General features: G+C 53.9%; 6 protein-coding genes across 12 annotated transcripts; 5 read left to right on the forward strand and 1 right to left on the reverse strand.

Annotated features, from left to right (window-relative positions):
- The first annotated feature begins 1483 nt into the window (after window positions 1-1483).
- Window positions 1484-18613, forward strand: SDC4 (syndecan 4). Of its 2 annotated transcripts, XM_021527861.4 has the most exons (5): window positions 1484-1628; window positions 14968-15109; window positions 15984-16036; window positions 16277-16460; window positions 17660-18613. In XM_021527861.4, exons 1-5 carry the CDS (start codon window positions 1554-1556, stop codon window positions 17809-17811), a joined length of 606 nt encoding a protein of 201 aa, XP_021383536.3. In that variant the 5' UTR covers window positions 1484-1553; the 3' UTR covers window positions 17812-18613. The 2 variants fall into 2 exon arrangements, with proteins under 2 accessions (XP_021383536.3, XP_077643150.2); XM_077787024.2 differs by lacking the exon at window positions 1484-1628 and having other exon boundaries at window positions 14759-15109.
- A 10824-nt stretch (window positions 18614-29437) lies between these two features.
- Window positions 29438-49952, reverse strand: RBPJL (recombination signal binding protein for immunoglobulin kappa J region like). 2 transcript variants are annotated; one of them, XM_031506578.3, is made up of 12 exons: window positions 49774-49952; window positions 42916-42991; window positions 36899-37024; window positions 34939-35009; window positions 34581-34696; window positions 33574-33748; window positions 33095-33232; window positions 32502-32611; window positions 31122-31262; window positions 30660-30815; window positions 30341-30444; window positions 29438-29919 (listed from the first exon to the last, which is right to left on the reverse strand). In XM_031506578.3, exons 1-12 carry the CDS (start codon window positions 49799-49801, stop codon window positions 29646-29648), a joined length of 1515 nt encoding a protein of 504 aa, XP_031362438.2. In that variant the 5' UTR covers window positions 49802-49952; the 3' UTR covers window positions 29438-29645. The 2 variants fall into 2 exon arrangements, with proteins under 2 accessions (XP_031362438.2, XP_085414140.1); XM_085558014.1 differs by lacking the exon at window positions 49774-49952 and adding an exon at window positions 43270-43527.
- MATN4 (matrilin 4) lies at window positions 42882-58672 on the forward strand. Of its 2 annotated transcripts, none has more exons than XM_031506530.3 (11): window positions 42882-43024; window positions 52368-52476; window positions 53408-53977; window positions 54310-54432; window positions 54898-55020; window positions 55121-55243; window positions 55379-55501; window positions 55960-56373; window positions 56718-56870; window positions 57718-57822; window positions 57991-58672. In XM_031506530.3, the coding sequence occupies exons 2-11, from the start codon at window positions 52404-52406 to the stop codon at window positions 58047-58049; spliced, it is 1866 nt and encodes a 621-aa protein (XP_031362390.1). In that variant the 5' UTR covers window positions 42882-43024; window positions 52368-52403; the 3' UTR covers window positions 58050-58672. The 2 variants fall into 2 exon arrangements, with proteins under 2 accessions (XP_031362390.1, XP_085414139.1); XM_085558013.1 differs by having other exon boundaries at window positions 42884-43019; window positions 57991-58247.
- A 1173-nt stretch (window positions 58673-59845) lies between these two features.
- On the forward strand, window positions 59846-72880 carry LOC146765716 (uncharacterized). Its single transcript, XM_085558011.1, has 17 exons — window positions 59846-60032; window positions 60145-60343; window positions 61448-61656; window positions 61769-61979; window positions 63170-63378; window positions 63491-63701; window positions 64800-65008; window positions 65121-65331; window positions 66522-66730; window positions 66843-67053; window positions 68336-68544; window positions 68657-68867; window positions 70058-70266; window positions 70379-70589; window positions 71686-71894; window positions 72007-72217; window positions 72638-72880. The coding sequence occupies exons 1-17, from the start codon at window positions 60009-60011 to the stop codon at window positions 72676-72678; spliced, it is 3204 nt and encodes a 1067-aa protein (XP_085414137.1). The 5' UTR covers window positions 59846-60008; the 3' UTR covers window positions 72679-72880.
- A 2648-nt stretch (window positions 72881-75528) lies between these two features.
- Window positions 75529-76308, forward strand: LOC110469310 (veswaprin-c). The gene is made up of 3 exons (XM_021527908.3): window positions 75529-75686; window positions 75838-75999; window positions 76156-76308. Exons 1-3 carry the CDS (start codon window positions 75572-75574, stop codon window positions 76158-76160), a joined length of 282 nt encoding a protein of 93 aa, XP_021383583.3. The 5' UTR covers window positions 75529-75571; the 3' UTR covers window positions 76161-76308.
- A 10763-nt stretch (window positions 76309-87071) lies between these two features.
- Window positions 87072-100045, forward strand: KCNS1 (potassium voltage-gated channel modifier subfamily S member 1). 4 transcript variants are annotated; one of them, XM_031506539.3, is made up of 3 exons: window positions 87072-87342; window positions 92213-93205; window positions 97781-100045. In XM_031506539.3, exons 2-3 carry the CDS (start codon window positions 92240-92242, stop codon window positions 98234-98236), a joined length of 1422 nt encoding a protein of 473 aa, XP_031362399.2. In that variant the 5' UTR covers window positions 87072-87342; window positions 92213-92239; the 3' UTR covers window positions 98237-100045. The 4 variants fall into 4 exon arrangements, with proteins under 4 accessions (XP_031362399.2, XP_021383584.1, XP_085414151.1 ...); XM_021527909.3 differs by lacking the exon at window positions 87072-87342 and adding an exon at window positions 87673-87773; XM_085558025.1 differs by lacking the exon at window positions 87072-87342 and adding an exon at window positions 88148-89034.
- The last annotated feature ends 3194 nt before the right edge of the window (window positions 100046-103239 follow it).

Here is a 103239-nt window from a genome sequence, read left to right on the forward strand (position 1 = left end):
AATTGATGTGGCTGCAGCATGAGCACGGGGCTGTAGTATTATGGTGTTGCAGGTGCCCCTCGGGTCAAGGGGCCGAAATAGATATTGTCAAGCAAATTCTTATAGCCAAGCAAAGTTATTAATGTGAGAAGAGAAACGGAAATAGTTAAACTGTGCTGTTGGGTTCCCCCCTCGCGCTTCTTTATCAGTGTGGGTTTTTGCGCTTGCCGCTTCCACAGAAGACTGAGGGAGCGGTTTCGTGTTCCATCCCCGACGAGAGCCGTGATGCAACACCCCGCCGGATAACCGCGGCGGCGACACGCTGCCAGGGACAGGATTTTCTGTAAATGCGAGATTGTCACTTGTGGAATGCTGCAAAAGCGCATGCTGTGTGCCCGCTCCCCCCACTTTCTCTTTTCCTCTTTCTTACCCCCGCTTTCCCTTCCCTTTTTTCCTTTTCCCCCCTTTTCACTTCTTCCCCCCCACTTTCGCTTTCCTTCCCCTTTGTCACTTCTCCCTCCCCTTTCTCATCCTTTTCCTCCTTTCGTTTTCTCCTGACCCCTTTCTCACTTCCTTTTCCCCCTTCCCTCGCTTTTCTCCCCCCTCCCCATTTCTCACCGCCGCTCTCTTTCCCTCTCTCCCCTTTCCCTTTCTCCTTTCCGCCCGCTCCCCGTAACGCAGTGACCGTGGCCGCCGGCAGTGCGGGGGTCCCGGCGTGCACAGGGGGTCGCGGGCCGTGTCCCGCGGTGTCCCGGCGCGGTGTCTCGGCTGTCAGCCGCACGGCGTGCCCCGGGGCCGGTGCCGGTGCGGGGCGGCTCGCACCCTCGGTGCCGGTGCGGTGCGGCTCTCACCCCGGTGCCGGGGCGGTGCGGCTCTCACCCCGGTGCCGGTGCGGTGCGGCTCTCACCCCGGTGCCGGGGCGGTGCCGGTGCGGGGCGTGGCGGCTCTCACCCCGGTGCCGGGGCGGTGCGGGGCGGCTCGCACCCTCGGTGCCGGTGAGGGGCGGTGCGGGGCGGGGCGGGGCGGCTCGCAGCCCGGTGCCGGGGCGGTGCGGCTCTCACCCCGGTGCCGGGGCGGTGCCGGTGCGGGGCTTGGCGGCTCGCACCCCGGTGCCGGGGCGGTGCGGCTCTCACCCCGGTGCCGGTGCCGTGCGGCTCTCACCCCGGTGCCGGTGCCGGTGCCGTGCGGCTCTCACCCCGGTGCCGGGGCGGTGCCGGTGCGGGGCGTGGCGGCTCGCACCCCGGTGCCGGGGCGGTGCGGCTCTCACCCCGGTGCCGGTGCGGGGCGTGGCGGCTCGAAGCGCCGGTGCCGGGGCGGTGCGGCTCTCACCCCGGTGCCGGGGCGGTGCGGCTCTCACCCCGGTGCCGGTGCGGGGCGTGGCGGCTCGCAGCCCGGTGCCGGCGGGTGCGCGGCCGGGGCATTCCCGGCGGGGCGGGAGCAGCGCCGCTCCGCCCCCGTGCGCTCCGCCGGCCCTATAAGGGCGGTGAAGCGGCGGGGCACGGCCAGAGCTCGCTCCGGTGGGACCCGCCGCTCGTCGCTCCGCGTGTCCCGGCACAGCCCAGCCCAGCCCGGCCATGCCGCTGCCCCGCGTCCCGCTGCGCGCCGCGCTGCTGCTCGGCCTCCTCCTGCGAGCCGCCGCCGCCGAGTCGGTGAGTCCCGCCGGGGGACAGCGGGAAAGGGGAGCTCTGCCCCGGCAGCCAAGGGCTCCCGGTGCCCGGGGGATGGGTGACCCGCGGCTCTGGGGCCCCGCTCGCCAGCAGCCTGAGAGCCGCTGCCCCCCGGGCGGTCTGCCCCCGCTGCTTGCCCTTCTCCAGGGGAAGGGAAGGGTGGGATACTGCCGTAGGACGTTCCCGTTCTTCCTCCGGTTCCCTTGGCTCGGACGCTGCTTCCTCCGGCGGATGCCAAGGCAGCGCCGCGCCGGCCCGGCCGTGCCCGGTGCCCGCTGTCCCCGCGGCTGTGCCGCTCCTCACGTATCCCGTTCTGCTCGGGGTGCTGGGCTTGCAGCACTGCAGGGGCCCCGGCTACCTGCTGGATATCAGCTGCTCTCCATTGCGATTTGAATCTTCAACTTCGGGTCGTGAAAGTCCTTTAATTCTTTTTTTTTTTCTTCTTGGATGCGTTACAGTACCTGGGTAGGCTTTCCAGCCGTACCTGGGTAGGCTTTCCAGCCTTACCTGGTTGTGCTGGTACCTGGTGTCTGTGTCTATCAAACCTTCCTCGCTCCCACATCGGAGTGAAAAGTGATGCATTACCCTGGAGAGTTTAAAAATCTCTTAAACATATAATGAGGGGAAACATTTTGGATGCTTCAAGCCGGCACATGTGGGGTCTTCGTGGTGGAGCAGAGATCTGGGGATTCTGGCTTCCCTGCTGTTTGTTTGTTTTTGTGTGTGACCATCTTGCTGATAGTGCAATCAGGGCAGATTCCTCTCTTAGTGTGAAAGAGCTGCTGAGATTAAGGTAACTGCAGGAGATCAGGGATTCCCAAAGTAGGTTTAATCATCCACATTGGTTTCTTTTGGACTGAAGGCTGGGTGGGCAGATCAGAACTGATAAGGCTCTGCTGCTTTCTAGTAGGGGCACGGGGCTGGGGGCTGCTGACTGTAGAGCAGGAATCTCCCACAGAGAGCATCTGTAGTAGTTGTCAGCTACTCTCTAAAACCAAGCAGCCCAAATCCACTTAACTCTAATCTGGTGTGTTTATCCCTGCCATTAAGCACGTGAATCGGTCGTTTGGGAACTGGCCCAAACTGGTAGGGCAAACCTTTGGGGCAGACAGCATCTGGAAGTTGCACTGACCATGTTTGGTATGAAATGCAACTTGGTGTCCCTGGGGATTGGACTGGTCTGCAAGCATCGGGTTTCTGCAAAGACAACAAATTTTGCGCAGATGTGGTGTGTAAATACTTTTATAGAATTTACGTGGAATATTTATTCGTGTCTTTTAAACTACCTAAGCTTGAGTGGATGCTTGAGCAGTAACACTGGCCTACTATAAAGCCTAATCCAAACAAATTGTTTGGGTTACACGCTGCCGGGGAGGAGAGAAGGATGACACACGGCTTGGGAGAGGTCTGCTGGCACTCCTCCCGTATTTTTTTTTTTTTTTTTAATAGCACTGCCAAAACGTGCAGGGCTGCACAGCATGTGGCTCTTGGTTTTTCTATGCGGGCAGGGTGAAGACAGGTAGCTGTTTCTTAACAAGATGGGGATTGTATTTCTTGTGCTTATGTAAGAGCATGGATGTTGAGAGTGATTCGGTGCTTGAATATTTCCCCAAGCCTGTACAAACAAAAGTGCCTTGGCTCTTTTCCCCTTGAGCAGCTTTCTGGTGTAAATGGGATTTCTCCGTGTGAAGCAATCCTGGATGTGTAAGAGGGTGGGGAATATTACTGAAGTGCCTCAGTGTGACGTTGGAGCTCAGGCTGTGGGTGGGTGGGTTGTGTTAGGACAGCCCCGCAGCTTTGTGTGAGATCATTGCCTTCTTCCCGTGGGGCCGGGGGGCTGGAGCTGGTGCCCGATGTCACCAGGTGGTCCCCAGCCCTCTCCGCTCGAGTGCCTTGGAAAGCAAAGGATGTGTGGGCAGGATGCTCCCCTCTGTGCTCTGCGAGGATGGGCTTCCTGCAGAAGATGCTTGAGGGGGGGATGGACAGAAAGTCACCAATGCATCCAAGATGTGGCATCAGTGGAGTTAACAAAGGCTGTGAGGTCTGCCTTGCTTGGACAGAGTGGTGTTGCTGAGCTTTCCCTGTGCATTTAGCATCCAGCAGTGTCCCTGGCAGCATGGGAGGGGAGCAGGGGGTATTCCCCCATGGTAAAGGTATTCCCTCTGCTGCAGGCTTGGGCTCTGCTCAGTTTGGGCTGCAAAAGGGCCGAGTGCCCGGAGCCCAGCAGGGCTATAGCAGTGCTAGTGGGCTGCAGGCTTGTTGCACTTGTCCTACTTTTGTGCCTTGAACTATGCAGAAAAAGTCTTCATGCAGCACCACATCGTGTTTGTGTGTCCTCAGCAGGACAGAGGAACACAAATCCAACCCAGAAGCTGCTGGCAGAGGATTGCTTAGGGAGAGGTGGGGGAGGCTTCGTGCTGTTTGTGGGCTCTGTTTGCTGGTCTAAAGCAATCATGCTCAGAGGCCTCCTGATTGGCAAAGCTGGTGTCTTGTTGATGATAGCTGTGTTTGGAAAGTAGTGCAGCATTATTAATGTTAAAACCGGTTTGGCTTGTCCTGCTGCCATTGATCCCCGAGGCCTGTTCTTTCTGCTCTTTGCCCGGTTTCTCATCTGTCCCTCCCAATCAAATCAAGACATTGCTATCTGCGTGTTTTACTTTATTTTACCTTTATTTGCCATGCTCGTATCTAGAGCAATTCTTTGCTTTGCTTCAGTCTCTCTAAAACACAGAGCAGCAAAATGACAGTGTCTGAAGGAATGTCCCTTAGCCCTTAAGGAGAAGGAGCTCATGACTTCTGAAGTCAAACCTATAGTTGTTGGGATGAAATGACTGTAATGTGTAGGAAAAAACAACTTCTTTAGCACCTTGTACTTTCTTGAACTGCATGTGCAGCTCCTGGGTTGGGGTTCAGGGCTGCTTGGTCCCTCCACAGCTGAGCACCTTGGATGTGTAGGTTCCCATGGGTAGGAACAGTCACCCTGCAGCACTTGGGAAAGGCACTGCTGCCCAGCTCTCATCTGTCCCAAATGCTGCCAGCTCCCATGCTGGAGTGCTTTCCTGTGCTTCAGCTCTTTCCCGAACATCTTGCGCAAGAGGCAAATTGGGGCTGAACTTGGTACTTTTCAGAGTTGTGATACCGGAGGCTCATTCACCCTGGGAAGTAAAGGCTGTTAGCCAACCTCATTGCCCTCTTTCCTGCCCCTCTGATTGCTCTCTCCCAAGGTCTCAGCACTTTGACATCCTGCGAAGGCCTGCATCCAGTTTAGTAACAGGGAAAATGTTTTTCCTATGTGTCTTCCCCTCTTCCTTCCCTTCCAAGCCTCTGTTAATGGCTGTGCTATTGCCTTGAGCTGTTTGAATGGCTTGGGGGGGGCATTTGCTAGCAAATGCCTGAACTAGAGCCTAATGTGTCCTTGCCATGATTTTCCTGTAGTGTCGTACTGCCTTTTCAAAACGCTTGTGTCCATTTCCACCACAAGCTGGAAGCTGCTAACCTGACTTTCCAATTGATGATTGGGGGGGGGGGGGGCACACTGACTTGCTGCTCAGTTTGCAGGCTTCAGCACAACTCCTACAGCTACTTTTCCTTCCCTTTGGACTCCTGGAGTTGGTCAATGCCCTGTTAGAAATATCCTGGTTGCTTGAATCCTCTTGACTATAAGGTACCACTAGATTGTGTTGTATTTTGTGTGTAAGTTGTTTTTCCTCAAGTGAATGGATTGTTGGACTCAGGTTTAAAGACTTTTTCATTAATGATAGTATCTGTACTTGTAAGGGTGGCATCGTAGCCTGTGGTTCCACGGTCTGCCATGTAAATTACTTGGGTTGACTTGTAAGATTTCTTGATGAAGTTATCGTGGCTCTGTGATGCCGCAGAGCTCCCCGGTGATCACTTTGGCCAGACTAAACGCAGCATCCATCCTTCAAAACACTTCCTAACTCTTGAGTTCACATTTATCCTCTTGAGCCTGCTCTTAGGTCTCACAGCTGCATTCTCCCCTTCTGCTCAGTACATCCTGTTCCTTTATACCCTGTAACAACAGCTGAGCTGTGCTGCTTTTGCAACCTCAAACGAGAAGCTGATGCAGTTGAAGCACTACAAAACCGAGGGGACAAACCCTGCACACGCCTGACCTCCGGGCTGCTGTTGAGGAGCATGTGTGGCTGTTTGTTTGAGACTCGCTGGAATGCAAATGCTTGAGATTAAGAATTCAAATGATTTGCACTAGAATGAGACTCTTGTGATGGGACTGGGCTTGGTGGCTCTGAATAGACAGGGCAGCCTAGTTAAAGAATTTCACTTGTAATAAGCCTCTGCTCTGAGGGGCTGTAAAAGATCCTACACTAACAAACAGGGCTGTGCTGCTAGATTAGTTCAGACTTAACTTTTTTGTATTTAAGTGTGTGCCTGAATGTTTGTCCAGTAAATGCTGCTGGTCAGAGGACCAGCTCTGCTGTGTGTCACCCTGACTTGCAGCAGTCAGGCTCTGACTCAGGTTTCTGGCATTTGGCTTGGCATCCCAGCTCCCGGGGACACTGCTGTCACCCTCTGAGTAACGGCCCTGGCCCCTTACCCAAAGCAGTGACTCAGGCTTCTGGGGCGGAGGTGGATCTCTTCTTCTGGGGCTAGAAAAGGGGTGACAGGCAAAACTGGTGCTGCTGCCTGGCACCCAGTCTGTGCTGCCCTTGGCACCGAGCGCCTTTGCTGCTGCCTCCTGTTTAATCTGGTTGTGCCTTTGGTGGGCAGAAAAGCTGTCAGGCTCTGACATGTCACTGCTGCCAGCATCCCAGTTGGTGTTGGCAAAGACAGATCAGAAAATGGCCCTGTCTTGAGCAGCTGTAACTTGCTCTGGCAGCCCTGTGGTTCCTTCGTTTTCAGGCAGATACTGCTGGAAACAAGAGTTGCATGGGAGACAGGAAAGCAGCAGTACTCTCTGAAATGACTGAAAGCATTCAAAGCAAGCTAAAGGAGTGTAAAGTCTCAAAAGAGGGGGTTAAATACTTAATCCTGTATCTGGAGAAAATGTCAGCATAGGAGGGGAAAGCATGCAATACATAGCTGTGTGTCTCTCAGTTTTTGAAGGCTGGCTGACTCGAAAAGTATGCTTCTTGTAAAAGTCTTTATTTTTGCTGGAAGTATGCACTCTTGTCAGTTTTAGCCTTAAATCCGTTTAGGCTCAGACTCTGCTTATGAAATGCCAAGAGGCTGTTGTTAGACAAATTATTGGGATAACTTAAAAATCAAAGCAGTTAATTAAAATCTCAGGGAGACGCTCCTTGGGGCAGGAAGGAGACTGGGAGACCCATAGCACTGTTACCCAAGCAGCTGATCTTATGTCAACCAAAACCACGGCTGCTTCTTGCTTAAACAAATCCTCTTCTGTCAGGAAAAGCAAAGCTTTTCATGGGAAGGATTCCACTTTTGATGTTGCTCTGCCTTAGCTGCTGAAGGGAAAAAAGTATCTTCAGCACGGTTCTTCTAAAACTGTGCTGCTGTCAAACTTGAATACAAAGAGATGTGGCTTTGCCCACTTACCTGGCTGTGAGGCTGCCCTGCCTCCTGTCCTTTAGCTGCTGCTACAGTCAAACTAGAGCAATGAAGAGCAATGGTAATGTCTGTAAATGCCTGTGAAAGTGCTTGGGCTTGCTCTGAAGTGGCCTGCACAGCGCAGTAGCCAGAAATCTCTGTGCAGAAGGCAGAGTGACTGAGAGGAGCATGGCTGGAAGGAAGGCACCAGGTGTGCTCCTGTGCTGGCCTGGAGAGGAGCGAGACCCATAGGTGGAGGGACAGATCCTGACTGGTGTGGTGCTAGGAGGGTGGCAGAAGCTGCTTTAGTGGGCTAATGTCCCACTTTAAAAACAGAGAAGCTTCTACTCTCCTCCAAATGGAAATAGAGCCCTTACTGATGTCAGGAGCTTTTGCTTGGAAGATTCTGTTCCCCAGCGAGGTAAATATTTATTGCAAATCCACAGTGTGCAGCGGAGCAGAGTCTGGAGCCAGGATCTCGCAGGAGACTGTTTATGTGCGGGCTGTTCTTGGCGCTAATTCCAAATTTCCTGAGGCTGAGTACGAGGAGCTGGTCCTGCGTGTTGGTTGCTCACAGACTCGCTCGTCCAGCCGCGCGCGGGCTCTGCAGCGCCGGGCAGGAGTGACCAGAGCCATGGCTGGGTCCCCGTGCTCTGCCTGTGGCACTGTGGGCACACAGATGTGCTCAGGAAGGGCTGGAAAACTGCTGCTGTGTGCTCAGCCTCTGCTCAGAGAGGGGAAGGAGCCTGCTGGGAGTTCAGAGCCCTCAGAGGGAGGAAAATGCTTCTGGAAGTGACAGGTTTCCTGAAGTACAGCTCTATTATCCCAAATAGCACGTGCTGTGTCTGCTGCTTTCTGGGCCCAAGCCAAGCCTTAAGTAGGCAATATCTTTGTGAAGAAACAAATGAAAAAATCCCCACCAAGCCTCACGCACTGAAAACCCAGCCTCTGGTGCTGCAGCTAGCCAGGAAAATCCCTGCTGTTGAAATGTTTGTTTGTATAAATGCTCACACGGGTACGGCTGATAGCACAGCGGCAGCACTCACCGTCTCGAGTGCTTTTGTGCCGATAACTTCCTCTGCTGCTGTTCTTTGCTGGCACCTTTGCCAGCAGAGCAAGGCTTGAAATAGCAGAACTGTGCTGGCAGAGCTCAATGGCCTGGGCTAAGCCGAAATCTTTGGGCTACTACTTCTGATTAGATTAAAACGGATCGTGGGAGGGGGAAGCATTTGTAGGGCACAGCGTTGGGAATCTCGACTGTACAAACAAGCTGAGATTAGCTGCATGGTGAGCCCGATAGGAAGGGCACTCTTTGAAGTTGGGTGTCTGCCTGGCTTAATTTTGCTGACGCTCTGGCATGAGGGAGCAGAAAGATCCCAAAAAGGCACGTCACAGATTTCTTGCCAAGTAGAAATTCTGCTTGTGTGCGTGTTCGGGAAAGCATTGGGGTGTAGCTGTATTCTAGGAAAGGGCAGTGAGGGCAGGCTTCTTCCTGGCATGTGGGGGAAGTGTGACATGTGAAATATCCCAAGTTTGAAGAGTCAGCATGAAAAATCATCCTTGATGGAAAAGCTGTTTTGCTGGGGCACTTATATCCTTTTTTTCTTCCACAGATAAGGGTGTAATAGAAACATTTATTATACACTAGGGCAACTCAGTGAGTTGTGAGCTGGAAAAACTGTGAATTCCTTTTTAAAGCTTGAACAGAATTTTCCAGCTTTTGAGCTGAGCTCTGGACAGTGAAGCATATGAACTACTTATGATTAGGTTTGTAAATACCATTTAAAAAATTGCTTTATGAACTAGGTGTGTATCATGGCCTGTGACCAGGAGAGCCCTTCAGGGGCGTGAAATGTTTGTCACAGTTGTTCTCTTCTTGAGTCACATGAGAGCTCCTGCTTTTTCCTCCTGTAGTTTTCCTCCAAACTTTTTTCATTTGCTTCAGGGCAAGTGATGGACACACAGCCATCTGCAACTATCTGCTGAGTGTTATCTCGCTGAGCTGGAGTGGGGAGTGGTCATTCCTTCCTGGTCAGGCTCTGGAGCTGGGAATTGAGTGTGGAGCTGGGAATTGAGTGTTCAGAGCAGCTATTTTGCCACCATTGCAGTAAACATATCTGAGCATGTGCCTGTCTGGCAAAGGACTCGATCTTTATGGCTTTGCTCTTGGCTGATAATCGGGCAAAAGCAGTTAAACAAGAGTTCATTCCTTTTTAATCTCTCTGTCCTGCTTCTGCTGCGTGGCCGTGCATGGTGTGGGCTGGAGGGAGCAGGCTGTGTGTAAGCAGGAGCACAGCAGCTCAAAGCTAGCTGAGGTTTGACTTTGTAAGTGCAAGGAAACCTATTTGGAGCAGGCAGGCCTGGGAGGATTCATGCCTGCTGCAGGGGAGGCACCTGTGGGATTACAGCGTCCTTGCCATGGGGGATTATGGCTCTGCTGCTGCTTGTGGCCACACGGCTTAAAGAATCACCCAGGGACTGGCCGAGGGGGGAGTGGGCTGGGATAGGGCTGGATGTGCCTTCTGCACGTGGGTGTGGAGGGTGAGCACGCTGGGAGATGGAGACCTGCTAGGGCAGGCTGCCCTGAGCTCCCCTGGGACAAGTGATGCTCTAACCACCTGAGCAGTTCCCCAGCCTGTGTGCTGCTTCTGCTGTCTTATGAAGCAAAACGCTTTTTTTGCTACTGAAAGCAATTTTAAAAAAATTATTTTTCCCCTCTTTGGTAAGAGGCACGGTCTGTGCAGTAACTGCTGTGGGTACTGGAGCTGCCTGCCAGCCCTGGGCTGTACTCCAGTCTGATTTCACCCTTTCCTCAGAGCCATGGATTTACCTTCATGGGTCACTGTGGTGGGAGTGCAGGACAGTGGCTGTCAGAGGAGATGGGCAAGGCTGCCTGTGGCCCTGCTCTAGGACTGCTTGGGAAGTGTTGAGCAAAGGTAGTATTTAACTATGTCTGGAAGCCTCAGGTGATCGTGTCATGCAACTAAAGGCAAACATGCCTGGATAGGAGCTGTTTAACTTTTGTCCCTTGGCACAAAGGCCAGTGCAGGCCTTGTGTGCTGCAAGTTATGTGGGACAGACTGACCAGGAATGGGTGGTAAAATGATACCTCCAGGCATGGTCACAAGGAGGTGGCACAAGTGGGTTTTTTGTATTATTTTACTGTGGCTGGTGTGTTAAGGGAGTTAGGTGTGACTTGATTTGAAATGCTGATATTTGCTTTGCTCTCAGGACTAAAATGACTTTTGTGTATTTATTTTCTTCTCCCTTGCATGGAGTGAGAGAAGGGAGTGAAGGAAGGGTATTTTGGCAGGGAATATAGACCTTTCCCTTACTTGTCTGGAAGGAGCTGCCTCTGCTGAAGCTCATCTCTCTTCTAATAAAGGTTTTCTAATGCTTATTCAGATGGGAAGATAGAGCAGTCTGCTTGTTGTCACTGCACACTTCTCTCCTGTGGAGATCAGCTTTGTTTGGCCGTTTCACACTGATTTGAGCTGCCCTGTTTCCAGTGCTCTGTGGCTCCTCTGCTTTTGGGGGCTTGGGGACATCAAGGGGGTGAGCTTTCTCCTAAGCCCTGCTCTTTCACATGCTTGGCCTGAGCTTTAAAACCTTCCTGGTTTGTGGGCTCCTGCAAGAGCTGGGTGGAAGTGAACTGTATGGAAATCCCCTCTCTTGGGCTCTGTGGTTTACAGAGCTCTGCAGCCTTGCAGCTGCTCATGTTGTTCAGGAGCCCCTCCTGGTTGTGCTGATAGCTGTGCACTGTGGTGGTGTGGGGTGACATCTGTCTGGGGAGGATATTTTGTGTGTTGCTGCTTGCTGCAGTGGCATGAGGTGATCTGTACCACTGACTCTGAGTGCAGAGCACCTGAGAAGCCCTGGGAACAGCTTACACCCACCTGTCCCTGCAGGCTGCTCAGGGTTAACAGGTCTGTGCCTCTGCCCTCTGCCAGGCTGGCCCAGCTCCATGTGCCTTTGTCTAGGAAAGGTTGACTTTCACCTTGTTCCTGTTTACTCCCAGGTTTATGTACACAGTGCTGGGGAGGGAGACCAGGAGGAAAAACGCTGGATCTCCATGCCAAAATTATAAACTTGATAAAGGGCTCTGTACACTGTGAATGCTCCAGTCCCTGCAGGTCTGACTCCCTTTACAGCTTGCTGGCTGTGACCCTTCAAAGGAGCTTGTAATGAACTCTGTGTTTGATCAGAGACGAGGGACAGCTGTAAAAGCCAGTTCCATGTTTGGAAAACTTTGTCTCTGCCCCAAAACACCATTTGGGTTTTTTTGAAAGGGTTTGCAAAGGTGTTGGTGAGGATTTGTAGGCTAGGGCAGGTGAGCTGCCTGGGTTGATTATTTCCCAGGAACTTGCCAGTGGCATGGGGAAATTCACACATTGCACAGAAACTTTGCTTGCTGCCTCAATAAATAGCTGATCTTGCTTTGAGAAGAGGTGAGTGGTATTGTGGGATTGTAAGGGAAAACCCCAGGAGCACGAAATAGTGGGATGGTTTAGGGATGGAGCACAGCAGGGCTGCCTGGAGTCCCAGGGGTGCTATTCCTGTGTCTCCAATGAGCAGTGTCTGGCTTCATCCAGTAGTCTCAAAACATGAGGCCTCTGTGCCCAGCTTTTTCAGGAATGACACAGTTCACGTGCCTGATGTGCTGGTTGTCTGGGCAGGGAATAAACTCTTTTTTTTTTTTTTTTTTTTGGGCCACTGGCAGGCACGAAAAGCTTCTGCTCCCCAGCATGCTGTTTAATCTCCCTTCATGCTTACTGGGGATAAAGCTGCTTAACATGAGGAAGAAATCCTAGAACTAGACTCCTGCAGGAAAGGTTGATTCCTGTACAGACTCCTCCTAGAGAGGAGCATATTAATTGTAAGACTCCAGCTGCCAGGGTGAGGTGGGGCTGTGCAGCCGCCCAGGCTCTCCCAGCAAGTCCCTGGCCTGGCTCCAGTGCAGGGAAAGCAGGCTCAGCTCAGCACTGGTGCCCTTCTCCAGCTGGCAATTGCAGATGGTGTTAAGCTGGATGTGGCCAGGGATGACTTGGCAAGGGCTGACCATCCTCTTGTGGTCATCTCGGGGCTTTTCCCTCTTGGCCACAGCCTGCAAGCCAGGAGGAAGTACAGGCACCCTCCGAGGTGCCTCCTCACTGGGCAGCAGAGCCACAGGGAGGGTTGCATGCTCTTGGAAAGGGATGTACTTTTTAAAAACAATACACCAGGGAGCTCTTTATGTGGCACTTGGGAAGCCCCAGAGCTGCTGCTCTTGAGTCCTCTGAAGGTGCCTGTGTGCCCTCTCACAGGTGTGTATGTGAGGAATGTGCCTGCTGCAGACCTGCCCTGTGAGCACAGCGCTCCAGTGTTAACTCTTCCCAGCCTGCCCGTGCCCCAGCTCCCAGGCAGGGCTGCTTCCTAGAAGTACATGCCTTTAAACCTGGAGAGTAATTGAGGTGCCCAGCAGCCCTGACTTCCCTGTGGGATGAACCTGTGATGCGAGGCCACTGCCCACAAGAAAAGTTTCCTGTATGGTTTGCGAAGTTCTTGCGGCCTCCAGGAGCTTCCCCATCCTTGCTCAAGAGGATGATGAAGAATGAGTTCAGGGAACGCTCCCATATAATCTTATTTATGCTTGTGAGTCAGTAATTTCCTTGTTACGTGCCCTGCTGGTAAACACTGTCTGTCCTGATTTAAATAGGGATTTTTGATAGCCAGGCCTGGTGTGTTGCACAGCGTGCACTAATCACTGTGGCTGTGTGCCACCACTCAGCTCGTGGCCAGGCTGATCTGATATGGCCAGTGGGCTGTCCAGCCACTCCAGGGCTTAAACCTGGGTTTTCTTGAGCTGCCCTTGTGTGGACATTTCTGGCTGTGACTCATGGTGAAGTACAGGGTGAGCTGGCACTGGGGCGTGGCTCGGCACAGCACTGGCCAACACCAATCTCTGCCTGGTACAGAGCTTTTTTGGATCTGCAGCAAATGTGCTCCCCAGCCCCAGGAATTGGGTTGTTCCTGACCCTCAATGAAATGGCAGAAGGTGCCCTGGGAACAGCTACTGCATGCTGGCAAGCAGTTTACATTGCAGGGCTGGCTGTGGCTGTATTTCACATATCTTGAAATGAATTTGCCTTGGAGCAAGTGATCCATAACGTTAGGAATGCCTGATTCCAGGCTGCAAGAGGATTCCTTCCAAGCTGACTTTCCTCCCAGCCCCCTTCCCAGCATCTAGTGCCAGGCTTGGCACAGCAGAGAGAGGGTCTGGGAGGAGAACTGGCTTCAGCAGTTCATGCCCTCTGGGCTGTTCATCTGGTTGTCCTGTAGTGGAGTTGCTGGGGAAACCAAAAATGCCTCAATAAGCAAGGAAAAGCACATCCAGTGCCACTGCTCCTGGTGCAAAAAATGAGAAACATCTTGTGCTTGTTTGTGGCCAACCCTCTGTGTGCCTGTGGGCAGGGGAATGGGGCTGGAAGCAGGGCTGGGGCTGTGGGCAGAGGAAGCTGACACATGGCTTGTGGCTGATTGTTTGCCTTGGTTAGAATCAATAGCGGATGCAATTCATCACCTCTGGGCTGTGGGATGGGCCACACCTGGCCAGGTGAGCAGGGGGGCTTGGTGGTGCTGCCATCCAGCTCAGTGTCCCCACGAGTCTCTGATCCTCCTTACCCCAGTGAGGCTGTAGTTCGGTAAGCTTGTACATTGGGAAAAACCCTGAGATGTGCAGGACTGTGGAATGCTCTTGTGGGTAGACAAATCTTTGTCAAGACTTCCCAGTTGTCCTGTGAGGACACCATGAAATAATGTTGTCAGCTTAGCCCCCAGCTAAGGGACCTGTCCATCTGCATTTGTGCCCCTTGCCTGGGGGAAGGGGTTGAGTCCCCCTCCATGGGGATGATTTTGGGTTCTGGAAGCATCTGGAGTCTGTGGGGTGGTGTTGAGCAACCCCCAAAGCTCATACCTGTGGTACCCTCACTGGCCTGGCCCCAGGGCGAGGAGAAATAGTGCTGGGAAATTGCATAACTTTGGTGAGGGCAGGAGATTTGGGCTCGTGGCTCCTTGAAGGTCCAAGTGCAAATGAGCTCTGGTATGCTCATGTTGTGTGTGTGCACAAATTGCCATTGTGGCCAAACAGCTGATAGCTGGGAGGCTCTCCAGCTTTCCTGCTGGAACTGCACTCCTTGGGCCTTTGGATCCTGCAGATATTTTATGGGTTTGTTTGTTTACATGCTTTTAAAGCAGGTGATGCAGGGGAAGCTCTTCCTTCAGGCAAGTAATTATTGATAGCAGTGCTCTTGAACTCAGCCTGTATTGCACTGCAATTCAGCTAAACTGACAGACCAGCTTTTAACCCTTGGGTGATAAAATAGGCTTGTTCTCAGTATAAAGAATGAGGAATTGCTTTGGTGCTATGCAAAAAACTGGCCTACACCCATCAGGCTTTTCCTGGGAATTCCAAGTCCTTCCAAGCTCTCCCTTATCACAAGCTCAAGGCACTGCTTTAACAAATGCTTTGCCACAAACTCCTGACCAAGATCCTTTTGTGATATTTTCACCCTGTGTGTTTGGGTGAACCTCTTCAATCTGTAGCCCTCAGGAAATTCCCCTCCCAGCCTGGCTCTCACTTCTGTTCTGAGAAATTCTAGGGAAATCCAGCTGATAAAGGTAAGGCTTTTGGTGGAGAGGAAGTTCAGCATTTAATATTTTTCTGGTAGAAGTGATGTACTCAGGCTCTGAACCTTCTGTGAAATGCTTCTGGAGAGTTGTTTCATATTTAACATGTCTCCACTCCCATTTACAGGTGAGAGAAACTGAAACCATGGATGCTGGATGGCTTGACTACCCTGCCTCTGGGGACTTGCCAGATGATGAAGACATTGGTGATTTCAGGCCTCACTTAACCTCTGATGGCTTAGATATAGATGAGACATCTGGGTCAGGAGGTGAGTGGGGAAGTGGATCTCCCTCAGCAGCTGCTGTGAAATTTCTTTCAGCACCAGCCCTCGAGTGATAGGCTAAATCACAGCCAGAGCTCCTGAGAAACCAGTGTCAGGTGGAGATGAAAACTGTGACTCGTAGTCACTCAGATGAGAACAGCGAAAGTAGTGGTGCTGTGATGTTGAATCACTCAGGGAGGACACATGGAGTCCAGCCAAGCTTGCTTTGCTGCAAATGAAAAGGCCTTGTGCTGGCTGGATCTTTTTCCTGTTGAACTCCAAAGAACTGCTGAGAAACATTTAAAAAAATAAGCTATTGTTGAGACAGTGTTAAAAGGCCTAAAGTTAATATCTCAGTTGAGGCCAAACAAGGTAAAGGACTAACTGGTGTTCAAGTGAACTCTCTGTGACATGCAAGCTCCCTGCCCAAACCAGTTTCTGTAGCTCTGTGTCTCTTTATGTGAACATTTGTTCTCCAAAAGTAAAAGAACAAATGGTGAAATCAGTGCCTGACATGTTTGGGCAGATCTGGAGGGTTGGTGAAGGATCCTTTAGGGGTGGGCGGTGGGAGCAGTGCCCTCCATTGGCATTACCTTATATAAGCTGTGGCAGACCTGCTCTGCAGGGTCAATGGGTCCAGCTGAAGATCCCTCCCAGTGGAGAGGTGCTGGTTTCAAGATTACATCTGGTGGTCTTGTGCAATCCAAGTCATTCAATGATAAATAGTACCAGTAGATAAGAGGGAATTGTAGAGGACAAGAGTCCTAGTATGTGCAGTTGCTGGTATTGCAGGAAGGGTTTGAATCCTGTAAAAACAGCATGTAATGAGATAAAAACTTAAGAACCCTTTCTATTTTTTTTTTTTTTGCTCCTTCTGCAGACTACCCAGACTCTGAAGATGGCTTGTATCTGACCACCATGGATACCCCTGCGGTAGGTATTGCCCCAGTGTGTCTTTAAGCAGCATGTAGCTCCTCTGCTCTGTCTGTGAAACTTTCTGAGCACCCTCCCCCCTGCAGGACGTGGCATCAAGACAGATCCACCTGCATGAGCAGGCACAGTGTACTCATAATGCACTGAGCAAACTTTCATTCCCTGCACACCCTCCTGCTTTCAGCTGTGGGTAGGCTGGGTGCTGCTTGCTGATGGGTGTGGTTTGTCTGTGTTCTGTAGATATCTGACAACTATATCCCTGGAGATACTGGGAGAAAGATAGAAGGTGAGAAGAAAAACACAATGGTGGACAATGAAATCATTCCAGACAAAGCTGTACCTATCGAAGAGAACCTGTCCAACAAGATCTCCATGGCAAGCACAGCCAACAGCAGCATCTTTGAAAGAACAGAAGTCCTTACAGGTAATAATCCACCATGTCCTGGTAAATCATTAATACTGAAAAGCTAAATGGCTTCTGTTGTTCCCTGTTTCTCTGGGGAGCAGCTTCCTGCAGACAGGGGAATGAGTTGCTTTACCTCTGTGGCTACGTGTAGCAGGGTGGCTTCTGCCTCCCAGCCCTTAACAGCAGAGCCTGTTGCTGTCTTTGCTGGGATAAACAGCTTATTTTTGAGCCTGCCAGCTGACTGTTGGCTTGACTCATGTGGCAGCTGCTCTGCACCCAGATACTGCCTCAACAAGAGGTGTTTCTGGCCATAAAGCAGTGACAACATAGACTTTAATATCAAATACAGGTATTTTCCTTCCAACCTCTGCCCAAGTTCTGCCTTTTTTGAGCTTTGCCAGGAGCCAAGCCACCCTTCTAAGGGATTCCAACGTGTGGTCAGCTGTAGGAATCGGAGTACCAATGTCTAGAGCAAAACCAAGTGGCTGCCTTCCCCTCAACATGTGGGACAGGTCGATCCCCAGCAGCATATTGCTGCTTCAGGCACTTGGCCTGATGGTCTGAGTAGAAACCCCAGTCCTTTTTGCTGAGCTGCAGTCAGAGAAGAGACTGGAAGAGTGAATTGCAAAACCATTTAGCCAAGAAGCTGATTTAGTGCAAGCAATAGGTGTCACAACAAGGAATAAGCTTCAGTGAAGCCTTGTGGTCATACTTGGTGTGAGGAGAGAGGAAATCTTAGTAGTTTTTTGCAGGTTTGTGGGTTTTGGTTCTTGGGGTTTTCTGATTTATTTTTTTTTTTTTGAGGGAAGTGGTGTTGGTAATTGGACGTTGATGAATTGAGATACAGAGTCCCCAGGGTGTGCTCACACGGGTTAACAAAGCATTCAGATTGGAGCTATACCACTTTCCTATGGGTTGTGGTGGGGCATTTTAGGGTGGTTTTTTGTCTCTATACAGGGAGACAACATCATCTTGTCAACATTTCTTTTTTGGACTAAACTGGAAGATTAGCTCAAACTGGTTAATGTGGAACATGTGATTATTCTGTGGTTGGACTGGAAGCAGTCCTGGCCTTTGCCAGTAACATCTGCTGTTGCTGAAAGTGCCAGCACATGCAGTGACAGGCACATGGACGCTGACTCTGGGGGCTGCTCCTCTTGAAGCAGCAGTGGTTTGGAGTTGTCCAAGACTTATTCCAGTCTCTCTTTTCTCCCCAGCTCTCATTGCAGGAGGAGCAGTGGGTCTCCTGTTTGCCATCTTCCTGATCCTGCTCTTGGTCTATCGCATGAAGAAGAAGGACGAGGGCAGTTACGACCTGGGGAAGAAACCCATCTACAAGAAAGCCCCCACAAACGAGTTCTATGCCTAAAGCTCAGCAGCACCTTGTGCCCATCAAAGGACAAGCAGACTGTATGGAAACACTGTGCCCTCAGATGAGATGTGCTGAACAAATGCTTTTTTTATTTTTTGGATTGAATTTCAAAGTGACTTTGAGAAAAAACAAACTTCCTTCGTGACCCTTCCCATCCCGCTCAGCTAACAAGGGCCCAATGAAATACAAAGAGTCTGAAAAAAAAAACCTCAGTGTATTTTTTTTCTAAGTTAGTGTAAAAGGAATAAAGATGCCAAATTTTCTGCTTGGTTTTATAGAGGGTATATAAACACAAACCAGACTGTATGGAAGCAAACACCATGTGTTTGCATCCAGCGTGCTGTGCTGGGATTGGCTGCTTCTATAGAAGATGGCTTTTTTTATAAATCTTGCTACTAGATGTCTTGCAGCAGGCTGTTGATGTGAAACATTTTTGTGGAGAACTATTTATGAATCTCTTACACTACCGATAATGTTGCCTTATCGGGGAGTAAAAGGCCCACAAGGGCTCAATATCCCTGAATGCCATAAAGGGCCTATGGGAATATCTTCCCCAGGAGACTTCTGTCTCTTCCTGTTGGCCCCAGGCAAGGGTCATTAGTCCATGAAATCAGGACAGCCAGTTGTGTTTGGCTATGGCAACACCCTTTCCTTGCCTGCAGTCTCTTACCTTTTTTTAAGGATTGCTTGTAGGATTTTTTGTAACAAAATTTAAAAGAAAATAGCCTAATGTTTATATAAAGTTTGTAGAAATTGTTTTGAAATAATAAAAAAAATCTACTTTTTTAATTTCCTCAGATTTATTTTTTCAATCCCTTTGTGTTTCCTTTGGCCGGGCATTTCTCTAGAGATGCTGTTTTATATGATTTATATTCTGAACTGAAGCAGCGTTAGCTACAGTGTTACAGGTTTCTTCTAGTTCTACAGCAGCTACTATAGAGGGTAAATATATTTATGGTTTTCTCATAACTTTTCTAGGATTTTTTAAAATAGAATTATTTATAGTTTCTGAAATGGCTGCTTTCTCATTTGGTAACTTTTATCCTTTTTATGTAAAACACTAATATAATGAGTCTCTGTGAAAACTATTTAAGCTTTATTCTGTGAATTTCAATTACAAATTCAAGGCAATAACTTCTGTATGCAAAGTTGGATGCATAAATATGATTGAAGTAGGGAAAAGACAGGAGTAATTCTAGGCTGTAATATATTACAATCAATCCTATAGAACTATATATTATATATTTTACTGAGATATATAGAGATGAGAATGAAAAGGCTGGAGTTAATTCTTCAGCAGCCTTATGGTGTGATGTGTAAGAGGCTTTTGATCTTGTTTGTGCTGCTGTTTGTCCAATGTCTCGTGTGGAGCACCAGGGGCTTGTGCTTGGGAAGGAGCCTGGGGGCTCCATGGCCGTGTCCAGCTCCTGGAAGCAGCTGCAGCCAGGATGTGCTGGTTGGATGCACAGAATCATAGCAGAGATCCCCACCTTGGGCTGCCCTTTGGAGCAAGCTTTGGATGCTTTCAGGGTGGAGGTGACAACTCTCTGTCCCCTGCAGTGCTGTGCCAAGCCCTGCCTCGGGGAAGACTGGATCTGAGCTCTGCCAGGGTGGCATCTCCCACCGGGAAGCACCGAGCTTTCATAGGGGCAGGCTCTGAACTCCACTGTGGCTCTTTTAACATCCCCTGTTCTTGGCCCCTACCTCCACTGAGGGTGGGACCAGCCTCCCAGAGCAAAGGGTGCTGTGTGTCTGGTGCCACCGTGTCAGGAAGGTGCTACAGAACCACGAGCAAGTTGGCTCCTGCATCTGTGAGTCTGTGACGTGGTGTGAGACAAAAATCTGTGTGTGGGTCCCCAAACTGAGCACCTGAGCAGGCAGCACTAAACCAGGCAGTTGCAAAGGCTGGTTGGAAATCTTCATGGCTCCTGAAACCTCCTTCCTGAGGATTTGCTGTAGGCTTGAGGCCAAATCCAGAGAGATGATAGAAGAAAATGTGTGGGCAGGAACATGTGTTGAGACATTGGGACAGAGGAGAGGTCCTCCTCCGGGTGACTCAGTCCCAGTACAAGTGTGTTCAGGGAAACTGGGCTCTGGGAGGCTCTCAAAGCTGCACAGAGTTCACAGGCTGGAGAGGAGAGGGAGGACTGTACTGCCTGTGGACAGCACTGCCAGGCAGGCAGGAGCTGTGGCTGCTTCTCGGGATATTCAGATTCTCTTGTGTAATGGCTCTTGGGAATTTTCCACTGTTACTGGTTTTGTTTTGTTTGGGTTTTTTTTTTTTTTTTTTTGGTTCCTCAAATAAATGGTACTTTCTAAAACTGGCTTTTTAGACTGTTTCTGATCTGAAATTACTTTTGGGAGCTGGATAACCAGGAGCTAATGTTTGTGTAACTACTTGGTTTACTGAAGGGGTGGCACGCTGGGACTGGCGCGGTGGCTGCAGCTCAAAGGGGCTTTGTCAGCAGCTCCTGAGCTGCCTGCAGTGCCCCACCCGTGCACGATTCCCATAGCACCAGCTGCCCCGTGTCTCTGGAGCTGCAGAGACAGCACAGTGCCATGGGCTGAGTGTCCTGCCTTGTGGTGACACTTGGACAGCGCTGTCCCCTTGTAATCAGGAGGAGCAGAGGGAGGTAGGAAGGCCTGTGCCTTTCCCCTCACATGAAAGCAGTGCACTGGGTGTTTTGCTTGAACAAGTTTCAAGCCAACCCTCTTTAAACCAATGTAGCCCTTCCAATAGGTGCAGAGTGGATCAGCTGCTCTGGGAGCAAGTCCACAGGTGCCTTCATGCTGTTTGGGATTGAACAGCTACACTTTCAGGCAAATTCTGGAGGAAGCTGCTGTTTGTCCAAACTCCTCTGCTCTGTCAGTTTGCTGCTCTCAATGGACAGGACCCACTTCTCTCCTGGCAGGTGGGAGAGCAGAGGCTGTACAGGGAGCAGTGCTGAGGCTCCTCAGAAGTGCTGTCTTTAAATGGATTATCATCCTTGAGAAAATCTAATTCCCTTCTCCCTGGTGGGAATTCCTGCTCCAGGTGGTTTGGATTAGCATGGACAGAGGAAACAAACTGGGACTAGTACACAGGCTCCCTCAGGGTGAGGGAGTAGCACGTGCTCTTGTGCTCCTTGTTGCCTGCTCTGTGCCAGGTGTGCTCACAGATGTGCTCTGAGAGTCTCATCAGTGCTAAGAAAAGCAGAGCCCTGTGCTCCCAGGGCCCTCCTGTGCTCCTGGGAGCTGCTGTTTGTCAGCACTTTGCTGACGTCCTCCTGCGATCTCCATGTTCTCGTGGCTGAGACAGGTTCTTGGAAGTGCTGCTTGGAACAGCCCATGTTTGTCACTTTTTTTTTTTTTTCTTTTCCCTTTCTTTTCTCTCTTGGGCTTCGTCTCTTGGTTGCAAGAATGCTGTGTACTTTCCAAAACTGCCCTCAGTGTAAAAGTGCCTTGTTTTTGCAAAGCAATCTGGACGGGTAGTCTGCAAATCCCCAGAGCACAAGCCTGGCTGCCTGCCTGTCCTTGCAGAGCTCCGGTTCCTGAGATGGATTTGTCACCATTCCCTCCGTCTGCCCTTCTAGCCTGCCTGTACCTGGTTGTGTGGTGAGAGGTACCATACCATGAGAATTACTGGTCTTCACCTCTGACCTCACAGATGGCACTTTTTGGTTTTCTTCTTAGTGCTGAAGATCTTCTTTATCTGGCTTGAAAATAGCTGGAACCCTCCCAGGTACTGATGTGATTGAGCAGCCAGGGAAGGTCTGTCATTCCCAAATGCTCCCTGAAGGAGGGACATGGAGGAGCTGGAAAATTAGGTGTAACCTTGCTGACCCCCTTTGCTTTATGGCTTCCAGGGGGTTTTGAGGTGATGTTTGTGGGTGTTTGGGTCCCTTGTTTTGCAGTGTGAGCTGAGGCACTGGGCTGTGTGCCAAAGGTGCCAAAGTGGCTCACAGCAGTGATGTGCTGGTGATTGTGGTGCCTGTCCCCAGCACCTCGAACCTGCAGAGTCTGGGAGGGCACAATTCCTGCACCCTGGAGGTGTGGTGTTTGCCATGAGCCTCCCCCAGCCCCCTGGGTACTGAGTCAGGTGCACAGCTGGGCTCCCTGTGGCTGCAGGCAGGGTCAGGGTGAGCCCAGGGGATGGGAGTGCTGGGTACAGCCCTCCCTGCCCTCTGGGGCTGGAGTAGGGCATCACTGGCTCCAGTTAGCTGAATAAACTGGAGCTGTGCGGGAGGTAACAGAGCAGGTTGTCTTCGGGACTGGGGTCTGCCAGGTGAAAACTTTCCTTCCTCTGGTATCACTGGGTGACCCTTTGCTGTAGGGATGCTCTGATACTTGGGGCTAAAACCGGTCAGTTCTTCCTTCCCTGTCCTCTGTCCCAACTTGCTTGGTGCCAGTCACGGTGTAGGTGGTGATGCTCAAAGTTCTGGTCCCTTTGGGGGCTCCAAGCCTGTCCCCTGTGCCAAAGGGGCTCTTGAAGGGTTGTGTTTCATAGAATCAGAGTATGACTTGCTTTGAAAGGAACCTCAAAGTCTGATCCTCCAACCCCCTGCCAGGGGCAGGGACAACGTCCACAAGACCAGGTTGCTCGGGGCCCCATCCAAACGCTTCCAGGATTGGGACAACCGTAATTTCCTGGCAGAACGCTGCGGCATCCCCCCGGCCCCACCCATTATCCCAACCCCCTCCGTTATCCCGGTTCTCCCCCTGTTATCCCAACTTCCCCCGTTATCCCAGTTCCCCTTCCCCATTATCCTGGCTCCTTCCCCATTATCCCAGCCCCCCCGTTATCCCGACTCCCCCCATTATGCCGGCCTCTCCCGTTATCCCGGCTCCCCCCGTTATCCTGACTCTCCCCCTGTTATCCCGACTCTCCCCCCATTATTCCAACTCCCCCCATTATCCCGGTTCCCGGCCACCCCCCGGTAATTCCGGCCCCTCCCGTTATCCCAACTCCCCTCGTTATCCCAACTCCCGCCGTTATCCCGGTTCCCCCCGCGTTATCCTGACTCTCCCCACGTTATCCCGCTCCCTCCCCGCGTGTCTGCTGCCCCCTGCTGGGCACGCCCGGCACGGCAGGCCCCGCTCCCCCCGGCCGTGCCCCGCTGCCCGCTGCTTCCACCGCCCCGGGGCACTGAGGGGGCTTCTCGCTGCTCCCACCGCCCCGGGATCATTGAGGGGCTCAGGGGCTGCTCCCACCGCCCCGGGATCCCTGAGGGGCTCAGGGGCTGCTCCCACCGCCCCGGGATCCCTGAGGGGCTCAGGGGCTGCTCCCACCGCCCCGGGATCATTGAGGGGCTCAGGGGCTGCTCCCACCGCCCCAGGGCACTGAGGGGCTCAGGGGCTGCTCCCACCGCCCCGGGATCCCTGAGGGGCTCAGGGGCTGCTCCCGCCGCCCCGGGGCACTGAGGGGGCTTCTCGCTGCTCCCACCGCCCCGGGGTCTCTTAGGGGCCGTCCCTGCTGGTCACAGGCTGCCCGACCGGCCCCGCTGCGGGTGGGAATTCCTCGGCGGCCACGCTTCTGCCGTAGGACTGCGCTCTGCGGTCTCAGTAATGCTGGTGAATCCTGCTGGATGAGTTTCTTTTTTTCCTTTTCTTTTCCCCCCTTTCCCCCCTTCTTCTCCCCCTCTTTTTTTTTTTTTCTCCCCCATCTTTCTCCCCCTGCCCCTTTCTGCCCGCGGGGTTTGCCATGGGCAGGGATGGATACGAGTCCCCATGGATGTCCCCATGGATGTCCCCATGGATGTCCCCATGGGTGTCCCCATGGGTGTCCCCATGGATGTCCCCATGGATGTCCCCATGGATGTCCCCGTGGATGTCCCCATGGATGTCCCCATGGATGTCCCTGTGGATGTCCCCATGGATGTCCCCATGGGTGTTCCCATGGATGTCCCCATGGGTGTTCCCATGGATGTTCCCATGGATGTCCCCGTGGATGTCCCCATGGATGTCCCCATGGATGTCCCCATGGCTCTATGAAGGTCCGGGGTGTCCCCAGTGCCAAAGGCACCGGCTGACCTGCGGGCCCTGCCCTTGCTGCCACAGCGTCGCCCTGCCAGCCCTGGGTAGGGCAGTGGCTTGGGGCATTTTGCCCAGTATTGGAGGGAAAAGGCCTGGTTTTTAATCACAGGCTGGTTATTTTGGTATTTTGGGGAAGCGGGGGGTGCAGGAGGTGGTCTGGCTGCTGGAGGCACATGGAAGGGAACAATGGAGCCACTGTGCAGCAAAAGGCCCCGGCTCCCGTCAGAAAGGTCCAGCGAGGGGTTTTCAGCACGTTTCTATTCCGCTGCTCAGGTATAATTACACGGGGAACAAAGAGCCCTTCAAAGCCACCCGCTCCCCCAGCACAGTCCGGGGCTGTGGGCACACACACGTGTCGGCTCTCGGCAGGGTGTGAGGGGCTGGTGACCATGCACACCCACCAGAGTAGCCCAGCGGGGCTGGTGACATTGGGCAGGGGCTTGGGAACAAGCTCTGGGTGCATCCCCAGCTTCCCTGGGAGCCACAGCTGCAGTGGGAGGGAGGCTGTTCTCCCAGAGCCACACTCCTGGTGAGCACCCCAAGGCAGAAAGCAAAGAGCAAATCTCACCCTGCCTCTTGGCACCCATCCTGCTCTTGCTGTTCATTTAGATATTAGGTTTATTAAGTGCCTTTCCTTCTCCCTCTGGCCAAATCTGCTGCAGAGGTGAGGGGCACCAGTGGAACTGCTGGGGCTTCACCTCTAAGCTGTCCCAGCCCAAACCAACCAGGGCAGGAGGCTTGATTTAGGATTTGGGGCACGGGGGTTCTTGCAGGCAGCAGCACCATGCAGCTGGGTGCCAATGTGCTCCATGCGTGGTACTGCACAGTCCTGCCTGCTCCTCACAGTGCTCTGGGCAAAGCCATGCCAGGCTCCTGCCAAGCCCCACAGCACCCAGGGGTGCTGCTTAGCTCATCCATTGGCAGCTCCACTGATGCCAAATCCCCCTGGCCTCACAGGGAAGGAGCTGCGTCCAGTCCTTTCCTTCTCAGTGCTGATCTGTTACTGCCTGCCTGGTCTGCGCCCTAATTACTGCAGCAGTGCATGGAAATCAGGGCTGTGTTTTCAAGCCTAGTTGTTTATTTAAGCTGTTTAAAAAGCTACTTTCCTTCCCTAGTGAATCCTGAGTAAATGATCCCTGTGTTTCTTTTGAGAACAGGATGAAAGGAGGTTGCCCTCCATCCAGCTCCTGTCACTGGATCCCCAAACCCCCCAGCAGTGCTGCAGCCTGGAACTGACCACAGGGAGCCCAGCACTGACCCTACACCCCTAATCAGGCCACTGAACCCCAGCTTCAGCCTTGGGGCAGTGGCCCAGCATGCAGCCCTGTGGGACACTGCTGGCCCCTGGGCTTGGTCTTTCCCTGAGTTGCAGGGAGTCCGGAGCTTGGCGGGAATTAGCTTGTTTTCAGCTGGCTTTTAGGGAAAAAGAAAAAAAAAAAAAAAAACAAACCAAAACAAAACAAAAGCCACTGACAAAAAGGAAGCCTAATTTTCCACCGGCTTTTTGGCTGCATGGGCAGGGCTGAGTGCCCAGGGCTGTGGGCACAGAAGCGTGGCAGTCTCCTCCCCTGAACTGCCCATCTCAGGCCCGGGGCTAATAACACCCACTCCTGGCACTGCTGGTGACACGGGCACCCACGGGTGCCTCGGGCTCACTCTGTCCTTGATGCTGTTTGGGTTTATTTCAGAGCCTGGCCAGCAGGGCCACATGCTTGAGCAGTTCCCGATGTGCTTGAAGCCTCTTGAGCAGGTAATTGTAATTCCTCAGCAACCCAGCTTGGCTTATTTTGGCACCAGCATAGTGTTGCATCCTGAGGCCCAGCTGGGTAATTTATAGCTCTGTCAGAAAAAGGATAAAATCAGCACAGGGTTTCTGGGCACTGTGCAAATCTGTGTGCTGGGGCCAGGATTGCCCTTGGTGGGGTGCTCAGGGACCCCACTGGGGTGTGTGGGTAATGCTGGGACCAGGCTTGGTAGGAGAGAGATTTTATGGCTTGTGATGCAGGAACTGGCCCCTTGGTTCAGTCTGGCTGGCTGGGTCCCTTTTGTGCACTGGGCACATCAACACCTTGAGGGCAGTTTTCAAGCAAAGGTTTCTCCCTGCTCCTTTCCTCTGGCTGATGGGCAGAGCAGCATCCCCACATCCCCTGCTCCTGCGGGCCAGGGATGCAGACATTCACACTGAGCAGCGTGGGCTGTGGGCCCCCTGACCCTCCTGGAGCCTGGGCCTGGGGGTGTGGGGCAGGGACAGCCCCAGGCAGAGGGCTCAGAGCAGGGGAGACAGGCTGCTCTCAATGGCTGCAGCTGCTCATCCTGGTACAGATTCCCTGGTGATGCTGGCCTAGCCTCTGTGCTTCTCCACAGGGGATGGGCAGGGACCTGGGACAATGGCCACACTCCTGTCAGGGAGGTGACCAAGTCACAGCTCAGCAGAGGTATCTGCCCAGGGCTATCCTTGCTGCAGCAAACATCTCACTGGTACAGAACAGCCCCACTTCTTACAGCCCCCTGGCCAGCTCCCCCTTCGCCCACCCCTTGCACTCAGGGGTTGAAAAACCCCTGCTTTAACAGAGTTTTTCTGGTCTTCCTGCAGTGTTGTTACAAATTGCCCTACAAGCCAGCCAGCCCACCTGCCACCTCAGTGCCAAGAGTGGTGTCACCAGCTGGATGTGGGCTGAGTGAGCAGGGAAGGGACATCGCCCTCCCCTTTCTGAAAAACCCTCAGCTAACCCAGTGGGAAACCTGCTGTGTGATGTGGGGAAAAATGCAGTGCAGTGGCTGTTTAAAAAGCACCCAAACTATTTGATTCGGCCAGAAGATGTGCCCCGGAGGTGGCCGGGGGTGGCCAGTGTGTCCCCCGGGCTGGCCTGAGCCCGGGCAGGACGGGCAGGATGGGCAGGACGGGCAGTCCGTGTGATCGCTGGGCTGGCTTCACTAGATGGCAGCAGCTTCTTCCAAAGAGCGCAGGGACACAGCCCGGCAGGGCGGGAGGCACCCGAAACGGGCTGAGTGCTCCTCTCACGGTGGGAAAGCCAGGGTTTCATTTTCTTTTTGATGTTTTTAAAGGTGATGCTCTCCTCTGGGATCCTGGAGTGGCTGCTTGATGTGGTGGGGCTGCCGGCAGCCCCAGCTGCACTCTGGATGGTGGGAGCAGGGGATCCCCATCACCTTCGTGCCTCACCATCACCTGGAGATGCTCGTGCCACACCACATCTTACATGAATTACCCCCTGCATACCTAAAGCATTCGATGCTTTTCCTAAACCCCCAGCTCTCGGAGCCATGTAAAGGTTTTTTTCATGCTCGATTTTATACCCACCCATGTTCCTGGCTGCCTGGGGGACAGGGAGAAGCTGCGGGCAGAGCTCAGGAGCGCAGAGCTGTCAGGCGGGCTCCGCGGGCAGCCCAGCTGGCCAGAGCCGTGCTTCCTTCCCGGACACATGCTGGGTTATTGTGGGATCCGGCAGAGACAGGCGCTGCTGACTGCCGAGCGAGAACATGCAACTGGCTGGCTGGCGCCTGTCCGAGACATTTGTGTTAATCAGCGATTATGCAAATAAACAGCTCTGCCACGCTCCCAGCCCCGCCGCGACGTGGAGCATATGTTCCTCGTGGCAGGCAAGTGTCCCCTCCAGGAGCTCAAAGCTCCTCGTTCCCAGCGTGGGACCTGCTGTGAAAAGCAGATTAAGGCAGCCTGTGGCCGGTGGGGGAGGCAGGAGCCCCGGCAGCCCCCCAGCCCGCCGCTGCCACCTCTCCCTTTTCCCCATGTGGCTTGAATTACTGCGGCTGTTTGCTTAATCCATCAGCCTTCAAGAATGAGCCACTCAGTGCTTTCTTGGCCTCTCCGTCCAGCAAAGTGCTGTAAACATAACAAGGCAGGCTTGTTCCAAGCTCCTGAAGTCAAGAAGCAGTGCTGCTCTTGCCCTTTGGGTCTGGGTTGGTGCTAAATATAACCCAGGGTTCTTTCCATTCATAAAATGTGAATTATGCCCTGGCCTCTGAGGGCGGGGAGCGGGTTGAGGAGTGAGGGCTCCGGTCACTCCTGGTGCAGGCAGCAGCCAAAAGGCTTCACCCCACCCTTTCACAGCCCTCCAGCTCTGCACTGAGGAGATGGGGGAGGAATGCTTTTGGGGGAAATATAGGGGATCCTCTGTTTGGGTGGATTATTTCCTTGCATCTCACCTTTAGGGCTGGGGTGGATTTGCTGGGGAGGTGAGTGCAGAGGATGGTGAGTGTGGGCTGATGGGGTGGCCCAGGCAGCAGCAGCAGCACAGGGGAAGGCCCCACTGCCCTCACATCTGTGCCAGATATTAGAGCATTTTCCAGAAATGGGAGCAGTAGAGTCTTGTACCACTGCTCCCAACTCCTAATGAGCGCATTAGGACTTTGCCTGCTGCTGGAGGAACTTGCTTTTGGATCCCTGGTGGATCTCCGTGTGATCACCCTTCTTCTCTCCTCCAGCCTTTTCCTCCACCAGCCCTTGGCTGTTGGCATGTGCTGTAACATTCTCCCAGCTTTTCCACAGCAGCTCCAGATGCAGAGATGTGCCTGCCTACAGCTTTTTACCCTCAGTGAGGTTCCTGTTTAGGGGAAGAAGGAACCCCATCTCCTGGTGGAGTTTAGGGAGGTGCTGTTCCCTGGGAAGCCCTTGGATTAGGATGCTGAGGACCCAAGCTCTTGTGTTTCCATGGGAGCCAGGGACAGGTACAAGCTGCAGAGGGAGAGGGCCAAGACTCCAGGCATGCCTGAGCATCTCCCTGCTGGGTGGTGTGAGGATGTAAGTCCTCTGCAGCCCCAAATTCAGCATCTGGAGGCATGGGGTGCACGCAGCAAGGCTGAGGATGGGCTGCATGCAGGGCAGTGCTGCATCTGAAACATTCCAGATGACAGAAAACACGGAGGCAATCCGGGTGCTGCTCCAGGGATGCATGTGTGCATCCTGGGGTGCTGCAGGTCACGGGGGGGCTGTGCTTCCCCTGCTCTCCTGCCCACTGCCCTGAGGCCAGGGTGGGTTGACTGCCACTGTAGTCTGGCTGCTGGGTTGTTTCAAATCCCAGCTGAGAACTGCCAATCCAGAAGGTTTCCAGGTACACCATGGGCCTTTGGATGCCACGGAAATCTAAATAAAGCCTTTAACACCCACTCTGCAAAATGCTCATGTCCAGCTCCAGAAAGCTGGTTCTTTTTATGGCATCTAAATCAGCAGTTTGCTGCTGATGCCAGCACTGCATTTCTGTGTGTGTCAAATTGTGTAAAACAACAGAGCTTGGCAGAGCCAGCTAGGGAGGAGCTGGATTTCACACTGAAGTTTTTTCTCTCTTTTTCCCTTTTCCTTCTTAAATAACCCCATTTGGGCCTCCAATAAAAAAACAAAACATCTGGTGCTGGGTATTTGGCTGCTGGGAAGCAGCTCCTGCTGAGCTGAAAAGCACAGCAGCAATGCAGGGACTCCTGGTATGGATCAGTAACACTTAAGGTCGCATTTGGGCATTATCCCTGTCCCTCCTGGACTTTGAATATATGGACTGAGGACACTGAGGGAGCTGTGGTGCTCTATGCCAGCATGCAGGTAAATCATGCAAGTCAGTCAAAAGGCAATTGAATCAGTGAAGAGTCCTTCAAGCCTGATTTATTGATGCTCTTATGTGAGATCTCAACAGTGTCAGATGCTGCCAGGAAAAAGAGAGAAATCAGTAAACCACAGGAGCATGGTGCATGTTCGATGAGCAGGGAGGACCCTTTGGCAGGGCCCCCCAAGCCCTGGATGAGCCCCCCATCATGGCTCAGGGCTGTTCCCCTTCCTGTGCCCACCCAGCCTGCTAGGTCTGCATGAAGAGGTGGAAGTTGGTCCTGGTAAACTCCTGGTGGATGCTGTCGAGTAATTTGTCCGAGTCCTGGGGAACATCTGAGAGGACCTGCTGCCCTGGGATGCAGCTCTGCTCCGGGGTGTAGGTAAATGTGAATGAGCTGGAGTAGATGAGGCCATCGTCCCTGATCAGCAGGAGCGGGACCGTGATGGGATATCGCAGCCACCTCCAGTCACTGCCAAAGGCAGAGACATCAGGGACGACACACACAAGGGACTTGGGGCTCCTGGCAACAGTGCAAGAGAGGAAAACATGCATTAACTGGGGAAGGTTCTAACAGGAGCAGCCAGCAGTGAGTAACTGCATTTCTCCTCCATCCTGGAGCTCAGTGTGAAGCCTCCAGCCAGTTCCCTCTCTCCTCCCAGTCTGTCATTCCTCTCTGCCAGGGTTGCTTGGTTGTTTGCAGTTCCCTGAAATCCCTGTTGTCCCTCACCCATGGCTATCCCCAGACTGCAGCCAGGGCAGAGAGCAGGCACCAGACTCATTCCTGCCTTTGCTTGCAGTGCTCATGCTTGCTCCTGCAGGATGGGCAGTGCAAGTGTGCTTGTCCCCAAGGTCTGCAGCCACATCCTTCCCAGATCTGCCCTGCACAGCCCACACCTGGCTGCTGTTCCCTGCCTCCTGCCCATCTCCCCTGTCCATGTTACCTGTACATTGTCTCTGCTTCCACATCTCCGAACCAGACCTTGAGGTGTGCATGGAAATACTCCCCCTGCACCTCCAGCATGGCCACATCCCCACCACCTGTGAGCTGTGACAGGCAGAGAGCGTGGCAGGGTTGTGTGGGTTATGAAGCCAGACCCCTTGTCCCACAGGATGCTCTGCCTGTGCATCTCATTCCCACAGCATCCCAAAACTGGGAGGTGCCACGGGGGCGCAAGGGCTCAGGAGCAGGTGGCACGAGGCAGGCAGGTGACAGAGAGGGGCAGGCAGGTGACAGAGAGGGCAGCCCGTGGCTGTGCCCACCTGCAGGGCAGAAATGAGTGGCACAGGGCTGACGGGCTCACGGACACACGCCAGGCTCTCACTGAAGGTGTACTCCACCGTCTCCGTGCTGATGATGGTCCAGCACGAGCCGTCGTTCAGCAGCTCCCGGTTGGCTTCCTTTGGGCAGGGAGATGCCTGTGGAGAGTGTCAGAGCTCCAAACACGCCGCAGGGGAGATGGAATGGGGCTGGGATGCATGGCTTCTGCCCTCAGTGTCTTGGTTCCAGCAAGTGACTGCTGTGCTCATGGGGAAATGGGGATTGTGATTTCTTTCCAAAGACCTCAGTTCCAGCGTCCCCATTGAAGTTTTGCCATGATTCTGGCCTTAGTTTGGATGCAAGACCCCTCCCAGTGACACGCTCACCAGCCTGATGCAATACAGGAGATTGCAGAGATGACAGCAAGCACCCTGGGCTCCTCACCTGCCCCTGCACTGCCATACCTGGAACTGGATCACTTTGTCTGTGGAGAGACACAGGTACATGCGGTCACTGCCCTGGAGCTGGAAGGCACACTTGTGGAGCTGGGAGATGGGCTCATCCACGTCCAGCATGGCATACTGCTTCATCACCTTCCGGATGATCTGTGGGCAGCAGCATCCCCGGCGTGGATCCCAGGCATGGATCCCAGCATGGATCCCCAGCATGGAACCCAGCATGGATCCCAGGCATGGATCCCAGCATGGATACCCAGCATGAATCCCCAGCATGGATCCCAGGCATGGATGGATCCCCGGCATGGATCCCAGGCATGGATCCCAGCATGGATCCCAGGCATGGATCCCAGCATGGATACCCAGCATGAATCCCCAGCATGGATCCCAGGCATGGATGGATCCCTGGCATGGATCCCAGGCATGGAACCCAGGCATGGATCCCCAGCATGGATCCCCAGCATGGATCCCCAGCATGGATCCCAGGCATGGATCCCCAGCATGGATCCCCAGCATGGATCCCCAGCATGGATCCCCAGCATGGATCCCAGGCATGGATCCCCAGCATGGATCCCCAGCATGGATCCCCAGCATGGATCTCCAGCACGGATCCCAGGCATGGATCCCCAGCACAGATCCCAGGCATGGATCCCAGGCATGGAACCCCAGCACCGATCCCCAGCATGGGTCCCAGGCATGGATCTCCAGCACAGATCCCTGGCAGGGATCCCAGGCAGGGCCCTGCCACTCGGAGGCGTGGGACAGCCAGCTCTGTGTGCCTGACACCTGTCACTGGCTCGGGGACTGTGTACAAATCATGAACGGGATGGGGCTGCTGAGGAACGCATCTCGAGCTGTTTATTTTCCAGCATCAGTCTCATTACATGGTTATGACAATGGGAAGATGCCAGCAGCTCACATCCCAGGCAGCAGACAAAGAGCTTAATGTTTCAACTTACTTTAAAAACTTTTTGACTAATCACACAAAGCAAAAGCATACTGCCAGCACTGACAGTAGTTCTATCCAACCACTATAAGCACACGTACCTTTGTTTAAAACAATGCTTGCTTATTTTGGATACAATACCTGCTTGTAAGCCTTAAGATACAATGCACAGAGCTCCGTTATTAAGCTTAGAACTTTTTAATATCTCACTAGATATACTTTTCTGTAGCTTAGGGAGTTATTCTAGCCAAGCATTTATACACTGACCATTGTTCTATTTGTCCTTACTTTCTACTTCTTGTATAACTTTTCTGCTGACAAACCTTATGGCTACTGCTTAGCTCTAATGGCAGTTCTGCTGTCTCTGGGGCTTGCCTTTCTCAACTTGCCCCAAACCCTCTGATTTTAAGGATTCCCAGGACCCCCGCAGGGCTGGAGCTTACCAGGGGCGGCAGGGTGACGCCGGTGGCCGTGCAGACCAGCTGGACCACGGAGCCGTAGCGGATGTACCCTTCCCGCAGGGGGAACTCGCTCCGGGGGCAGCGCTCCTCGGCTGGCCGGGAAGCAGAGAGGCAGAGTCACCGCCCGGGGGGCTGCTCAGCCCTGCTGGGCACAGCTTCTGCTCCCACTGCTTTCTTACTGCTTTATCTGCTCGTGCTCACTGCTTGGAGACACCACCATTCCCTGGCAGCCTGGCCCGGGAGAGCAGGATGGGGATGCAGTACTTTTCAGGGAAGCAATGTGGGCAGGAATACAGTTGGGCTCTGGCCTCTTCCAGGCAATCCTTTGCTTGGATTTGTAAACCTCCAGACCAGTACAGCCCTGGCCACAGCCCCTGTGCCCTCAAAACCAGCGGGAAACGTCCAGAGGCACACCAGGAATGCTGGCCAGAGGTGCAACTGAACCAGATTCCTGCATCCCAAGCTAATTCCCGTGCCTTTTGCCCCCAGGAACTGCCTTTGCAGGATGGCAGAGCCAGGGCTGGAGGCAGGCAGCCCTGGCCATGGTGGTATCAGTGTCACCCGAGGGTTCTTACCCAGGTGGAGGGTGAAGGCTGCCCACTGCCTGGCGCTGGCGGTGAAGGCTCCTTCCTCCACAGACAGGTACCGGGTGCTGACGGTCTGGGAGCGCAGGCGGTTGAACAGGGACACTTTGGAGCCTGAGGAAATGCAGACTGTGGGCAGAGGTGGCTGGGTTAGTGCTCGCCAGAACTGAATATGGCTCTGTCAAGCCTAGAGAGGACAAGCCCTGGTTCCTGGGGTACCCAGCAGCCAACACCCTCCCCACAGCCTTCCCTTCTGTGTGAGTGCAGGTGAGGTCCATGGTGTGGGAACCACACTGGCATCAGGGCTGGGTGAACCATTTGGAAATGAGACATCCCTGTGTGAGACACATCCTCTTTTGGGAGTTCCCATGGGCTTTGGGTCCAGGCTGGACCACTCCAGAGCCAAGCTGTGAGCAGAGAGCATCCCATGCTGGGCTGGCACCCACCTCCCTCCCCACAGAGCCACTCACGGTCCGTGTTCTTCAGGGACTGCTTCTTCTGCGAGGGCTTGGAGATGACCTTGATGAGTTTGCTGTGGAAGGTGCCGATCTCCTGCCCGTTGCTGAAGAAGAGCTTCAGGACCAGGCGGAAATGCTTGCGCTTGTCCGTGTCCGAGATGTACAGAGCCTTGGCACAGCTGAACCCCTGCCAGGGGCACGGAGGGGCTGCCAGCAGCTCCAGCCCAGCCCCACCAGCCCTCCTCTCCCTCCTCACCACCCCACCAGGACATAATAGTGCCCTTTCAATGAGCCCCGGGTTCATTTAAAGGGAGAAACAACCAGAGATGTTATTACAGGTGGAAAGAAGACCTGGGGATCGGCAGAGGCTTTATTTACACTGGGGGCAGAGTATTCCTTATGGAAATGAATGTTCATGTGTGATTTATCCCACATAACATGAGAAATCACCCTGGGTTTATGGTTTCCCTCATCCTGGCCGATATGCTGTGCTTTAGCAGCAAGGCAAGCACTGTGGACAAAGGCTCTTTCTATGAGGTTCCTGGCCTGCCTCAGACTCTGTGCTCTTCAGGGACCCCAGAAAACGATTTTTCTCCCTTTTTACCCCTCCAATCAAAAGATGCCAGAGCTCTACTGAAGGATTTGAACTTTGGGATCAGCTGGGGCATTTTTTAAGCTGTTCAGCTGCAAGTGAAGGACCAGGCTTTCATTTTGTAACAAGCAGCAGAGCTGCACATCAGGAGAAAGAACCAGGGCTGGGGGAGCTGTGCAGATTTTGACAGGCTGTCGGCCTGAAAAGATGGTTCCAGAGAAAGACAGGGACCTTTGGGCTGCCTGCATTGCTTCACATGCCACAACAGGCTGGCAGAGTGGGAGTGGGGAGTTATGGCTTGGAAGAAAGAGCCGTAACATTCTGAGGATGGGGAGGGTGTGACATCCCAGGGTGTGGGGTGTTCTGGTGACAGCCCAGGCCCTGCATGAGGGGGATTCCCACAGCCCCAGCGAGCCACAGGCTTTACCTTTGCATCTGGCTGCTCCTCAAAGCTCAGCTTCTGGGTCTCCATCAGGCTGCTGCCCATGCTGTCCAGCCCCATGTACCCACACACCCGAAATCCAGCCTCTCCCAGGTCCCTGGCTGGAAGAGACAAGCAGAAGCACCTTCCAGCCCCCTGCACAGGCTCAGCTTCTCCAGGAGCAGAACGTGACCAAGCCCCAGCCCTCCCTGAGTCTGGATTTCAGGGGGCTTAGGCTTGAGCAGGAAAGGAGTTTGGGGAGCCAAAATCAACATAAACAGATTCCCTGTCCCCTTTGCAGAGGCAGAGGGCAGCTCTCCTTGGTGCAGGAAGGGAGGGAGGAGAGGTCCAGGGCTCTGCTCACCTTTTATCTGCTCCTGCTTTAACTTCCATCCCGGCCCGCTCAGGTAAACACAAGGTGGGGGACAGAAAAACCTGCAGAGACAAGAGGGCATTTTCTCACTGTCCTTGAGCACCCTGAAAAGGTGCTTGGGAGTGGCTGGATGGCTGTGCTGAGAGCAGAGACCTTCACTGGAGATCGCCAGCACTGGGGGTAACCCTGCACCCCCGGAGCTTAGCAAGGGGCTGGGGACCCTCTGCCCTGCACCTCCTCCAGGGCCTGGTTCCAGCCTCAGCAGCTGCCACATCTGGTGGTGCCACTGGTGGCCATGATCCCACCAGTGCCAGGATGGGCCTGGGATGGGAGGACAGGGACCCTGGCACCCCCACCTCCAGCTCCCCCAAAGACAGGGAGCCATCAGCCCCTGCCTCTGCCTGACTGCCACGTGGGAGTTTCAGCAGGCTGGGAACAGACTTTGCATTCACAATCAGTTCTGGAGCCCAGTGCAAATAAATCTATAGCCAGGAGTTTGGAAGCCCATTTTCCTGTGTTTTATTTGGGTTTCCACTGTCTTTGCACTTGTGTGAATGGTGTAAATTCATCCTCTATTGATACTGGGTAAAGCACTAGCAGAGAAAACACCAGTGCAGGGGGTTGGATATTTTGGAGCCCTGGAGGTACAAGTTTATTTAAACAACTCAGCCACAGTGTAGGCCCCTGACTCCTATTATTAAGGAAAACGGCAGCAGCACCTCCAAACTTTAACCTGGGAGCTCTGTGCAGGTTTTTCTCTCCCTTTTCAGACCTGGCATCTGATTTTCATGCTCATCCCTTGTGTGGGGTCAGGAGCAGAGGAAAGAGGCTGTGATGAGAGGGCTCCCTCCTGGCTGGAAGATCCAGCCCTGAAATAACTTCTTTACCTGTGGACCAGCAGCTCCTGGCAGGAGACTGGATGTGGTGAGAACTGTGTAGGCACAGCCAGCCCATCCCAGAGCTGTCTCCTGGGGTCGCTGGGGGCTGGCTGGTTACACCTTGGAGGCTGAGCTCGTCACCTCATAGCTATTCCATACTCGGTAATAACAGAGCAGTATTTATATCCCAAGGATTAATGAAGGATTAATTACATTGCAGTGCCGCAGTCTGATGTCACTGCCAGGGAGGGGCAATTTTGGAGATTCAAGCCAGAACCTCAAGGTGTTTTTGCAGTGTGGGAAGGATTTTCAAAAATAGCAGCTTTTTGTAGACCACTGGAATTGATGAAAACGCCCCAGTCCTTGCTGTGGCCATGCAGATTTTAATACAAGAGTTACAGGGCAGTTAAAACTCTAGCCTTTCCTTCTTGGGGGATGAGATTTGAATAGAATCTTGAATTCTTTTACTTTGTCTTTCTTTACCACTTCATGGCAAGAACCTACCACTGAGAATATTTTGCTGGGATGGATGCAGGCTGGAGCTAATACCTTTCTTGTGTTATTCAGTTCATGGAGACTAAATGATGGCTTTGGATGTAAAGATGTCATGAGTGAATGCAGAGGGGATAATTTGCTTCACCAGCTTAGATCTGTGAAATCCAGCAAGGCTGAAATCAAGCTTTAGGTAGTTGGGTTTAGAAGTGGCTATCAGGGAAGCTGGGGCTATCTCTTGTGGCAGCAGCTCTCTGGCCACAGAAAGAAACACACAACTTTCCAGGCATTTTTCTGGGAAGTTTGTGAGAAGATCAGAGAAAAGAATGAGAAACAATTCTTATCTCAACTTGCTGCACCTGGTATTGTGAACATGCGGAATGTGTTATGGAGATTTTTTTACCAAAGGGTGGTTTCTTAATTGACCAATGGTGATGGTGTTTGGATTGGAGGACCAATTAGATCAACCTGTAGAGAACTAGGGTATAAAAGTGTGGGTTTCTTAATAAATAATAATCAGCCACATGGAGACAATGTCACTAATTGCCCAGTCCTGGCCCGTTGTGCTGACAATCTCCCACCTTTTCTCGTTGCCGTAGGATTTCTGTGCGACTTTGGCGTGCAGGATCAGCACTGTCTGGTCTGCTGGCAGCTGCAGGTACCTCCTGACGCCATCCTGGAGCAGGCTGCCTTGGTACGGGTTGGCTCTACAAGACACAATTTCCCTGGCACTGTGGCACCAGAGCCAGCTCTGCCCAGCCCTGCAGGGGCAAGGAGCTCCCTCCATGCCCAGCCTGATGGGGTGGGGAAGGTGGAAAGGCTTTTCCATCAGAAAGAACTGCAGTTCAGCTGCTCTAAGAATGGGGCTGGCAATGAAAACCAGAAAGTTTGGAGAATGGAATAACTTCATCAGTTTGCCACCCTAAGACTTCCAGCCCCATGCAATAGTGGCTGTGCTCTAACTGATTATGAATTTCTTTTTCAGCCTGATGTGCTTGCTGCTGTATGGCTTTTGTGTGAGCTGGGATGTGATGCTGCTGAGCTGTGAGTGCAGCTGGGGAGCTGTCATGCGAGGTGGAGCAACTCGTTGCCTTCTGCAAGGGGTGTTGGGTGAAAATAGCTGCATTTTTCTTTCAGACCTAGGGAGTAGGTGGTTCTGCTGATTGTTTCTGCTCTATTAACTAGAATGAGTTCCCAGGCACCTGGCATTTAACTCTGCTAACTCGGTAGGTTGGGTGTTAACCAGCTGGAGAGAGATGAGGTGGGTCTGAGATGCCCTGCTCTGCCACCTGGGACACGTGTGCCAAGGACTGGGGAGTGCAAGGGGGGAGAGCTCTGGAATCTCAGCTGTGGAGCCTTCAGAGGAGCTGAGACCACTCTCTGACAACACCAGCTCCTGCCCTGCTGACAGGCCCTAAACCCCCTGAGTCTGGGACAGGAGCATTCCCTGAGTTTGGGATATTTGACTGGATAAGATGAAACCAGAGGAGAAGGAAGAGGAGATGCCTGTGTAGGAGTCCCTCCTTGGCACATCTGTCAATGTGGCCACCAGGAACATTCTCCTGTAGAAAGTCCCAGCCTGGTTAATGACTCTCCTATCTGAGACAGGTGTAAGCAGTGGCCAGAGAAGGCTGTGAAGCCTCAGCCACAGTGGAAAACACAACACAGAGTAACTGTGAGAGAGCATCTGGGGACTGAGGGCAGCTCTAGGGGATGACTTGGAGGAAAAGGGGTGACACTAGGGGCATCAGCCATGGCCACCCAAGGAGGAACTTGTAAGAGATCTGCAGGGGAGCATTCCCTTTAAACACAGTCTCTCTTCCTCTTAAGTGGGCTAGAAATTGAGAAAAGTTGAGAGCATAAATGATCAGAGGTGTCAAGAGAGGTAAGTCTGCCATCACCCCAAGACAGGCTCCTTGTGGTGAGCTCCTCTGGGCTCAGAGGCCAGAGCAAGCTCCCAGGGAGAGAATCTACAAGCAGTCATCCCAAGCGACCTGCTAGAAGAGCTTGCCTGCCAACTCTGCTCTTCCCAGTGCAACACTTTAAAAAGGCTGTGCCCCTTACAGCTTTTAGCACCCATGTTGCAATTCACTTTAAACACATATCACTTCAGTGCCAGCTTTCCCACCCTTGGATGGAGCTGATGCTCTGCTGTTGTATGAGGAAGAAAAACACTTGTCCCATACAAGCAAACACATACCCCGTGTGTTCTCTGAGCAGTGCCATGGGGACCTGACACTTTGCACTGCACAGACGTGCTCTGTTGGTCACAGAGGGGCAATACAATCTCCTGCCCTCCTTGTTCCCAGTTCCTTATCCTAGATGTGTTAGCTGGATCACCAGTAAACATAAATCAACAGAGCCCTGCCAGAATCAGATTTACAGCCAGGGCCAGTGTCAGTGCCACCCACAGCATTAACTGCTACTCTGTGCCTGGAAAATGAATGTTTTATGGCCATTCCTGACTGCAGAGCACAGGCTGCCACCAGGCTCTGCTCTTGTGGCAGCCCCAGAGCTGCTGCCAGCACAGGGCTCTGGGCTTAGCCCTGGCTCACCCCACAGCACTCATGGCAAAGCAGGAGGAGCTCCTTGGCCAGGGCTGTGCCTGTTCTCTCCATCGAGGTGCTGGGAGACTCCTGCTCCAGCACACTGAAGCAGATTTTTATCAACCAGCATCCCACCGTGGCTGCTTCAGGGTGGGTCACTAGTATTGCTGAGGTTTCACTCCACTTTCTAGCCAATTTATATCTTTCAACAGCCAAAGTGATCCCATAAGAAAGTTATTTAATCTTTTTCCATAATGGCAATCTGCAGCTGTTTCACTCCTCGGCTGCCAAGCAATGGTGTGATTTCAGCTTTGATCCGCCTTTGCTATTTTTCCCTTCATATAAAAGCACTATTTGGGAATCTCTCAGCAAAAATGTGGGTTTGTTTTGGGTTTTGCCTTTTTTTTTTTTTTTTTTTGGTTGGTTGGTTGCTTTTGCTGTTTTTTTCTTTCTTTTTTTTGGGTTTTTTTTTGTTGTTGTTGTTGTTTTTGTTTTTGTTTTCACAACAACTAATTATGATTGGGATAAATGTGGAAATGTATCAAGGAAATTTGCCTGACCCTGGATACCCTTTTACACAAATGCAACATACTGTTAAATGAGTACTGAACCTTGCTGGCTCCATTCAGTAGCATTTCACCCTCAGTTTGTCAGAGACAACAGGCACACAGCAGGGAAGAACCAGGCTGGGTGTGTGAATTTTTTCCTGGTGAGTCTCATCGTTCAGTGTGCTGTGTAAAATTAGGAGTATAGCTTTGGGTCTTTGTGTCTCAGCTGCAAAGTCACATGCTCCATCCCTGCTAGTGTCACCAAAGCTGTCACCACTCCCCATCCTAGAGCTTGGGGTCTCCCTGTGGGGCTCCCCTGCCATTAACCCCTTGGCAAAGTATGGAGCAGCCTGGCATGGAGGGCAGGGAGTGTTCAGGAGCAAATTGCCAAAACCTGTGGATTAAGACGTGTGCTGACAGCGTGGGCAGCAGCAATGCCTGCTCTGCAGAGCCTCCCACAGCACTGGCTCAGGGCAGGGCCAGGCTTGTGCACGTATCACTGCTCCCTGCCACCCATACATAATTCCAGAGGCACGTGGGTCACTGCCTGGAGCTTATTAAAGAGCCTTCTGGAACAGCTACCCATGTGCTACCTACTGCTTGAAGGGGGAATGTGCATGCCAAAGGCAGGCAAACAGACAGGAGCTCTTCAGATTTGATGTCCAGCTGGAAGAACAACTGCCTAGAAACTTGGCTTTCTTTTCTTTGTCCATTCTCTGCAGCCCTTGCCTTCCAAATTTTGGGGCTAAATTGTGTCAGTGACACACTTCTGAACAGTGCTTGCCATTCTACCCACAGAGGCGACCACCCAGCATCCATCATGCAGTATAAATTTATCTTCAGAGAGTCAAAGGGCTATTGCTAAAGCAGCCCAGTATGCCCACTTGGCTCCTTCTGGCACCTACAGCCTCCTCAGGGTTACAGAGAATTATTCACTCCTTCTGACATTTATTATATTAAATTATTAAAATGCTTAGGTTGTAGTGCAGTGTTAGTTCAGTGTCATGTTAGCAGCACCACACGGGCTGGGCTCTTACAGCTCTCACTAAAAGCTGCCTTTTCAGAGCCTGAGTCTTGGCTGGGGCTCAGCTGCTCTCCACACAGTTGGGCATTATGTAGTAAAAGGTGGGGGGGCAAGGGGGGATCCACCACCTTTCTCCTACACTGGTTTCTGTAAGCCTTTCCCCTTCCCTGCTCAGCCTGGCACTGCTTACCAAGGCTTTCCCTTTGCTTTGGGTCAGGATGTGCCTCAGGAGAGGGTGAGTGCGTTTGTGGTACATCTCTAGGGTGGCTCTGCCCTGCTGCTTGAGGCGGGAGAGACCCAGGGTACCTCAGGGGGATTTGCAAGCCCTGGCTGGGTTGCTGTGCCCTCTCCCATGGGAAATGAAGCAGAAAAGGAGGAGTCTCTGTGTGCTTTCCACAGGAGACACACAGCTGGACCACCTTGCAAAGGGCTGTTTCATGTGGGCACACAGGGAGCCCAAGCAGGCGCCGAGAGGCTTTGCTAAGGTTGGACCCCACAGTCCCTTTGCTGATTTTAGGAGAACTGATGTTTAACTCCACAGCTGAAAATTATCCCTCTCCCTGCCAGCAGCAAGTGTTTAGGGGCATCACTCAGTGCTTTGTCCTGCCTCCAGCTGGGGAACTCTGCTCCCTGTGTGGGACATACCCTGCTCCACACATCACCTTCAGTGTGCACACCCTTGGGCAACCGCAGCAGAAGAAAAAGTGCTTTACAGGCACTGGGAGAAGCAAACTGCCCTCTGCCCTGCTCCTTTTCAGTTCAGTGAGCTCCACCAGCTCAGGAAGGCATCTGATATATTTGGTCCCCTGGGAATGAAAGTTCCCAACTCTGGAGACCAAAATACAATCCTGGCAGCTATTGTTTAAAAACTGGGTCTTCAAATCACCTTTTATACAAGAACTGTAACTCACAGTAACAGTGTCCCCAAGTGCAGGTAGCACTGAATTAAAATGCAGAAAATTAACTTGCTGCTTTTCCCCCCAGAAAAGGAGCTGTGGTTTGCTCAGGACACAGCTGCCCTGAAGCTTGCTGGGGACTTGCTGCCACAGAGGGCAACTGTTCTTCCCTCAGTTTGGGGAAACCAAACATCCTAATAAAAAATATCCATTTTAGAGGTCTAGGTTATATTTTGTGCAGATCAGGGAAGAAAATGCCTGCAGTGCTCTTGGGTATGGAGTCAATGCAATGTTTATGCAAAAGGAAAAGCCATTAGAAATCACAGAAATGAGAAGCCTGCAGTTTCTGGCTTCCCTCATTTTTCAATACCTCCTTTAATCCAGACCAACCCAACCCACAGCCCTTGTATATGCATGGGTATTTATAAATCCTGTATTTTCCTCACTGCACACACAAGTGAAATTCAGCCTTTTCTAGGCCTGGGGGATTTATCGACCACACCAAGAGCAAACAGCGGCCGAGAGCAGGAAGCACAAAAAGCCAGTGGCAGTGAGCTCTGCAGGGAGCAAGAGCCAGCTGGGGTGGGCACCCCAGCAGCACCAGCACCCCCAAAATGCCCAAGTTTGATAATGCAGTATTGGCAAGTCTGCTAGAAAATTCAGACAGTGGGGGTGATTTCCTGGAGTCTCCTTTCTCTGTTCCTCATGTGCAAAGAGGAAGGGAAGTTCTGTTAAAGTGCCACAACACAGTCCTATAAAGCAATAAAGGTGGTTCCTGCCACCACCAGATTGATCTAAGTGCTGGGAGAGGTGGAGGACTGGAAGGTCTATTTGTGGGTTTCTAAGAAGCCTCTGCTGTTGATCTCCAATGCACATCAGTTGACTTTCTTGATGGAAGCTTAACCTGAAGCTCTGCTGCCCTCCAAGCTCTGGTCTGCAGTCTCCTGGTTCTAACTCACCTCCCCACATTGCAGCCACTACCTGCTGATGTTCCTAAACTTCCAGGACATTGCAGGTCAAATGGATATTAAGTTTAGACTCTCCTTTTCCATTAACTTTTGAGTTTATGGGGTTCCCAGGTGCATTCCCCCAGCAGAGGAAGAGACAACAAAAGGGTAGAAGAAATATTTTTTAAAAAGAAGGTAATAAAAATATAAAACAAAGGGAAAAAAAGCAAAAGGATAAAAAAATAGATAAGAGAACGTAAAATATCAAAAACATAAAAAAGAACAATAAAATAGAGAAAATAAAGAAAAAAATTAAAAGAGAAATAAAGGGATATAAAATGAAAAAATAGAGAAAAATAAAGAAAAAAGAAAACCAAAACCATAAAGCAGCAGGGCCCTCCACGCCGGTGAGCCCCCGGGCCGCGCACCCTCCGGTGCCGGCTCCACCTGCGCGCAGCTCCCGCGGGGCCGCGCCCGGCGGGGCGGGCGCCCCGAGCCCCCCGCGGCACGGGCGGCCGGAGCCCCCTGCCAGCGCTGCCCCGGGGCCGGGCCGTGCCCGCCCCGCCGCCCCCCCGCTCCCCCGCCCCGTTAAAGCCGCGGGGCCCCGCCGCCGCCCCGCACCGCCCGCACCGCGTACCTGAGCCAGCAGCGCGGCGGGGAGCGGCTCCGCGGCCGGCACGGCTGAGTGAGGGGCTCCGCGGGCAGCGCCGCCCCTGCGGGACGAGAGCAGAGGAGAGGAGGGTGCGGTGAGTCCGGTCCCGGTCCCGATCCCCGTCCCGGTCCTGATCCCGGTCCCGATCACAATCCCGATACTGATCCCGGTCCCGATCCCGGCCCGGCGCGGCGGGGCTGTGCGCAGCGCCGAGCGCTGCCGCGGGTTTTGGCAGCCTCCGAGGGGGCTTTTCCCTGGAGCGGGGCTGGCAGGAAGGGGAGCGGCGATCCTGGGCGTCAGGAGCAGAAAGCAAAGCCGGGAGGAGGGAAAGAGCAGAACCTTCGCCCCAAAGGATTTTTCCTCCCATCTGTGGGCTGGAGCCTTCCCGACCCCCGGCTGCACGGGCTTGGTCCCCGCAGCGGTGCCAGGGTGCGTTCGGTGGGGCAGCCGGGGCATGGGACCGCTCGGTGATGTGTGAGCCATGTGGACTCATCGCTGTCTGGATCGCTCAGGCTGCCTGCCCTGCTCACCTTTTGCCTACCTGTCAGGCAGGTCCCTGCTTATACAACCGAGGATCTCTTAGCAGAGAATAATAAGGTCTGGTACACCTGGGCAAAGCGTACTGAGCAGCAGGGGATCGAGGTCCTGCAGAAAGATAAGCTCAGAAGTGTACCCTAACTTTGTTATGCACCGTTTCTGCACGACTGGAAAATTGGGTCTGTGCATACTCGTTTGCACAAGCAATCACCCACCTTCAGCTTATCATTCCAACTGTTTCACAGGATAAAATTAGCTTTGGGCACTCCTGTTCCAAGCAATTGCATGGGAAAAGTTGTTTGGAAAACCAGATTATTCTGCACTCGCCGCATTTGTGCGGACACGCATTCAGTGAGCAAAGCGGAGCTGAGCAGACACGCCGTGTGGTGGTGTGTGCTCTGCTGGGGTTTTGCCCCTCATTCTGCAGGGACAGCCTTTGCTGTGGAGCAGAGAGCTGCTGAATCCACTCAGGAGGCAGGCTGCAGAGTGGGAACTGGTGTGGCTGAGGAGGCTGGCAGGGAAATGGGACTGTCCCGTGTCAGTGGAAGCCACCATGTGTGCAGTGGGACTGAGGGGAGAAGGGTCCATGAGAGGGACCTGTTCTCAGCCTCGACTCTGAGACAAGGCACAGGGATTTACCTCTTTTGCTTAATCACACTGGATTTTTGCTTCACTTAAACCCACATTATTTATAAAGTTATGATGAAGTTCTCCCTTTGGGACCCCTCCCTGTGGGACCCTCTGTATCATCTCTTGATAGTAAAGTTTTTTATTTTTTCAAGGACAGGAGCAATTAATCCCAGGCAGTGAGTGTGCGGGTTCTCAATAACAAGTAGAAATTGCATTTCATGGGCAGAATTTCACAAGTAGATTCTTGCGATCGCTGCAGGAATTCATTAGATTGCTGCTGATAGCAGCAAAAAGCCGTGTGTGGGGAAATCTCTCAGATCTCAGCCTTGATATTTGCCACCAGGATATGGATAAATTCAGCCTCATCCAAAATGCAAATTTCCCTCTGGAAACCACAGGGCCGATCTTGGTGTTTTGCAGTAAAATTACACTTTTTATCGAAGCAGGCTGGGTATTGCTGCATCCAATGGGAAAAAGCTGTTGTTGATTCTTGTGGAAGTTGTAACTTTTGTTTGTTGTTGAAGAATTAAAGAAACCGTATGTGCTCAGTACAAGATGGGCTCGGGAGCTGCCCTGGTTGGCAGCTGTAGCAAACAGAGGAGCTGTGGCCAACAAGGCAGCCCGTTGTAGCAATCTGTGGTCACAGAAGATGTTTGTGCTCCCATTGCTCATAACATAGCGTTTCCCTCGAGGTTGGCATTAGGGGTTAAAGGTTTTCAAGAGAAGTCTTTGTTTAAACATCTTTAAAGTTTCCAATAGGGGCCCCTTTGTTCGCTCTGGAGCAGCGTGCCTGCCTTGTTAAAAACTCAGCACTCATAAAATGCCATTTACAAATGCCTGATGAATAGGGCTGAAATATGGAGGGGAGATAAGTAATGTTTGTATCTACACACACACGGGACTTACAGGCAAGCCCTACCGTGAGTGAATAAATGGGACCTAGAAAAAAACACAGAAAAAAAAATAGATGGAGTGGTGCTTATAAAGAAACTTATAAAAGTCAGCTACTGCCCCTGCACCACTTGGGCCCTTTCATGCCAGATGTCTCCTCCAGCTGAGCCAGGAGGCTGAGTGGCTCCTGACACTTGTCATTATTTCTCAGTAATCGTGTTTTCTCCACTTTGGGCCCATACAGTAGCAAATTGAGCACTTGGGCTCCATCAGGAGCTGCCATAAGGGCTCCACTGATCTGCTGGCCATGGGGACCCTGACTCTGCTCTCCATTCCCTGCTGTGGGCTGGTGAGCATCGCCCCCCTGTAGGTACTCACAGCACAGATGTACCTTCAGGTGCCAGGTAATGTTTCCAGCTCTTAGAAGGCTTTGGTTCTCTCCTGCCTTGGCTAAATAGAAAGGGGTTTAAACCAGCTCTGTTAAAACAGGAAAGGGGAGAGGGGTATGCTCAGGAGAGTCCAGAGACTGTTTCACAGAGATGGTAGCATTTCCACGTTGGAGTCTTTGCCTGTCTGTCTGCAAACTTCTGATCCTCTTGCCTTGCAAGCCCCTGCTTGCACACAAGTCCATCCCTAGCCTCGTCCCTCTGGAGCCCCTCAGAGAAATCCATAGGGCTCTGCTGCTGTCCCTTGCAGAGAGGTGGCAGTACCTTAGTTTCTCTCCAGACTGTTACAGTGAGCTCATGGGCACTCTATTCCCCCTTCCCCGGGACCCTGTGACTCTGATCAGATAACCCTGGACCCCTCCTTCCTGCCCCAACGGGGCTGGCGGAGAGCCAGGGAAGCCCACCCTGTCCAAAGTCTGTATAGACCCCTGACATTTCCTGTTCATTCTTATTTGCCCCACTCTCCCCTTGGACATCACAGAATAAAGAGAGCTGAACCAACATATCTGGGGTAAGAGCCTCTTTTGGAAATCTTTGCCATCTCCTGATATTCCTCCCCTCACAGCCTCAGACCTCTGGGCTAGCCTGATATTCAGGGGGCTGTGTGAGGGGGGCAATGTCACCAGACTTCAGTTTTTCTGTCTCCGGGCTGTGTTGAACTTTGGCAATGTGTAAATTCAGAGTCTTGAAGTGTAGTCTGTGGACCCATAGGAGTGCATGCTGTATGACAGGAACCAGTGGGAGCAGATCTGTTGACAGCAGAGATTACCCCCTGTACAAGAGCCTGTGTCTGGGCTGGAAAATTAGGCAAGCTCCACTCATGGAAAAACACTGCCTTTGGGAATTCACAGCTTGTACACCTGCAGCTGGACTTGGATGGCTTCCCCAAAGTGTTAGCTGCTCTTCAGCGTGGGCAGAAGGGAGGCCACAGCCCACTGTGCTGCTGGTGAAGCTCTTCTCTGGTGCATCTCCTAAGGGGTGACAGCATCCCAATCCTAGGAGAGCAGATCTCCTCCTGCCAGAGGGATGTGGAAGCTGTGAAGTTAGGTGTGAGACGTTTCCTGTGCTACCTTTGAGGTTCTCCCTGTGAAAAGTATCTACACAAAGGTTGCTTTTCTGTTCTGAGGAGGGACAAAAAGTCTCCGCGTGCCTTTCTGCAGCCGCCAAAGGTTCCTCACTTTCTGCTATTTCAATTAAACACATAGCAGGATGGGTAGGATAAAGAGGAGAGGCATAAGAATATTCTCCTGGTGTGTTTTCTTATGCCAACACGTTGAGTCACATCTCTACAGTGAGAAATATGATATAAAGACATAGAGAAGGAGGTCAGGCAATGAATCTATGATTGCTGGGCTGGAATAGCAGGCGGTCTCTGTGGTTGTCTGTGCCATCTAAACTTCCTGGAGGTCAGCTGGGGATAGTGGTCCCAGCAGATCTGGGAGACAGAGGTCCTGCTAGTAACTATCAATCTCATACCAGCCCTGCTGCATCAGGAGTTTAGCTGACAAACTCTGCACCAGCCCAGTGGCTGATCTGGGCTATGGCTTTTCCTTTGTGGTTGTACATGCATATTTCTGGGGGAAAAAAATGCTAACACCTTCCTCCCAAAACAAGAACTTAGGCAATGGATTGCTGCGTCAGCTTCTGGATGGCCAGGACATCCTTCTCTCCAAAGTTTTAAGTCTCTTGGCCCAGCTCAGCTGTCCTCCAAGGACCTGTTTGCAGAAGAGCATTTGCTTTTTAAAGAGAGTCAGTAAGGTGGATCTGTTCCCTGTTGATCACTCTTCATCAAAATCAGAGTATTCCAGTTTTGTTGAAAATAACAGTTAGGCGATGAGCTGAGCTTGCCTGTTGTGCAGCTCAGGGGACAAGTGTAGCCTAAAGGTCTTGAGTGGGACAGAGAGGAACAGAGAAATGGCACCAGCAGTCCCGAAACGGGAATCATCTCTGACATGACTAGTTGAACAAGGAGATTTGGCAGATGCATTTTCCTCTAGCTGTGCTTTCCTCTTGGCTAGATCTTAAACATTTTAATTTGCAAGTGAATGTGGCTTTTATCTGTGGCAGCTGTTGCCGAAGCAGCCCAGGTCCAACTTGTTTCAGTGCAGGGCTGTCTGGGCAAGAGGCTTTCCTGCCCAGAGAGTGGCAGAGCACTGGGAGGTCTTTTAGAGACAGACTGATGGCAGAGAAAGACCCGTGTGCTGTTTTGGAGAACATCTAGGTGGGATGCTTTGTCCATTGCTACACCCAGGATTTCCTTCCCAAGGGGACTTCAAATGTCATCACCGTATAAACCTGCCAGGACTTGAGTCCACGAGCTGTGAGTCAAAGACATCTGTTACTGCAAAAGGACCGGGTTAAGAAATGTCTTCCTCCTGCCCTCCCTGTGAATATATATCAGTGAGTCCATAAAATGGGGAATAGGCTTTTGTGGGGAGCAAGCAGAGCAAAAGAGATGTTCCTTCTGCATCCAGCAAGGTCTTCCTGTTACAGCACTCCTGCTGATTTGCTCCTGTTGGGTTTGGAGCCTTGATGTGCTGTTGGAGAAATACAGCCTTGTTTTTCAAGCACTGTGTCCTTCCAGGTGGCACTTGGCCCAGTAAAGCTGCCATGGAGTTGTAACCAGAGAGCTCGGCGATGTCCTGGAAAGAGTCTGCTCTGCTTCTCCCACATGTGTTTGGGAAAAAACAAGGACACATCAGTCCTTAAATAGGGGGAAAAACCATTTGGGGCTAGAAATTCTTGCCATTTCCATGGTCTTGTTGTACTTGTGGTCTCTGAGTCTTCCTTGCTCTAAAAACTTCATTGCTGTCCGCTCTGATTTGCCTTTTATCACCCAGCTGCTGTGGGGGATGAGTTCTGAGATTTTGGAGCTGTGATTGAGTGTAAGGTCAATGCTGCCTGTAAAGTGGTCCTGAAGGTGGATTCAGTGCTTGTGAGCAGCAGAGGTAGCACTGAGAGCTGGGCATCTGCAAGCAGAGAGCACCTTGAGACTGGGGATTGTGCTGGGAGAAACCAACCTTTGGGCAACTCTCCAGGAGAGGGTGGATCCAGCTCCAGGCTGTCCCAGGGCTCATTCTTTCACACTGCTTGCAGGCCTTGCAAATACAATGTGCCAGCAATTCATCCATGTTTCTACAACAAATTTTGGCATCGAGATGTGCCTCCAGGATGATGTAAGTTGTCTGCATCTCTCCAGGTACTTCTGGTTGCTTCACTGTCCCCTGGGGCAAGGCACATTTCAATCTTCCTCCCTTGGTCCCACATGCATTTTTGGGCAGCCTTTCTCTCAGGCATGGACCAGAAGGATGATGACTTGCTGTCCTGCTGATGACATCACAATTTTTCTCCCCATCCTCCAGCTTGAGGGTGCTCTTGCTGTCTTTCTGCTGTTGTCTTGGCAGAACTCAGGTGTCCTGAGTGAAAGGACTCAGGGCCGGGACTCCTGGCCACATTTTGATTAGGTTTTTTGACACTTTCATCAAATAACACTGATGGATTTGAATTTCTCAAAACTGCCTGGCTGGGTCCCTGCAAAGAAAAGCTCTGCAGAGCAAAGGAGGGTGCATGGAGAGGCATATAAGGAGGGTGAATCTCAGCAACGTCATGTGCAGAGCTGCTCTACCATTGGCCAAGGCCTCCAGCACAGAAATAGGTACTGTTAGCACCTGTGGCATCAGTGCCCTGCACCCTGCCATGTGTGCCTGGGAGTGCTGTACGTGCCTCCTCCTTGCACAGCCCTGCTGCATGGGACAGCCTTCTGGCTTGGCTGGTGCTTGCTCACAGGCTCCCAGCTCTTCCCCACTCCTTGCAACTCATGGTGATCCCTTGTCCTGGCTTCTTGCAGAGTCTGGAGCCAACACAGCTCCATAGCCTTGGTCCACAACCTGCTTTCCTCCCTGTGACACGATGGTCAGGGCATTTCCTGGGCTGTGAACACACTGCCACCTCTCCCTTCCCCTTCTGCTTCATCCCCTCTGCAGCTCAGTACAGAAAGCCCCATCCCTGTAGCAGCAAGGAGGGCAGGGGGCTGGCAGCACTCCTCACCCTGCTCCCTGCCATGCTCTGTCCTTTGGCCTTGTCCAAGGCAGGTGTGCCCAGGTCCAATCTGTCACCATCTGGATGAACCAGAAGGGGAATATTCTGAGTATTTCTGTTAACCTGTAGCCAGGAGAGAGCTGCCAAGGAGGCCACGCTGAAACCTGAAGCGGCTGTTTTTCCTGAGACTCAGCATTTGGCAGGGAGAGCAGACGGACAAGCGGTGGAGCAGGGAGGGATGCAATTGCCCTGGGGAGCAGCACTGCCAGTGGAGGTGCCCAGAGAAGGTGTGCTGGCTTACCTGTTTGTCTCTGGGGATCCATCTCCATGTCCTCCTTGGCTGAGATCACGTGTAGAGTCAAGAGGAGGTGACTCTTCTGTCCTTACTTGTGGTTCTCCCCTTGGTCACCCTCCTTGCATTGTGTGCAGACCATCTCCTCCAGCAGTGAAAAGCATTAAGTGTTTCTCCCACTGCGTTGCTCAGAAATGTCAGGAATGGTCCAAGTGCCCTCTCAGCTCTGCAGGGTTCAGCTGAGCCAGCCCAGGCAGCAGCACTCACCTTGCCTGGACCTTTTTTCCTTTATAGCTCAGTGTTATCTCAAGGTCTCTGGCGCTGCAGCAGCGCCGTGTTTGCCTTACCCCGCAGCACCTGCCTGCCAGCCGCTCGCTTCCCAGCCCTGTTCCTCCCACTGCTGCCCGGGCTTGGAGGGGGTGCTGTGCACCCTCAGGGTGGGAGCAGTCCCTCTGCAGGGATGCAAGTCAGCCCCGGGGAAGTGAGGCTAGAGGGAAGTTGCCAAGTGCGGGATGGTGGGAGAAATCCTGGGGGACATCTGTCCCATCATCTTTGCTCCCCCATCCCTTTGCTGCTGGGGCAGGACTGGGCATTAAGTTGAATCAGGGACCAGGGCTCTGTCCCAGCCTGGTCTCTGCTGCCAGGACAGAATATGACTGAGCTGCCATGCCCTGCCCTGTCCAGGCAGCATCAGCCCTTCCAGCCGTGGGGAGAGCCAAGACTTCATCCAAAAGCTGAGATGATGTTAAAAATAGATCAGTTGTGAACTGGTTTTCTCCTTCTTGGTTCTTGGCCCGACAGCTCATTCCTCCCTCTGGACTGTCTTTAAAACTCTCTGGATGCTGTGAGACACAGGCTCTATAGCAGCCTGCCACTGCAGGGAGGTGTGGAGGGAAGAGAGCTGCAGAAATGTTCTAGGTGGCATAGCTCTCCCAAAAATATTTAGTGGTTTGCTTTCTCCCAGGAAAGAAGCACCACTGGAAAAGGAATCTGTTAAATAAATGGGGAAACAAAGCTGGGGGAGGAGCACTGGTTTTCTCTGCTTGCATGTGGTGAGGGGCACAGGTGTCTGGGCAATCCTGGCCACGAAGCACAGCTCACCTCTGCCCCCTGGAAAAGACCCGTCAGGCGGCTGTCCCTGCTCATCCCCTCAGCCAGAGCATCCCACAGGTCCTGCACGCTTGTGCAGGAGCTCCTGGCACTGCTGCGGAGTCACTGCGAGCCAGGCTGGTCCCGGGCTGGCCCCGGGCTGGTAGACTCTTGCCTCCAGGGAAAGGCCACGTCTCTCACTTTGAGACAGGCATTCTGGATCCCAGTAGCCTCTTGTATCCCTTTTCTGTCCTCCTAATTCTTTAATGTAGTTTTCCAGGTGTGAAAGTCTCGAGACAGTTTTAAGATGCGGCTGTGAAACCTATTATCGGTGTCCCTGCTATCAAAGACATGGTGTTCAGGGCTGCACGTAACCACTGAGCAATTAAACAGCAACCCTGGTGATGAATTACAGCTGAGACCTCCTGGGGCTAAATAAATACTGGCTGATAACTACCGATAAAATGAATTTTTGTGTGTTTTTTCATAAAAGCACCCTTCCAGTATCCGAGCCCAGCCCTGGCACTGCACATCTCCTGGGGAGAGTCACATTATCTGTGGCATTTCCATCCCTAGCACCTCGGGTTTCCAACCAGAGATGGAATAAAAATAAACTAAATAAATCCATGTCCCTGCAGGAGCCAGGAAAGGCAAGGCAAGACAACACAGAAGTGAGCAGGGAGGGAGAGAAGTGAGAAGTTGAAGTTTTGGGTAACAAGTTTAAATATCTTTTCCCTCACTGATCCCACCCTAAAGACATGAAAAAACTGTTGAGGTGCAGAGTATCCCTGGGAAAAACCTTTAGGACAGGGAGAGGTGCAGAGTGCTGGTGGCAGAGTGTTGGTGGGGACCCCAGGGTGATGTGGAGAGCAGCAGGCTGGCAGTGCTTCACCAGCACCTGCCCAGGGGGAGAGGTGTGAGCCCACCTGCACAGGCACCCTTACACCTCCTGCCTGCAGAGGCTTCTGCTCTCCCCAGGGAGTTTGGAAACAAGACAGAGGATGGAACTTCTTGGAAAAAACGATCTTTGCCAGTGACTTTTGAGAGACTTCTGAGCAGGTGTTGTCTGTGCTGGTGTTTCATCTGGGGGCTTCTCTTCCTGTGCAGGAGTATCAGGAGGGCTGGAGCTCTGCATCCCTGCGTGCAGCTTTGCCACTCCACTGGCTGCAGAGAACAGCCACACAGTCAGGGGAAAAGCATTTGGCTGAACATCCCATCTGCCTGGCTTGCAAGTGAAAATAAGGCTTGTCTAATGGCCAGTTCCACCCAGAGCAGAAAATCAGACCCTTTGGCAGAGTGTTGCTACTGTAATGAAATTGAGCTGTGCTGAGACTGCCAGTCCTTGGAACAGGAAAGATTCCATGTGGGTTCAGAGAAGTTTGGGGATGGATCTGTCAAAACTGCTGCTGTTTAAGGTTTTTGGCACTGCCTGGGGGGACACCCACCACAGGAGAATGTTACCCTGTGTCTGAGCTCACCCTCAGCACTGATTGCACCTTGTCTTCTCCCTGCAGCACATCCTTCCAACTGTGTGCTCTCCCAGAGCCATCATGAAGCTCCTGCCTGTTGCCTCTCTCCTCCTGCTTCTCCTGACAACACTGGAAGCCAGACCAAAACCTGCAGGTGAGCCCTGGCTGGTGGGAGTGCACGGAGGGGAGAGAAGTGAGGCCATAGGGCAGTGGAGCCCTCAGAGGACAGTTTGCTATGTGATGTGGGGGGACATGAGGCCTCTTTTCTGGGAGCATCCCCAGGAGGATGGAGGATCCCCCCTGTAGTGGGACACAAACTTCCTGGCCCCAGCATGGTGGCTCTGGTGCTGCTTGCTCTGGGCACCTCCTCAGCTGTGACACAGCGCTGCCCAGGGCTTGTCACCCTCCAGGCCATGGGCTGTGACCTTGGCAGGAGGCACAGCTGTAAGGGAAAGCCTCCTCCTTGCTTGGTTCTCCAGGTGCAGGGGACAAAGGAAACCGAAGGGTACCAGCCTCTCCCTGCCCAGGACAGAGAGATCTAAATCAATTTTAGTTTAAAAACTAAAAGAAGAAACCAAATGGATAAAGGAGCTGATATGTTTCAGAGACCTTCAGAGCAACAGAGATTGACATTAGTCCAAAGGGTCTCAAAGTGTTTCCTTATGATTAGGGCCCAATTCTCCCAGGCTTGGGTGCACACAAGCCAAGCAAAATCAGTTAATTGGCATTTCACTTGATGAACACTCTTCCAGTAGCATCCTTAGGCTCGAGAGAAGCTCTTTGGCTCACTCTCCACCAAGTGCGTGCCCTTAGCTTTGCTTTTTACTGTGTCATTTTCTGCCCTTAAAAAAACCACAACCACAACAAGGCATAGCTGGGGGATCTCTTCCCAGCCTGTTCACCCTGCTTCTGCTCTGCCACAACCTTCTGTGCATTCACTGGGCAGTGGACAGGTGCTGGTCTGTGGGGGCTGCCCGAACCTGCTCTCTCCATCCCTCATGAGCAACCCCCAGCCAGCGGGCAGAGATCTCCCTGCTCCCTGCAGACAGCCACAGGACTGAGCCTCCTCTTTGCCTTCTCCTTAGCGCTGAAGTGCAGGACGGGTCCCCTGGACATCGTGTTTGTGATCGACAGCTCGCGCAGCGTGCGCCCCTTCGAGTTCGAGACCATGCGGCGGTTCATGATGGACATCATCGGCAACCTGGACGTGGGCCCCAACGCCACACGGGTGGGGGTGATCCAGTACTCCAGCCAGGTGCAGAACATCTTCTCCCTCAAGACCTTCTTCACGCGGGCGGACATGGAGAGGGCCATCAACAGCATCATCCCGCTGGCCCAGGGCACCATGACGGGGCTGGCCATCCAGTACGCCATGAACGTGGCCTTCACCACGCAGGAGGGCGCACGCCCTCTGCACAAGAGGATCCCCCGCATCGCCATCATCGTGACGGACGGGCGGCCCCAGGACCGCGTCACCGAGGTGGCCACCCAGGCCCGGAACGCTGGCATCGAAATCTACGCCGTGGGAATCCAGCGGGCAGACATGAACTCTCTGCGGGCCATGGCCTCCCCGCCGCTGGAGGAGCACGTCTTCCTGGTGGAGTCCTTTGAGCTCATCCAGCAGTTTGCCAAACAGTTCCAGGACAAGCTTTGTGGTGGGTGAGAGCTGCTGCTGCTGAGTGGCAAGGGGGCCCTGGTGTCTGCTCCTCACCCAGGCCAGAAGGTGACCCTCAGAGGGGTATTTGGGGTGGCTGCCCCTGCCAGAGGCAGGGTGGATGTGGAAACGACTTTCCCAGGACAGGGCACTACATGGTCTCTGTGTCTGTGTGCTGGAAATCAGTGGGTGAGCACTGGGGCTGTCAGGGCTGGGGCTGTGTGGGTCTGTGTCACACTGGCTTCTGCAGCAGGGACAGGGCATATGCCAGAGCCAGGGTGCCCATGTGCCTGGCGTGCCTGTGGGCACTCTGATGCCCGTTCTGTCTTGCAGGGGTGGACATGTGTGTGGAGCGGGAGCACGGCTGCCAGCACAGCTGCATCAGCACCCCTGGCTCCTTCTACTGCGAGTGCAACCCAGGCTACAGGCTCAATGTGGATGGAAAGACCTGTTCCCGTAAAAATCTTTTTTATTTTCTGAACTTTCATAGGGAGCTTGTAGTTATGGGTTCTATGGAGGGAATCTGGAACACAGCAGAGGACTCAGGGAGGCCAGCAGCAGCCTGGGTGCTCTGTTCACTGGGCCCACTGCCTCCTGGCTCTGTAATGTCTGCAGACATTCAGCATTGCTAAATCCTGGCCACCTTTCTGTGATGGGACACTCGTGACTTATGTGGGGACAACCAGCTGCCTGTCAGCTGAGGGGGCCCGGGCAGTGAGTACCAGAGGATTCACACCCCAGCAACAAAGTGCACAGTGCTTTTCCCTGGATTTTAGTGCAAAGCCGTGCTAGTTGGTCTGACCACCACACCAGCACGTTTCCTTCTTGTTTCACGGTGCTGGGAGCTGCTTTGAAGCAGCAGTCCTGCCCTGCTGCAGGGAGGCAGGGACAGGAGGGTGATGGTGTCCCGTTTCCCCGCAGCCATCGATGCGTGTGCGGACGGGAGCCACGGCTGCCAGCACCACTGTGTCAGCGTGCGGGGCTCGTACTCCTGCCGCTGCCGGCCCGGCTACTACCTCAGCCACAACAAGAGGAGCTGCACGAGTAAGTGACTGTCTCCCTCCCTGTCCCTTCTTCATTTGCATCCCGATCTATCTCTCTTCTTGTTTTTTCCTTTCTGCCATCGCTCTCCTTGTCCCCCCAGTGATTGACTACTGCAGCTTCGGGAACCACAGCTGCCAGCACGAGTGTGTGAGCATCCCCAACGGGCACTACTGCCGCTGCCGCAGCGGCTTCACGCTCCAGCCCGACAGCAAGTCCTGCAGGGGTAGGTCCCTGCGTGCTGCACGGCACAGGCTGTGTCTTTAGCATGTGCCTTTATGTCCTGCCCAGCGTCCAGGGAAGGGCTGTTCCCAGACCACCCTGAATGGGAATAACCCCATGCCCTCGGCTTGTCTTGCAGCCACCGACCTCTGCAACGGGGTGGATCACGGCTGTGAGTTCAAGTGTGTGAGCACGGAGGGCTCCTACCACTGCGTGTGCCCTGAGGGCCAGCAGCTCCAGGCTGATGGCAAGACATGCAGCAGTGAGTACTGGGACACAGCCCTTGATATTCTCCTTATGTGGGCCCTGTGCTCCTGGAGAGAGCTCACCTGAAACTGGACTGGGGGGCTCTGTCCCCACTTGGGACTCTAAGCTAGGCTGGAAGAGGGTGGAGAGCTAGCTCTGGTTGGGGAAACACCCTGGCTGTTGTGGGGATGGATGCTTGGGTCCTCAGAGACATGGCCCAGAAGATGCAACAGCTTTAAGGAAAGGTTTGGGAAGAGAGAAACCTAGGAAAGACTTTCACGGGGTGTTGGGGTGTCAGTGGAGGTTTTTGGGATGAGTCCCTTGGGCACAGTCTGCTCTCCTTCCCGGCTGCAGTTCCAGGGTGATCCCACAGTGTCCTGAGGCCCCAAAGCTCAGCCCCAGCCCCAGACTCCTTCACTCTGACAGTGGCCATGGCCAAGCTGCTCCTCTGTCACCTTCCCCCTGTGCCTGCAGAGTGTGGAGCTGGGCACGTCGACCTTGTGATGGTGATCGATGGTTCCAAGAGCGTGCGGCCTCAGAACTTTGAGCTGGTGAAGCAGTTTGTGAACCGTATCGTGGACCTGCTGGAGGTGTCCCCCCACGGCACGCGGGTGGGGCTGGTGCAGTACTCCAGCCGCGTGCGCACCGAGTTCCCCCTCAACAAGTACCACAGCGCGGATGAGATCAAGAAGGCAGTGATGGACGTGGAGTACATGGAGAAAGGCACCATGACAGGCCTGGCCCTCAAGCACATGGTGGAGCACAGCTTCTCTGAACTGGAAGGTGCCAGGCCTCTCTCCTACAACATCCCCAGAATCGGGCTGGTCTTCACGGATGGACGCTCCCAGGATGACATCTCCGAATGGGCCAGGAGAGCAAAGGAATCAGGTACAGGGGGGGTTGGGAACCCCAAATTGCACTGTTTTGGGCATCCCAGGATGGTTTCTTGGTGTGTCTGTCTCAGGGAAAAGCTGCAGCATCCAGCCTTGGGGAGCTGCATCCCACAGCAGGCATGCTCTGCTGGGGCCACAGGGTGCTCTGAGCAGCATCCTTCATGCAGCAGCCTCCACCACCACAGTGCTGCCACACTGCTGCCTGTCCTTCCCAAATTCCTGCTGTATATTTGGGAAGCCCAGAGAAAATCCTGCATCCTTGCCTTTGCTCCCTCTGGGCTCGGGGTGCTCGCTGCAGGGCGGCCAGCGCAGTGCTCAGGATCTGTCCTTGCCACGCAGGAATTGTCATGTTTGCCGTGGGCGTTGGAAAAGCTGTGGAAGAAGAGCTGAGAGCGATCGCCTCCGAGCCAGTGGAGCAGCACTTCTCCTATTCAGCAGATTTCACCACCATGACCCACCTTGTGGAGAACTTCTCCCTGAACATCTGCCCAGGTGGGTGCTCCTGGCCACACCAGGAGATTTTACCCCAAGCCAGGGAAGGCCCTTCTGTCCCCAGAGCCAGTGGGGTGGCTTGTGACTCTGTCCCCTGTGTCAAGTACCCCAAGGCTGAGCGGGGCTGGTGTGAGCTAAATTGTCACAGGATCTCTTCAGTGTGTTGTGGGTGTAGATGTGGGTCTCTGGGAGGGATTTGGAAGAGGAGAAGGTGAAGCTGAGGAAATTAATAAAAAACCTTAATTAATTAATTAAATTTTTAAAATTTAAAAATTAATTAAATTAATTAATTACTAATTAATTAATCAATTAAAAGAGGGGATAATACAAAAGTATTAATGTAATCAACCCCCCGTGTACCATTGCCTGGGCAGAATTTGGGAGTAGCAGCCTGCCTAGCAGGATGATGTGAAGGTAGCCTGTGCACCTTGTTCAGACCTGTGCACCTTGTTCACACCAGTGCTTCTGCTGCCGCTGGGTTACTGTGAGGGTCTCCCTGCCCAGGGACAGGCTGGGGCTCCCCAGTGCTCTTGAGATCCCCCCAGGGCTGCAGATATGGAGCCAATGTGCCCCCAGCCACCCCAGCTTGAAGGCAGAGCGGAGCTCAGCGCTGGCTGTCCGTGGCACGCTGTGACCACACGTGTGGCAGCTGTGTGGGACGCCTGGCAGAGAGCTTGCTGGACCAGCAGGGCAGCCTGACAGAAAGCAGAGAGGCTGAAAGAAGGGGGAAAAATGGTGGGGAGAGCCCTGAGCCCCGGTGGGTGGCTGCAGGGACTCTGTCTGGGAGCAAGGGAGAGCAGGCACCGTGGGGCCATGGTCTGACTGAGCCAAACCCCCCCTGTCACAGAGGAGGGCAAAGGGGAGACGGAGATCCGCAGCCCGTGCGAGTGCGAGGCGCTGGTGCAGTTCCAGACCAACACCGTGGCCATCCTGCAGAGCCTGACTGAGAAAAATATCCTTTGGGGTGATTCCTGGGCTTGTCAGGGTGCTGAGGGCTGAGTACACATGGGGGAGGGAGGGATAGGTAAATGGGAGCGGGGGAATTTTAGGCTCTTTTAAGGGGATGAAGCCCTTTGCCCAGCAGAATGTGTGGCTCACGCTGTTTCCTTAGCACGTTCACTTGCTCAGATGACAGCCAGACTTGAAGACTTGGAAAAGCAGATTGCCAACAAGAAGTGATCCTGGCAGAGGGCTGCAGTGCTCGGCGGGGCACGGGGATGGATGTACAATAGCTACATGACATTGTTATTGCTAGGTTATCGTAAAGCATCAGTGTTTGTTCTTGTATTGCAAAATCCCCAGAGGTCTGTACTTAAAAAACCAAAAAATCCTAAAAACACACAAAAGGAACTTGAACAAAGCCACTGCTGCAAAGCCGAGGCATTCAGTTGTTGTTCCTTGGCAGGTCTGGAATGAGGGGGAGCAACTATGTGGGCAGGCTGGTCATGGGACAGGTATGACACCTGGTGTCCCCCAGAGTGACTGGGATGGCACAGTCCCCTTGGGCCCTGGCAGACTGCTTTGCAAGAGGAAAAAACCTACAGTGATGTCACCCTGAGAGCTTCTGTTTCTCTGCTGCCAAGTGGTGGGGCAAGGGCAGCTGGGTGGTGCAGGCAGCACAGGGGACGCCTGATGCCCAGCTGGATCCCAGCGTGGTGCCCAGGTGGGCTCCCATGGAAAGATGGGCGTCAGGAATTCTTAGATCCCTTTGCCCTGGTTTGGCAGAATAGTTTGGAAATTGGTATTAATCTTGTTTGGTTTTATAATCACATAGCAAAATGGTAATTATTCTTTCTATTACTATCTATGTGTGTGTGTGTGTGTGTGTATATATATATATATATCTATATATTTAATTTTCAGAGCAGGGTAGTGCTGTTTTAAACTCTTGTTTTATATAAAGGGATGTCTATCCTGACAATAAACACCCTGAAGATTTCTATGACATGTTCCTCTCCTTTCAGCTGGGCTGCAGGGTGACAGATGTACCTCTGTGTCAGAAGTGAAGTCTCTGGCTTTTGCATCAGCTCCTGTCCCCAGGATCCAGAAATCCTCTGGAGAAATCTTTGTTCTGCAGCACCCCAGGGTGCTGCTGCAGGCCTGGCCTCAGCTGGAGGGAGCCAGCGTGGCACAGACACTGTGTCCCATGGGCAGAGCTTGCTTTAGAACCTCTGCTTGTAGGAGCACAGGGAGCTGAGAGCTGAGTGGGGTGTGGACCCACAGCCTGGCCAAGGTGCCCACTGAGCTGCTCTGGGGTGGTGCTGAGGGAGAGGGACACCTTGGATCTGCTCCTGATGGATCCCTGCAGACTTGACAAAGAAACACCTCTGACAGCAGGACTCTGCTCAGGGCAGTCTACATTATCTCAGTTTTATCCCTCTGCACAAGAGTGCATTTAGTTCCTTTCAGGGGATAACACAAAATTCCCCTCTGCTCCCCATGAAGCTGCAGACCCCCAGAACCCATCCCTGCTTCCATCTCTGGGGTCCTGAGCACAGGAAGGACCTGGAGCTCTTGGAGTGAGTGCAGAGGAGGCCATGGGGATGCTGCAGGGGCTGGAGCCCCTCTGCTGTGAGGAAAGGCTGAAGGAGTTGGGGATGCTCAGCCTGGAGAAGAAAGGGTCATGGAGGAGCCTCACTGCAACCATGAAGGGCTTGAAGGGTCCCATAGGGAAGACGAGGACAGTGTTCAACAGGGTCTGTGGTGGAAGGAGATGGGGGGATGGCTTTCAGCTGCAGGAGGTTGATTTGGGTTGAAATGAAGCTGTTTTTTTATACTGAGGGGGTGAGGCACAGGTCCAGGCTGTCCACAGAAGCTGTGGAAGACCCATCCCTGGGAACATCCAAGGCCAGGGGGACAGGTCTCTGGTCTGGTGGAAGGTAGCTCAGGTTTGATCTTCAGGGTCCATTCCAAGGGCAAACAAAACAGGGTGGTGTCCTGGACCTAACAGTAGAGCAAGGAAGTGCTCTTCTGAACCACAGGAAATGCTTCACTGAATTCACGTAAAAGCACCGGGACAGCTCCTAGCAGCAATCCAGCTCACCCTGATCCTTCTTTGAGAGTACCACACAGTCCCTGACATTGTCATCAGTCCTGAGTGGTTTCTTCTGCCTGGATCTTGCCATCCATCCCTGCAGGATGCCCACTTTTGTCCCAATGAAGGTACAGTGCCATTCCATGGAGGTGGAAACCTCCAAACTGCCTGGGTGGGCTGGAGCTCTGTGGGGTTGGTGTGGGACAGGGACCCCACTGTGAGGTTTTTCTCCCTGTGCAGGCTGTCACAGACACTGAGGAGGAGATGGAAATCGATGTGAAGTTTGATAGGGAAGAGAAGATGGGGAAGGTTGATAGGGAAGAGAGTATGGCCATATATGGTGAAGAGAATGGAGATGAAGAAATGGAGGTGGATGTGGAAGAGGAGATGGAGGTGGATGTGGAGGATTATGTTGAAGACATGGAAGTGGATGAAAAAGGTGAGGAGGAGGAGGAGGAGGAGGACATGGTCTTGGGATGAAGACCAAGCCCAGCAGCAGGACAGGCAGGTGCTGCCGTGCCCTGCCCAGAGGCAGGGTGGGTCCCCTGCTGCCAGGCTGGGGCTGGGCTGGGTGGCCCCGCTCAGGGACACGGTGCCTGGGGGCCCCTGGGTTCTGGTGGCACAAGCACCACCCCAGCCTGCCCTGCGCTCACTTTGGGCCATGCTTTGGGTGCCACTGCCTGGGGCCCTGCCCTCAGCCCCTGCCAGGCTCAGTGCTGGCAGCAGAGTCCAGCTCTGCCTGGGTCCCAGGCAGGCTCAGAGTGCTGGCAGCAGAGTCCAGCTCCCTTGTGCAGGCAGTGGCTCATTTCTGCCAGAATTCCAGCTCCCTTGCACCCCAGGCAGGCTCCGTTCTGGTAGTAGTCTATCTCTGCCTGTGTCCTGCTCCTGATGGATCCCTGCAGACCTGACAAAGAAACACCTCTGACAGCAGGACTCTGCTCAGGGCAGTCTACATTATCTCAGTTTTATCCCTCTGCACAAGAGTGCATTTAGTTCCTTTCAGGGGATAACACAAAATTCCCCTCCGCTCCCCATGAAGCTGCAGACCCCCAGAACCCATCCCTGCCTCCAGCTCTGGGGTCCTGAGCACAGGAAGGACCTGGAGCTCTTGGAGTGAGTGCAGAGGAGGCCATGGGGGTGCTGCAGGGGCTGGAGCCCCTCTGCTGTGAGGAAAGGCTGAAGGAGTTGGGGATGCTCAGCCTGGAGAAGAAAGGGTCATGGAGGGGCCTCACTGCAACCATGAAGGGCTTGAAGGGTCCCATAGGGAAGACGGGGACAGTGTTCAACAGGGTCTGTGGTGGAAGAAGGGGGGATGGCTTTCAGCTGCAGGAGGTTGATTTGGGTTGAAATGAAGCTGTTTTTTTATACTGAGGGGGTGAGGCACAGGTCCAGGCTGTCCACAGAAGCTGTGGAAGACCCATCCCTGGGAACATCCAAGGCCAGGGGGACAGGTCTCTGGTCTGGTGGGAGGTAGCTCAGGTTTGATCTTCAGGGTCCATTCCAAGGGCAAACTAAACAGGATGGTGTCTTGGATCTCACACAGCAGAGCACGCGTTGCCACAGGAAATGCTTAACTGGAGCTTACATATAAGGACTGGTATAGGTCCTAGCAGCAATCCAGCTCACCCTGCATTCTTCTTTGAGACTACTTCTATCACCAACTCCCTGACATTGTCATCAGTCCTGAGTGGTTTCTTCTGCCTGGATCTTGCCATCCATCCCTGCAGGATGCCCACTTTTGTCCAAATGAAGGTACAGTGCCATTCCATGGAGGTGGAAACCTCCAAACTGCCTGGGTGGGCTGGAGCTCTGTGGGGTTGGTGTGGGACAGGGACCCCACTGTGAGGTTTTTCTCCCTGTGCAGGCTGTCACAGACACTGAGGAGCAGATGGAAATCGATGTGAAGATTGACAGAGAAGAGAAGATGGGGAAGGTTGATAGAGAAGAGAGTATGGCTATAGATGTTGAAGAGAATGGAGATGAAGAAATGGAGGTGGATGTGGAAGAGGAGATGGAGGAAGAGATGGAGATGGATGTGGAGGATTATGTTGAAGACATGGAAGTGGATGAAAAAGGTGAGGAGGAAGAGGAGGCCATGGTCTTGGGGTGAAGACCAAGCCCAGCAGCAGGACAGGCAGGTGCTGCCGTGCCCTGCCCAGAGGCAGGGTGGGTCCCCTGCTGCCAGGCTGGGGCTGGGCTGGGTGGCCCCGCTCAGGGACACGGTGCCTGGGGGCCCCTGGGTTCTGGTGGCACAAGCACCACCCCAGCCTGCCCTGCGCTCACTTTGGGCCATGCTTTGGGTGCCACTGCCTGGGGCCCTGCCCTCAGCCCCTGCCAGGCTCAGTGCTGGCAGCAGAGTCCAGCTCTGCCTGGGTCCCAGGCAGGCTCGGTGGTGGCAGCAGAGTCCAGCTCTGCCTGTGTCCCAGGCAGGCTCGGTGCTGGCAGCAGAGTCCAGCTCTGCCTGGGTCCCAGGCAGGCTCAGAGTGCTGGCAGCAGAGTCCAGCTCCCTTGTGCAGGCAGTGGCTCATTTCTGCCAGAATTCCAGCTCCCTTGCACCCCAGGCAGGCTCCGTTCTGGTAGTAGTCTATCTCTGCCTGTGTCCTGCTCCTGATGGATCCCTGCAGACTTGACAAAGAAACACCTCTGACAGCAGGACTCTGCTCAGGGCAGTCTACATTATCTCAGTTTTATCCCTCTGCACAAGAGTGCATTTAGTTCCTTTCAGGGGATAACACAAAATTCCCCTCCGCTCCCCATGAAGCTGCAGACCCCCAGAACCCATCCCTGCCTCCAGCTCTGGGGTCCTGAGCACAGGAAGGACCTGGAGCTCTTGGAGTGAGTGCAGAGGAGGCCATGGGGGTGCTGCAGGGGCTGGAGCCCCTCTGCTGTGAGGAAAGGCTGAAGGAGTTGGGGATGCTCAGCCTGGAGAAGAAAGGGTCATGGAGGGGCCTCACTGCAACCATGAAGGGCTTGAAGGGTCCCATAGGGAAGACGGGGACAGTGTTCAACAGGGTCTGTGGTGGAAGAAGGGGGGATGGCTTTCAGCTGCAGGAGGTTGATTTGGGTTGAAATGAAGCTGTTTTTTTATACTGAGGGGGTGAGGCACAGGTCCAGGCTGTCCACAGAAGCTGTGGAAGACCCATCCCTGGGAACATCCAAGGCCAGGGGGACAGGTCTCTGGTCTGGTGGGAGGTAGCTCAGGTTTGATCTTCAGGGTCCATTCCAAGGGCAAACTAAACAGGATGGTGTCTTGGATCTCACACAGCAGAGCACGCGTTGCCACAGGAAATGCTTAACTGGAGCTTACATATAAGGACTGGTATAGGTCCTAGCAGCAATCCAGCTCACCCTGCATTCTTCTTTGAGACTACTTCTATCACCAACTCCCTGACATTGTCATCAGTCCTGAGTGGTTTCTTCTGCCTGGATCTTGCCATCCATCCCTGCAGGATGCCCACTTTTGTCCAAATGAAGGTACAGTGCCATTCCATGGAGGTGGAAACCTCCAAACTGCCTGGGTGGGCTGGAGCTCTGTGGGGTTGGTGTGGGACAGGGACCCCACTGTGAGGTTTTTCTCCCTGTGCAGGCTGTCACAGACACTGAGGAGCAGATGGAAATCGATGTGAAGATTGACAGAGAAGAGAAGATGGGGAAGGTTGATAGAGAAGAGAGTATGGCTATAGATGTTGAAGAGAATGGAGATGAAGAAATGGAGGTGGATGTGGAAGAGGAGATGGAGGAAGAGATGGAGATGGATGTGGAGGATTATGTTGAAGACATGGAAGTGGATGAAAAAGGTGAGGAGGAAGAGGAGGCCATGGTCTTGGGGTGAAGACCAAGCCCAGCAGCAGGACAGGCAGGTGCTGCCGTGCCCTGCCCAGAGGCAGGGTGGGTCCCCTGCTGCCAGGCTGGGGCTGGGCTGGGTGGCCCCGCTCAGGGACACGGTGCCTGGGGGCCCCTGGGTTCTGGTGGCACAAGCACCACCCCAGCCTGCCCTGCGCTCACTTTGGGCCATGCTTTGGGTGCCACTGCCTGGGGCCCTGCCCTCAGCCCCTGCCAGGCTCAGTGCTGGCAGCAGAGTCCAGCTCTGCCTGGGTCCCAGGCAGGCTCAGAGTGCTGGCAGCAGAGTCCAGCTCCCTTGTGCAGGCAGTGGCTCATTTCTGCCAGAATTCCAGCTCCCTTGCACCCCAGGCAGGCTCCGTTCTGGTAGTAGTCTATCTCTGCCTGTGTCCTGCTCCTGATGGATCCCTGCAGACTTGACAAAGAAACACCTCTGACAGCAGGACTCTGCTCAGGGCAGTCTACATTATCTCAGTTTTATCCCTCTGCACAAGAGTGCATTTAGTTCCTTTCAGGGGATAACACAAAATTCCCCTCCGCTCCCCATGAAGCTGCAGACCCCCAGAACCCATCCCTGCCTCCAGCTCTGGGGTCCTGAGCACAGGAAGGACCTGGAGCTCTTGGAGTGAGTGCAGAGGAGGCCATGGGGGTGCTGCAGGGGCTGGAGCCCCTCTGCTGTGAGGAAAGGCTGAAGGAGTTGGGGATGCTCAGCCTGGAGAAGAAAGGGTCATGGAGGGGCCTCACTGCAACCATGAAGGGCTTGAAGGGTCCCATAGGGAAGACGGGGACAGTGTTCAACAGGGTCTGTGGTGGAAGAAGGGGGGATGGCTTTCAGCTGCAGGAGGTTGATTTGGGTTGAAATGAAGCTGTTTTTTTATACTGAGGGGGTGAGGCACAGGTCCAGGCTGTCCACAGAAGCTGTGGAAGACCCATCCCTGGGAACATCCAAGGCCAGGGGGACAGGTCTCTGGTCTGGTGGGAGGTAGCTCAGGTTTGATCTTCAGGGTCCATTCCAAGGGCAAACTAAACAGGATGGTGTCTTGGATCTCACACAGCAGAGCACGCGTTGCCACAGGAAATGCTTAACTGGAGCTTACATATAAGGACTGGTATAGGTCCTAGCAGCAATCCAGCTCACCCTGCATTCTTCTTTGAGACTACTTCTATCACCAACTCCCTGACATTGTCATCAGTCCTGAGTGGTTTCTTCTGCCTGGATCTTGCCATCCATCCCTGCAGGATGCCCACTTTTGTCCAAATGAAGGTACAGTGCCATTCCATGGAGGTGGAAACCTCCAAACTGCCTGGGTGGGCTGGAGCTCTGTGGGGTTGGTGTGGGACAGGGACCCCACTGTGAGGTTTTTCTCCCTGTGCAGGCTGTCACAGACACTGAGGAGGAGATGGAAATCGATGTGAAGATTGACAGAGAAGAGAAGATGGGGAAGGTTTATAGAGAAGAGAGTATGGCTATAGATGTTGAAGAGAATGGAGATGAAGAAATGGAGGTGGATGTGGAAGAGGAGATGGAGGAAGAGATGGAGATGGATGTGGAGGATTATGTTGAAGACATGGAAGTGGATGAAAAAGGTGAGGAGGAAGAGGAGGCCATGGTCTTGGGATGAAGACCAAGCCCAGCAGCAGGACAGGCAGGTGCTGCCGTGCCCTGCCCAGAGGCAGGGTGGGTCCCCTGCTGCCAGGCTGGGGCTGGGCTGGGTGGCCCCGCTCAGGGACACGGTGCCTGGGGGCCCCTGGGTTCTGGTGGCACAAGCACCACCCCAGCCTGCCCTGCGCTCACTTTGGGCCATGCTTTGGGTGCCACTGCCTGGGGCCCTGCCCTCAGCCCCTGCCAGGCTCAGTGCTGGCAGCAGAGTCCAGCTCTGCCTGGGTCCCAGGCAGGCTCGGTGGTGGCAGCAGAGTCCAGCTCTGCCTGTGTCCCAGGCAGGCTCGGTGCTGGCAGCAGAGTCCAGCTCTGCCTGGGTCCCAGGCAGGCTCAGAGTGCTGGCAGCAGAGTCCAGCTCCCTTGTGCAGGCAGTGGCTCATTTCTGCCAGAATTCCAGCTCCCTTGCACCCCAGGCAGGCTCCGTTCTGGTAGTAGTCTATCTCTGCCTGTGTCCTGCTCCTGATGGATCCCTGCAGACTTGACAAAGAAACACCTCTGACAGCAGGACTCTGCTCAGGGCAGTCTACATTATCTCAGTTTTATCCCTCTGCACAAGAGTGCATTTAGTTCCTTTCAGGGGATAACACAAAATTCCCCTCCGCTCCCCATGAAGCTGCAGACCCCCAGAACCCATCCCTGCCTCCAGCTCTGGGGTCCTGAGCACAGGAAGGACCTGGAGCTCTTGGAGTGAGTGCAGAGGAGGCCATGGGGGTGCTGCAGGGGCTGGAGCCCCTCTGCTGTGAGGAAAGGCTGAAGGAGTTGGGGATGCTCAGCCTGGAGAAGAAAGGGTCATGGAGGGGCCTCACTGCAACCATGAAGGGCTTGAAGGGTCCCATAGGGAAGACGGGGACAGTGTTCAACAGGGTCTGTGGTGGAAGAAGGGGGGATGGCTTTCAGCTGCAGGAGGTTGATTTGGGTTGAAATGAAGCTGTTTTTTTATACTGAGGGGGTGAGGCACAGGTCCAGGCTGTCCACAGAAGCTGTGGAAGACCCATCCCTGGGAACATCCAAGGCCAGGGGGACAGGTCTCTGGTCTGGTGGGAGGTAGCTCAGGTTTGATCTTCAGGGTCCATTCCAAGGGCAAACTAAACAGGATGGTGTCTTGGATCTCACACAGCAGAGCACGCGTTGCCACAGGAAATGCTTAACTGGAGCTTACATATAAGGACTGGTATAGGTCCTAGCAGCAATCCAGCTCACCCTGCATTCTTCTTTGAGACTACTTCTATCACCAACTCCCTGACATTGTCATCAGTCCTGAGTGGTTTCTTCTGCCTGGATCTTGCCATCCATCCCTGCAGGATGCCCACTTTTGTCCAAATGAAGGTACAGTGCCATTCCATGGAGGTGGAAACCTCCAAACTGCCTGGGTGGGCTGGAGCTCTGTGGGGTTGGTGTGGGACAGGGACCCCACTGTGAGGTTTTTCTCCCTGTGCAGGCTGTCACAGAGACTGAGGAGGAGATGGAAATCGATGTGAAGATTGACAGAGAAGAGAAGATGGGGAAGGTTGATAGAGAAGAGAGTATGGCTATAGATGTTGAAGAGAATGGAGATGAAGAAATGGAGGTGGATGTGGAAGAGGAGATGGAGGAAGAGATGGAGATGGATGTGGAGGATTATGTTGAAGACATGGAAGTGGATGAAAAAGGTGAGGAGGAAGAGGAGGCCATGGTCTTGGGGTGAAGACCAAGCCCAGCAGCAGGACAGGCAGGTGCTGCCGTGCCCTGCCCAGAGGCAGGGTGGGTCCCCTGCTGCCAGGCTGGGGCTGGGCTGGGTGGCCCCGCTCAGGGACACGGTGCCTGGGGGCCCCTGGGTTCTGGTGGCACAAGCACCACCCCAGCCTGCCCTGCGCTCACTTTGGGCCATGCTTTGGGTGCCACTGCCTGGGGCCCTGCCCTCAGCCCCTGCCAGGCTCAGTGCTGGCAGCAGAGTCCAGCTCTTCCTGTGTCCCAGGCAGGCTCAGTGCTGGCAGCAGAGTCCAGCTCTGCCTGTGTCCCAGGCAGGCTCGGTGCTGGCAGCAGAGTCCAGCTCTGCCTGTGTCCCAGGCAGGCTCGGTGGTGGCAGCAGAGTCCAGCTCTGCCTGTGTCCCAGGCAGGCTCGGTGCTGGCAGCAGAGTCCAGCTCTGCCTGGGTCCCAGGCAGGCTCAGAGTGCTGGCAGCAGAGTCCAGCTCCCTTGTGCAGGCAGTGGCTCATTTCTGCCAGAATTCCAGCTCCCTTGCACCCCAGGCAGGCTCCGTTCTGGTAGTAGTCTATCTCTGCCTGTGTCCTGCTCCTGATGGATCCCTGCAGACTTGACAAAGAAACACCTCTGACAGCAGGACTCTGCTCAGGGCAGTCTACATTATCTCAGTTTTATCCCTCTGCACAAGAGTGCATTTAGTTCCTTTCAGGGGATAACACAAAATTCCCCTCCGCTCCCCATGAAGCTGCAGACCCCCAGAACCCATCCCTGCCTCCAGCTCTGGGGTCCTGAGCACAGGAAGGACCTGGAGCTCTTGGAGTGAGTGCAGAGGAGGCCATGGGGGTGCTGCAGGGGCTGGAGCCCCTCTGCTGTGAGGAAAGGCTGAAGGAGTTGGGGATGCTCAGCCTGGAGAAGAAAGGGTCATGGAGGGGCCTCACTGCAACCATGAAGGGCTTGAAGGGTCCCATAGGGAAGACGGGGACAGTGTTCAACAGGGTCTGTGGTGGAAGAAGGGGGGATGGCTTTCAGCTGCAGGAGGTTGATTTGGGTTGAAATGAAGCTGTTTTTTTATACTGAGGGGGTGAGGCACAGGTCCAGGCTGTCCACAGAAGCTGTGGAAGACCCATCCCTGGGAACATCCAAGGCCAGGGGGACAGGTCTCTGGTCTGGTGGGAGGTAGCTCAGGTTTGATCTTCAGGGTCCATTCCAAGGGCAAACTAAACAGGATGGTGTCTTGGATCTCACACAGCAGAGCACGCGTTGCCACAGGAAATGCTTAACTGGAGCTTACATATAAGGACTGGTATAGGTCCTAGCAGCAATCCAGCTCACCCTGCATTCTTCTTTGAGACTACTTCTATCACCAACTCCCTGACATTGTCATCAGTCCTGAGTGGTTTCTTCTGCCTGGATCTTGCCATCCATCCCTGCAGGATGCCCACTTTTGTCCAAATGAAGGTACAGTGCCATTCCATGGAGGTGGAAACCTCCAAACTGCCTGGGTGGGCTGGAGCTCTGTGGGGTTGGTGTGGGACAGGGACCCCACTGTGAGGTTTTTCTCCCTGTGCAGGCTGTCACAGACACTGAGGAGCAGATGGAAATCGATGTGAAGATTGACAGAGAAGAGAAGATGGGGAAGGTTGATAGAGAAGAGAGTATGGCTATAGATGTTGAAGAGAATGGAGATGAAGAAATGGAGGTGGATGTGGAAGAGGAGATGGAGGAAGAGATGGAGATGGATGTGGAGGATTATGTTGAAGACATGGAAGTGGATGAAAAAGGTGAGGAGGAAGAGGAGGCCATGGTCTTGGGGTGAAGACCAAGCCCAGCAGCAGGACAGGCAGGTGCTGCCGTGCCCTGCCCAGAGGCAGGGTGGGTCCCCTGCTGCCAGGCTGGGGCTGGGCTGGGTGGCCCCGCTCAGGGACACGGTGCCTGGGGGCCCCTGGGTTCTGGTGGCACAAGCACCACCCCAGCCTGCCCTGCGCTCACTTTGGGCCATGCTTTGGGTGCCACTGCCTGGGGCCCTGCCCTCAGCCCCTGCCAGGCTCAGTGCTGGCAGCAGAGTCCAGCTCTGCCTGGGTCCCAGGCAGGCTCGGTGGTGGCAGCAGAGTCCAGCTCTGCCTGTGTCCCAGGCAGGCTCGGTGCTGGCAGCAGAGTCCAGCTCTGCCTGGGTCCCAGGCAGGCTCAGAGTGCTGGCAGCAGAGTCCAGCTCCCTTGTGCAGGCAGTGGCTCATTTCTGCCAGAATTCCAGCTCCCTTGCACCCCAGGCAGGCTCCGTTCTGGTAGTAGTCTATCTCTGCCTGTGTCCTGCTCCTGATGGATCCCTGCAGACTTGACAAAGAAACACCTCTGACAGCAGGACTCTGCTCAGGGCAGTCTACATTATCTCAGTTTTATCCCTCTGCACAAGAGTGCATTTAGTTCCTTTCAGGGGATAACACAAAATTCCCCTCCGCTCCCCATGAAGCTGCAGACCCCCAGAACCCATCCCTGCCTCCAGCTCTGGGGTCCTGAGCACAGGAAGGACCTGGAGCTCTTGGAGTGAGTGCAGAGGAGGCCATGGGGGTGCTGCAGGGGCTGGAGCCCCTCTGCTGTGAGGAAAGGCTGAAGGAGTTGGGGATGCTCAGCCTGGAGAAGAAAGGGTCATGGAGGGGCCTCACTGCAACCATGAAGGGCTTGAAGGGTCCCATAGGGAAGACGGGGACAGTGTTCAACAGGGTCTGTGGTGGAAGAAGGGGGGATGGCTTTCAGCTGCAGGAGGTTGATTTGGGTTGAAATGAAGCTGTTTTTTTATACTGAGGGGGTGAGGCACAGGTCCAGGCTGTCCACAGAAGCTGTGGAAGACCCATCCCTGGGAACATCCAAGGCCAGGGGGACAGGTCTCTGGTCTGGTGGGAGGTAGCTCAGGTTTGATCTTCAGGGTCCATTCCAAGGGCAAACTAAACAGGATGGTGTCTTGGATCTCACACAGCAGAGCACGCGTTGCCACAGGAAATGCTTAACTGGAGCTTACATATAAGGACTGGTATAGGTCCTAGCAGCAATCCAGCTCACCCTGCATTCTTCTTTGAGACTACTTCTATCACCAACTCCCTGACATTGTCATCAGCCCTGAGTGGTTTCTTCTGCCTGGATCTTGCCATCCATCCCTGCAGGATGCCCACTTTTGTCCAAATGAAGGTACAGTGCCATTCCATGGAGGTGGAAACCTCCAAACTGCCTGGGTGGGCTGGAGCTCTGTGGGGTTGGTGTGGGACAGGGACCCCACTGTGAGGTTTTTCTCCCTGTGCAGGCTGTCACAGAGACTGAGGAGGAGATGGAAATCGATGTGAAGATTGACAGAGAAGAGAAGATGGGGAAGGTTGATAGAGAAGAGAGTATGGCTATAGATGTTGAAGAGAATGGAGATGAAGAAATGGAGGTGGATGTGGAAGAGGAGATGGAGGAAGAGATGGAGATGGATGTGGAGGATTATGTTGAAGACATGGAAGTGGATGAAAAAGGTGAGGAGGAAGAGGAGGCCATGGTCTTGGGGTGAAGACCAAGCCCAGCAGCAGGACAGGCAGGTGCTGCCGTGCCCTGCCCAGAGGCAGGGTGGGTCCCCTGCTGCCAGGCTGGGGCTGGGCTGGGTGGCCCCGCTCAGGGACACGGTGCCTGGGGGCCCCTGGGTTCTGGTGGCACAAGCACCACCCCAGCCTGCCCTGCGCTCACTTTGGGCCATGCTTTGGGTGCCACTGCCTGGGGCCCTGCCCTCAGCCCCTGCCAGGCTCAGTGCTGGCAGCAGAGTCCAGCTCTGCCTGGGTCCCAGGCAGGCTCAGTGCTGGCAGCAGAGTCCAGCTCCCTTGTGCAGGCAGTGGCTCATTTCTGCCAGAATTCCAGCTCCCTTGCACCCCAGGCAGGCTCCGTTCTGGTAGTAGTCTATCTCTGCCTGTGTCCTGCTCCTGATGGATCCCTGCAGACTTGACAAAGAAACACCTCTGACAGCAGGACTCTGCTCAGGGCAGTCTACATTATCTCAGTTTTATCCCTCTGCACAAGAGTGCATTTAGTTCCTTTCAGGGGATAACACAAAATTCCCCTCCGCTCCCCATGAAGCTGCAGACCCCCAGAACCCATCCCTGCCTCCAGCTCTGGGGTCCTGAGCACAGGAAGGACCTGGAGCTCTTGGAGTGAGTGCAGAGGAGGCCATGGGGGTGCTGCAGGGGCTGGAGCCCCTCTGCTGTGAGGAAAGGCTGAAGGAGTTGGGGATGCTCAGCCTGGAGAAGAAAGGGTCATGGAGGGGCCTCACTGCAACCATGAAGGGCTTGAAGGGTCCCATAGGGAAGACGGGGACAGTGTTCAACAGGGTCTGTGGTGGAAGAAGGGGGGATGGCTTTCAGCTGCAGGAGGTTGATTTGGGTTGAAATGAAGCTGTTTTTTTATACTGAGGGGGTGAGGCACAGGTCCAGGCTGTCCACAGAAGCTGTGGAAGACCCATCCCTGGGAACATCCAAGGCCAGGGGGACAGGTCTCTGGTCTGGTGGGAGGTAGCTCAGGTTTGATCTTCAGGGTCCATTCCAAGGGCAAACTAAACAGGATGGTGTCTTGGATCTCACACAGCAGAGCACGCGTTGCCACAGGAAATGCTTAACTGGAGCTTACATATAAGGACTGGTATAGGTCCTAGCAGCAATCCAGCTCACCCTGCATTCTTCTTTGAGACTACTTCTATCACCAACTCCCTGACATTGTCATCAGTCCTGAGTGGTTTCTTCTGCCTGGATCTTGCCATCCATCCCTGCAGGATGCCCACTTTTGTCCAAATGAAGGTACAGTGCCATTCCATGGAGGTGGAAACCTCCAAACTGCCTGGGTGGGCTGGAGCTCTGTGGGGTTGGTGTGGGACAGGGACCCCACTGTGAGGTTTTTCTCCCTGTGCAGGCTGTCACAGACACTGAGGAGCAGATGGAAATCGATGTGAAGATTGACAGAGAAGAGAAGATGGGGAAGGTTGATAGAGAAGAGAGTATGGCTATAGATGTTGAAGAGAATGGAGATGAAGAAATGGAGGTGGATGTGGAAGAGGAGATGGAGGAAGAGATGGAGATGGATGTGGAGGATTATGTTGAAGACATGGAAGTGGATGAAAAAGGTGAGGAGGAAGAGGAGGCCATGGTCTTGGGGTGAAGACCAAGCCCAGCAGCAGGACAGGCAGGTGCTGCCGTGCCCTGCCCAGAGGCAGGGTGGGTCCCCTGCTGCCAGGCTGGGGCTGGGCTGGGTGGCCCCGCTCAGGGACACGGTGCCTGGGGGCCCCTGGGTTCTGGTGGCACAAGCACCACCCCAGCCTGCCCTGCGCTCACTTTGGGCCATGCTTTGGGTGCCACTGCCTGGGGCCCTGCCCTCAGCCCCTGCCAGGCTCAGTGCTGGCAGCAGAGTCCAGCTCTGCCTGGGTCCCAGGCAGGCTCAGAGTGCTGGCAGCAGAGTCCAGCTCTGCCTGTGTCCCAGCCTGGGGGCACAGGGAACAGCCCTCTGTGCCTGACTGGAGTGACCGTGTCCCTTGCTTTTCTTCCAGGAGGTGCTGGGCAGGGATGCCATCCTTCTCCATATATGTAGAGTGTTCTTCAGTAGTCTTCTGTATATGTATTTTACAAAGTATTTTTGTCTCTTGCAAATATGTTTCATACCTGATTGTTATATCTGTTCTTATGTCAGTATGTTTTTCAGTTTGTGGTTTTTCTAAGGACTATTTGAATTGAAATACATGTCTGACATATGAAACTTATGGCTCTTCTGCATCACTAAAATTTCCAGCTACACACGTGCTCTATTTGGCTTGCTACTGAATTTATCGTTTCTCTAATTTGTGGTTTCCTCTTGCTCTAACTTGCTCTCTGGGCTGGAGGTGTCTGGCAGTGCTGGACTGGGGGTACCTGTGCACAGAGCAGGTCCCACTTAGAGGTCTGTACATACTTTGTGTTTGCAGAGGCTGCTCCCACACAGCCCTTTCCCGATCCTGTCTGGGAGCAGGGCCGAGCCTGCTGCAGAGCCCCATCAATGGCTCTTCACTAGGTGGCACCAGACACCAGCGCTGGGAGGGTGAGGCTGGGCTGAGGGCACCCTCTGCTCCCGGGCACCCCGAGCGGAACGGCGGGGCTGGCCCGGGGCTGCGGGGAGCTCCCTGAGCCAGGGATGGATGGATGGATGGATGGATGGATGGATGGATGGATGGATGGATGGATGGATGGATGATGGATGGGTGGATGGGTGGGTGGATGGGTGAGGGATGGATGGATGGATCATGGATGGAGGGATGGATGGATGGATGGGTGGATGATGGATGCATGGAGGGATGGATGGATGGGTGGATGATGGATGGATGGGTGGATGGGTGAGGGATGGATGGATCGTGGATGGAGGGATGGATGGATGGATGGATCATGGATGGATGGATGGAGCTCATCATCAGGCTGAAAGCTTTGCATCACCTGGTGGGGCACAGCTGTTCTTGGGGTGCTTTGTGCACCCAGGTAAGGTTGGGGGATCAGGGGCTGCTGGTCTCCATCCTTTCCCTTCCCAGGGAGTACAACCTGGCTCGGAGAAAGCAGCATCTGCCACATACCCCCAAGCATTGCACAGCTGGGTCCTTGCAGCTTCAGAAGGAGGGAAACAAAGTGGTTTTCATGGAGAAGAGCATGAGCCATGTGGGATGGGGACTGCTCTGGGCAGTGCTGAGGCAATGGGTGCTGCACAGGTAACAGAATGCAGCATGAGGACTGCAGGCAATCCTGTGCCCAGAAATGCTGGGTCCTGGTTATTTCATGCAGGTTTGTGACAAAAAGAGTTCACACTTTCCCCCCTGCTGTGAGTAAAGCATTATAGAATGCTGTTCAGGTGAATTTCTTTCCCTCTCTCATCCCTCCCTTCTTCTCTGCAGCTTAATCCAAGCCTTGGTCTTTGATATTTTCTCCTCCCTTGGAGGCATAGGTCCAAGTACGACCTCAGCCAGATTCTGGCACCAGCTGGGAGCACAGCAATGTCCTCTCCAGCCCCAACAGCAGCTGAATGGCAATGGATTGCTTAAAAATTATTCCTGTGCTTGTATTCCTCATTAGAAGTGCTACATTGCTGGCGCAGAGGCCAGAAAATCTTTTTGCATGTTATTTAATAAATGACTTCACAAAGAGCTAAATGCAGCCAGAGTAAACAGGGAAATTGGACAATAATGAACAGATAGCAGGTTAGTTGAGGTGAAGTTAACAGGGCCCATTGTGACTTGAGAACAGAAGTCTGAGCAGAAAAGGACACAGTGACACACTCACTATGCCCTCAATGGGAAGTGGCAGCACCAGGGGCTGAATCAGTGCAGCTCTGGGGGGCTCAGGGGCTGCACGGAGCACGTAGAGGTGATACTGGGCTTTTGCTGCTCTTTGTCCCTGCCTCCTTGCAAGATCAGGGGCTGCCCTTTGCAGGACTGGGGGAGGTTGGCTGTGGGAGTCCTGCTCTACCCAGGCATTCCCAGAGCATGTTTCCCGGACAGCCTGGGCTCCTGCCAGCCACAGGAGTCCCACAGAAATATTTCAGGAACCCTTTACACAAGCTGAGTGGGACATTGACCAATTGGTGGGGAATGGAGTAACTTCCCATTGCCCAAGGGCACCTAAAGAAAACAGATTTACCTGGAGGCCAGGGCAGGGTTACAGTTTCCTTGGGAGGGAGAAATGGGTGGTGGGACCTTTGCCATCCAAACAGGGAACACAGCCCTTAATCCCTACAGCCAGCAAGAGTTAGGGCTCAGTCAAGTTGTCCTTGTGCTGCATCACGGCTGATGAGAGGTTTATAAGGAGTGAGTTATCCTACCCCAGAGGGGTCAGCCACTTTCTTCCAGCACCAACCCGATTCCTATGTGGCAGAAGCCACCACAGAAGATACTGGGATTCAGGTGATTCCCACAGAGCGTGACAAGGACTCACCTTGGGCTAAGCCCAAGCTCCTTTCCCTACACCAACTCATACTCCCAGTAGGACAGGAGTAAGGAGGATTTGGGGCTGGGGCAAGGTAAAAAACTTGAAGGCTCATCCCTGGGAAGGCACTGGCTGTGTCATGCTGATTTGGATCACGCTGTAAGGTTTGGTTTGCAGGACCAAGCAAAGTAAAGAGGGAAACCCATTTAACAGACCCCCCAGAGGAGAACACAGTCACCACCAGGGTTTCTCCTGAAAAAGGATACCTGGAGAAGATACCTGCTCGGGAGAAAGCAGCTCCACTGCCTGCCAGGGTGGACAATGCCCTGGCACATCTCCCCTTGGCTTGTCCCTCAGCCCCAGGTGTGGCTGCAGGGGTCAGTTGTGCAATGCAGTAGCTGCTTTTTGAGCAACCAAACAATCCCATCTGAACCTTGCGCAAAAGGCTTTTCTGGAACACACAACGCAACCGGCAGAGGAAAAATGTGCAAACATTGGCCCGTGCCCAGCCCCGCTCCCCAGCCCCACCCTCCCCAAGGGTTTAAATGTTGCTGTCCCCCACTTCTGACGCTCGCACCTCTCCGGGACACGGCAGCATGAAGGCGGTGGCCGCCCTCCTCCTGGTGGGGATGCTCATCCTCTGGGCAGAACTGCCAACAGGTAGGAGATGTCCGAGGAAAAGGGACGGGGAGGCAAAGCTCAGGCGCTGCGGAGGAGCCGTGTTTATGTGGGAGGGGAGAGGGGTGTTGGCCGGGCAGCACCTGCCCGGTGCCCCCCGCTGCCCGGAGCCAAGCCATCCCTCCTGCCGCAGGCAGCGCCTGGTCCTGCCCGCCCGTGCGCTTCATCTGCGCCTTGCACAACCCGCCCAACCACTGCCTCACCGACCGGCACTGCCCCCGCGGCAAGAAGTGCTGCCAGACCTTCTGCGGGAGGAAATGCATCTCCAAGCCGCCCAAAATCCCCGTCACCTACGGTAGGAGCTCGGCAGCCCCGGCTGCTCACGGCAGCACGGCTGGGCTCGCTGGGCAGGGCGCTGTGCCCGGCTGCCAGGACCCTCCGTCCTGCAGGGTGACTGATGGGGCTGGGGGGAGCACCACACCCAGCTTCTTTCCTTCTCTCCCTTTCCCAGTGTGAGCTCCGGCTTCCAGGATACTCTGAGGGTCATCTCAGCATTGCCATCCCAGCTCAGCTCCAGGATCGCTCTGTGACAGCTGCTGCTCTGTGCCACCCCCTTCCCCTCTCCCTCACCACTCTTTTAGCAAATAAAAAAGGCTTTTTCCAAGGGCGTTTGTGATGTGTGACTCCTTTCCCAACCTCCTCTCTCCATCCTGGCACAACGTCCCACTGCTGCTTTCACCTCAGAATTTCTTCTTCTGGGGAAAGAGGATGAAAACAATCTGTCTTCACGCCCACAGTGTGGTTAGGGGCTGGCTTGGGGGACAAAATCCATCCAGAGGCACACAGCCTCCAGGAGGAGAGAGCAATGGCAAGAGACTGGAACAAAGCGTGCCAGGTTGCTTTTGGAAGCCTGCAAGGGGCCCTGGAGAGCAGAATGTGCTCCAGGCCCTCCCAGCTGGACAGGGCTGTGGAAGGGCACTGACCCTGCCTGCCCAGGGGGACACAGAAGGCAGAGCCCCCCTATGAATACCCTGCTTGGGGCTCATCTGGAGAGCAGAGGATGGGGTTACACAGGCGCAAACCCCAGCTGGTGCTGAACCCCTCACTGAACCTGAGCTGGTGGGGAAAATTCAGCTGAAGAATCTTGCCTGGGAAAGCCTCAAGCCAGGGCAATAAAATCATAGCTCCAAGGGGTTCCTGTAATTTTCGTACAGCTGAGTGCTGGGGACAAAACTTCAGGAAATGCCAACAAACATCAGCAGAAGAGAGTGTGTGCAGCCCGAGGGACCTGCTGGCCTCTGCCGTGGCACAAGCAGGCAGTGCCACCATCCACCGCAGGGGCAGAGCATCACCCAGCCTAATGCTCAGAGGAGCCTGCCAGCCCTCCCCAGCCCACTGCTGATGCCAGGCTTGCTGAGAATATCCCATTCTCAACAACCAGTCCCAGCCCAGACTGGGGAGGAGCTTGTTCTGTCTGCACACACCGAGAGAAGACTGCTGCTGTGTAAGAGCTGGGCTAATGATCCCCATGGCCAGGCACGAGCAGAGCAGCACCAGCTGGCCAGATTTTAAACCATCTGCAAACACGGCAGGATGAAGACTCTGGCTGTGGGATTGACACCTTGCACGGTCCATGGGAGATGCTGGAAACTTCCTGGCTGAGACTGGGGAGAGCATCTGCTGGAGTGAGTCCTTCTATGGTCATGTCTATGTAGGTGACATCTCTGTGGAGCAATTGGGAGGAGGCAAGACTCAGAAATTATTCTGACTGAGAAGGAGGAAGCCCTATGGTGAAAAAAACAACTCTTTGCTTAGCCTGGCCACGGGAGGGCTGAGAGAACCGGAGAGCTCATGCGGCTGAAAACACCCGGTGATCCAGCAGGGACAGGCAGAGCAAGAACTGGGAGCTCATCAGCCAAAGCCAGTGTAAAACCAGACAATGCTTCTGCCCAGTGTAGGGTCCTTGCAGGGGAAAACTCTCCCTGACAGCAGCCCAGCGCTGTGCACGGGCAGAGCTGTGCCACACAAGCCGGGGCTGAGAGGGGCTGAGCCCGGAGCTCCCGCAGCCATCCCCGCATCCCGCACTGCCCGGGGCAGAGCAGCCTGGCTGCACCTCCCGCGCTCATCAGTCACACACCGCAGCCCTCCTCCTGCACCAGCACCAGCCATTATCAGCTATTAAGCAGGCATTTCCATACAGCCGGCTAATTTGATAATGCTGCAATTATCTTGGTTTGTTAACAAGATTAAATTGCTAATTGGTTTGATTAAGCACAGAGCTCCAGGCATGGGGTGCCTCTCAGCTGGCCCTGCATAACCTTATGGACTGTATGCATGCCGTGCCCAGGGCCACAGCTCCTCTGCAGACACAAGGAAATGGCAGGAAGGGCTCATCCTCCCAAAACCTGCTGCCTGAGGCCCCCAGATCTCCCTGTGTCCCTCTACCTGCCCTGAGACAGCTTTGCTCATGTCACCACTGTCACACAGCTGCTGGCCATAAAGGCAGGAGGAGGTGACTTTGGGCCAGAGGATGCTCTGGGGACATCTAGTCTGTCTCAGTCCTGCTGCTTTCTGTTTTGGAGCCCTGCAAGTCAGAATTCCCAGAGGCAATACACCAACTGTGCCTTCACCTGCAGCTGTGTCAACAAATCCTCTGCCTTTCTCTTCCCAGGCACAGGTCCCTGCCTCCCAGGCACAGCATTTCCAGCTATCACCAGCTCTGCTGGGGAGCCTGGGCAGCTTCCAGCACTGGATTAGACTTATCTCTACCCCCTCCATGGAACAGCACCCACCTGGGAGGAGCTGGGCAGTGCACCAAAACACCCATAGGTCAGGATCACCGAATGTGACAAGCTCCTGGCAGTGTGCATTGGCTGAAGTCCTTTGATTCAGGCCTCTGGGGAGGAAGGGAATTTCCCTCTTTGTCCTAGGTAGGTGCCAGCAAGACACTGGGAAAAGCAGTGAGTGTTGTGCCTCTTTGCCCAAGGCCAGAGCAGCCTGGAGAGGAAAGTGCTCATTTTCTCTGCCTGGGGCCTCAGGACTTCTCCTGGGACAGGCTCACCAGGCCTGGTGCTGGGAATGTGGACAAAGGCTGCACTCAAGGGCCCAGCCTTGAGCCAGAAACATCCATCATGGCACATCACAGCAGCAGCACCACTGCAGGTGGGCAACAGGTCTGGCTTACTCCATCTTCCCTCAAAGCAAAGGTTTTCAGGCCAGTCACTTCTGGACAATTCCCAAAGGGAACATCCAGCACTCCCCAACATCCAGGGATGGGATTCAGAGTGTCTCCATCAGCATCACAGAGCATCCTTGCTCCACACAAAGTCCTTTGTTCCACTCTGAAATGTACACAGGACGTAGGATGGAGAAGTCAGGTCTCACCCACAGCACTGCAGACCATCTTAAATATTTTCTTGGAGCTTCCCCCTGCATACATTATGGTCTGGCTCAGAAGACTGGGTGGTTGGGGTCTGAATACAGAACAGTTTGATGTTCAATGGTCATGTGAGACCTTTTCAAGAGATTATTCAAACCAGCCTAATAAGTATTACTACAGCTTTGACAGCCTTTGAAAGGGGAGGGTTATTTAACTAGCCTGGCCTAGTAGTGAGAATCTGTAGTTCCAGCAGGATCTCAGCAATCACATTAGTTCCAGAGGAGAAAATACCCTGGGCAGAGCAGATCCACTCAGCAGCAGCTCTGCCCATGGTCAGGAGCTGTGCACAGCCCTCATCATTCCTGCTGAGGGGCAGCAATATTCCAGGAGGGAAAAGGAGTCAACAGCATTCTGCTCCTCACCATAAAATGAATAGATACACAGCTCTGCAGAAAAACAAATCATCCTCACAGTTAAAGGCTAAAAAATGTATGAATTCACTCTGTTTTTTTTGTCTGTGGGATGTTTTACACAAACTCAGCTCCTCACCTGGACCTAGACCCTCTCCAGTGGCAGGGAGGGAGTGGCCTGGGCCAGAGCTGTCTCACACCAGCTGACGCCCTCCAGCACTTTCTTTCTGAGGACACAGGAGTGTCTTACATGGCCAGGATACACCAGTAACCTTTCCCAGTGCCCTCCCACCCTGGCCAGTGAACAGCAACACAGGGCACCAGCTCCCAGCGTGCTGGGAGGGCAGAGGGGAGCCCTGGCACTGCGCAGTGGGGGAGGCAGTGTCTGCCACCAGGGCACGTTTAGGGCAGGGATGGAAGCTGTCCCTTCTGCCTGCCTCTGGCACATCAGCCCAGCTGTGCACTGCCCCAGCCCCCTGCACGGTGGGGAGCCCCAGAGCTGTGGGGGCTGGCAGGGGATGGAGCCAGGGCTGAGGGATGCCAGAGCAGCCTGTTGTGATTTCTCTCCTGCCTAAAGTGCTGCCAAAGCCCACAAGCTGCTTGTGACGAGGCCTTCAGTCTGGCAGGGAACAGCTCTGCCTGCCCCAGCCAAGAGGCAGCAGAGCTGTGCTGAGCTGCTTGGCTCCATCCCCCTCCATCCCACCAGGAATCCTCAGCAGGCTGCTCTTTGCTGCAGCTGCACAAGGTTGTGCACACCCAGGAAGCCTTTCAGATGGTGGCAGGACTTCCCTGAGCCAGGGAGCCAAAAGGAAGGCAAAAAAGGTGAGGCACTGACAGCACCCTGTAGCTGAGAGAGATGCCTACATGCCAGCAATCCTTTTCCCCATGCAGAAAGAGAGGAAAGGAGACATCTCCTTCCTCTGCAGCAAGCCACACTGCATGAAGACACATGTGAGGGCTCAGCAGGAGGCTGGCAGTGGCACAGGCAGGGCAGCTGGGCCTCCTTGTGTCCCATGGCAGGCAGGGCAGCTGGGCTCCATCATCCCTGCCCTCTTTGCAGCCCCATCTCTCAGCAGGGCACTCCCTCCACAGTCCCTCAGAGAGGCTGATGTCTGTGTTCAGCCAAGCAGCTGGGATGTTCCACAAATAACAGCTCTGGCAAAGGCAACTCTGAGACTCACATGAAGCAGTTTGCAGGGAGGAAAGCAGCTCCCATAGATGCCAGCCCTGCACCAGCCCCGGCTCGCTGCAGCACAGATCCCACCCTGTGGCCCACACATGGCTGTAAACTCACCACCGCTCCCAAATCCACCAGCACAGGACCAAAGGTACCTGCACACCCCTCCCAAATGGGGCTGCTCACCTGCAGAGAGCCCCTCCCAGCTGAAACCAGTGTCTCCCTACAGCCAAGTGTTCAGGAAGAGAAGGGTGGGTGTTTATGCTATAGGGCAGCCCAGCGAGCTTCTCTCTCTCCCCAGCTCCAGCTGCAGAGGGGAATCCATTTCCCAGCTCCTTCAGGTCCCACCAGCAGTGCTGCACGGGGGAATTCCTGTCTCTCCATCCCTGCCTGTGCCAAGGCACACACAGATGCTCCTTTCCCTGACATTATGTAGGTTAATAACATGCAATGTGATGGCAAGACACAGGGAGCTGCAACGCGATGTCAATATTTAGCTTTTACACATTTGGCTAATTAGGAAGCAACCTGTGATTCCCTGAGAAGGAGGCAGGGCTGCTTCAACCCCTCCCTCCCCTTCTGTATGCTCCCTGTTCAGCTGGGATAAACGTCAGCTCCCTATTTCTGGAGTTCGCTGGTCGCAAACGGTCTGTCCCAAAATGCTATTCCCAGGCAGTGGATGTCAGAAATCATTAGACTAAATAAAGCTTCATGAATCATTCATGAGGCTGGATTTCACATTAATCAGGGAGAGATGGGCAAAAGCAGCAGAGCATGGCAGAGCGCCCTGTTGTGCTCCTGCACAGCCGGGTGAACGGGAAGGTTGGGACCTTCAAGGACCAGATCAGAGATGTGGTGCCAGTCAGAGGAGCACCCAGCATGGTCAGAGCCTGACCCAGCAGAGACTGAAAGAGGCAGTGGATTGCTGCCCAAATGCCCAAATAGCTTTCTGCTTCAGGAGCTCCTGGGACTGGATCGTGTTAAGGAGCCCCAGGGCTGCTGCTCCGAGCATCCCGAGATGCACAACTGCTTTCTGCAAGAGTTTGGGAATCCTATCTCCCTGCCTCTGTGCACGATGGACTCTAAAAATAGGAAAATGCTTTCCTGAAATGTCATCAGGAGGCTCTTTCCAGGGCTCAGGCAAACAGGGCTTTTGCCTGGATGCCACGCTGCATCCCAGCAAACCAACAGGCATCTTCTCGGGACACAAATGCTACTTCCACTGCTCCAAGAGTTTGGAAAGAAGGTAGATGTGTTCTCTCTTGGTACCTGAATCTGCCTAAGAAAGGCAAGCCCTGAACTCCATCAGGATCAATGAAAGAACGAGTGGTGCCCTCAGTGTTGCAGTTGGTGGAAGAAGACAATGAAAGGTGGAATCCTGAATGCATATTGCAGGAGCAAAGGGCCTGTGTCTCCCCCAGCCATCCAGACTCAGCCAGCAAGCTCTCATCCACCTGCATCCTGAATCCTTGGCTTCTCTTCTGCAGCTTGCTCAAATATTTCTGGTAAAAAAACCCCTCAAAACTACAAAAATCTAGTGCCAAGCAGCAAGGATGGCTTTGCAGCAGGGAAAAATCCATAGCCAGCATAGCAAACCTGGGCTCTGACATGGAGACAGCAGTGATTCTCCATGCAGCAGCAGAGGAATATCTATCAGGAGACTCAGGAGCTGTCAGACACCCTGCTCCCCCCTCCCAGGGCTGGCAGTGAGTCACCAGCCCTGAACCACAGAGCCACAGCACGGCTGATCTGCTGCCAAGGCACCTGGGGGGCTTAGGGGGTTCCACACCAGTCTGGCCCCCCAGAGACACCCTGCAACCCTGGGTGTCACCCCACTCTTCAGTGCTCCAGCATCTCCAGCCCCACATCCTCCTCCTTGGACTGAGGGGTCCTGCCCATGCTGTGCTGATGTCTAAAGGAGGGAGAGGCAGAGATGGGGTGGAGGGAACCAGCAAGTCCCTGGCATCCTTCAGAGGCTCAAGACCTGAAGACACTCTGGCAGCAGAGCTCTCTCACCACTCCCAGCACTGCCTGAACCTTCTGCACAGAGCCCAAAAGACAACATCCTTGCAGAGACAGGAGAGCAGACCCTTCCCTGCACCCAAGCATCTCCAGCTGTAGTTGTCCCTGCGTGTTCATCCCTGTCAGCACAGAGGCAGCTTGAAGCAGAGCTGGAATGGGAGCAGGGTGTTCACCCAGAGCCTCAAACCACCAGGGCACATGCAAAACTACCATAGTGATAATTCACCAGCAATTTACAGCTGTGAAATTCTCAGCTGTGTCATCACAGCTGGGCAGAGACTGCAGAGCCCCAAACCCAGTGGCCACTCTCTGTCTCCTGCTCTGGTGGAGAGGCAGAGCCTCAGGGCAGGTTAGCCTCCACCAGTGCTGAGCCCTCACCTGGGTGAGGGATGAAATTATCCACAGGATAAGATAAATCGCAGGGAAATCACCCTTTAATTGACCCCCATATTGCATGAAAAGACTGATTTCCAATTTGCCTAAATACTAGTTTATAAGGCATTTCCACGTGCGGTGCAGCAGGTGGGGAGCTCCCTGCTCCACCCAGCCTGGCCTTGCTGGCAGGAATCAGAGGCCACCTCTGGCTGCCTCCATGGCCATGGCCATGGCCTTGGCTGTGCACAGCTATCAAAAGCAAAATGCAGGGCAAGTGTCCTCACTGCACGAGCCTGTGGAGAGTCAAAGCTTGGCTGCACTCTTGGTTACTTGCAGCATTCTACCTGCACTATTGTAAGATTTAATTGCAGTTAAAGTTGTGCTTCCATCTTCACCTGTCTCTCTCCTGGCAGAGAATCCAGGAAGTGAGCCCATGCTGTCTGTGCAGGTATGGCCATGATGACTGCGTTTTTTGGCTTTCTCTGTACTGGTAAATGAAGTGTGACCAGACTGACCCTGACAACAAAGATGGGTGTCAGGGAACAAAGCAAGTCCTGACATTGACCTCTCCTCTGACACCATGCTGCTCTTCTGCCAGCATCCCTACCCGTGGCAGCTCCTAGCTCTGTTGGGAACGGTCTGGAGAGGGCTTGGCCCATGGGAAGCCTTGGCCCAAGATGCTCCAACAGGTTAATGATGAGCATGGGAATAGCCTTTTTTTTTGATGAATTCAGTTTTGGTAATGTGTCCTGGGTCCTGGAGGATGATGAGACAACCTGGAGCAGAGACAGAGGGGATGCAGCACGTGGAGACTGCAGGTTGCTGTAAGATGGAGGCAATCCATATGCTCAAGGCATGTGGGAACTCGCCAGATAGTAAATCAGTGCTCTGAAATGCCTGACCTTACACTGCAGCATCTCCCTGCTCCCTCACCAGAGGCTCTCCATCTCTATAAAAAATAGCCACTGCATTGGTACAACTCTCCGGATTTTCTCATGTTTCCTGTTAGAGTTTCAGAATCCAAACGCAAGTCAAGGTCCCCAGCACATTCAGTGAATGTTCATTAATCTTTCCTGGCTCAGGCACCCAGGGAGCTCAGTAACACTCAAGTCCAGAAGAGTTCCAGGCTGTCAGAGGGATGGGCTATTGCAGGCCATACTGAGAGCCTGTCCCAGGCCTGCTGCAGATGGGTTCCAACAAATCACCTTTCTGCAGGGGGCTGGATATGCAGGTGTATCCAAGGGCTCCAGAGACTGAATGAAGCTGGTTAATTAATTTCCAGCATGGAGCAGGCTGATATCCCCCTGTCAGCAGCATCTACAGACACCCAGCGGCTCTGGGTGAAAGATGGGAGTTGTAGGGATGGAATCCCATGGAATTTGTGTCCCCACTTTTCTCCTCCTGCTCAGAGGATGCTGTCATCACAGCTTGCTTCCTCTCCTGCCCCCCCATGAACTGGCTCCAGGGAGAGGCATGGAAATTGGGACAGCTGACAGCGCAAGAATGGGAACAGCCAATGGCATGGGAAGGAAAAGCCCAAGCCCCTCTGGCTGGAGCAACCCCTTCCCATAGCTCGGGGAACAAACGCACCAGCGAGCACAGAAACCACCAGGAAATAACAGCATTAAGGAAAGCCCATGTATTTAGTATTAAGTCTTTGCCACTGAGAAACACAAGACCAGGCTTTTGCGCCTGCCCTAATTTAGCTCTTTCCCTCTGGAAAGGACTTTTTGGGAAATGCTTTGTGCTCATGTCCCCAGCATTAATCAGCCCCTGTCAGCCGCCAGCCCCGCGATCCCCCTGCACTCGCAGGTGCGCTGCTCTATCCCACCTCCCACGTGGCAGGTACCCAGCGGCTCCAGCCTTTCACAACAGATATCCAAGGGGCTCAAAAGTGCTTGAAGATTTTTCTTTTAATTAGAGGAGCTCTGGAGACATGCTATATTCATATGTATTTCCTGCTATTTTTTAATTTATTGCTACATCAGCTATTAAAAAAAAAAAAAAGGCAAAAAGAAGAAAGGAAGGGAGCTGCCACAAGCTGAGCGCCTTTTGGGATGACTCACTGCAGCACTGAAATGGCTGCTGGCTTCAGACTCACCCTGCCTCTGCGATTTGCTTCCAGGCTGCAGAAGAGACCACAGCAAGAGGTTTTGCCCCTTGTGCCTGCGTGGAGGATTTGCCATGTGGTTATCGACATAATCCACCCCGGCCTTCGGCGGGCGGAGACTCGCCTTCCTCTAGAGAGGAAGATGGGGGGAGACGTGAAAGGAAGAGATGGCGAGGCATTTCCAGCTGACCTGATTTTCTGCATGTTCCCATCTCCACATCACTGCCAGTTAGTTCAGGAGTGGCAGTGGAGGCACAGGGCTGGCCCGTGCTGTGGGGAGCTGCACTTTACCAGGGCCATTGCAAACAACTGTGCCAAGGAACAGCCCTTACACCTCAATTCACTGGAAAACAGCCTTAAAGTGGGAGTTTCCCTTTCCTGCCACAGCTTGCCAGTGTCAGTGTGAAGGCAGACCAACAGGCTCTGGTCGGCTCGTGGCAGAATCAAACCTTTTGCCTCTGAACTTTTGCAGAAAATTCACCTCAGGTGCCATTGATGCAGCAGCCAAGTCCGCTCTGAAGGATGCTGCGATGCCATCACAAACCTGCACAGGGCCTCTGCAGCCTGGGAAGTGAACTTCCCTTCTCTGCAGTTGCTTCCAGCCAGAGCCTTGAGCTGCAGCAGGAGACATGGAAGTGTCTCCTCTCTGTGTCTCTCCAGCTCCTTCCCAGGGTAATCCCTCCAGTCTGGGAGCAATAAGGACAGAGCCCTGTCAACTCCTTTCCCACTCAGGATTCAGCTCCTTCACATGGTCCAGGGACACTCAGCAAATGTCCTTGTACTGGGAGAGCTGATTTTGGGAGGGTCAGGGCTGAGGTCTGCTCTGTAGTAGAGCATAAACAGGGCTCTGGTGCAGACACCAAGTGCCAGATGGAGTGGGCGCCCTTGCAGCACCAGGCACGGCTCCTTCCCTGAAAAATGGCTGGATGAGAACTATTTTCAGAAGGGAAAAGAAAATTCACCCTGATCACCATATGTCAGTGACAGGCAGAGAAAACCCCACGTGGGAGCCAGTCCTCCTCCTACCCTGTGGGCTGCGCCCTGCTGGGGCTCAGCACCCACCATCAGCCAGGCTCACAGCTGCCTGGAGCAGACAAAGATGGGCATGTTTATCTTGCAGCTTCCAGGGATGCTCAGCCATCTCTAATTGCCATAAAAATAAATGCTCTTTGCTTCATATCACAGAACAGAGGAATTTCCCTCTGCTTTTTTTTTTTTCTTTTTTTCCTATTTTCTGAGGCCTCCCTCAAAGTCATCCCTTCCCCCTCCCTCCGCTGCCTCCTTGCCATGTAAACAAGCACAGGCACACACAGTCTGACACATCACACACATGGAGACACGCTGATGGCCCTGCAGCGGCCAGCTCCGCCTGGCACAGGGACAGGACTGGCAGCACACGCGGGAGGCGGGCATGCGGGCAGGGGGAAGGATGCTCGCCACCAAAAAGAGCTCTCAGTCCGCCTCGTGCAAGCCTGGAGAAGGCTGAGAGCCCTCAGGCTCCAGCCCCTCGGACTATAATCAGCAAGCCGATGGAAGGGATGCAGAGGGTGCTGCGAAGTCTCGCCCCGTGCGAGCCGCCTGTCTGACACAGCTGCTCTGTGCTGCTGCCGGAGCAGTGAGCCATCGCTGCGGGGACATGCAGCCCCGGCCGTCACCCTGGGAAGGTCCATTTCCCATCCTCTCCTTGCCATCCCTGTGCTGCAGCAGCTGACTTCCCGGGGAGCTGGTGCGCTCGCGGTGCTCCCCGGGCTGTCCGGGGATGGCCCCGGGCGGCGGCGGCAGCTCGCTGACCTGAACCCAGCGTGTGCCGTGCCCGGGGCTCGCTGCCTTCACCCACCTCCCAGTGAGCCTTGGAAGCGACACCGAGGAGCTCAGCAAGCCAGGGGAGCGCTTCCCCGCGGGGCTGCCCCGGTGCCCCGCACACTCCCCGTTCCAAGGAGCACGATGGAGATGGATCGCACGGAGGGCGACTGCGAGGGCAGGGGTGCATCGTGTGCCCGGCGCGGGGCGGCACCGCCGCCCGGGCCCGGCTCGGCCTGAACGCGCTCGGCACGGGACCGCCCGGCACTCCCGGCTCCGGGGGCTCAGCCCCAAGGGCAGCGCTTGCCCCCCGGGCAGCTTCGCAAAGACCCGGGGCAGCTCAGGGCCGGGTGAGACGGGTGCCCCCAGCGCGGCTGCCACAGCCATCCCGTGAGCTCTCCCTCCTTCCAAGGGACTTCCAGCAGGTAAGACTTCAGGAAAGCCAGGGGTACCCTCGCCTGGTCCAGATTCCCGGCTCGGTTCCGCCGTGGTGGTGCCTTCGCAGGGAACACCGCCAGCCTCGCACGGAGCTGTGCCGACTTGGCAGCCGGCTTCGCCAAAATCAGGTCGCTGGTCTCGTCCGGTGGGTTCTCCCCGGGCATCCTTAGCCCTGTCCCCTGTACAGAGCTCGGGAGGGGCCGGTGGGAGGCAGAGGCAGCCACGAACCGGGGACTGGAAACCGGGAATAGGGAAGCGGGCTCTCCCCGCCTGTTCCCGCGGCGGGCGGGCGGAGGGCGGCACCGGGCCGGGCGGCGGGCGGGACCCCGGCCCCGCGGAGCTGCTGCCGCCGCCGGCCCCGCGGGGCTCACGGCTCCGCGCCGGGCGCGCTCCTGCGGCGGGGGCGGCGCCGAGGCAGGTGAGCGGCGGCGCGGGGCCGGGCTCCGCCAGCGGGGTGCTGCGGGCACCGGCAGCGCGGGCACCGCGGCACCGGCACCCGGGGCGGGCGGGGACCGGGGCAGCGGCATCCCGGGGCTGGGTGGGGACCCGCGGCATCGGCATCCCGGGGGAGCTGCAGGCACCGACATCCCGGGGACCCGCGGCACTGGCATCCCGGGGCGCGGCGAGGACCTTAAGATCGGTAACGCAGGGAGCGGGGCACCTGCAGCCCGGGTACCCGGGGTTCCAGAGCCCTCGGGCATTGCAGGGGTCCTCACCCCGGGGTGCGTCGGAGACCCGAGGCATCGGCATCCCGGGGTGAGAGGGCAACCGGAGGAGCGGCATGCAGGGATGAGCGGGGAAGCGAGGCACCGACATCCCGGGGTAAGCGGGGAGCCGCCGTGCCAGCATCCACACCCCGGGATGCCGCTGGGTGCCGGGTCGCAGGGACACTCCTCCCCGTCCCTCTGCGGGCGGGTGTAGGGGAGTCCCTCGCCCTGGAGCCTGCCTTCCCCGGGGGCTGCATTCCCCCTCCCGGGGAACGGAGCACGGAGGTCCCTCTGGAGAGCTGTGCACGCTCAGCGTGAGAGCCGGGAGTGGAGGCTGGCACAGCGCTGGGCTCTTGGCAATCACCCTCTCCTGCACCCGAGGCGAGCGGGGAGTCCCCCCGTCATCTCCATCTCCAGCCCTGAGCATTTTGGTGGCCTCTCACCATACAGCAGCAGCTTGTGCTCTGCTTGCAGGGAGCAGCCAGTAGTGGGAATCCCCCTTCCATTCTCCCCACTGCCTGCCTGGCAAACCCCTACACCGCCCAAGGCCGTCCTGAGCATCTTCAAGCCGATGAGAACGAAGACGCTCAGCAGTGGGGATGGGGCTCTGCAGGGGCAATTTTGGATGACCAGACAGCAGGTGTGTCCCCCCCCCCCCCCCCGTCCTGTCCCAGCATATGGGGACACCCTGCAGGAGCTGGGAAGCCACCCAGCCCCACTGGTCCCCTCAGGTACTCAGCAGGGGACTCCCAGTCCTACCCCAGTCCCATGGATATCTCGCACAGGATCTCCTCAGTGGTTTGCAGCCACCACCCCTGCACGCCTGGGACATGCACAGTCACAAGCCCCAGGTGACAGGGCATTTAGGGTAGGCTACAGGCAAAGGATAAGAGGTTCCTCCTCCTCTACGCATTTCTAATGGCTCCTTTGAGACAAGCCACACGACTCCCTGCTGGGAAGCCTCGCTGAGCTGTAAGTACAGGGTTTTTTATTTGGACTGTTAATCTAAATCCATTGTACCTGGTTGGAAAAGACCTTGCGTGCAATGCTCCCTGCACTTGCTGCATCCTCACTTGAATGTCTATTAGCACCTTCCTTCCCATTCCCTTGAGTTCCCTCTGCCAGGTAGAATAAATATACATAACTTCCATTTGAAAGCCTTTGAGAAAAAAAAAAATATGTTGTCAAGGGAAACTCTTCTACCATTTCTTATAGACATACTTGATCTGTTTTATATTTTATTCTTACTGTCACAAATGCATATACCAGGGATTTTTTCCTCCACAAGATAGATATTAATTTGAACGCCCAACACCCAGCTCACACTGGGCTTGTGTAATTCTGACGGTTGTCTCAAAATAGCTTACAATATATTTCAACATCTATCAGAAAGAGACTGGCTTGCTCTGTTCCTTTTTTCCAATCATTCATGGAAATTTTGGGTCAACTAAAGGAAAATTTTGCAAATTCACTTTATTCCAGACAGACACATTTGTATTCTCTGTCCGTCAGGCTTTTAAATAAAAACTACCCAAGCTTCCCAAAGTAAGCTTCTGTTTCCCAGCTGATACCCCTGCAAATGTGAACAGGGTGCACATGTGCTTTGATAGTCCAACATGGGAGATCACACTGGGTCCCAGTTCAAAGCCCAGTTTTGTTCTAAAGCTAAGCTTAGCTTTTCGTGAAACAAATAGGCAAGAGAGTTATAAAACTATTAATTGCTGCTTTAGATTCCTAGATGAAAGCTGTATGTGGGCAGAAATAATTTGGTCTATTCATAAGCAAACATCATAAAGGAACATCTCTGGCAGTTTGGTACCCTTCTCCTCGCTCTGCTTCCAGTGCAGGAGGGATGGAGGGATTTCCCTGGGGTACAAAGCTTGCAGGGTACTGACACCCACCTTTTAATTTTGAGCGGGGAGAGAGGTAGGAGCCATCTCCTTCTGCCTCTGTCTCACCCAGAGCCACAGCTGTGTGCTGGGGATGGTCCAGCTGAGCTGGAGTAATGCTTCAGGCTTGTCCTGCCATCCTGGGCCGTCCTGTGCCCCAACCCAGCCCCCAGACCACCTTGCCTTTGATTTTGGTGGCCTGACCTGTCAGAGAGGCTGCTCTATAGGGAGGATGCAGAGAGAGTCTGAGGCTGGTTTTGGGATAAGCTGGATCCACAGATGCACTTCCAGGGCCCCCCATCTGTGTGTGTGTGCTTATAGCCTGAATGCATGAGCATCCTTCTGGAAGGAACCTGGATTAGTCATCCCTACCCCACAGATGGGCTGTGTGATGTCTTCTCTGGAAAAGCTAATCTGACACTGAAATTCCAATTTATCCCTGAAAGAAGGGTTTACACCCCTTCCTCTCCCGGGCTTTTGGCATAAGCTTTAAAAATGTATCCTTCTCCTTCTTCCCTCCTGTTTGAAAGGCAAGACATTGAGTCCATTAAGCTCTGAGGTTTATCACCAGCTGGTTGCCTCCTCCAGACGTGGTGAAATGGAAGTGCTGGTGGTGGTGCAAGCTGTGTCTTTAAGGAGCCCTGGCCGGGAGAGGCAGTGGAGTTCGCAGATGCCTTTGCCAGGCTGTTTCACACAAATCTGGCATTTCCTGCACCCACAGCCCAGCTCAGCTTGAAAACACCTCCGGGGCTTAACCATGGCTCCATTACCTGTTCCTCTGCAGCTCTGCTCTGACCTACAGATTAGATGTGACTGTGTCCCCCAGGTCCCTCCCCGTCTGACAAAGCTTTTACACCGAGGTTCTCAGACTGGAAAGCAGGTAGAGCCCTGGTGTTTGCCCCATAAATCCTGGGACATGGCTGATGAGGAAGAACTCATGGGACTACCTTGTGTGGTGTGATCCACCTCGTGTCACTGACCTGGCCTTGGGCCTCGGTGGCTGCTGTGTGACCCCTCTGTGGGGTCTGCTGGCACCTCAGCATCACTGCAGGGGCTGCAGCCTTTTTACCCTCAGCTCCTGCTGCCTGTTTGTGCCCTGTGTCCCTGCAGTCCCTAAAGCCTTGGAAAGTCCTGTGGATGACATAAGACACACACAGAAAATGGAAAAACTGTAATTCCTCCACCAAGAGAGCAAAGCAGTGTCCCTCAAACCCCACCACTCTGTGCCAAGAGCAGGGAGATCCTGTGAGTACAGGGCTGCTCCATGTGTCCCCTGGTTGTTTTGATGAAAAAGGTGGGTGGGAAAATCAGATTTCAAGGTGGTGCATAAAGATCACAACACATTTTATTTGCCTTTTCGCTCTAAATTTCTGGTCAAGATAGGTAAATGCCTCTGCATCTGGGAATGCTTCTCCTTTTTTCATGCTTTAACTCTTTCTCATTAGAAAATAGAATTTCTGCTGCACAAAAAGGATCAGCTCCCTGAAACTTATAAATCACTAAAATGCAATAGAAATCAAAACTCTGGGTTTTTATTTCACCATCAAAATACAGATTTTATTCAGTCATCAATGGTTCTGAATCATGTTTTTGTTATGTTTCAACATAATCAAAATAATCTTAATATTTTACATGGCAGAACACACAAGAGGAAACAAAACAGGCAGATGAATTGTTTTGACACTTCTTCCTCTCAAATTTTCCCTAAAATCGACACCTTCTGTGACAGTACTTTGATTTTGGCAAAACTGCCTGTGCTGCTGGAAAGATTGCACCATCTAAGGACTTTCTGACCAGGTCTAATTAGTAGCGTAGGTAGCGGGGCTACAAAGCACTTTGGCAGAATCACAGCAGCGGTGATTTGACAAGATTTAATTTTTCCTCCAGGAGACTCTTTGGGGAATAAATCTTCTCTTCAGTGACTAATTACCTGTTTGAAGAAGGAGAGCCCCATGGGTGCGGTGCTGGAGGTGAATTAAACTGCCTTCCTTAGGCCATTAACAACCTGCAAAGGGAGAAACTTTAGGAGGAAAAAAAGCAAGGAAAAATTTCATATGGAAAAATCATTGGTTTTTCTTTTTTTAGCTGCCATACCACAGGAGAACAACAGTCTAAAGCTGTTTTTCTCCCCTACTCTCTCCTTGGTCTTCGCTTGTCAAAATGCAAACATCCCTCCTCACCCCCCAGAGTGCTCCAAACCCAGGAGCACCCAGATCTGGGGGAGCCCTGTGTCCCCTCCAGCCCCGCTGTCTCATCCACAGGTGGAACCCGCTCCTGCTCTGCTGATCATGGTCAACAAGACCTTAAATTACTGGGGTCCCAGTTTTGAGGAGGACGTTATCAACATCAACGTGGGGGGCCTGAGGAGGCGGCTCAGCTCCAGCGCCCTCTCCAAGTTCCCCGACACCCGCCTGGGCCGGCTGCTCTCCTGCGACTCGGAGGAGTCCATCCTGCAGCTCTGCGATGACTACGACGTGAGCGCCAGGGAGTTCTACTTCGACCGAAACCCCGGATTCTTCCTCTACGTCCTCCACTTCTACCAGACGGGGAAGCTGCACGTCATGGAGGAGCTGTGCGTCTTCTCCTTCTGCCAGGAGATCGAGTACTGGGGCATCAATGAATTCTTCCTGGACTCCTGCTGCAGCTACCGCTACCACGAGCGCAAGCTGGAGAGCCGGCACCACAACTGGGATGAGGAGAGTGAGGTGAGCAGCGTGGACACGTCCCCTGATGAGATCTCTGACATCAACCACGACCTGCTGCGCTACAGCACCCTGCGCTGCGGCAACCTGCGCAAGCGCCTCTGGCTCACCATGGAGAACCCCGGCTACTCCATCCCCAGCAAACTCTTCAGCTTCGTGTCCATCAGCGTGGTGCTGGTGTCCATAGCCACCATGTGCATCCACAGCATGCCCGAGTACCAGGAGGTGGATGAGAATGGCAACGTGCTCGATGAACCCATCTTGCACAAGCTGGAGTATTTCTGCATCTCCTGGTTCACCTTCGAAGTATCCTCCCGCCTCCTGCTCTCACCCAACCCCAGGAAGTTCTTCAAGCACCCGCTGAACCTGATTGACATTGTCTCAGTGTTGCCCTTCTACTTCACCCTCCTGGTGGATGTGACCATGGGCAGTGACTCGGAGCTGGGCAACCTGGGCAAGGTGGTGCAGGTGTTTCGGCTGATGAGGATATTCCGGGTGCTGAAGCTGGCTCGGCACTCCACTGGACTGAGGTCACTGGGGGCCACCTTGAAGGTAAACTGGCTCTCTATCTCCTTATCTGCTCCTTTAGTCTAGTGCCTAGCAGGGCTGAGAGTGACCTGCTGAGCAGGTAGCAGGCCAGCCAGCAGCTCTGGGTCTGCCAGCACCAGTGTGTATGGCTCAGGGATGCTCCTGTCCCCATTCTGGGAAAAGGGGAACCCTCCTAAGGGCATGCTGCCAGCTGACCAGAGGCCAGTGTCCAAACCCTGATGTCTGCCCATTTAGGGAAACAGAAATCCTGGTTTGGCTAAGTTGATACTTGAATGCTTCAGGATACAGTGAGGTTGGGACTGGCACAAAGCAGCAATAGAAAAGCAATGGGTGAGTTGCATGGCTTGGGACAACCAGCCCCAGGCAGGCTCTATGCCCTCAGCAGAGCCTGGGTTTGCAGCAGCTGCCCCTCAGTGTGATGGAAAACTTGGCATACAGGGCTGGGGGAAGCTGGTCCCAGGACCATGTGGTCCTCAGGAGGAAGGTCTGGAGGAAATGCTGACCAAGTGGAGGACCAGGATTCAGGTATACCTACAAATGGCATCCCTGCAGGTCTGGTGAGAGGTTCCACATCCCCCATAACGTGCCCCAAGGCTGTGTTTCTCCAGACTCCCACCCACAGCACCTCTGGCCTCTTCAGAGAGACCAAGGGCAACTTGAAATCTGTAATGCAATCATCACTATCCTGCTGCTGCAGCCAGACCTCCATCACTGCAGCTCAGTGGTGAAGCAGGACCAGCTTCCACACCCAGTGTGGTTCTGCTCACCCTCGCCATCTCTCCCCTCCATCCCCCTTCTGCTGAGGGCCATGTTCCTGAATCTGGGGAGAAGGAAACTCACCTCCTGTGCTTATACAGAAAATCCAGACTGCTGCAGAGGCCAATTAAACTCAGCCTTTAATTGTCCCTGGTTCTTGGTGATTGCATCAATAGGAATCCTTAAGTTCAGAGTGACACATGCTCCCAATGCCCCACCACACATGGGACTCATGCTGGGCACGGGGGGGTGATCACCAGGGCAAACATTGCCTCTTCTCTGGGCAATTGCACAAGTATCCCTGTGCTTTACCCCTTCAAACAACCGGCGTACTACACAAATGGCCAAGGAAGCAATCTTTGTAACCTGGAATTCAACCAAAGGGCCACTCTCCTCCCACTCAGTGCCTGGCATGGGAGGGAGCTGCAGCTGCAGGTGCTGCTCCCTCTGAAGGGCCATGTCTAGGATGAGGAGCTGGGGACACCCTGTTTTTGCTGCTGCAGCAGTGACAGGGCTGGCATGGGGTGCTCTGGCCTCGGCAGGTCTCAGCTGCTGGGGCTGGACCCATTCCCGTGGCTGAGTCACGGAGGAAAGCAACCACTGAGTGGGAATGGGGGTGAGGATGGGCAGCAGGAAAGGTCTTCTGCCAGCTTCTGCTGTGACGCACATCAGCTCTGCCCAGACTAATCTTGCAGAGCCCACAGAGCATCAAAATATTCTTGGCATCCTCAAAACCTGCTGTAAACAGAGTCCAGGGTGGGTTACTTGAAATGAAGATGCCTGAAGTCCTTGCATCATACTTGCTTCTGAACACTCACCTTGAAAGGACACTGACAAGTGACAGACCCAGGTAAAACTGCTGGTGAAATTTAAGTAAACTTGCACACGTGGAAAGGGCTCCCTAAGTCCTGCTGGTGCTCTATCCAAGCATGAACAACATCTTTCAGCAGAGCAGGCACTGATGGACTCATGTGCATATTACTAAGCAGCAAACAAGATCTGGGGAGCCGGCAGCATCCCGGCTCTGGCTGCTGACGAGCAGCTGATTCACCAGTGACGTGCTGGAAAGTGCCCCTTCCTGGGGACTCCGCCGCCAGCTCTACGTGGGGATGGGCAAAGACACAAATCTGATGCAGCAGCTTGGCATTGTGATGTAGTGGGCACATAAATTGCAACGTCTCGTTAATAATAATTTACTTCCTATTGCGAGAGCAGAAAGCAGGAGCAGAGCAGTGAAGGCTGTTAACAGCCAGGAGGTGGGAGCGATGGCTCTGGCAAGCTGAGTGATTGTTCCCTTGCCATGAAAGTGCTAGCAGAGGGAATTCTGCCATTTGTGCATCGTAAACCCTGAGCACTCCTCAGATTGCTTGGGGCCTGATCCACAGGATGTTTAATTTGAGGAGAGGCTTCCTACACGTCTCTGCTCTTCCTCCCCGCCACGCCTGACATCCATTTCTGCTATTGCAGCTCCACGGGTGTGGGTTTGGATCCCCTCTCCACTGGCTGTGGATGGATGTTGGTCCCTGGGTAATTACAGCACATACAGGGATCTTCAGGAGTTGCTGTCTGTCCCCTCAGGACCTAAGTATGTAAGGAGGTTGGAGCTGCACAACCCAATCAAGCTGCTGTCACTGCCATGGGCTGTCTTTGCTCGGTCTCCACACTCCTATTTCTGCCAACACTCAGAGTGGCCTCTTCCATTATGATTGTCTTCTGCTGTACTGGTGGAAAGATGTGCAGGAACCTGGAGACTCTGCTGCTTGGAGGGCTTTTTGCTGGAGTCTTTTATTACCTAGCACTGCCTGCCCCAAGGCTGGCTACCTGCAACCCACCCAAACCCTGGTGAAAACTGCATCCCACCCAAACCCTATCCAAGCCTGCATCCCACCTGATCCTTGGCTAAACCTGCATTCCATCTGAACCCTGGCTAAGCCTGCATCCCACTCAAACCATGGCTAAAACTTCATCCCAGCCAAACCCCAGCTGCAGCTGCCTTCCCCCTCAATCAATGAGCAAACCACAAGCTTTGCAGATAAAGGGCTGCAAAGAGGTGGCAGCCAGTGCTCGAGGATCAGCTGGGAGGTTTCTGGAGCCTTCCCTGTGCTGCAAACCCTGACCCTGTGTGTAAATTGAAGCAGCAGGAGCTATGGAGCTGCTTGACTTCCCCTTTGTCTTCCCCCTCCAACACATCCCAGGGCCAGAACTGATACTCTTAAAAAATGTGTGAGGTTATTCGGTGCTGCTGGTCCCCAGCTGGGATGTACAGACCTGCTGTTAACTTCCAGCCACGAGCAGGTCTTTCTTGGCCAAGGGATACACCCTTGGCTCTGAGCTGTTTGTCCTCCTCGAGGAGCTCCCTTGGCACTGCTAGAGGGCATTCACAGCCACAGGTGAGGCAGGAGAAAGGGAGCAGGAGGAGGAGGAGGAAGGGGAGGAAGAGGACGCTATTTGGTGTTACTGGAATTATCTGAGCAGCTTTTGCCAGCTGTCTAAGCAAAGTCTCCTCATTCCCTGCCATGGATCCACGTCCTTTTAAGTCTCATCCTGACCACAGAAGCCTTTCCTCACATCTGCTGCTGTTTGCTTTGCTCAAATGTTGTTTCCTTTAGCCATTATGTGGTCTCCAATAAAGCATTTTCTGCTTGTTAGGAGACTGGGAAAAAATCCCAACAGTCAAAGCTCTGCTTTCCTTTCCCCAAAAGATGAAGAGCAAGCTGGCAGGTCAGTGGGCAGAAACATCCAAGAAATTCACTTAGGGCAGTCAGAAAGTGATTGGACAAGGCGTGCTGGGAGGATGGTGGTGGCAGTCCGTCCCCTGGCAGTCCCTTCCTGGCATGACTTGCTGCCTGGTCCTCCAGCTGCCCACTGCCTTTTCCCCCTGGGCTTCTGGCACAGGTTTATACTTTGTTCAAATATTAGGAATATAAAAAGAATGATCACAGCACCAAAGTTTAGGTTGAAACCAGAGAAATTATGTCTTCTTCAAGGAGCATTGCCTGCCACTGCCATCAGAGTTGGGTGTCCCGTGGCTCTATTCCCATCACGGCTTCCAGACCCCTTGGGCTGTACCTTATCAAGCTGGGGCTTGTAGCACCCTGTAGGATGGGTGCTAAGACCAGCCCATGCTGACACTGGGTGGGTCCCTGCTCTGCCCTGATGAGCAGGGATGTTTGGTTTTGTGTCATCTCTGATGTGGTGTTCCTACATGTCTGTAACAAAGAGTTTCATGAATGCTGAGGCTCAGTGGTGTTGGGGTACAGGAGGGACCCTGGGGCTCAGGGGTCCCCAGGGAGCCTGGGCTGAGACCTGGGTAAGAGCTGAGCTGAGCCTGCAGCAGAGACCACGTCCTCCCTGTGAGCAGTGCCAGCGGCTCAGGAAGGTACAAATTGCTCCTTTCAGTGGCTGCCTATTAGGTGGTTTCTGGGGACCTGCCAAGAGAAAAGGAAAATGTGCTAAATATTTTTAGCCGAGATCAGGCCAGAGTGGGTGCTGGAAGCAGGGGAGCAGCCTCTGCCGGGCATCCCTGGCTGGGGAACACAGATCTGTCTTCCCTCCCAGCACTTGCAGCCTGGTGGAGTGCAGAGAGGCAGCTGTGGGTGCCAGGAATGATTCCTGGCTGCACCACTCGCTCCAGATGTGAGTCACTCCTGCCCCATTCCAGCCCAGCCCTGGAGCAGGACATCCCACAGCAGAGGTGGATGGAGGCACTGAGGTCCCTGGTGGAGGTGTGCAGGGAGTCTGTGCAGGGCTGTGTTTGCACTGTGGGGTCTCTGTGTCCTGTTCAGTGGCCCCCACTGATCAAGGCTCTGCTTTGCCTTCCAGCACAGCTACAGGGAGGTGGGGATCCTGCTGCTCTACCTGGCCGTGGGGGTCTCTGTGTTCTCTGGAGTGGCCTACACTGCTGAGAAGGAGGAAGACGTGGGCTTCGACACCATCCCGGCGTGCTGGTGGTGGGGCACGGTCAGCATGACCACAGTGGGCTACGGTGACGTGGTGCCCGTCACCGTGGCGGGGAAGCTGGCGGCCTCGGGCTGCATCCTGGGGGGCATCCTGGTCGTGGCACTGCCCATCACCATCATCTTCAACAAGTTCTCCCACTTCTACCGCAAGCAGAAGGCGCTGGAGGCGGCCGTGAGGAACAGCGGCAAGAAGGACCCGGAGGAGGTGGGGAGTGTCTCCAGCCATGGGCGAGACTCGGAGGCTCTGAGCGAGACCTCCCTGGGCAGGGACAGCCCCGAGCACCCTGGTCTGACCCCTGGTGCCCAGCCCAGCCCCTGAGCAGCCCTGGGGCACGTGGGACCTGCCTGCTCACGGTGAGCACGGCACCGGGACACGGCATCACCCTGCCCTGGGAAGGACAGGAGGGGTTGGAGGAGATGCCCAGTGGGTGTTGGATGCTTCCAGCTCCTGTGCCTGCCTGGATGTGTTTCAGCCTTCAGCTTGCTCACCCGTGGCTGCAAAGGGAGGTTGTGGTGCTGGATATACCCCAGCCAGAAAGGGAGGCAAAAAAAAAGAAATACAAGTGACCCCTGATCAGGCACTGCCCCTGGGTATGGAAAGGGGTTTTCCTCTGCCCTAATGTTTTGTGTTGTCCAGGGTGAGGTTAAATAGCTCACGGATCAGGCAGCCCTCAGCCAGGCTGGCAGCCCTTACAGATCCTGTGCCATGTCGACAACTCCAGCCCCAGCCTTGACTACCCCCAGCTGGAAAAAGGCTCAAAAGGCTCACTTGCCCCTCCAGCCATAAAGGAAAGGGGCCTAGGAATGAGTCTGTATGGGAGGAGAGGTAGAGGGTGAGCCCCATGCTCCCCAGCCCCTGCAGTGGGATCGACTGAACCTCACCTTCCTTCCATTGCTAGGATTTATCTGTTCTCCTGCACTGCCACTGCTAGGATCCCCAGGGATCTAGGGCTGTGCTGGGAGTGTGGCACAGCTGGGAGCACTGCCCACACGTGGGGGAGGGACACTGCCCACACACCCAGGGGTGACCAGGATGGCAGAAGCAACACTGAGCTCTGAGGCAGCAACAGTCAGAGGGGTCAAGCTGGGGGAACTGAGGAGCCAACCCCAGTGGGGCTGTCCCCCAAGCCCTGCTCTCCCTTGCCTCAGCCCCTAGCCTGGCTTTATCTTGTCTCTTCCCTCCCTGTCTCAGGGCCAGGAGGGCTGTAAGGAAGGGGTCACATTGCCCCAGGTGTCCTCACAGGCAGCTGAGCTCCTGGAGTGCCACTGCACTCACTTTCCCTCACTTGTTCCCTGCAGGGAGAGAGCTGGGGCAGAGGGGACCTTGCACTGCTTTTGTCACTGCAGCCTCTGAGCACCTCACAGCCAGGCAGGGAGGTTGGCCTGGAACACCAAACCCTTCCTGCCTGGACCCCCAGCCCACCTGAGCACTTCTGGGACTGCTCCCAGCACAGCATTAATTCCCTACAGATCTCTTCCTTGCCCTCCCACCCCTGCTCTCTGGAAATTGTGCAGCCCTGTGGCACACGGAGCAGTGCACCCAGCAATGCCTGTTTTCAGCAGGAGAAACATGCATCCCACAATCCCAAACCACCTCAAACACACCCTAAAGGCTGCAGGATGACCCCAGGATCGTGGCTTTGCTGCTGCTTGTCCTGGCTGGGGTTCAGCACAGCTGCAGCTGCTGGTGCTGGCTCTGCCTGTAGCAATCTGCTGGAAAGCCAAACCAACACTGGTGCAGGTCCAGCCTTTCCAAGCCCAGTGGGACTCAGGGAGGGTCCCCAAGGGATGGTGGTGTGGGATGGGAGGGTGCTCATGCTTCTGGCATCATCAAGTCTTCCAGTACCAACTCCATGGTCTGCTCCATGCTTATTCCTGCTGGGAGCTGGGACTGGAGAGCAGCACCCTCTGCTCCAACCAGCTCCAGCTGCACTGTTACTTGAATACAGGAAGGAGTTTCCCCTCCTCAACATAAATATTCCAGTAGCAAAATGTATTCAAATGTGAAGAGTAAATTATATCTATTAATGAAAAAGCATTATGCAAATAATTAGGAGCATGTAAATTAATTTTCTATCTATGCATGGGATGCATACTGTATATTTTATTAAAGACCTCAATGACCTGCTGTGGATGCTGATTTCTGTTTTGTGGCAGCTGTATGAGCTCATGCAGCCCACAGGCTGAGCCAGGGCTGGGTCAAGGTGAGCAGGAGCAGTCAAGCTGCTCCCTCAGTGCTGCAGGTCCCTGTCAGCCAGCTCCAGCCCCACCCTGGAGCACAGCAGAGCTCCCACCTCAGCCCTGCTCTGGATGGTGTGCTGAGAGGCAGTCCTGGTGCCTGGACCACTGCTGTCATCCTGGCTGCAGCAGTTTGGATGAGCCACCCTCCTGAGGCTCGGTGAACGAGGCATTCATGGGGTGTGAGGGGACCTGCTGGAGCTGGTGGGCTCTGGGATAAGCCACTCAGGCAGCCAGGCATCACAGCTGGGAGGGAGGAAATCCTGATGCTGCGTGTGGCTCTCTGATGCTCTGAGATGAGGGGGTGTCTCTATGCTGTTGCTCTGCAGGGCTGCCTGGGGAGGGCACAACTTAACCACTGCTCTCCCTGTGTCAGGTGCCTTACCCTGCTGGGTGTGACAGGGGTGAAAACAGTTTAATCTTTACTCCTTTGAGAGCTTTCCCATTAAAAAAAATTCAAATTTGCATGCTGCTAGTCATTCCAAGGCAAAAGCTCCCCTACCTTGGGGGCTATCAGCAAGGCAGGATCTCCTGTGAGCCCCTCTGCCACATGGCAAAGGCAAATCAGAGGGGGCTGGTGCACGAGAACTCCAAGCTCGGGTTTGGGAAAGCCACCAAATATGTTTTCCTTTTTTAGCCTCCTGCTCTCTGTGAAGACATCAGGATTTGTATGGCTCTGAGTAAGTGCACTAGGAAAATCCTCCCACTGCTGTGCAGGCAGATCTGGCAGAGCTGGAGCTGTGCAGAGCAGGAAGAGCGGGGGGCAGGAAGGTGCCCAGCAGCAGAGTGGGTGGGCACAGCCCACGCTCCCCAGCGAGGCTGCAAGGACGGGCCTCACTTACTCTTTCGAAGGCAAGGAGGAAACTCATGTTCTTCTGCTAATCCCTGATCAGTTTTCCTGAGTGGCTGCATTTTCATTTGATACAGTGGGTAAATCAATTACACACTTTATCAGGTTATTCCTACAAAGCTGCTTTCCACATTTGCCAAATGATTGACTAAAGCATGACTCTCTTGCCTCCAGGGAATGGTGATTAAGAAGTGACCTTATTAAGCTATTTAATGCAGACAACTCTGCTCAAAGAGACAAAGTAAACTTCATTAACTTGTTCAAAACTTCTTTTCCTTTGCCAACTTTCAGATCCATGACTACCCTGAGCATGGTCTGTGCACTTGGCTGGTACTTAGAAAACCAGGAAATTTTAAAGGGATCACCTGTAAGAAGGAAAGACTCCTCACTGGTAGTGTTTCTGGGATTTCTCTTGCTCACAGATTCCTACAACCCTGCTGACCTCAGCAAAAATCAGATCTCATTGCTTGAGCACACTGCTTGACATGTTGAATCAGTGTTACTTCTATTTGCTGAACTACATAAAGAGATCAGTAAAAACAAACAGTGCAGTAATTCCATTTTTTTTGTTTGTTTTTTACAAAATAATGCTAAACCACTTTTGCCTTGTAATGAGACAGCCCCAAGGTCTGCATATACTTATTGGGTTCACTTTAGCCTTTACTTGAACCCAAGCTGCTTAGTTGTAGGAAAAATCTGAGAAAGCCAAATGAGCAGCCTTGAAGGCATGGAACTAAATTAACCAAATGTGCCTAGACAGGTTACACCATTTCGGGGAATAAAACCCACAGATCAGGCATGCAGGGAGGCACAGAACCAGCAATGCATGTTCACATCCAGACCTCGAGTCTGCTGAGAGCAGCACAGTGGGAAAAACTGCCCCACATTTCTTTCAAAATCATGCTCTGCAGTGAAGGAATGATGGTCCAGAGCTTGTGAGCCCCTTGGGCTGAGGAAAATGCACCCTACAGCTCAGTTGTCTGCTGACTGTGCACAGACAGGTCTGCAAGAGGCTGCTGTCACCACTCAGGATGGGACTCAGGGACCCTGGGCTCCCTCCACGTCCAGCACTGCACTGATTTGGACAGCAACATCCTAGAGAGGAGCAGGACAGCTCTTCATAGATGGAACTGAATTGTTTTAAAGTTTTCAAACACACTGGCTTTCTTCCTGGCCTCTTAAATTAAAGAGCAATTAACTTTCAGTCTGGAGAGAGCTGATGGGTATTTCCTGGTTTGAATCTTTAGAATTTTGCCAAAATGATTAGTGAAATGAAAAATTGTCAACCCTCGAGGCAGGGCTGTCAGCCAGTGCTCAAAGCATTTATCCAAGCTCAGACTCTTTTGGCCTGTGGACAGCAGGAAATGGTACAAAATGAGGGTGTAGGAAATGAGTAGCTGGGCAAAAAGGACACTGGCACAGCAGCTCCTGTACCTTAATGCTAATAATTATTAAAAACTGCTGGTGCTATGGGCTTAGTGGAGAGCTGACTTCTTCCCTTATGGAGGAGAAAAGCAAGGCTAACCATCAGTCCCAGCTCGTGGGAACCTGTTGCTGGGTTTGTTAGTCACATGCAGAAGTTTGTGCAGCAGGTGCAGTGCTGCCAGCACACAGGGAGTGCACACAAACATTCCCCTGGTATGGCTGCACAACCCTCCCTCCCTTTGTTCTGGGGCTCCACAATACCCTGGTAGTGTTGCTGAGAAGCTGTGAGAGCTCCAGGCTTCCCCAATTACTAGAAAAGCCTGCAGCCTCCCTCCCTTTGATTTCCAAGCTCCTTCCCAGCACTTAAAAGCTCAGATCTATTTTGTTTCTTCCGGAATTGCTAACCAAAGCTGACTCCTGAATGAATTCTGTCTCTGCTCCAGTTAGTCATCCCTCCAGGACAGATTTAGTAACTGCTCAGGGAAACCACATCCAAGCCAACAGTTCACCATTGGAAGGCAGCACCCACTCACTGTCAGCTTCATCTTTTTTCTGAGCTAGAAAGCTCAAAGTGCAGCAAGTGAGCCAGAATTAGGAGTGAGCCTCTAGCCTCACCTGTTGTGTAGGAAGGTGGATAAATTGATATGTACCTAGCCCCAAATCTGCCTGCAGGCTCAGGGAAGCTGCTGCAGAGACAGCAAGGACCTACAGCAGAGCTCAGCATCCCCATCTGCCAAAGCATCCCACGGGGCAAACATCCCTCCTGCATGCCTGGAGCTCCAGGCAGGGCTGCCTGTGCTCCTCCCTGC

Source organism: Lonchura striata, chromosome 20, assembly GCF_050655825.1.
Source record: "Lonchura striata isolate lonStrDom1 chromosome 20, ASM5065582v1, whole genome shotgun sequence".
Taxonomy (NCBI): domain Eukaryota; kingdom Metazoa; phylum Chordata; class Aves; order Passeriformes; family Estrildidae; genus Lonchura; species Lonchura striata.

Bases quoted from the DNA above. Each gene is read 5' to 3' on its own strand.
- SDC4 (XM_077787024.2), top strand. From the start codon at position 14,887: ATGTACTCAGGCTCTGAACCTTCTGTGAAATGCTTCTGGAGAGTTGTT. The intron at 15,110-15,983 runs GTGAGTGGGGAA...CTCCTTCTGCAG, and splicing joins TGAGACATCTGGGTCAGGAG to ACTACCCAGACTCTGAAGAT. The intron at 16,461-17,659 runs GTAATAATCCAC...TTTTCTCCCCAG, and splicing joins AAGAACAGAAGTCCTTACAG to CTCTCATTGCAGGAGGAGCA.
- RBPJL (XM_085558014.1), bottom strand. From the start codon at position 43,423: ATGAGTCCACATGGCTCACACATCACCGAGCGGTCCCATGCCCCGGCT. The intron at 42,992-43,269 runs GTTCTGCTCTTT...CTCGTCCCGCAG, and splicing joins AAAAATCCTTTGGGGCGAAG to GGGCGGCGCTGCCCGCGGAG. The intron at 33,233-33,573 runs GTGAGTGGCTCT...CTCTGCCCACAG, and splicing joins GTCCCTGAAGAACACGGACC to TCTGCATTTCCTCAGGCTCC.
- MATN4 (XM_031506530.3), top strand. From the start codon at position 52,404: ATGAAGCTCCTGCCTGTTGCCTCTCTCCTCCTGCTTCTCCTGACAACA. The intron at 55,021-55,120 runs GTAAGTGACTGT...TTGTCCCCCCAG, and splicing joins CAACAAGAGGAGCTGCACGA to TGATTGACTACTGCAGCTTC. The intron at 57,823-57,990 runs ATATCCTTTGGG...TAGCACGTTCAC, and splicing joins GCAGAGCCTGACTGAGAAAA to TTGCTCAGATGACAGCCAGA.
- LOC146765716 (XM_085558011.1), top strand. From the start codon at position 60,009: ATGCCCACTTTTGTCCCAATGAAG. The intron at 65,009-65,120 runs GTACAGTGCCAT...CTCCCTGTGCAG, and splicing joins CCACTTTTGTCCAAATGAAG to GCTGTCACAGACACTGAGGA. The intron at 70,590-71,685 runs GTGAGGAGGAAG...GATCTCACACAG, and splicing joins CATGGAAGTGGATGAAAAAG to CAGAGCACGCGTTGCCACAG.
- LOC110469310 (XM_021527908.3), top strand. From the start codon at position 75,572: ATGTTGCTGTCCCCCACTTCTGACGCTCGCACCTCTCCGGGACACGGC. The intron at 75,687-75,837 runs GTAGGAGATGTC...CTCCTGCCGCAG, and splicing joins CTGGGCAGAACTGCCAACAG to GCAGCGCCTGGTCCTGCCCG.
- KCNS1 (XM_085558024.1), top strand. From the start codon at position 92,006: ATGGAAAAATCATTGGTTTTTCTTTTTTTAGCTGCCATACCACAGGAG. The intron at 93,206-97,780 runs GTAAACTGGCTC...TTTGCCTTCCAG, and splicing joins CACTGGGGGCCACCTTGAAG to CACAGCTACAGGGAGGTGGG.